Source organism: Cygnus olor, chromosome 10, assembly GCF_009769625.2.
Source record: "Cygnus olor isolate bCygOlo1 chromosome 10, bCygOlo1.pri.v2, whole genome shotgun sequence".
In the NCBI taxonomy this organism is placed as follows: Eukaryota; Metazoa; Chordata; class Aves; order Anseriformes; family Anatidae; genus Cygnus; species Cygnus olor.
In genome coordinates, this window is record NC_049178.1 from 2,901,876 (window position 1) to 3,032,794 (window position 130,919).

General features: G+C 42.7%; 3 protein-coding genes and 4 long non-coding RNA genes across 18 annotated transcripts; 3 read left to right on the forward strand and 4 right to left on the reverse strand.

Annotated features, from left to right (window-relative positions):
- Nucleotides 1–15,547: 15,547 nt before the first annotated feature.
- Nucleotides 15,548–31,964, reverse strand: LOC121075457. 3 transcript variants are annotated; one of them, XR_005822971.1, is made up of 4 exons: nucleotides 31,869–31,964; nucleotides 31,592–31,759; nucleotides 30,623–31,355; nucleotides 15,548–15,664 (listed from the first exon to the last, which is right to left on the reverse strand). It is a non-coding gene; the product is annotated as an uncharacterized LOC121075457 (long non-coding RNA). The 3 variants fall into 3 exon arrangements; XR_005822970.1 differs by having other exon boundaries at nucleotides 30,623–31,759; XR_005822972.1 differs by having other exon boundaries at nucleotides 30,623–31,759; nucleotides 31,845–31,964.
- A 6,249-nt stretch (nucleotides 31,965–38,213) lies between these two features.
- BARX1 (BARX homeobox 1) lies at nucleotides 38,214–41,487 on the reverse strand. Its single transcript, XM_040569138.1, has 4 exons — nucleotides 41,195–41,487; nucleotides 39,379–39,667; nucleotides 39,178–39,262; nucleotides 38,214–38,851 (listed from the first exon to the last, which is right to left on the reverse strand). Exons 1-4 carry the CDS (start codon nucleotides 41,397–41,399, stop codon nucleotides 38,687–38,689), a joined length of 744 nt encoding a protein of 247 aa, XP_040425072.1. The 5' UTR covers nucleotides 41,400–41,487; the 3' UTR covers nucleotides 38,214–38,686.
- Nucleotides 41,488–55,912: 14,425 nt separating this feature from the next.
- On the forward strand, nucleotides 55,913–80,661 carry PTPDC1 (protein tyrosine phosphatase domain containing 1). 6 transcript variants are annotated; one of them, XM_040568559.1, is made up of 10 exons: nucleotides 55,913–56,104; nucleotides 69,862–69,954; nucleotides 72,629–72,800; nucleotides 73,652–73,732; nucleotides 73,958–74,076; nucleotides 74,846–74,983; nucleotides 75,590–76,797; nucleotides 77,536–77,721; nucleotides 79,141–79,251; nucleotides 79,911–80,661. In XM_040568559.1, exons 2-10 carry the CDS (start codon nucleotides 69,870–69,872, stop codon nucleotides 80,025–80,027), a joined length of 2,217 nt encoding a protein of 738 aa, XP_040424493.1. In that variant the 5' UTR covers nucleotides 55,913–56,104; nucleotides 69,862–69,869; the 3' UTR covers nucleotides 80,028–80,661. The 6 variants fall into 6 exon arrangements, with proteins under 6 accessions (XP_040424493.1, XP_040424491.1, XP_040424492.1 ...); XM_040568557.1 differs by lacking the exon at nucleotides 55,913–56,104 and adding an exon at nucleotides 56,432–56,519; XM_040568558.1 differs by lacking the exon at nucleotides 55,913–56,104 and adding an exon at nucleotides 56,639–57,015.
- On the reverse strand, nucleotides 61,195–99,416 carry LOC121075385. Its single transcript, XR_005822943.1, has 11 exons — nucleotides 98,366–99,416; nucleotides 97,445–97,496; nucleotides 96,451–96,939; nucleotides 82,160–82,363; nucleotides 81,160–81,220; nucleotides 74,049–74,162; nucleotides 71,129–72,072; nucleotides 70,253–70,721; nucleotides 69,376–69,518; nucleotides 61,638–67,090; nucleotides 61,195–61,283 (listed from the first exon to the last, which is right to left on the reverse strand). It is a non-coding gene; the product is annotated as an uncharacterized LOC121075385 (long non-coding RNA).
- Nucleotides 90,168–94,651, forward strand: LOC121075384 (E3 ubiquitin-protein ligase Midline-1-like). 4 transcript variants are annotated; one of them, XM_040568562.1, is made up of 4 exons: nucleotides 90,170–90,408; nucleotides 90,887–91,046; nucleotides 92,228–92,389; nucleotides 93,984–94,651. In XM_040568562.1, the coding sequence occupies exons 2-4, from the start codon at nucleotides 90,966–90,968 to the stop codon at nucleotides 94,548–94,550; spliced, it is 810 nt and encodes a 269-aa protein (XP_040424496.1). In that variant the 5' UTR covers nucleotides 90,170–90,408; nucleotides 90,887–90,965; the 3' UTR covers nucleotides 94,551–94,651. The 4 variants fall into 4 exon arrangements, 3 of the variants coding, with proteins under 3 accessions (XP_040424495.1, XP_040424497.1, XP_040424496.1); XM_040568561.1 differs by lacking the exon at nucleotides 90,887–91,046 and having other exon boundaries at nucleotides 90,168–90,408; XR_005822942.1 differs by lacking the exon at nucleotides 92,228–92,389 and having other exon boundaries at nucleotides 90,174–90,408.
- Nucleotides 99,417–102,453: 3,037 nt separating the features above from the next.
- On the reverse strand, nucleotides 102,454–115,688 carry LOC121075386. Of its 2 annotated transcripts, XR_005822944.1 has the most exons (5): nucleotides 115,579–115,688; nucleotides 114,432–114,540; nucleotides 112,545–114,147; nucleotides 104,030–111,158; nucleotides 102,454–102,536 (listed from the first exon to the last, which is right to left on the reverse strand). It is a non-coding gene; the product is annotated as an uncharacterized LOC121075386 (long non-coding RNA). The 2 variants fall into 2 exon arrangements; XR_005822945.1 differs by lacking the exon at nucleotides 114,432–114,540 and having other exon boundaries at nucleotides 115,579–115,658.
- Nucleotides 115,689–116,077: 389 nt separating this feature from the next.
- Nucleotides 116,078–119,717, forward strand: LOC121075388. The gene is made up of 3 exons (XR_005822946.1): nucleotides 116,078–116,202; nucleotides 117,318–117,572; nucleotides 119,401–119,717. It is a non-coding gene; the product is annotated as an uncharacterized LOC121075388 (long non-coding RNA).
- The last annotated feature ends 11,202 nt before the right edge of the window (nucleotides 119,718–130,919 follow it).

Here is a 130,919-nt window from a genome sequence, read left to right on the forward strand (position 1 = left end):
GAGCTATAAAATGACATAACATGAGCCTTCTTTATATAGCAACTGATAGCTTTAATGTCAAGACCACTGACCCCAAATCAGCTTTTCTACAATCTCTTCGAGACCGGATTTCAGAATTTGCCCTGTTACAGTACAAACACCTCCTGCTTAACAGGGAAGAACCCGTTACATGGCGTAACGATGCCCCGGGTTTTGGGACGAAGCCCTGGCACGCCTCGCAGGCTCCCGGCCGCCGCTCTCCAGCGCCCCGCGGTGGGCACGGCGCAGGGCGCGCTCCCGAGCCACCGCCTTGCGGGAGCGCGCCTCGGCCCTCGGGGGTCTGCGGGGACCAGCAAGGCCGAGCCCAGCCCGGACAGTGGCAAGTGGGCAGTCGGAATTAACAGGGGAGGGTGGGATGCATTAAGCAAAACTTGATTTGGTGTTTTAAGTGGAATTGGGATTTGGCCAGTGCTACGATGCTAATGTCCCTTTTCCTTGAAAAAAGACCCTTCTCTCAAGATTGCTAGACCAAAGCTTTGCATTTTATTTGAAAAAGACACGAGGGCGACTTCACGCTAAGTAATGACAGCAGTTCTGTATTCGGCCCCACTCCTGAGAAAAGCCCCGTGCAGGCACAGATTCACCAGCGTCCTGCACCACAGGTACACGCAGCAACAGTGCACGCAGGCTGTGGACCCTGTTCCGCTGTGCAGCTCTCACAATTCCCCATGCACAGATTCCCTTGGGCCTGGAACCCCTCATTTCCCACACACAAGAAGCCTAACTGCTGAATTCTCTCTAAGTAGTACTAATATTGGTTTGGAAGAGCACTTAAAATGCGATGATACTAGTTCATTAGAGTTTGTGTTTCCAGGATGTTTTGGGATTAGTGGTTAAAAAAAAAATAGTCTCAGAAACAAGCTAGAGCAACTGCTGTGTATTAAAACAGGATGGAAAAAGTTATTCTATTGATGCCAGCTATGTTAGTCCACTAGCTAAATGATTAATGTTGATAATTCCTCTCCAGCAGACTCATTAAACCTGGACTTATTTTTCTTACAGGCCTTTGACATTTCCTACTTTCTTAATATCAGAGGTAATGACAGTGGCGTGATTATATACTTATTCCTTTCCACCTTCAAGCAGTTTTCTTTGGCAAGAGTTACTTTTCAAGCAGAAAACCTGCACACGAGTATTCATTCTTTCCCAAAAACTGTTACAGCTCCATTAGCAACACTAAATGGCAGTGCCTTAGAGGAATGCACAACAACCCCTCTAAAAATTAAATAGTCAAGGTATTCAGAGCAGTACCATGAGAAAGATATTTTCTACAGAACTGCAATTCATAATGGTGAAGGGGTTTCTGCCCCCTCCCCCCACGTTTCTTTTAGATCCTGTTGTCAAAAAATGTCCAAGTTAAACAAAGAAGAAATTACAGAATGAATCTGGAGCTTAGCCTTGAAGAATTAGGTTTCACTCTAATTGAGATCATACGCTGCATGTGCAGTTTTGGCACATAAGCCATATTAATCAGAAACTCTTTAATCGTGGATAATTTCTCCTGTGTGTGCCAGATCGGGCATTCTGCTGCTGGCCCAGCTTCTAAGTCTGTTTAAGAGTCCACCTTTGACTTCATAAACACCCGCTTACAAAATTGGGGTCAACTTCCTCCTATAAAGGTATGTTACGCTGGCGCTAAAAAAATTCCCTTAATGATTAAATTGCATCTCATATGGAAATAAAAATGTGCAGATTCCAAAGGAGTGACTATTTCTAGTGACTACAATTTGTGTTGGAAGTAGCCCTCGCTCAAACCCGTCTATGAAGTACACAACAGATGAAAACCAGGGAAGATGATCCAATAGCCACAATATGAAATTTGATGACTGCACCGAGCATCATTTAATCGACTGTTATTATACTACTGTAGAGATCCAAGTCCAAAAAGAGTAAACAGAACGCAAAAATGCTTCTTGCATTCAATTTAAGATTTAATGGGCAGAGTGAATAACATGCCAGTATCTACCAGATTTTCATACCTTTGCTATAGGGATGAAGACAGAACTAGCAAAGCAGACAATGAAGTGCCCCACATGCATGGATGAAACCCTATTTCTGCCAGATTAAACTAAATTATGAATTTTGATTCATGACAACTTCAATGGAGCCCACAAACTTGGTCCAAAAGGTTGGCTGTTTGCAAGAAATCAAAATTAACTGCATTCCTCCTACTGAAAAGTACTATCACACACATCACTCATGCCTTTTATTAGGCTGTCAGTATACTTAAAACTTTAATAGTCACAATGCATACATAGAACCATAAAACCTAGCTTAGATTTGTCCTAATGCACAAGCAACCTTTTATAATAAATAGATCTTTCCATACGTTTCTGCACCTGTAGGTTCAAAATGAGCTTTTGTCCCCAGTGTTACATTTTATATTTAAGCTACTCAACAGTATGACACCCATGAAAGATAAAATGACTATTCCAGAATTGCCCTTATATGAATTTTAAAGTAATAAAGCAAAACCAACTGCAGCACAACATATAAACTTTTAAAAAGAAAAGAAAAAAATTAAGGGAACCCTCTCTACCCAAGCATACCACTTCCATGAAACATCACACACACTGCACTAATGTCCATAATTTATTCTAGTGGTGACTGCTAGACTTTCCATTATAAAATTTCCAGCTTCAGACACCCCTCCTTGTTTCTACAACTTTGTATTAACTAGCTCCAGCCTGCCTCATGCACCTCGTGTCTCTCTACTCCCACACTTCTCTATAGCAAATTTTTGTGTTCCCTTTCCTTCTTCACACATTATTATCCACCTTCCTCTCTGTATTTCATATAAGAAGGCTGTTCCAAATGTTCTCTCTTCACCTAACTCAAGGATTTTTCTAATCCGCCAAAGTTTATCCTTTCCTTCTTTGCCATATAAATTAGAATTTGCTTCCTTTCCCCTCTCAAATTTGTTTTATTACAGGTATATTCTGTTTCTCAAGGAGAAATTGAAGTTCTCCATGTTCTTGGCTGAGAAATCAAGAGCTGCAAGCTACCTGCACAAGAGCAGAAGAACAGATAAAACCAAGAGCTTTAGCTCCCACAGTCTCTCTGGATGCTTTAGTCGTGCCTTTTCTTATCGATGTTTTTCAGAAAGAGATAGTTCTCTGTCTCTTCTGGGTTTGGGATTTTTGTTTCTTTGTTTTTATTTCAACCTTTTCATTGCACGACATTTTCAGCAAGGAGGAAAAATCAATTATAGGAGTACACTGGGAATTCGAAAGTTACCTCTAGACAGAGGAGCTGCCTTCTTTGGAGCCAAGAGGCCTGTATCACAGAAAAAGACAAAGAGGAAACAAGAGAAACATAAGGAATTTCTCTAATACTATCCACTTATTTTTGCTAGCTGTTTTCTTGTCTTTATTTAGCTCTAATTTTCAGGTGATTTCCACAGGCATTTAGCACATGCATAGTACTGCTCCTTGTCAGGTTTATTATGCATTTCAACAAGAGACACAGACCAATGGCACATGCTTATAAAAAATAAGCAAACTTTTGGTATAATGACAGTTGTGGTTAACCTAGCAGGCAGCTAAAGACCACACAGCCATTCAACTCATTTCCACCTCCCACCCCCACCTCCGAAGGACAGAATTGAAAAGTGCAAGAGCTTGTGGGTTGAGATAAGGACAGTTTAATAAGAAAGAAAAAAGGGAAAGAGAAAGGAAAAAAAAATAGCAACAACAACAAAAAAGAATAAACAAAGCAAGTGATGCACAACTCAGTTGCTCACCAGCAGCCGATGGATGCCCATCCCATCCCTAAGCAATGGCAGATCCCTCCCCTTGCCAACTCCCCACAGTTTTACTGCTCAGCACGATGCCACATGGCATGCAATAGCACTTTGGCCAGTCTGGGCCAACTGCCCTGATGCCATCCCCTTCCAGCTCCTTGTGCACCCCCCAGCCTCCTCACTGGCAGGTGGCATGAGAAGCCAAAAGCCCTCAAATTAGTGTAAGCATTGCTCAGCAACAACCAAAAATCAGTGTGTTATCAACATTTTTCTCATCCTGAATCCCCCAAATAGCACCATATGAGCTACTATGAAGAAAACTGACTCTATTCCAGCCAAAACCAGGACAATGATTTATGAAAACTCCAAATACATATTACATTCTAAAAGGATTTCCAATGATCACATCTTTCTTCCAATTTATATCGCGTTACCTTAAAAGAAATGCAGCAAAATTAAACTCTCACAAGCACCATGAGGTGGATAAAACCCACCTCAAGTATTTCAGTCATTCTCCCACACCGTTTCCTGAGAAAGCAAAACATAACAACACAAATAGGAAAATGCTTCTTTTTATAAACATGGAATACTGTTAACTTTTGAGAAAAAATCCAGTGGTATGGAAAAATGGGAATTAAAGCTTCAATTTTACCATGAGACTTCCTATTAAAACTAAGTCTCTGTCAGACTTTTTCTGGAGACCACTCTCTCAGGAAGCTGATTTTCCTCCAAGATAACAAAAACAAACAAAAAAAGAGACTACTAGGGCTGCTACCAGTGAGTTTCAGTCAGTCACGAGTGATAAAGCAGTAACAATTCTTGCATTTTATGAACACTGTTACATTTTCTTAAATCTACTCTTTTTTTTTTGAAAACTATTTAATTGCATTTCTGTCTGAAGCAAAATTCTCATGATGGCTATATGGAGAAACAAGGAGAATTAGAACTCCTACATACTAAGGAGATTACCACAAAAAATAAAAATAAGAAAAAAATCTCTAAACATCTGAAAGTTTCAACATCTTCCAGTGGAAGACAGGCTGTGAAGCAACTACCAGAGGCTTTTGTGGTCCTTGCTTGGAATGCAAGAAATTCTGAGTAAAGAGTGCAGGGTTTTCATGCTCTCTTAATGCTTTTCTTGATGGCAGCAGCCTCCAACTGGAAATAAGCAAGTCTGCTGTTCCAGACAGTTCAAATGTTTCCACAAGGAAATGTGAAAGGAATGAAAATGTAAAAAAAAAAAAAAAAAAAAAACTTAAGGATGGCAGAGGTTAGAGAGAGAACCGCCACAGAATCTGCTCAGCCAGGTAACCTGAAAAGAGTGCCTTCACCTTCTGCATGGTCCAATTGCCAACAACTGAGAGCGCTCTCACAGGTAATCGCTGAGTAGTAATACCATAGCATATAGAGCTGGAGCAGAAAATATAGTCGGTTACTCTTAAAAGCAAAGTCGGGACTCAAAATTAAAACTAAATTACCTCATCTTCGTAAGTTCCTGCCTGTCAGCCAACTCGTGGTGTCTGTGTATACACACACACACTCTCAGCCTGCAGGAGAGGTAAGGCAACTGAACACAAAATCTGAATTAGAGAGTTAGCTCTCTGAATAGCATCATGTTTTGCTATGGGCCATGAAGACTGATGATTACCACAGATCATCTGAAACTTAATTCATTAAGTCACAATAATTTTATTACAAGTTGCAAACATGAAACTTCCGTGCCTTTATGCAGCCTGGTTGGTTTGGTTGCTGTTGGTTTGAGGTTTTTTGTTTTGTTTTCTAGAGCCAAGAAAAGAGATTCTACATACCTTTGACAGATGCATAATTTAGTTTTTAAGTCAGGCCAAGAATCAGGTAGGACTTTAACCACTATCTTTAATAAAATAAACTCTAGCCTCCTGCGTTCAGACCAGCTTAATGCTGTAGTGAAGTTCAGTCTTCATTAAAAAGCTTGGGAACGGGTTAGGGAGATATCTGACTATGAACAGAGAAGTTTCATAACTGTTGGGAACTGCTGTAGAGTACAAACTTACGTTATGACTATTGAAGTCTATTTTGCATATTCACAAACTCAGTTCCTGCTTTTTTTCTTCACTTTCAAGCTTTATATCTCATTTATTCCAGAATAGTTTCACCATGACACTGCCCCTTGTTAAAGTCTATTGTAAACATGATGCTTTTTCTGAACTTGTGTAATTCACTGTGTAAATAACAACTGTGTAAATAACAACAAAACTCAGTCCATAAACTATCTTATCTAGGAAAAAATGTCTTCTTGCATTGGATCACCTAATGAGAAAGGGTAACACAAACTGCTTTTTTGTTTTTGAATGGGAAGCAGAGAATTGGAAACTATGGGCCACCTCACCAGATACAACCCATGGAAAATTTGCTCTTTAGATCTGCCTTTCAAACTATCATGGCTTTTTCTTATCTGTATATCTAAGTGTAATAGGAAAAGCGTGTAACATCACTGATTTATGGTAAAATTGACTGTGTGTCAGCACTAGTTATCTTACTATCTCTTTTAGTAACACTTAGCAAAAATGATAATGTAAACCTCCAAAGCATAACAGCACGCCAACTATTGGCCATCAAACTTTAGAGTCGTATTTCAAAGCTCATCATTTGGAGTCAGAGAAACTAGTTGCAGACAGCTGTGCTCATTAGTGATTTCTGAATATTTAATACAAGTAAAAGATAAAGGCTGAAATCTTTGACTCATTGAAGTCCGGGGAAGTTCTACCACTGATTTCAGCAGGGCCAAGGTATCACTGAAGGCATTAGGGAAGTCTCTGTCAATAGATGTAAACCAGTAAAAATGTGTCCTCTGAAAGAATGTTAGCTTCCAAGTCTCCTGTCAGATAATGGCACCATTCACCAGCAAGAATGACATGTTTAATCTGATGGATTGAACATCCTTTAATCCTTCCAGCTATCCATTAAATTGTTTATTCTCAGTGTAAATTGTTCCAGCCATAAATTTACACCAGCTAAAGTGCCTATCATTCTGGTTTATGCTCAGCCACAACCACAACCACAATTTTTGTATTTTCTAACACACATCCACAGATTTTCAAAGTAAACTCGTACTGTCTAAACTTTAAATCCTAAGGCAGGCCAAATTAAAGCTGCATTTTCCAATGAGAGTATTCCAACGTTTAGGAAATACAATCTGTTTTTAAAAAGCACACTTCTTATATTGCACCCCAAATGCTTGTGTCCTGGAGTCTCCAGATTGGAGGAGCAGCCAAAAATCTCTTTATAAATGCTTGTATTTTTATTGCTCTGGGCTCATGCTAGCATTCACTAGAGTTAGCATTGATTCTTGACCAAATTATTTGGGGAGGATTTACAATGCAGCCACCTTAATAGTGTCTGTTATAAGGTGAGAGAAAAGAAAACATATTTCCATAGCACAAACTACTGGAGAGTTTTCTGGAGAAGTTGAAGGACTGGGCATGTTCTTCTTGACTTCCTCCATCCAATCACAGTTAACCTTTTTCTTTTGAGAGTATGGAATTTTTGTATGCCCCATAAAACACAAATTTTACTGGGGAGTGAGGGGCAGGGGGATACATACCCCTACTAAAGTCAGGGCATTAGCTCTCCCTATTGTCATCAAGATTTCAGCTCTGCTATTCTGAGTGGTACACAATAACAATTTTATATCAAATTTCTACATATCTGTTACTCCATGTACTTCTCAGGAATTTCAGTGTGTTTGTGTTGCTGACTAGAAGTAAAGCAAACTGGAGCGTTAATAGCAAACCACATCACCTTCCTTTTCTCCAAGATAAAACACGCATAAGAAACAGCAGTGACAAGCACCCTAAATTCACCACACATTTTGAGGCCAGTCTCTGATGCCTCAAGTCCTCTGTCACAGTCTGCCAAAGGACATGACATTTCTTCAATGGCAGACTCAAAAGCACAGTAAGCTTGCTGATCAGTTCACATACACAATCCACCACTTGGTGCATTATATCCTTGCATGATAACTATACCACAGACAGCACGAGCCAACTACAGTTACCAACTCGGACAGCAACTCTATCCCAACTATAGACTAAACTTTTATGGCACAAATCCCAGATTCAGCTCCTGGCAGCTGATAATGGCAGAAGATCTGTGCAAAACCTGGGCAGCAGAAAGCCCAAGCGTCCTTTAAGTTCTGCTCCTTATTTGCTTTTCTTCTTGTGCCTCACTCACCCAGCACCTTGTTTCCTGGTTTCCCGTCACCAGACAGCCTGTAAGATTTACAGTGTCTACCAGGCAGAGCACTACTGTGTCTAAAGTTTTTTTTGTTAAAGGCAGCAATGCTTTGCAATCTTGACTGTCTGGAAGGTACTGGGGTTACAGCAGCCTTAAGAGGAAACAGACCTTTGTGGATTAATGATGATTATCACTGAAATATTCAGCACAGTAGCTGCAAAATGTTCATCCCAGTGCCAGCTCTTTGTATTAAAGCATACTTTTGTCAGTAAATTTGTTTTGCAAGTGTGCTGGCACTTCTCAGCTCAAAACTACACTAATGAAAGGTAGAGGTGTATTTTGTTATAACTCAAAATGTGAGTTAGATTTTAAATTTATGTGGAAATGAAGCTATTACTTCATATGGAGGCTTACTTCATGGATTTTCTTTTTTTCGTACAGAGTTCTGATTTTCAGTCCTTTTATTTGAATATTGACACAAAGTGAGGATTAGGAATTAAATTAGGAAAAGAATTGTGTTACATCACTTTATACCATTCCAGGATTAGTTGCATTTCAGATTTTTTTTTTCCTTTTTATGAAATGGTTCTTTCTTTGGGAACATGTTTTGACAGAGCAACAGGAATCACACCTTCCTTACTATTTATAATTTCTACTAATGTGCAGCCTAGCAATCCAGTTAAGGCCAATTTATTTTCCTACCACACTTCCATTATTTGATAGAGAAGTAATTTTTTTTGTTTAATAAAGACTTGATTATTTTCTGGTTTTGGGATATGTCTTTTTAAAATATACTGACAGATTATGCAAGGCTTTGGAAAGAAAACATTACTCTGAGACACAATTTTAGCAAAGCCTGTAATTTTCTATATCCCTTTTCCCTCAATTCTCTTTAAAAAAGCAGTGAAGATGTTTACATTTAAATTTGATCTTCCTTTAGGATTTTTCCAACTCCACCTTTATTAACTCCTTCCTAAAAGTAGGATACCTCTATCTTTAAGATATCACACAGCTCTTTTTTTGCAAGAGAACCACAGAGCTAGGAAAGTAAATTTGACTTTAAAATTTTCAAAGTTTTCAAACAAACACCAAGAAGAGCAAAATAAAAGTGGCACCTAAAAGTTGAAACTAGTCTAAAACATCATCTGCTGTTTAAAATTCTGATTCTGCAAATGGACATGCATGTGCTTAACAATGAGACTGTTACCATTTTAAGAGACAACAAAAATTCTCAAACTCCTACTGACTTAAAGAAAAAAGAAAAAAAAAGCCTAATCCAAATAATTTAAATGCTCAAAGTGATGACAATAATGGCACAACAGTACTGCCTTATTTCAATTTATGCATTTGAAACAAATGAAAACATTAGTCCTTACAGATCAAGGTTCAGTACATGCCAGAGCATTTGGTGTAATTCAAATATAGCTATTAACACCTCTGTAGAACAAGTATTCATATTCAAAAATAATCTCCTACTAGTCTCATTTCCCACTGTATTAAATAACCACAACTACACTGTGTCTTAACACGTTAAAAAAAAACAACACCTTAATGCCTAATTTTTGTTATCTCATCATTGTGGCCTTCTGGCATGTTATCAAGTGACAGAGATATCCTGGTTAATGCAGTGGATTGCTTCTAACCAGGTGTAGCTTTCATGTCACATGCACACAACAAAAAGCTTCCAAAAATATTTGATTTAAATAAATTTGCAAAATTGACATAAATTATACAACTTTTTTTTTTTTTTTTTTTTTTAACATCTCCTTTGAGTAGTAAAAGCAGTTCAAATGAATTTGGGGAGTGAACACATATTTTAAAGCACAGTGTTCCAAGTTTCTGTTTTATCACCGGCTATGCAAGAGTTCACCTGGAACACATACAGCCATTTTGACATACAACACTAATCTTTTGGGCTATAGAGCAATCAAAAGTAGACAGTAAATTAGGAAGTGTCTTTCCCATCCTATTTTTTCTTCCAGATATTGCATATTTTTGCTGTCAAAGTTATCAAATTGCTTTTCTGATACTGACATGATTATAAATAGCAACATACAGTGTAGATATACATATATAAGAATAACATATATAATATACATTAAGTATACATATAGTAATTCTATAATAGAATTACCAATGTACTCGTGTGACATGCTGCATATTTTATCTGAAGAACTTTTAAAGACAAATTGGGAGAAACATTAGGCATTATGATTAGCAATAAAGATGGCAACAGCTGCTAAAATCCCCAACAAGGACTATCTGCATAAGAAAACAGGATGCTAGAAGAAAAGCCTATTACTGGATCTACTCACTTCAATGTTTTCTGGTGTTTTTGTTTTGTTTTGTTGTGTTTATTTTGGTTTTTGTTTGTTTGTTCAACTCATTTTATACATAATGTTCATTCTTTTTATTAGCCCAGCCAATGATGCACAGAAATGATGTCTAGAAATGTTTCAGAATGTCTCATTCAGGTTGGCACCCATGGAAGTCCTGGCCTTGAGGAAACTCAAAAATGCAAAATTAATTGTAGTCAGACCTGCTAATTTGTCCAGTCAGGGGACAGAAACATGACAAACCAGGAACCATCAGATCTTTTTCCCTCCACAATCTGAAATCCAAAAATTAATTAGTGTTCCAGCAAACCTGAAGCCTGAATTGATGAAGAATTTGGACATTTCATTAGACTCGCACTAGGTTTCCAGTGCATGTTCACATCAGTTGTTGCACATAGCCATACTGAGAAAGAAATGTCACTGTAGTGAAACCAGATCTTTTCACAGTAGTATGATCTTACAGTCCTGGGCAGACTTCCAAGGCTTTGGAGTACTGATTTGGTTGGGAAATGTTTCCAAAAATCAGAAGCTTATCCAAAACTCACCCAGGTCACTGTATGACTGGGACAGAGACGTTTGCCATTACAACCACAGCTCTTGGGCCTCTGGTACCTGGTGTCGTGGTGCAATAACAGCAGTGCTCCACCTGACCGTGTATTTGCAGTAACAGACATTCAAAACAACATTAACATGAGGAAGTTTACCACAAAGTTGATAGCATCTGTGAATTATCCTTTCTGCAAAGTCTTTTCCACAAGGCTAGATCATGAATTACAAGCACATAGTGCTAGACCACTGTATGTCACAAAAGGGGCTGAATGGGGAGCTCACACTTCTGAGTAACTTCATAGAGTGGACAGTTTTAAGATTCACATGGTGCTTACTTGTGCAGATGTCTGTGATTCTATACAGAGAGAAACGCACAATACTAACAGATTATACCTCACTGCTGACCCCTCTAAGGGTAAATACAAATATCAACCAAGAGCAAGGACCTCCAGAACTCTAGCCACCCTCTATGGTTGTTTGGTTTCAGATCTCTGCTTTCTATTTAGAGTCATAGAATATCCCGAGTTGGAAGGGACCCATAAGGATCATCGAGTCCAACTCCTGGCACCGCACAGGTCTACCCAAAATTTTAGACCATGTGACTAAGTGCACAGTCCAAATGCTTCTTAAATTCAGACAGGCTTGGTGCAGTGACTACTTCACTGGGGAGCCTGTTCCAGTGTGCTACCACCCTCTCAGTGAAGAACCTCTTCCTGATGTCTAGCCTAAACCTCCCCTGCCTCAGCTTGACACCATTGCCAAGGGTCCTTTCACTGGTGATTATTTCTCCCTGGGTCACAATCCCCTGCATAGTACAGGTCAGCTGAACTACTACCCTACCTCTGAAAACACAGAAGAAACAAAGCCGCTAATCATCAGTTAAAATACAGCACAAAAGTCACAGGTTAAACAACAAAGCATATCCCAAGTGGGACGGTAGTACATGATGAAAAGGATAGTGGCACACATGCATCCTCACTGGATATGTTTCAGCTAGTAGAGAAATAAAACCTGAGCCTAAGACTTGTAAGTTCAGACATGCTTGCTAGCAGGGCTTTGCATGTTTTCAAGACTATTTCAAGAGTCTGCTTATGGACAAAAACACAATATTTATTACTGCGCAGCGAAGCTCACATCCAAAAGATGAACAAATATTTCATCCAAAGAGTTTATTAGTTTAGTAGATAGTTCTGCAAACACACCAAGAAGTCCTGCATGCAGATCTTTTTTTTAATTTTTTTTAAAGAGTTTTTTCACTCCTTCCTGTGTATAACACCTCAGATAAATCCACATACCAAGCTAAAGTGGAAATGGACCTAGAATAAATCTACATAACTGTTGGAAACAATCAACTCCTGATTATAAATGCCAAAGCATTCAAGAGCTCTACTAAGTAGTTCTGGGTGTTACTGACCTTTTGTAGAAAACATTTTGATGCATCCAGATTTCTCTCTGCTTAGCTCAATCTAGATAAATTCAGAGCTGCACAATTTTGCCAGTGCACTGCTTTTCCTTCAATGGGACACACTGGCATACCCACTAACTAATTTAAATTCTAAAGTAACATTGGCTCCTTTGAACAAAGCAAAAGGATTATTTGTATTTCAGATGCTTTCCATATTTCAATGAAGCAATACCCCACAGCAAAAAATATATCTCAGCATGAGCACAAGAAGTGAGCAGAGAGCATCGTTGCACACTAAGCTACGCTGAGCACTGCTTTATGGTTGTTAGCTAAGCATGCGTCAACTGATTTTTAAAACACTGATATTTTACAAAAAATATATATTTGTAAATAAATATTATCTGCCTACCTATTACAAACTTCTGTGTAGGATATCATACAGATATTTCAGGAACCCTTATTGCAGCGACTGCTGTTTATCTATACCACCTCTTTGGGGCAGATTCAGCAGCTGGCCCAATTGAGAGGATGGACCGCTGTGGCCCCTTGGCTGCTGGAGCAGGGTGTCTATCCATTTCTTCTCTATCTTCCATTTATCTGTTTGTTCTATTTATCTTCATACTTCATTAAGCTATAACTGCATTTTAGCTTATACGTATGTTTATAGCAGGTGTTGGGTTCATTGTGGCTGGCATGTGAAAAGGCCAGAGCTCAATTTTAGCATTGGAAGAAAGATTTTAGCATTGGAAGAAAAGAAATGAAAGCCCATGATTCAGACACAATTGAGTTTTTTTTTTCTTAAAGCAGTCCATGGTTCAGCTGAGGTTATAAGCAGCATAGCCTCATACCGTGTAAGAATTAAGCCTAAATGCAACTGTATATTTACTCTTTGCATCTCATCTCAGATTTTGTTTTAAAGTCCATGTAAATTCCCTTTCCCTCCTCCAGTTGCTGAGACCCTCCACTAACTGCCATAGGGCTTCTCACTTCCTCCAAGTCTAATAATTACAACATATACATGCCTAGGTTCATTTGCTCTGCTAGCTAATTTAATTTTACCTGATCACTGCCAAATCAAATGCCATTTTTGCTCACACAAAGTTAAAAGGATGGCACAAAGGAAAGAGTAACAAAACTGTTCTACTCATATTGGTTTTGCATCTTACATAAGGTTTATATTTTTGCAGTTTTGCACGTTTAGAAGTGATCTTACTTTGAAATTATCTCAAAACAAGGCTCTTTCAACACAGTTTGAAATAGAAGTGAAAAATCATTGAAGCAATTTGTTCTTTGATTGAAGGGAAACATTTCTGAAATCGTATTGTTAACAAGAAATGACTCAGAGAACTTCATTCCTAAATATTTGGGAAGGAGGACTGGGGAATTTATTTCACATTTACCAGACACTTCAATGATTATTCTGCTCTTTAAGTACTGCCTGTGCTGAAAAACAAAAGCAGTAAATCATCTCCACTGTGACTGGCACTGTTCAGCAGACTAGATCAATTCTTGGAAAGACAGTAAGGCTTACAAACTCAGTTGTACAGCCTTGGAGCTAAGAATGATTTATGCAGAGAGCCTGCAAGCCACCTACTTCTAGGGCTTTCAGTATGAACACTAGAGAATAAAGAATTAATTCCAAAACCACAGCATCATGTTTACACACAGAATACTGCTCATGTCACGTTCAGGAGACTAGCTTCAAATTGCTTCATCACCATCACATATACAATTTGGGGGTTTAATTTAACTTGCAGTATGCATATGCACTCTCCTGTACATCTCAGAAAAAAAAAAAAAACAGCTGCTGTGCTAACATGGAAGCAAAGTGTACTTGTCCCAAACGTATGAAATATAATTCATTATTACAGACAAATGTTCTCCTCTTCCCTTTTCTTGGCAGAATGCATCCAAGCACCTGGAGAGCTGGTGCTCCTGCTTTCTACCTAACTGTTGTGGTGGAGCACAGGCACTGGAGAATCACAAACTGCCTCTGCCTTTTTGTTATGTTCCAGTAGTAACCCAGGTTTTCATGATTTCTGTAGTAGTTCAATGAACTTGCCCGCCAGGCAAAATGATGCCCAATCTGGCCTTGTAATTTTCATCATTTCAGGAATTGTATCACTGTAAAAGGTCAGTTCTCACACACTAATCTTTTAAACAGTTCCCTGAGGCATTAATATTTCTTGTGGGCTGTTAAATACTTGGAACACAACCCAACATATGGTCATTAGTAACAGGTGATGACCAGATATGCCTGGGGACATAAAAGTTCCCATACTATCCTCCAGAAAATACTGTACTGTGTATTAAGTAGTCAGTACTATTAGCAGTGCTTTCTCTCAGGATTTTTTTGTCCTTTGCATATTTCCCTCTAAGCTCCAAAGAGTGATTACCGGGGGTAAATTGAATTCAAATCCATATTTTGTTCAGAAAGCTTACTATGTTTGATGACTATGAGAATAATAGCACTGTTCTCAGTATTAGTGTACATACTCTTTAAATATAATATATTTAAACATAAATATAAAAAATATACACAAATATAAAATTATGCAAATATACAAATATATAAAACCAAAGTCTTGTCAAAATACAACTGAAAACTGGAAAACCAAAGCAACACTATTTTAACATTTGTGTCTTCATATAGTAATTAAAGCTATAGTAAGAATATGAAAGACATTTAAAAGCACAAGGAAAATAATTCCACATTCATTTAAAGCAAGCAGTTCACAGTAATGACTGTCATATTTACTTATTCTAAAGTGAAGCAAGATAGATTTTTGTCTTGCATGGATAAAAATAAAGTGCTATATATTTCATCTTGCATTCACACAAAGTGACATCTTTTTAAAACTGAGGTGATATTTTCCTATTATATTACTGATAATGTCTGCAAAATAAACTTGTTAAATAAAAACCGCTTGTTTCTGTAAGTTAATAATAAACATGAGATGATTTAGAAATCTTCTTTTATTCCAGTATGGAAACTTCGCTTTATTATTATTATTATTATTTATTAATTTATTAACTGAAAAGCACCTTAATATTGGTAAAGTGGTAATCAGTTTTTACAAAGATCTAGATACTGGTTCTATACTGAAAGAGGATTCTTTAAGTGAGATAAAATAGGAGGAATATCAAATAAGTAGTTATAGGCACTATCAAGTTAATTCACTTGATAAGAGCATCTTCAATTACCTCAAAACTGCTGCTGGGGCAATTTAGATTGCTGCTGACGATTAAAAGCTGCCTAGATGAATGTGTATCTTCCTGCAGATTGACAAGATTTGTCGGCATCTTGTGGAAAAACAAGATATGCAAGGAGGAAGCTGGAGACATGGCACTGTGATGATCCATAAATTCAGATCCCACCTGAAAGAGGTAAGGGACATGTTATTACTTCTCCTGGTAGTCAATAACAGCAGACAAATTAATAGATTCCTTGGTTCCATGCAGAAGGACAAGAAATGATCCTATTTTCTGACAAAGTCCTTCCACTAAGGCAAAGGAGCCTCATCTGGTGCAATTTTTACACAGATTTCTCTTTTTTTTTTTTTTTTTCCACTGCTCAGACCTACATCTCTAAACAAGGTGCAAAGTATTACAACTAAGCCTAAGGGTGCATGGGGACTCTTAGTTCTCAGTGTCTGAGGGTAATGCTCTGGTAACACAAACTTAATAAATCGTAAGGCAATCTTTCCTAAATTCAGGTGCTCTTGATGACACAGGTCCATATGGCAGCCCATGCACCATTCTTTGCTTGAGGCAGCTTAAGAATCCAAACAATGATCTCATTGACCACAGAAGGGAAGAAGTCTGACTCTCTCATTCACACCAATTAAGAAGAGGTCTCATGAGAACCTGGGTCTGATTTCACAAGTCTTCTGCACTCAGAACTTCAGCTGAAATCAAGGGTAGCTAAGGTAACTCAGCGTTTTTATGTATAGTTTTCCTGTAAAAATTTATAGCAACTATTGCCTTGCATCTCTCCGCATGTTTCCCAATGTGTTTTTACACGCCCAGAACAACAACAGACAAAAACCAAACAAACAAAAAGTCAAACACTTTTTTTCTTCTTTTTTTTCCCTTTTTGGGAATCTTCTTCATGGTATCTCAAGTGACAAGAACATTGCAAAAGAAATACTTTTTATTTATATGAAAACTACTTAAATGCATCTACAATTTTGAACAATGGGATAAACTGGAAAAGCATGATTCTGAAAATGAAAAAAGAACGTTTCATATATTTCATTGACTGTTAATCCTACCAGTTTGGTGTGAAATACCATCCTGATACAAAACTTAGCTCCTCCTGTTTATATCTTGTTGTGTTTGTTTGTTTGTTTGTTTTTTGATTGTTTGGTTTGGGTGTTTTTGTTTGTTTTGGTTGTGGTGGTCAGTTGGTCATTTTTAAAGAGCTACCTACAGGTAACTCAGAAGTAGAATTTAGGCAAATTCTTCTGCTTTCTTTGGTAAAACTTACTCTGAAATTTTTGTCTTTATTATTTCTGAGGTTTCTGTCATTCCCACTGTCATCATGCTCTGTTCTCCCTGAGCACTGACTGCAGAACTGCAGCTGTTCTGCAGGTAGGACACAGTCTCTGCAATCTTTACTTCTAACAGAAAACAAATTTCAATACTTCACCTGATATGGTGTGTGATTAGAATAGTCCTATTCTTACAACAAGCCTGAATAACACCCATAATTGCCCGTGAAATTACTCCCTTATCACAAGAAACAAGTTCTTCAGGATCTTTAAACATCGTTCCTTAAACTGTTAAAAGTTTCATTAATATTATTAATATTAGACCATCAGATCATGTACAGACTCAGATAACTTACAGAGCAGCAACTGAAGACTAACACTAGATAACGCTCTGTACAGAAACATCCATATGTATGCTAGGGAACCAGAAGAGAGAAGCCCCGAGCTGCCAGTGCAAACCCCCAGATGCACTTCTGCCCTGTGAGAAGGTCACAATTCACAGCCACTCGGCTGTAAACAAATAACTTTGCCTCAGCGTAGCAACTGAAGTGAATGAAAGAGTCTGTGTATGTGTGGGGAACATAAATGTGATATTAATTATTAATTTTGACAAGTCTGAATACCTTAATAATGTATTATTTTAAGCTGCAGGCTTTTTAAAAAGCCATTGAGGCTAAAACAAGCTGACTTTGCGGCTTGGACTCTCATTCCTCAGCGTATACCAAAACTCACTGTGACAACAAAATGGGTTGTGACAGACTTTGGCGAGAGCGATCTTGTTTTGTATATTTAATAAAGGGTTGATAAATACAATGTTTAAAGTGCAAGGTTTGGAATATATCAGCCAGAAAACATTACGAGTTAACCAACCTGTCAAGACACACAGGGAGCTTTAAATTAATACTTGCACAAACTGACTCATTTGTTGACTCCCTCCTACTTCAGTACTTTTTAGTAGCATGATACAGGTGCAGGTCACGGTATTTCTTTAATAAAAAATGTAGTATTTGTGCAGCAAAATGTACCAGGTACTAATGCTACCTGATTCTACAAACCTCAACAGGTGGGAACTATGTTAGATTTCTACCAAGTATTTAAGTGGAACTTACTGGGCAATTTACGATACAAATTTCAGAAGCAATCAGGGAACCATCACTTTTGACACCACCTGCAAGTAACACTTTAAAGCACTTCCTACCTAAAAATCCCAGAGCATTTTACATGTTAATCAGAGGAAAAAAACATAACCTTCCCACAAGTTATGTATTACGATCTTGAGAAGCAGATTTGAGAAGTAGAGGATTCATGAACTTCAGCACAAAAAAGTTCTCCAGTACTCCCTCTCACAGTGCAATTCATTGTAATCGCCCTGCAAGATCAGCTTGTTAGGTAAAACCATAGGCTTTACCTGAAACTGGCAGGGACCTGAAAGTCAAGAGCTACATACGGCACTGAAGTAATAATGGACATATTTTAAAACTGAAATCAAGTTGTTTTCTTCCTTTCATCGTATACAACCATAGAAAGTTTTGCAAATTTGATTAATCACACTTATTCATGTTATAATTTTCATATCATCACATCACCACAGATGAACTAAGAAGCTCTCATCTCCAAGAACTGAAACAATATTGCCTGTTATCTTTAAGTGCCATGGTAATTAGTTGTGGGTTTTGTGTTTTTGTTTGTTTGGTTGGTTTTTTGGTTGGTTGGTTTTGGTTTTAGTTTAAGTTATTTATACAGTGAACCTGAGACTGAAGTTTCTAACCTTCAGAACTGCAGAGTGAACAGTAAGAGTACAAGAGACGCTTTAAAAACACAGCCCAAATAAAAATCACAAGCAGAGCAATTATCATTTCATTAAACTCTGTGATTCTTTTCAAGCAGTTTCACAATTCTTGGAGGCTTGGCTCCTGATTTGGAAACAAGATTGATGGTTTTATAACCGAAAGGAAATCTAATCGGGTAACGTACCAAGTCACGCAGTTCAGAAATTCAATCACAGATACATAAAGATGTTGCCATGAACTTGATATCTGACTGGAAATGGAGAGAGATATCTGGGGTTGAAAGAAACGGAAGGGAAAACAAATTCTCTTCCTTCTTAATTCTTCCATTGCCACAGACACACAAAATAATAATTTAAAAAAAAAAAAAACAACAACAAACAACTCAACCACCTCAAGTTAGTCAACAACATAATTAAGCCTGGTTTCCTGCGGGTTTATGTTCTATATTCTTCTGCAACTCTAATTTGCCCCAGTTTCAATAGAACTGGTGGCTCCCAGCAAGTCCCCCAAATCCTCACACAGCAGCCTAAACTCCCTCCCACCTTCCAACTGTGAGGAGGTAAGAGGCAGTATGTAACACAGCCGGTTCTGAGTAAGGCACACATTGACCAACCAACCAATAAATACAGGGCCACTGCCTAACCAGAAAGCCAACAAAACAGACAGTCCTCAAGCACACATCAGTGCCCTTACCAGGAAAGAAGCCTCCATCCACTATTGTCTCTTCCGTCCACTACCCATCCTCATGCAACTTAAAAGACCCCAGTATTTCTGAGACCTCCATGCCACTATCAAATTTTGCTGATGGTGGCCAATAGCTTCTCAAAAGGTACTGGAACTGGCAGGCAGTAGAAAGATTGATAAACATTGTGTTCTGTAGGTCTTGTTTCCATAGAAAACAGGTTGAAAAATCAGAAATCAGCAAATTTTCTTTGCTGCCAACAGGGATTTTGGAAGGAACTCAAACTTTTGTCAAATTGCTTGTTGCCAAGGCCAAAAACCAGGGCTGTCTACAAACTAAATAATACCCTCAAAGACAAGTGCCCCATGCTTTCCCTTTGCTTCCTTAATTCTGTTTTCTCAGCGGTTGCTCTTAAAATCTTAACAGCAGTGTAAAATTTTATTAAGATGACAAAGACCCTTTTCTTCTGCATAAGCAGAGAGCTTGAAACTAAGAATATGAACAAATCCTACATCCTTTTTGTTACAGTTAGAAACAATAAAGATCTTGCTATAAGCAGGCCCCTGACATAGCTGCGTATACTGCACAAACAGTCAGCAGCTCACCTGATGGGAAATCAAAGAGCTGGCTCTCTGAGCCACCTTCTTATTTTCTCCCCCACCTACTCTTCAAAACAAATTTCCAGTCTCACAAGAAATTAGTAACACAAATGAAAAAGAGAAGAAATTCAACTTATGTCCCACTGTTGGTCTTTATGTGAAAGTTTAATTTGGATTATTCTGAAAAGATGATTTAGAAGATGTAAAAGCCATTGCTTATGCCTGTAGCAGGAAGGAAGGATAACAGAGTTGAAATGAACATTATCTTCCTTTATGGGTGGTAGCCAGAGGGTGTCGCAGGCCAGTATGGAATTCTGACATGGGACACACAGGCATACAAGCACACACACCTACTGTAAAGCCTGTAATATAAGGGGATTAGAGTTGCCATTGCCAAGAGAAGAAGAAGAATAGATGAGACAAAAGTAACCTGGACATTTCTGAGAGGCTCTCTTCCCTCTCCTCAGTCTGATAGGTCCTCAGGAGTAGCTAAGGCAGACTAAATAGTATCCCAAGAAGTACATGAAACAAACCTTTCTCTTCTCCCATTACTACCAGAAATCAAGGGCAGGGAGGAGGAGGGTAGATAAAGTACCATGCTACGTTTCTGTGATTTAAAGGGTAAAAATAATGTTAAAACGGTGGCAGCTTTAGTTCCGCTTTTAAAATGCCCAGAGTCCTGACTGCATAGCCCTCCTAATTCAACCCATTCTCATAGTCTGTGACCTATCATTCCTTCTCAGTCCATGCAGCTGCATGGCTTTCATCTTCAGCTCCACTGTTCCCTTGCTTCATTTCAGAAAATGTCATCTTGAAAATGAAAACAGTTCAGAATTAGGCCAACATTTCTTCAGTAAATCTCTAAAAAACCCCAAAGTTCCATTTGCACAATCATCTCTAACAAGCTTATTAACTCATCTATATGTAAAGCAGGGAGACTCCTTGGCTATACACAACCTACCCACAGAAGCAAAGTTCTGCACCATTTATATTTACTCCTTTACTTCTGAAATCAGTCCACTCTAGTAGCTAGACAAGACCTTGTTTAAAACTTCCTCCCACAATTCCACATTACACTTCAGTCTACACTGCTGATTAACCTTAAATCTAATGGCAACTCAACTATGTTTAGAGATAATCAGCTAATCACACTTCCGTAACAGATGCAGACACTGCTCTTCCCCTGCTACATAATAACTAAGGACCCTATTGTGCAAAAACCAACATGAATATCACTATTTGCAGGGAGCTGCAGTCAATAGGTAACAACTTACGCATTATGAAAGACAGAAGAAAAGCAAAAAAAAAAGAGAAAAATTACCTGGCAGTATCAGAAGATTGACACAATATTTATGCCCCTTAAATCCTATTTAAGCTCTCTGGATTTTAGTAGCAGACAGACCCGTCATTTTTAAATGATGCAAATTATTCACCATTCTCTCTAGCTTTGCAAATAGCATGTTTCATGGGAAAAATATGTGAAGTTCTGTCAGTCTAATTCCCAGAAGCTGCATTCAGAAGTCTAGGTAATAATAATATACCAGCTAACCTGTGTGCGCATGTATATCTCATTTTCTGTACCTATTTCCTAGTCCTGCTGAATAATAAGAGTATGAAATGAAAAGAACAGTTGAAACTCAAGCTGTTAAGACATGAAAATAACACTTCTTAAAGAAAATAAAAGTATTTTTCCAAGTACCCACAATAAGCATTAACTCTCAAATTATCTGAAACAATAAGAGCATTCAATTAGGTACAAATTAGAATCTCCTATACAGTAATTTTCATTAAGCCTAATATTAATTGGATAATATCTAGTATTACCCATTAAGCCTAATATTACACAACAAATGTTACCCAACCCTTCATTATTAAAGCAGAGCTAGTTCTAAATCTCATCCTAAATCCTGTAAAGGCAAGAATCTTGACCATCTTCTACAAACCACTGATAGCTTCAAGTCTGTAAAACACATACTTAAAATTTATTCGGCCAAACCCTGAAGCACGTGCATAATTCTTAGTCCTGCTGAAGTCCCAGAACTTTAGAGCATGCTTTTAAAACAGGATTTTTGCCAAAGTAAAGGCTGAGATTTAACAGGAACGAAGCAACCTAAAATTTAAGCAAATGCCTAAAAATAGCTGTTTCTTTTGTGAGGGAACAGTATTGTCGGCTTCTTCCTGTGTGCTCAATTAATCAAAAAATCCTTTTAAGCAAAGATTAAATTGCAGTTACTACCAAGAAACCCTAGCAACATAGGCTATTTAAATGGATTTTTGGACTGAATAAACTTTTGCCTCTGTTTTTATACCCAATTTTGAACACAAGAATGTATTTCCCAGTCACATCTGAAAGACACATTATAAGTGAAATAAATGTACATTCATCTTTCCCTGTATGATACAGCATTCTTCTGATGTTTTTAATCATGCTTCAAACACTGGGGGAACCTTCTCATGCCGTTAAGTAAGTGTGCTACTAAAAAAGTGGGAGATGTTTATCCTTTAAACATACTACTAAAAGATCTAAATCACAAGAGCCAACAGTAGACATTTAATGCCTCATGTATGAGATTATGTCCCACACACGAGGCAGAGGTAATCTAACTCACAGCTTTCAAAACTAAGTATTTGCTCAGACAGTAGACAAATGTGTTATCCAGTGTTAGACCGTACACACGTGCATACACAGACATAAAATGGAGCCAGAGTTGAAACAGGCACAAGCCCTGTGCCTAGTCTGCTGAACACTTGAAATGTCATCTAGCTGATTTCTACTTCCTGGCATTCAAACATATAATCTTCACCCCTTAGGAGAAAAGACTAAAGTGTATTTAAAAAAAAAAAAAAAAAAGATTAAACTGTGAACTCTGAAATGCAATGCAGAATAGACAGAGATGGATAATCTAGGGAAGTTTCATATCCTTGTGTGGAGGAGTAATCCATACACCAAATGCCACTCAAGTCTGTCAGAACATGAGAGACCATACAGGAAATGTATTTACACCATGATGTTATCATACACATTATCTTGGATGGAACCTATGGAAAGCACAGTTCTGAGCATACATGCCTTCACAGTTAAGTTACCTTCTTTAAACTGCATAGATGAAGATTTCATTAAATATTCCCTTTTGCATGACTTTCCTGAAAAGGTGCTGGGAGATATGATGACTAAAGTCCTCTAATTATTCGTGAAATTCAGGCAGCATCAGTACAAATTTCTTGACACCTTTCAGCCAATGTGGTTTAACTAAAGCTTTAATTCCCAGCCACAGCCAATAGTGTAGCTTCCACCTGTTTTTATTTTATTTTATTTTATCTTATCTTATCTCATTTTATCTTTTCCAGAGGAAGTTGATAACAAGTTTCCAGCTAGGCTCACACCCCACACTGCATTTCATTCGATGTGTGAATCAGGACATCTATGCAGGAAACATTCATTTGCTTTGCTAAGCAACAACAGCATTCAGCAACAATTTTCAGCCAGTCACTAAGAACCCTTGCAAGAACTATGCTGGCCCTCTGGAAGCAGCTCTAACAAATTCTTACACCACCTCCTCCAGTTTTCAATAATGTTTTAAAATTTAAAGAACACTGCTATTGACATGGCACAAAGGCCAAACTTCACCGTGAAATGACTAACTTGTCCTTGAAAATCCTGTTCTTTTTCCTTATTTTTCCTACTTCTTATACTAAAAGATGGCCCCCAAAATAGGGGATGAATGTGCTAAGAATCTTTAAGATAACAAAACTCTTGAAGCATTATCACAAGTTGAATCACAGTAATAAATTTCTTGTGTCCAGACAAATTGAGGATATATCAAACTACCTAATAAACATTTATTTATTCACATTTTCTAAAATATTTCATTAAATTATTTAAAAAGAAAACTTACTTTTAAAATTTATTTTATGGGAGCTGCCATAGATAAAAAGAAAATCATTTGCAAACACAAATCTAAGGAGTTAAATTAATAAATAAAAGAGGTTTGGCAAATACCTTCTTCCTGAGCTCAGAAGGACACCCAGTTATTACCAACCAAGAAGTTACTTGCTTAACAGACATGTCTGAAAGAACAGGTAGAAAATTCCATTAAAACAGACAAGAAAACACGAAGACATGGAAACTAATTTCTGTCAACAGAAATCCTTTAAGAAATTAAACAGAAGATTGACATGCTACAGACATTTACAAATGTGTAGTCCTTCAAGTATTGAAACACTTTTCAATAAATATTCAATAAGAGCATGATTCCATTGAATATTAGACATAAATAACACAAATCAAAGTGAGCACCTATACTGACAAATAGGCAATTATCATTCAGCTTAGTCAGGTAGCAATTATCAGTTTAAGATGGCAAGTGCTAAGTAATAGCGATACAACAAATGAAAGCTTTCTCCTCAGACTTGACGTTAGGAAATGTGAATGGTCATCCTTGAGGATATAGACTGCAATGAAAGTCCTGGTAAAGAACTTTCAATTTTCAATTCTTCAACCGCATTTATGAACAACTTTCTATTTCCAGTGGGACAGAAGTAACTTCTGAAACCATCCTAATAGTGTCATCTTCACTGGATAGTCAGAGAAGAGACTATCATTAAAATAGACAGTTAAACAACATAGTCATAGGTCAGAGGTGAAGCACTTGGCAGGGGCCCCATGAGGAAGTTCAAGCTAGCATGGCCATGATGTTCTTGTTCTGCAGCCAAGTAGACAGCCTCGAGGCTGCAGATCCAGTATTTTTTCATAAGCACTGGATTCAATTAAAAAAATGTGAATTTAACTGTGAAAAGACAGGTTTCAGTAAATGTCAACTAGTTGCATCACTAGTACTAAAAGCTTGATGTGACTTCCATTGCCAGAATTCTAAATAAAACTAAGCAAACTTGCTATATAGCAGGGACAAAAAAGAAAAAAAAAAGTTATTTTCAAATGCTGAGACTCAGCCAAATGCATCCCAGAGTCCTGTGGTGCCATGAACTAGCCAACAGTTATTTCAACTGAGATGGAGCTGGTTTCCACATTGCTTTGTTTATATTGACTGCATTTATGATGCCTCAGAAGTTGCCAGTAAAATATTTATTTAGCAGTTAAACGTTCTGCAAATGATTTTGCTGTCCCAAAAGATAAATATTTCTCAGCATGCTGAAATGATACATTGATGTTTTTGCTAAGGAAATTGCATGTTGATAAAATTTTCTCAGATTACACTCTGTCGTTCCTTTGGTATTTGAAGTGGCCCACATTAATTTTTTTGTGATATTTATTGTAATTGCCAAATTGCACTGAGGTTAGAAACATTAAACTTACCATTAAAATGAAACACATTTCAACTATTTCCGAGTCATCTATTTAAGGGCTTGAGGACACTTTTGATCCTTCAGGTGGATCTGAGTACTCCAAGCTTACAGGACAAGGATCCAACACAAAACCAGAATCTCACTCTAAACTGGTCAGGAGCTATTCTCTTCTCCATCTTTTTTTTTTTTTTTTTTAAATATGTTAATATCCAGCATTACTCTGGGGTGTCCTTGCCCTGCAAAATTTCAATCTGAATGTGAGGTTTTACAGCAGATTAGAAATTTAAGCACGACCATGACAAAAAAAAAAAAAAAAAAAAAAAAAAAAGACACCACACTGCTGTCTTCTCTCCTTCCTTCACTTCTTTTACCCTCCAAACAGTCATGTCCATGTTCTGGTTAGGCTTAACCGCTTAAGGCAGCGTATTATTTCTCTAGACAAGGCCAGAAACTGCTAACAAATGAGGTTGTCAGTACTAATACCATAAAAGTTCCCTTTAACACTGAGGTCTGCAGGCTATTAGAAGAACCTCCTTGCCCCTATACTGCTGGGGGTACGAGGAAGATGAAGTTCTTCCACAAATCACTACAGATGTACTGGGCAACCTACAGGCCTGAACAAGCCTTGTGTGACAAATGGCACCCAAGTGGAGCTTCTGCCATTGCTCCACTGCAGCTTACATCGTGTTGGCTGATTGGCCACAAGATTCAAAGGAAAACCGCTGCACTGAAGATATGTAGAGTAAAAATAAATTACTAAATTATTTTGATATAACAGTTTTGCCACTGTGTGCACGTTTGATACCAGCACTGATATTAGATGGCCCCAAAATGAAGTTACTTTTTCAGAAGTAATATGCCTGGTGGAGTGGTAGGTGTCCCTGCCCATGGCAGGGGGGCTTGAATTAGATGATCTTAAGGTCCCTTCCAACCCAAACTGTTCTAGTCACAAACCAGGTTTTGCTGTACAAACTCTGTACAGCTCAAAGCCAGTCTGTGATCTGAGATCATAGATACATGGGAGAAGCTCTCTTCAGGTATGGTTTTCACATACAGATTGCAGATGAATGCAGAACAAGCCCACACTTCTACCACCTTCTATATTAGGATTACTTGGCCCTGTCATACATTTCAACCTCCAGGTTAGTTTGTACTGTCAAAAGTTCTCCCTGCAATTTTAGTATATATCGTGTCCACATTAGCCCACACCATAAGCCACATGAGTAGTTCTATTGTACGTGATTAAAAAGTAGCTGTACTTCCACCCATAAGTGACCCCAAATCGAAACCTTCAGATGCAAAACAGGAACTATTTTTGGTTTAGCATCTGCATTAATCCAGTAAACTTCAATTTTTGGCCACTCATGTATTAGGCATTAATAAAAACAAAGAAACATCTGAAAAGCCAATAGAAAACCAGATGTCTTTCCTCTTTCTATATGAAGGAAGCTAGCCTTTGACTTTTCCAAATATCTGCTGAGGTAGTGTGGCTTACCAAGGACAGGAGGTATGCTTGTTTGAACAGGCTCGATGCCTCATCTATTACAGAAATAGTCTCCAAACAGCTTCGTATCTGGCAAGTAAAGTTTTACCAAGAGAATAAGACATCTTGGGTAATGTATAAATATGCAGAGATCCATAGATATGATTCTGAAAAATTCTCACACCACACATAAACATGCTGAACATGTTCATACCAAGTAAAAATAAATACGCACTGTTGCTAAATAAAACATTCTTAGTTTACCTTTTAGATTGCTGGGAGAATTACACTGCTTCTACCTTGATTTTAACTTCTAATAAATACTGCTTAAAAGAATTTAAGAATTAAATAGTTTTCAGGGTCCCCGGTTGCTGTTGTTACGTGGCTGTTTTAAAAACATTTTATGTGTGTGCATGAGTATACATGGAAAGTCCGGGTAAACTAATAGGAAAGCATATATAATACACAAGCAAGAAAAAGTAAAACTGTCCATATATGTTATTTCTTCTCTTCTCATTCCAAAGTATTTGTGTTTGTCCTCCTACTTTGAAAAGAAACAACATTTATTTTGGAAAAGGGCGATGATTTTTGTGTTAGGATCTGCAGGTACAATTTTAGCATCATTAAACCCATGACAAAACTGAAATGAACTCAAGGGTGATAATAAACTACCTGATTAAAAAAACTGAATGTACTATGTCCTTAAGGGTTGTTTCATAAATACATGTGGCAAGAGACCACGTCGTCTTCATTTGTAAGCTTAAAATTTTGGTTAAGATTTTGCTAATATTTTTTCAGGATTTCTTTTTTTTTTTTTTTTTATATAAGTGGATTTAACTTTTTTACTTTATTTATTTAGTTATTTTACTATTTTCAAATATTCAGCGGTATTACCTGCATATACATTCCTGGTAAAAGCCATCAAGTAATATCGCTAACCAAGTCATTATATTATGTAAAGTATCGGTGTCAACTGGAACACAACTGTTGCTTTTGCACTTAGAGTCTAATCCACAGTACATCCCAGAAAAAGTACAGGAAATACTTTCAGCTGTGCCATCTTAAACTCATTTCTATCAATAGCAATAGTTTACACCTATGTGCTTGTTTTTCCAACCACAGATCTCAAACACTTTATAAAAGAAAGGAAATGAGCATCAATCATGTTCATACTTTATTTAGGTGCAAAGATTGAAAGAACTTGTATGCAAGTCGCTGCACATGCTGACTAGCGTTCCAGTTTACCCCCTCAAGAGCAGAAACCTATTCCCAGCTCTGCCAGAGTCTTCCTTCTTAACTTTGATCCTCAGTTACATCCACTGAAAAAATCCACCCAGTTACATCCACTGAGAAAATCCACCCAAACACATTACCTGGTTGCAGTCAGAATATATGCAAAGAGCACAGGATTACGCTTTATCCAGAAGTCCGTTTCCACTCAGAGCAGTTCCAGATTAATCAGTCAACAAGAAAAATAGTCTCCTCTGCCAAAATTTCCCATCTTTCCTCCTCACCAGCCTTTTAATCATCTATTAGCTAGGTTTAAATAAACCATTTTCCAGCAGCTAAAGGGAGAGTTTTTATATTTGCCTATGCAATAACTTTCTTTTTGCCTTCTTGCTCCCTTTGGCTTTTTTGTGCCATCTGACTTTACCAAACATCTCTGTGAATTCATTGGGAATTCACTGGGACAGAAACATTAGACACATAGGAAAAACTTTCTCATTCTAGTTGTTTTCAGTCCAATTCCTTAAAAAGTCAACACAAACTTTCAATAACTGACCTTGACATCAATGAATTCCAGCTCTTAAAATGTACATTCCTTAAGGAAAATCAAAACAGCCTTGTAAATGAACACGGTCGCAACAACAACCTACGAAGAGGCTTCCACCCTTTCCTCTGTAAAGTGTAGATACACCACGCAGCTGGCACACGAACCAGAGCCTTGCAGAGTAAACATTTAGGCCTCTTCCACAGGAATTTAAGTAAGAAGTCCTCTGGTAATTAGCAAGCCTGAGAACATCTGAATCAAAGCTAACCAACAGAGGCAACATGATTACATGAGCAGGATTTACTCTGACAAGGACTGGGTTTCACTCCAAGGACACTGATATAGGGGATTAAGATACCACAGACTGACATGAATTTACAGCCAGAACTCTGAAAAAAACTCTTGATAATACATGTGGAGTACACACAAGTCTGAATGTTCCATGCTAGCAATTTTTGTTACTTTAAGAAGCACTGTACATTCCTGCGTAATCACTGATACTCTTTAGCTAAAAATTAAGACCACAACATCATAGACCAAGGATAGTGACAAGACTCAGTACAAACTGACCGGTATGACTGAGATGCAGGGAAGGCAGAAGGAGGCTGGGGAAAATGATGACAGAGTTCCACAGAACAAAGACTTACAGGGAGAAAAAGAAACGAGGGTGTTACCTTTGTCAGAACATGAACAAAATGTATCAAAATTATCAAGTGGCAAGTTAAAAAAGCAAGCAACAGGAAGTAGTTCTTTGAATATTGCACTTATAAAAGAATAAATAAAACGTGTTGCCAGACAATCTGCCCTATACCAAGGCCTATTCAGGTGAAAATGACAATAATATAACAAATGTCTACTATAAGCTAATATGAGTATCCACTTTCACCTCAGAAAAAACCTTGAGCAACAAATGCCTGTAGAGTTACTATTTGCTTACCTCTTTTTATGCCTTTCTCTAGGCATACGACCGACTGCTATCAAACGTAGGACACAAAACTGAACCAACACATCAGTCTTCAGGTCCTTAGGAAATTCAGATCATTGTCACCCTTCTCTGTGGGAAAATATTGTCTTTACAGAGAAATCATGAGTGTGAGGGCCACCAAAATTTGGTTGCTTCACACACACGAATATAATTAAAGACAAAAGTGAATGAGGGAATAGCATAAACTGCAGTATAAATAAATGAATGAAAATAACTGAAGTTATCTCATTATTCATCTTCTAATTTTTAAAGTTATTGAATGTCAGCTCTTACAGGTGCAGTCTAACAGGAACTAGAGGGATCTGAATATAACAACTAAGATTCAGTCATGCAGATGAAGAATTTTGGGCAGTGCAGGAGCAAACAAGACGGAACCTACATTCATGCCATTCTAGAGCAATCATTATTTCTGACCCTCTATCCACTACCTAAGTTTCTTTGTAAAAGCAGTGCATATATGGATCTTGCATCTCCCAGGTACAGCAGCCCCATTTATAAAATTTTCAGCGTTGGAAATTACACTTTGCCTTGAAACTTTCATCTGCATTGAATGTAGTAACAGAATGTATATTGGACAGAATTTGTGGGACACTCAAGGACACATTTACCACGAATACACTAATAAAATATCATCAGGGAAAACGCACCTGGAAAATGTGAGATATGTAAACGTAAGGTCAAAGAAGAGAATTCTTACAGACTGTATATATCCAAGCCTAAGAAAACAGATTTTTTTTTTTTTAAGGACAGAAAACACAAATATGTGCCAAAGCCTTTGGCCCAATTTTGGGTACCACCAATTATGGGCTCTCTGACTATAAAGGTAGTATTTTCTTAACCAGTCCCAAACATAACTATTCAAAATTTATATAGGGATACCATCATCTCTGGAGTTTGTCCCCTCTAATAGGGGATACTTTGAGAGACTGTACAGAATACAAAACATAAGTTGCAAGAAATACCTTATCTTCCTAACTTTTTTTTTCCCCAGAGCCAACAGAGATCACATCCCAATATGGTGACTTTAGAGAAACCATCGTATTTTAGAACTTTCTTAGTTCTGTCAGGATGTCAGTTGCTTTTATAAATCCCTTTATAAAAAATAAGGATTGCAACACAAAAACAGAGAACAGAACAGGATGGCAGTACCCTACTGACCCTGCAACACCCAAAGAGTGGGTGCTGGTCTGTGTCTGGAACTCCTAAGTACTGCCATGGTATGAACGTACCCTAAATGACACTGGGGCTGCTTTAATAATGAGAGGTCAGACAATACTTCTGCTTACAGAGGCTTCCCCCCCAGCTCCTCGCAGATGTTTCTGAGCAGCATTTCCATGTGTAGCACTTTCTCTGCATATCTGTTAAACAAGATCCAATAGGTTACAAGAGGCTCACAGCAAACCACAAAGATCTCATCATTACCTTCATGACAATCTGCTTTTTATTCTGAAAAAAGTCATTCGCTGAAATAATACTTAATTCTCTTCAAAACCAAAAAAAAAAAAAAAATACACCATACAACATAACCAAAAGGGATCTGCTGAAGGAATAAAGATCAACGGGTAAAAGGAAAGCACAGTGAGTTAAAAACTGCATGTATATATATACACATATAAAACACCACTTGCAGAATCATGTGATGCAAGGAAACAAGCAAATGCCTTTTATGTGTTTAGAGGCCTGGAAAACAGAAAACATGACCCCTTTTGAGAAGAGGAATTTGTGAGTCTGGGGAGGAGACAGTTGGTATGACTTTCTGACCGCGTGAATGCCACAAACATACTTGCCAATGCTACTGCTCTTGGCAGCAAACCATCACTCTTACACTTCATCTACAGCTTTTCTGGCCATATGTCCAGAATTTCTGGACACCCAAAAGCTCAGTGGAAGCATACAAGGCTGCTTGTACAATGCATGCTCAGCAGGTCCATCAGCTTCTGGATTCCTTGGGCTACTTTTGCACTGTAAAAAATAGCAAAAACCAAAGTGAAAACAAAAAGTAGTTCTGGCAATCCAGAGCAGCAATATAAGAGCAACTCTTTTTGTTTGGATTTTAAGCATTAAGAAAACAGATGTAAGACCCTTATGGAAACACGTACAACTTTTGTTATCCGGACATTTCCTGTTCCATTAGGGTTAAGGCTACAGCAAAACAAAACAGGAATTATCTGTATCAAGGATGCTGAAAGGTGGCCGACCAATGCCACACACTGTCTCTGGAGTGCATCATCCAGCAGTCCCAAGAGTTTGTCTTTTGAAACCAAATACTCCTTCTTGAGTTCTGCTCCTCATATCTCTCAGTACGACCAGCTTTCATCCACAGCTTCTGAGCACAGCTCTCTGTCCACTCTGAACACTTCTCATTCCTTTGGCAAAGAGAGAAAACAGGTAGGTTGGTTACTTTTCTCCTTGAAATTCATCACTGTCACCATGACACAATAGTGTGCCCACCCCTAGTCCAGCAGCACTACAAACCCAGCACGATCTGATCGTTTCTGCAAGGTGGTCCCACACTGCCTGTTAAGCTTGCTATGCTCCTCATTTCCCGTCCAGGTCAAGATTCTCCCAGGCAGCGCTGGAAATACAAAATTTGGCTATGACAAAGTTTAATGAAAACTGTTACAAATTCCCTAACTTGCATGCAGAGAATCAGTTCTCTGCAACCAAAGGGAACAATCTGGACTTACAGAACTCCTCCCTGGACTGGGGATCCTGGGCAGCACATTCCTCATTCAGTCTTTGGGTTGTGCTTACTGGACATGAAAGAGTTAACTCCACACTACTTAGTTTTTACCCACAAGCCAGTGAAGGCTACAGACCACTAATTTATGTGTTTATCTAAAGTTTCTGATGTTCTATGTATTTTTTAAGGGTTTTGTTTTTTTGTGTTTGTTTTTTTTTTAAACTGGTCTGTATTTTTCCATTTAAACTAAGGATATAAAAGTTAAATCCAGTGGGCTTAGCTGCAGTTTGCACACTGGTAAGTGTAAAGCACTGGAATTTACAAGCTTTCTGTCCTATACACACATACATTGCAGCCTAACCAAAAAAAAACGGCAAATATTCATTAAAATTCAGATGCAAATTCAGACATTTACAGCTGCTTCACATTTGCTTTCTGCAAATATTTGAGCACTTGTACTTTAATAGTACAATACTAGTGAATAATTAATTTTAATTTCAAATAACCACGGAGCTTAGCATGGTATGTTCAGTTCTAAAATACATGGTCCGTACATTTATCCAGTGAGAAATTCATCCAATCAGGAAACAAGCAGTGCTTTGTGACTTCTACATTTAATAGCACAAAATATGAAATACTTCCACACCCATCAACAGGGAAAATTCACAGCACACCATAGAAGTAAACAAACAAACAAACACCTTACAGTGGCCTTTAAACCTCAGCTCTGGCAGTAACTTGCCTCAAAGAGCTAGAGCCAGAGGGGGCTGAACAGCAGCAGGAGTGTCTGAACACCTTCAAGACCTGGTAGAAAATCCAGCACTTTGCATGGGCTGAACAGCCCCTGGAGAACACCTGCTTGAGAAATGGGACTGTTCAGCAACCCAACCCGCACATTCACAGAAAGGAGAAGAGTACAAGATATGCAAATTATTATTTTTTAGACATCTATTAAAATATTTTAATTCAGACAAAGTGCTATTCACCTCCGTATTCAACAAAATACACAAATGCAGTATTCAAAATTATGTGGGGTTTATGTTAAATTCTTAAATGCTTATGGCTGATCTTCAGTAAATACCTCACAAAATATGCCTATCAGCATCTGATCAGGCGGAATCGCTCCAAGACCTAGCAGTCAGTCGAGCAGGAGAGAAGGAAAAGCCTGTTAGTTCCAACTGAACAGCCAGCTTCGCACTCACAGAACTTGCTGCGGTGAAAAAATTGTATTTTGGGAGTAATTTCCTTGTCAGCCAGTTAGAACTGCATTTTGGTTAGATAAACTTCCATACGTAAATTTATGCACGTATAAATGATACAACATTCATACTACACAAAGAGCAACTTTAGGAGTTGGAGAGCAGTTCTGTAATTCACGTAAGAATGCCCGGAGAAGGGTTTGGGTGACTCTCCTAATTATTGCGATATCATGGTTTCGGAAAAGCATCAGAGTTCTTGTGACACACGCAGTTCTCAGCATATGAATAACCACCGCACATCTGCCTGTTCTCTTCACAGCTCTGTTCCCTCTTGATTTTCTTCATCCTTGTGGACTGTCTCTGAGGTGAGGGACTCTGCACAATAAGGTTATCAGGCTATCAGTTATGAAACAGGCAGGGAACACTTGTCATAAATTAATGTCTTTTTGCGTATTTTTTTTTCACTGCAAGTCATGCATGAGTAATTTTTGAGTATGGATGAAGAGGACATAATGCTTTGAGGCTATCTGTACTTGAACTCAGCAGGCGCTCTTTACAACACTAACTCAGGGTTTCCTCCTTGAGCAGTATCCTCTGCTTAAATATAACCCACCAACTTCAGTACATGCTCAGAGCGTGAATTTACAGCACCTAACACTCTTTGAATTAATTATCTGGAAAGAAAAAAAAAGTGTTGAAAAAAATTAAATGTTTTAATTCTAGCTAATACTCAAGCTTTAGACACAAATCAGTCTTCTTATATTGATTGAACTTACATGCCATTTCAATCCAGAAAAATTTCCACATCACATTACCAGCCTAAAAAAAAAAAAAAAAAAAAAAAAAAAAAGAGAGAGAGAAAGGAAAGAAAGAAAAAGAAATCTGTTTTAGAGATGCTACAAGCTTATTTTGTGGTTTGTTAATATAGGTGCAGTGTAAACAATGGATACGAGGATCTTGCATGGAGAGAACCCATTTTGTACATAATCATGTTTTAATGGACTGTGTTTGTAAACTGACAAAGCCATGCAGGGCTGTGACTTGGTCTTTTTCCATCAACACGGGGTTGCGTGGCTGAGGGCTTACTCGCACGGATTTGTTCGTTACGCCACGAACCCCCTGCCTGCTGACACAACGGCCATCGCTAACTCCACCGAAGGATCCGCCCCGAACACAGCCGGAGCCTGAGCGCTGCACGTTCCCGATGGATGTGAGGGGCAGGCCTGGCCAAGCGGAGCTGGCAGCCCCAGGGCCCTGGCAGGATGCTCGCCGCGACCCGGCGCTGCCTCCCTCCATCCACACGCTGCTGCTACGGGCCTCGCTGCTCGCCTTCACCCATCACCATCACGGCAGCAAGCACCGCCACGACCTCGGGCCAACCACTTGGACCGAGTCAGACCTCTAACAGCCACACTTCGCCTACCGGTTAACGATTTGCAGCTTGACCTAGCTCGAGCTGGTGTCTTCATTACATTTTTCTCCCAAACGCTGCCCTCACACCCGCCTCGACGACGCCCGGGGCGCAGCATCTTCTTGCCCCCGGGGGCTCCCCCGGGCTAAAAGCGGTACCCGGGGTAAAACCGGAGTAACGTCAGTAAACTTTTGCCTCGGTGTAAAACCGGAGTAACGTCAGGAGTCTCAAAGCGTCCCGGCTCCGCGGGGCTGTTTTGAGGCGGGCGTTGCTGGAAGAGCAGGACCTGCCTCGAGTTTCCCCGAGATGCTTCGTGAAAAGCGAGTTTAGGATGTTTGAGTTGGAAACGCACCCAGACGGCCTTTTGTTAAGGAAACCTTCACACCGTTAGCCGATTGACTGGGACGAGATGAGCACTGAAACACGGGAAGAGCCCACTTTCGATGGGACTTTCCCAGCCTTCAACCCACCCCCTTCTGCTCTGCTTACATAGAAAACAGCCCCGCGCTACCTCTGCTGCTGTAATTCGAACGGCAGAGCTCCCAAGCGCGGATGCGTTTATGCCAGGATAAATGTGCTATAAAAATAGTTTATACACGGGGAGGAGAAAGAACATCAGGGGGCGACCCCCGCCTGCCCTTTGCCGGCCACGGGCACACGGCGCAGGGCAGGGGCAGCGCTGCGAGGTGCCTCGGGGGGGAGATCGTCCCACCCCGGCTCCAGCTGGCCCCAGCTCCGGACAAATTCGTCCCCAGTTTCTCCAGGGCTGCCGTCGGACAGCGCTGCAGGTCCCCGCACACACGGCTCTGCTGCTGAAGCGCCGCGAACGCGGGTACCAGCCGCCATGGCATCCGTGCTGCAGGAGGCAATCAAAAAAAGGAAAAAAATGAAAAACGATTACACCCAGCTGAAAATCGATAGGTTATCACCAAAGCCGCGTGCTGCCGAGGCTCGCTGTGCTCTCCTCCCGGCCGCTCACCCGCCGGCCGGCGTTACCGGGGCGAGCCCCGGAGCCCCGATGGCCATCGCGCCCCGGTGCCCCCGGGGCTCTGCGCGAGGGGAGGCGGCACCCGCCGGGCCGGGCCTTGACCGAAACAACGGGGAACTCATTAAGAGAGCAAGAACCCACGCCGAACTAAATAAGTATTTTACAAGAAAAAAAAAATCAAGCATATTTTCGTTTTCTTCTGACTTCTCGTGTGATTAAGAAGACTTTAGTTTTTTTTTTTTTTTTTTTTTTTTTTTTTTCCGCATCAGTGCAGATGCCCTGGGGGCAGTCAGTCAGCGCACACGTATCCCGTGGTGTGAGCAGCTCCTTCCAAAAGGAAAGTTTGTCATTAAAGTCGTTACTACTAAAAAAAAAAAGACGTTTCTCGGCAAGCGGCTCCAAACATGGAGCCCGTTAATGTCGAGGTCACAGCACGGCGCTGGAGATCCAGGGTTTTCATTCACACCATGTTTACGTATCCAAAATCCCCCTCGCCCTTTGCTTACAAACACGGCGAGCGCATCCCGGGGCCGCCCGGCCCGGCCGAGCCCTGCCCGGGGGGCTGAGGCTGGGGGCTCCGGTCGCCTCCGTTCCCCGCAGGAGGCGGCTCCCGGGCATCCGCTACCGGCTCCGCCGAGGCTTTTCGTGTCGTGGTCCACCGGAAAGGGAGAGGGAGGCATCCCCCAGGTTCCGCGGAGGAGCCGCTGCGAGACCCCCGGGGGCGACCCCCGAGCTCCCCCCGCAGCCGGCGGGCACCAGAGGGCACCGGAGCCGGGCGGCGGCGGCCGAGGCGAGCCCAGCCCCGGGAGCCCCGGGAAGGGCCGCGGCCCCGCCAGGGGTGAAGGGAAGGCTCCTGCCTTCCCTCCGCCTTGTCTGCAAGGGAAGAGCAAAATACGTTTTCTCATTTACGGTCTGTGAAAAATAACCACTTGTGCGCCACTTACTCAGACGGGGAAAGAAAATCTCGCTGTCCGTGGGTTTGCTTGGGGACTACGGTATGGAGGTTACTGGTACGGAGGTTACATCGCGGTTGTAACAGCAATAAACTGACCCCAGCCGCTTCCAAAGCTCTGCTTAACGCCGCTGATGGACACCGCTCGTCATCCCGGTAATTTAGGTAAAGGCACCCGTGAATCTACCTCCTAATTAAAAGCGGCTGCTCTCTCCAAGCGCTGTGGGGCGGCCAGAGCCAACCGCCGGGAGCCGAAAGCCGCGAGGGACAAAGCCCAAGCTCCGCGCCGGCCGGCCGCTCGGCGGGCAGCCCTCCTCGAAACCGCCGTGCTCGCCCTGCCCAGCCCTAATCCCCATCCCCAGGTTAAATAAAACAGCTCGAACTATTTGTTTGTTTAAATCCAGAAGTCATTTTAGCATAAGAATATGAGCTGGCTTCCTGTTTGCTCAGCACGGGCCGTGTCCCGTGCTTACAAACACTCCATCGCTCATCCCGGGTTTATTTAACCCAGGGCACGACTCCGCGAGCAGGAGCCGCCCGCAGCTCGCACCGGGCCGGGCCGCAGCGGAGAACCGGCCGAGAGGGGCCCAGGGCTGCCTTTAGCTTTTTTTTAGGGCCGTTTAGGGCCTTTTATGGCCCGTCTATGCCCTAAGCACCGCTCCTGCCCCGCCGCCGTGCCGTTTAACGAGAAACGGCGGCGTTACCGAAAATCAGAGCTCGGTGCGGGCTCGTTTACCCAGCACAGACCCGCTGGGACCGGCACGGCACCGGGGACCCGGGCACCGCCGTGGCAAGCGGCCCTCCCCGCGCCCCCGGGGCACAGCCAGGGAAGGGCTCAGCCCGGCCCCCGACGGGACGAGAGGCACCGACCGTGCCCTGCGCCCGCTGCAGGATCTCCCTTCAGCAGCCTTGCCTTAATCACCGCCTTTAATTAATTGGGAGGCCCGGCCAATTAGCACCCCGCCGCTGGGGCTCAGCCCCGCAGCCGGGCTCCGCTGCCCCCGTCCTGCTCCCCCTTCCCTCCCCGCCGCCTCTCGCCGCTTCCTGCGGCGCTTCTGGGTTTTGGTGGGTCTTTTTTTCTTTTTTTTTTTTTTTTCACGATGATGATAATTGCACGTCTCTGTAGATGCTCTATAATTTGATACCTCAATGGAAAAAGTACAGCGAAGACTGAAAGGAAAAAAAAAAAAGAAAAAAGAAAAAGAAAAGCCACCGTTTCTTGCTACGTCGCCGCAATTAGCAAAGAGCCCCGGGAAAGTGGCCGTGACCCGAGGCAGAGGCGGGCAGGGAGCCGGGGCTGGGGAGCCGAGCGGGGCCCGTACCCGCCGTGCCGAGCCCCAAAGCCGTTCCAACCAGCAGCACTTCGTTCCCTGTTTGTATAGTGCAAAAGCATCGCCTCGCTCCTGCCCCGCTGCGCCCCAGCAAACCCGGGGGTGCTGCCCCCAACCGGGACAGGCTGCCCCGGGCCTCGCGTCTGAATCTCGGACAGATTAACCTGCTGCCGAGGGAAAGAAAAAAAAAAGATAACAATATAAAAAATAGAAAAAAATAGGAAAACAATAGGAAAAGCATGACGCTACTCAGAGCAATAGTTCATAAAATACTTTATTGAAATAAAGTAAATATCTTCGCATTAATAAAACTGATCGTAAAATGCAGTTTTCGAGTAACTAGGGGCACCACAGGGTTTCAGACAGCGAGCGGACGTGAAGGTGGAATCCAGTGTCCTCCTCCTGGCCCCTCGGGGCCGTCGCACAGCGGGGGCCGGGGCGCAGCGCCCCGCGGGCGCGGAGAGGAGCGGCGGGGCTGGGGCCGGGAACGCGGCCGGGCCAAACGCTGGATTCGTCGGAAACCGAAGGCGACAGCAGTCCACGAACCGCTTGGTTCCCCCCTTCCAGCCCTCTTCCCCATGGGTCGCTGCCGGCGGAGCGGGGAGGTGCGGGGCCGGTGGCTCCTCCCGGGGACCCCGGCCCGGGGCGGCGGCGGCGGCGCTCGGTGGCCGCGCTCCCGGCCGGGCGGAGCGGCTCGGGGCCGGCGGCGGTGGGGCCGGGCCGTGCCGGTCACTCCTCCTGGCTGACCTCAGCCGGCGAGCCCAGGCTCTCGGGCGGCTTCTCGGCGTCCCGGGCTCGTTCCTGCTCCGAGAGCTGCTCGCTGCTGGGGATGGAGTTCTTCTTGGGGCGGCCCTTGGGTTTGGTGGGGGACTCCAGGCCGCCCCCCTGCAGCACCTGCGAGGCGGGGAGGGAGCACAGGGGGGGACAGCCGAGTAAAAGCGGGTCTCGGGCGGCCCCGCTCGGGAGAAGCCTCCCGCGGCCCCGCGCCGAGCCGAGCCGGGCAGCCCGATGGGGGCGGCAGCAAAGCCGGGAGGGCCCGGGCCGGGTGATGCTGGCCTCACAGACCGCGGGCACACAAATATATCAGTATAAATATTAGAATAAACTTATTTTTCCCCCCGCCGCATGCAGTTTTGCCCTGGGCATGCAGAAGGCCGAGGCGGCGGAGCTGACCCCGTACCGCGGCAGGACGCACAGAAGGGTCAGAGGTGGGCACTTACTATTTTCTTCCATTTCATGCGCCTGTTCTGGTACCAGGTTTTCACCTGGAGCTGGCTGAGCCCCAGCGATTCGGCCAGGTCTATTCTGCGGGAGAGAGACAGGCGGTGAGACCCAGCCCGGCCGGCCCGCGGCTCGTCTCCCTCCCCAGCAAAAACTCCCCCCGCGCCCTGCCCCGCTCCGGAGGGCCCGGCCTGCCCTACCTGTCGGGCGTGGAGAGGTATTTCTGCTTCTCGAAGCGCTTCTCCAGCCCCATGAGCTGCAGCTCGGTGAAGACGGTGCGGCTGCGGCGCCCCTTCTTGGCCTTGCCGCCCGGCTCGGGGGGGCCCGGCTCCAGCTTACCGCGGAGGTGCAGCTCCAGCGGGAGATGTGGCGAGGCGGAGCCGCCCTGCAGCCCCGAGCCGGCGGCCAGCAGCGCCGAGCTCAGCCCCGAGCAGCCCAAGGGAGCCAGAGGGAACTTGAACACGGCCGCCGGCTCCGCCTTCAGCACGGCTGCAGGAGAGAGGGGCCGTGAGAGCCGGGCAGACCCCGCCGGGACCCCGCACGCAGCCCCCCCCGGGCCCGCCCGTCCCCCCGAGGACGCGGGGTCACGCTTTGCCCTCCGGCCGGCAGCCGGTGATTCCCGGCGTACAGGTGGAAACGCTTTAAAACGCTTCCCAAACGATTCCCAAGCTCTCCCCGCAGATGCCCCCGAACAGCTGCCGCAGTCGCGGCCGCCGGCTCGGCCTCGCCCCCCGACGTGCGGCCGGGGCCGGGCCGGGAGCCCCCCGCGGGTTTCCCTGCCCGGAGCCCCTCGGCGCGATTTCAGTCCCCGAACAACCGAATCGCATCTTCCTCCGGCCCCCGAAGCACGATTTTAACCCGCAAACAATCGCATCTTCCTCCGGGACCCGCAGCCCCGGCTTGGCTGCGAAAACGCGCTCGGGAGCAGGGCCGGGAGCTCTCTCGATGGCACCGAGCTCCGAGCCCACCACAGGGCCGGCACAGAGCGGCTCAGGCCCCTCTCGGCCCCGGCCGAGCCCTGCAGGGCCCGGGGGGCCCGGCCCGGTCCCGCAGCCCCCAGCGGGTCCCGGACGTGCCGGGAGCGGAGCCGCCCCCCGCGGACCCCGGGCCGGGGCCGCCGCGGCTCTCCCCGGCCCTAAAAACCCGGCAGCAATCCCCACCGGGGGGCTGTAAGGAACTTCACTGCGGGTTCCTCCTCCTCGGCCGCAGCAGAAACCCCGCTGCTGCACAAAGTCCCGTCTCGCCGCCCGGCAGGCTGCAAACTGCGTTTTAGCCGGGCCGGTGCTTGAAGCCGGTACTTAAAGTAACGCAGATTTCCGCATGTCCTAATCTACGTTGCTGCGGGGCTCGACGCTTTCCCGTTTCTCTTATAAAAGGAAAAAAAAAGAAATTGGGATGGTCCCGTTCCGTTCGTTTGTACGGGTAAAAGAGCGGCCTTTCTGCGCTGGGACGCCTTTGGGAACGAAAGCTTCTGGCGGCGCACCGAAAAACTCGCGTTTACAAAGAAAACCAACCAACGACCAAAAAAAAAAGGAAAAAAAAAAAGGAAAAAAGGAAAAAAAAAAGACATATGTCATTAATGTTCTGCATTTGTCCTAGATACTGTAATCAGGGGGGACAGACCGCGCTTTCCATCCACCGCCCCGGCTGTCTGTCCGTCCATCCGTCGGGCTTCCATCCGTCGCCCCCTGCCCGGGCCCGTCAGTGGCAGCCGTGCACAGCTCCGCTTTAGGCCCCAGGCGCTGCACCGCGGCGCCGGCCCCGAGCCTGTCCGGCGTGCAGGGAGCCCGGCGGCTGCTCGCTGCCCAAATTACCGGGGTTTGCTTCAGAGGAGCGGCTCGGAGCCGCGCTCTGCCCGCCGGCCCCGGGAGCCCAGCGGCGCCCCGATGCAGCGCGGTCCCGCCGAGCCGCAGCCCGGAGCCTGCTCCCTCCCCGGCCCCGGGACCCCTCGGGCCGCGGTGCCCAGAGCCCGGAGCCCGGATCCCGGAGGCGGCCCGGCCCCGCGGCAGCACGTACCTAGGTGGTTGTGGTAGGGCCGGGCCGAGAGCAGCGCCTGCACCCCGAATTTGAGGAGCTCCCCGGCCGGCGCCGCGCCCTTGGCGTCCGGGGGGTCGGTGAGGATCTCCTCGATCATGAAGCTGCGGTAGCGGTGCGAGCGGTGGTCGGGGAAGGCTTCGGCCGGGAAGTAGTGCGCGGCCCCCAGCTCCAGCGGGTGCTGCATCCTCGCCGCCCCCGGGGAGGGGGGGCGAGCCCCGGCCGCTGGGCCGAGGCTCCGCCGGGCCGCCCTAGCGCAGCCCCCCGGCCGGCGCCGCTGGGAGTCGGGCAGGGGGGGCTCTGCCCATCGCCCCGCCGCCGCCGCCCCCCGCCCTGTCCCTGCCCCTACCCCCGGGCAGGGCTCGGCTCGGCCCCCCCAGCGCGAGAGGCTCGGCACCGGGCCGCGAGCGCTGCCTGCACCGGGGCGCGGCACCGGGCAGCGTTTCTCCGCCCCGGGCCGCGGGGCAGCCGCCTATATAGCGCCCGGCCCGGCGGGGCTGGCGGCGCGGCGGGGGAGGGCGCGGGAGGGGCCGCGGAGGAAGGAAGGGGCCGGGGCGGGCGAGTACCTGGAAGCGAGAGGTTAGGGCAGAGCATTTGATCCCCTGCCATAGAAAGCAAATTACCCTCGTTTCTGCCCGCCCGCCGCAGGACAGCAGACACCCAAACAAGCGCCGGGCCCTTCCAGCGCGGCCCCGACCCCCCCGACCCTCGGCCCCCGGCCCCGGGGCAGCCCCCGGGCGCCGCCTCGCCACCTGCCCGCCCCCCCGGGCCGGCTCCCCCCGGGGCTGAGCGGAGGAGGAGGAGGAGCCGCCGCCGCCCCCCCCGAGCCGCGGAGCCCGACGCGACCCGGGGCCGGCCCCGACGCCCGCAGCGTGCTCGGGGGGCTCGGGGCTGCCGGGACCCCCGGGCTGGCCCCGCGGGGTCGCTCGCCGAGCAAGGGGAGAGGTTGGGAGGGTTGCCCCGCGGTCCTGGGGCCGCGGCCGAAATCCCACCGCCCCGTCCTTCCTCCGCGTTTCATTGCACGCGCCCAAAGCAATTCAAGAGAATTCATTCCTGCTCGGTGCTTTTAGGGCTTCCCGAGGTAACCTGTTCCATATGCTCGCTGCCACTTGTACCGGGCGGTTCCGCCTGGATTTTCTGCTCGCCCCGCGTCCCTTCAGCTTACAGCCGTGCCCCTCGCTCTTTGCAAACGCCGAAAGCCGCTGTCCCTGCCCTCCTTAGGGCCCCGGCTGCCGCTGCCGTGTCCCCTGCGGGCAGGGACGGGACGGGACCAACGGGCACCGACCCCCCCCGGCCGCCCTCCGAGCTCGGCGGAGCCCGGCACACGGGGACGGGACCCGCCCGGTTCCCTACGCGGCCGTTCGTCCGCCTGTCTTTATTTTGTCCGTCTTTATTTAGAGCAGGAGCTACTTTCACGCCAAGGTACCGATTTCTAACGGCCAAGGCAAAAGAGGCCGCTGGTGCTACGGCGATGAATAACGAGAAGAACAATTTGTGCGTAAAGCGGGGAGAACGTGGGGCCCGTTCAAGCGAGCGGACACATCCACGCCAGCCTGAAACAGCCTCCGCTCCGAGAGCACCGGACAAAGCACGCCGCCGGCACCTCTCCCCATGCCGAACACACGCACCTCGCTGCCCTTCGCTGCAGTGACCCCAAGCCCTGCGGGCTGGAAGGACTGCGCCCCGCAGCTCAGCTCCAGCCCCGCACCGCCCTGCTTTGCCCAGGGGAGCATCTGCAGCCCGGGGCGCAGCCTGCGGGACGTCGCTACCGAGCGGCATAAATCCGCTGCGAAGCAGATCCTGCTGCTACGAGGACATCGAGCGGCATTTTATTTTATTTTTTATCGGTGACTCTGGAAAGGACCGAAATCGCCCAACTCCTTGTGCTCTTACACACGGGGTTTTGCACCCTGTGCCCGGCCCCGCCGCTCACACGGCCCCGGTGCTGCGAGGAGCTGCGCTGCCCCAGCAGCATCACCTCGGAGCTCGGCGGGGTTTGGGAACGAAAGGGACGTTTCTGCAGGCCCCAAACCGTGTGCACTTTGTTTCCATCTGCTAGAAGGGAATCACCTTTTTTTCCTTAAAAGGAAAAAAAAAAAGTGTTTATTTTGCTCGCACCAAGCAAAGAGTCTATATAACTGTTAGAAATACAAATTATTCCGACAGTTACCCACTTTTTAGCATTTTTTTACGCATGTACGTCATTAGTTTCAGAACCTATCAATACCTCTGCCCTGGTCAGGGGCTCTCCTGCTCTTTATTTTCAATAAACGCGGAGCGTTTGGGGCCTCCCTTTGCTTACTTCTGCACTTGGGGCATCCCGGCAGCTGTCTGCGCGTCGCTCGGGGCAGTGAAAGCCGCGCCCTGGAGGAGGAGAGGAGCCCGCTCAGCGCCCCCAAACCCTTCCCCCGGCCGGGGGCTTTCCCCTCGCCGACCGCTGCCCGTTTGGACGGGGAACGATTTTTTCCGCCGCCTTTTCCACGCGACTTCTCGGGGCGTCCTCCTCCCCCGAGCCACAGTAAGCAGCACAAGGACCAAATGCGCGCTCCCTGCCCCTTGCAGCCCGCAGCCAGCTCCCGGCGCGCCCCCGGCACGGCGCCGTCACCCCGACGGCGATGCCCCGACGGGTGCCCGGGGCTGCGGGTTGAAGGAGCGAGCACTGCCACACGCATCCCTCCCCGGGCGGTTTGCTGCAGCCACCCGGCCCGAGCAGGCAGCCCGGCTGCTCCAGAGCCTCAAATCCCGCTCGGAGGCAGCCGGAGGTCGGTGCCGGGGCTCCTCTGCGCGCACACGGCGACGGAGGGCACGAGCGGTGAGTAAGGGAGCACCGGGAGGGATGCTGAGCCTTCCTCCCTCTTTTCTCAAATAAATGGGACTTGTAAAGGCGGTTTTGGTTTGGTTTGGTTTTGGTTTTGGTCGCTGTTGGTTTTTCTTTCAGCTTTCATTTTGCCTAGTCGCCAGGCAAGGGAAGCAATGCTTGGAAATGCAAACCAGGAGCTAAACGCAAACGGTGACAGATTTCAGGCCGGACATATTTCCTGTAACAGTGTCTCCTCTACAAACTGTCCTCTCGTGAAGGCTTACAAAGATCTGTAGGATCAGGGGCTCGCTCACCAGCCCCCCAAAATGCTGTCCCAGCTAACAGACAACTGCAATTCGCTTTCCCTTGTTGACAGTGTATTTATAAACCTCCTTCCATCTGGAGCTGCTGTCAAAACCAAACAACAACAAAACCCAACCAAAACCAAAAAACCTAACCACCCAAGAAAACCAACAGCGGAGTAACCCGTTGGTAGCATGGGGGAGTCTCCTGCAACACCTTTCTGGGGCTGTGGCCTTCCTTCGGAGCGAGAGCACCTCTGTGGCTTTTATGGACGCCGTGTCGATGGTGACGTGACGCCGCATGCAGCCCTTCCCTGCCACACACAAACCTGTGAACCCCTACACGTACAAAACGGGGTTTTGATGCACAGGTTCAACACGGGAAGTGACAGCCCAGTCCTTCAGTGACGCGTGGCGGTGAGCACAGGCCCCCAGGCTGCCATGGACATAAACCCCGCAGTCCAGGGCTTCGGAAAGGCCAAGCTGGGCTTTGAATCACACCAAAGCTGATCACACAGCACTGCTGTGACCAGCCGTGGATGTGGAGCTGAGCACACGAAGCTGCTGTTATGCGTGTTGGGACTACACTGCAAGCAACAAGTGTGGTTTGCAAATGGCAGGATATACATAAAAGGGTAAGTCAAAAGTAGGTACGGTAGTTCAGTAAATACCTCCAACCTGAAACAGCAGCTACGGCTGTACTACCCATTTCTGGGCGCTAAACTACCTTCAGACAGAAAACAATGACTTGTCCTTATCACCCATGTTTTAGTTTAAATTCAAGCAATCCCTGCATCTGTTGCAAAATTAGGGATGCCCTTAATGATATCACATTAGCCCCTGTGCTGTAAACACTTAAACGTGTGCTTAGGTTATTCACTGCATACACAGTTGACTGACTGGACTAGGACTGTTTATAGTTCATAAAATTAAGTTAATGACTACATCTGTGTGGAGCTGGGGCCTTCAGTTTTTAAAAGCAAAGCGAAGAAACAGAATAAAATCCCTACATTCTTCAGGTTTACGGCTAGCCTGCAGTCAGTTTGGGTTTCTAGTTCTCACGTGCTACGTCAGATCTGGATGGCTTGGGTTTATAGATCAGCAGGGAGATGTTTAAGTCATTTAACACAATAATGGCTAATTGAAACATTTTATTTTTAAAATAACAAGATGTTTTATACATATTAAAATCATATTAAAGCTGACTTCCCGGTCTCTCACAAGCACCACCACAGCTAGTTAAAAACCCTGTTAAGAGAGCCAATTACATAATATAGCTTTCTTTAAGAGCCAAACAATATAAAACAATTAAGCGACGAAGGGTTCCTTTCTGCTAGCTTATTTCTTAGACAAGCTTTGATTTGTAAGTGGATCTCGTTTCAAAGTCCAGGCACAGAGGCACCGAAGCGTCCCCGTGACGGACGAGGGCCGGGATCTCCCCTCACTCCCACAGAAGTGCAAGCCCCTGGCATGGAAGGCGCCGCAGAGTGGGCTCAGCGAGCCTTACCAAAAATTACCCCGACCAAAAACACTTCAGGAAAACGATCCTAAAGCGAGCAGCCAGGTGCCTGACACCTCCCAAACGGCTTCTATTTTCAGATGCTGCGCAGTGCAGCACAGACCGCTGCGCATACACCACCTGCCAGGGCACCGGCACCAGCACCGAGTCTCCCGCAGGCTCCTCCGATGGGACGAGGCCCGGAGCTCTGCCGGCAGAAGGCCGCACATGGGGTCCCAGGCTTGGCACGCTCGGGAAGCGAGGACGATTTACCACCTCCGGCTAGAATAAGTTTTTTTTTTGAATAAAATTGTGCCGCGTGGATTAGGATTTCTCTATGCTGTTTACATTCCTAAGAGCCTTTATCCGTTTTAATCTCTATAGCTTGGCTGAGACTCAACGGGTTCTTAAAAATGTAGCTTTGGCTGCAGAAGGCTTGGTCACAAGTCAGCAGCTGTGGGAGAATGGCCGGGGGTCAGCTCTGCGGGGTACCTGAGCGGGGGAACCTGGACAGCTGCTCAGGGGAGCCTTGTCCGTGGGGAGCTGTGGGTGCCTCATGGTGGCGGGCTGAATTTAAACACACCAAAAGCCCCTGGACATCGGCCATCTTGCCCCTGGTTCAACCACAGCAGGAGCTGGTTTAAGGGAACGTGATTTTCACGACAGGCGGCAGGCAGCTGATGGCACCAGGTTGCCACAGACAGGTGGGTATGGGCTCACGGGGCGGGGGTCACGCGTTCCCTGCTGCAGGGAGGCCCCACGCTTCCAGCAGCACGAGTGTCCTGCCAAAACCACCCTGCAATGCTCTAAGGCCACCTGAGTAAAGGTCCTGTGCTTCCTCTGTGCACCTGCAGGAGAGATCTGCCAAAAACCTTCTTTCAGGGCTTTGCTTTGTGCATCCCACTCTAAAGCTGACATGGGTCACGGAGGACTGCAAGTAAAATCAAGCCCAACTTTATCTGGTAGCTTCAGTGGGGGCTGAGGCAGCTCTGCCCCCAGCTGAGACCCTGTCCCCTGCAGCGACCCTCCCTGGCTCGCACAGCTGCCTTGGGACACAGAAACCACTGCTTGGGGCCAATTAAAGGCAATACTTACACCTGCGGGAAGCCTGTCCCATGGGTTCACTTCGGTGGGGATAAGAGAGGGAAAGTGCAAATGTTTCTGCAGGGCTACCTTCCTCCTGCTGCATCCCACTGCTGGTGGAATAACCATGTTTTTCTTGCTACTATTAATGGATCCATCTAATTTAGAATGAAATAGGGGACTAGGAAGGTCAGACTTCAACACAATACTTTAAAAGGAGAAATGTTAATAAAGGTCAATCAGTATACAGAAAATTCCCTTTTCCCTTGAAGGTGTGAGATTTTGGGAGATGAATTGCTTTGTCGTTCACACAAAGACAACTATCTGTATGAAAAAAGTTAATTACTCTATCCACAACAAGCCTCAGCGTAAACCCGGGGCCCGTACACAGGCTTTACAACCAACTAGAAGGTTGTAGTGATCCTTCGCATTCTTCTGTGCCAAAACAGATTTCCTCTGCCTTCTGAGAGATGACTAACAGGAGTTGTAGGGCTTTCTAAAACTACCTTTGCGAACGAATGACGTTCCTACACTGCCCGAGGAAGCGTGACAGCTCCTGACGCCCCCAGCCCGACCCTACAGGCCCTGCTCAGGCTACCCCTGCACCGGGCTCTCAGACCCGTTGCGCTGGGGTTCCCGGGCGGGCTGCAGGCCCCTGTGAGGGTGAACCTTGCCCACAGTGGGGTCACCCAAGGGAGAGGCGCCACCCGCTTCAGGAGAGACGAGGCCTGACTTTTGGTTTGCCCACCCGACGTTTTTACGTTCGATGCGGCACATTTCTCTTTGCTGCGTCCAGAACAAAACTGTAAACCCACACATTGACACGGCCGTTAAGTTCCAACAGTCTTGCTGTCCCTAGGTTTATTGCGGCACTTCCGAAGCGTTGCACTCCAGCGGGAAATTCCCCGAGCTCGCTGCCGGTGCCGCGAGCAGCAGCCGGGGTAACGCGGCCCCGCCTCGGCCGCCGGCTCCTGCCCCCAGCCCCCGCTCGCCCCGCGGGGCTCGGAGCCGCGGCGCCTGCTCGGGCCGCGGGTGCCCTCTGCCGGGCCGCGGCCGGGCCTCAGCTCGCCACAAGGCCGGGGCAGGCGGGAGAGGGGCGGCAGGGGCTGGGCCGCGCCCCGGAGGGCCGTGGCCCAGCTGCACCCCCTCCGAACAGGCGGGGGGCAAGGAAAGAGGGGGGGATGACAGCTTTTTTCTTTGGTTTTCTTTCTCGTTGGAAATCCGGACATAAAACTTAAATACAAATTGAGAACGACTATTCAGATTTCAATTAAAATATCCCCCGAAGGAAACTGCGGGATAGAATATTAGCAGAGAGGAAAAGAGGAATTAGAAACAGCCTAGCCCCCAACTATTACATTGTCACCTCTCGGGGAGCTTCACAGAAGAGAAGACTGAAAACAACACCCCGTTGCTGGTAGGCAGCAGAAATGCTCAGCAGGGCCCCAAAGGCAGCGAGCAGGTCTGTGGCAGGTGGGGACAGAGCATTTTGTCTCCTCATGGCTGTTCTTACAGCTGGGTGATCTCTTATCCAGAGCCGGATCAACCTAAAGACTCCCAGGCACGTGTACTAAGCCTTCAACACTGAGGACAAAGTGAGGCTCTCACCTGGAAAGGGGCTTTTCGCTCTGAAATAAAATATTAGTGTTAGGCTATGAGCATGTTACTCAAAAAAGGGGCTCCAACCTCAAGTTTAGAGGATCTCACTGCCTGCTTGTCCTCCTCAGGTCTCATGGGGCCAGGCAGACCAGCACAGAGCCTGCTGCTGCTGCGGGACCGAAGGGCAGCAGTGTCCCTGCCCAACCCTGTCGGTGCTTCTGGAGGGAACACTGGACGCAGAGGCATCCCTCTCCAGGTGCACGAGAGAAAGGACGAAGCTCTGAGGAGAAGCAAGGCAGCATCTCCTTGGTACTGTATTTATACAACACTGAACACCAAAGTAAACAGGAAAAAAGTGTAAGCACTCCAACATTGAAAACAGATTTGGTGGTACAACACTGGTAACAGAAATCTTTCCACTAGTTTTCATAAGATAATTAGGGCCTTAGCTTACTCAAAAAAAAGAGCTGTAGAATGCAGCTTATTCCCTTCAAATCCCAAATGAAGTTTCAGCAAAATGCTTTCTAAGTTGTTAATATCACAAGGTTTTGCTGCAAAAAAGGGAAAGTTCCACTTTTGCTTTTCGTATTTCAGTGAATGGCAACAAGAAAAACTGAGATTTTCATCATGACTAATTAACGAGAATCATTGTTTTGGAGAAGTTGCTGTACGCCAGCAGCAGTAGCAATGCCTCCTCAAACAGCTGAGACCTCAGCACCAGCAGACCAGCAGCAGCCTCGGCAAAACAGCCGATGGGTGTTGAGCAGCCTCCCCCAGCGCTGACAGTCCCGTTTGACTTCCCAGACCTTGGTGCGTCCTGACGCTGAGAGCTGATATTTCAGCTGTGTCAGAAACAGGGTGCCAGAAGTGCACGGGGGAATCTCCGCAAACCCATGTTTCTGCTCCTTCTCCCTTACACAAAACTGCCCCTCCACTCACCAGCTAGTTCTCGCTGAAGTTCCAAGCACTATTACCGCAGCATTCCCTCTCCGATTTCTCCGTCTCTCTCAACCCACCTCCCAACCACAGCAGTAATTTTGGTCCTCCTAACCCCTACTTCTGCCTCCAAAGGCTCTTTGAGATCTCTGTACAAGAGGCAATCCCAGGGAGATCACATTTTTAACTGAGATAGTGGTTTCCTAAGTCTTTTGTTCTTATGCAGCTCCTGCGTAATCCTTCTTTTTCCCAAACCCACGCCATACACTCCAGCTATGCTCTTTGCTGACGCTTTATTTGATCACAAGGGAGGAAGCTGATCAGTCACTGCTGGGACTGGGACTGGACCCAGCGACTTTGGAAGCTCTCCCATCCTGCCCTCTGGTTGATCACTGTCTTCCAGCACAGATTTTGACCTGCAGGCAAGTGGCATAGAGGTGTGACAATCCTTGGTCTTTTATTCATTCCTCTTTGTCGCCCTGCCAGCCTGTCTCTGGAAGAGCAACAGCTCAGCTGCAATGGAGAAGTTCACCTTGCAGCACCTTGCAGCATCAGGCAGTTGCACAAATGCCAACTGCGTGTGCTCGGTGCCATTTACCTGCTGGTTTCATACTGAGCTTCTAAGCAAAAACCAAACAATAGAGTGACCAAATGCTACTCCCTGCAGAACTGAACCATCCCATAGCCATTTTCTGATCTTTCTAACCAAGAACAAATTTCTCTGGCCTCCTTTCAGCATGCTTACTGCTGGTGCTCTTCTGAGGGATCAGACCAGTAACTCATGAGTGGAAACTCAGGATTAGCTTTCCTCTCTGGAGGACTTCTTGAATGACTGGGCTTTGAGTCTTAAATGATAGCAATCCTCTAACAAGCTATGGAAGAGCCTTTGAGTTTGACATTTTTATAAACACCAACCTTTTTATCCTCAATGTTTGTTGTTTAAGGAAATCCCTTCTAGCTCTTACGCATGTATAACATATAAAACAATTGAATTAATACCATATGAGGGTAGAGGGGTGAAAAATCACGTCTATAGCCAAAATAGTTCAGAAAAACTGTACAGCTGAGGTTTAAGATTGCCTATAGTGACTTTGTATTTTGTTTAGACATCGGTGTTAATTCTTCATATGGATTATGTGCAGATTACAACAGCATGTGCTGTGTGCTGTATAATTTATGAACTGTAAACTTCTTATGTTTTGGGGTTGTGAGTTATAACTGAACAGAATCTAAACTACCACCAAATGGAGGATTTTTTTCTTTTTCTGGATTAACATAAAACTGTTTTGTGGGTTGGGGGTTGAGTGGAAAACTCAAGGCCAAATACTTGCATACTCATCCTCAGCAAGCTGGTAGCTCAAGCTTTATAAATTTAAATATCTTTTATACTCTTCACATGTATTATCTGTACTGGTGGAATTCCAAAGCAGGATCACCTGACTGGGTTTGTGCTGTACATGAGAGGAAGAAAACAGGAACGGAGGACGGCAGCGGGGAAACACTTCTGCTTGCTCTGAACTACTGGGATGCCAGAGGAAGGGCTCGTGGCTGTCTGACAGAGTGACGTGGGTGCCTGAGTTCATAAAGGTCGCAAGTAGCCCAGCAGCACTGACTACAGGTCTGTGTGAGCCTCAAAAACAGAGCTGAAGCATCTTAACAGGTTTTTAAAAAAATAAAAAATCTCAATTAGACACCAGAAAACTTGTAACAGCCCAGAGCTCAGAGCAGGCCTAGCCTTAATGCTCACCCTGCTTCTTTTTATGAAGTCAAAAGGTCTTATGGCTGTCTCATCACAGTTCTCACATGCCAAGAGGCTACCCGATGCTAGACTGCCCCAGACAAAATTTCTCAGGGAAACACCCCGAACCATTTCAGTCCATGGCTGGTATAACCACAACCTTTCTGTCCGTCCCCGCTCTGCAGCAAGCCCCAGGAGCACCTGAGTGAGGGCTCCCACCGTGGGTGTTCAAACGACTGAGGAAAGCCGTACTGCTTTGCTTGAGCTCTTGAGAATGAGTGATATTTCTCACTCCCGTGCCTGGAGTTTACGCAGCAGAACTTAAACAAACAGCTTTATGGGGGAGGAAGAAGGAACCCAAATAAAGAGTAAACCTGGAAATCCTGAAGGCGAACAGAAGGTGAGACTCCTGCCCTCTGGGCATGTTGGCAAAGGCTGTGAAGGCAGTCCTCCTCCAGCTGTAAGCAGCTGCTGAGGTAGCCAGCCACTGCCTGCTCCCTTGCCTGTATCTCACCCATCTATCGTCAGGGCTCAGAAAAAATCCAAGTCTTGGCCAGATCAGTCCTTTACTCCTCATGGATATTCAGCATCTGGGGCTCTATCCAGCAGCTGAATCACCATAGGGACATTTACAAATTACACTTTTCAATAGATTATATTTTACTTTGACACATTTTATTGTTTACAAGGTTTACTCGGGAGATGAAACAAAAGTTAATTACATCAACTGATACATCAGGAAAATGGATTGATTTGATATCCCCTCCAGATGGGCTTCCTTTGCGTGGCAGTACGCATACCACATCTTAAGGAAAGGAGACAGAATACGTTAGGAAGGCACATTTGAGCCATCAGACTGACACTTCTTTATTACAGTGTATTTATTTTTTATCATGTGCTTTGACAGAAGTCTCACAAAGTGTTATGCTCCTTCTGTAGGGTCAAAGTCTTGTGACCTTCCATGATTTTAGAGAGAAGGAACATAATTTTAGAGGGCATGTTTATTATTTCTGTAAACAGTCTGTTTTCTATGCCAAGAGAACAGTTTTTCTGTATGTGCTTAGATGACAGCTCAACTTCACTGGCTTACTCTCCTAAGTCTCGCCTGCCAAATGTTTTTGATCATAGTCTGGCAAACAAAACAATATTAATAGTAGAGCTGAGCAAATAATTTCCAGAAAACGGCTGATTTTTTTAAGCCTTTTTTTATTGCCCGCATAATATTCCTGAATCAAATGTGGTTTCCTCAAGTTTAACTACAATGCTAAAGCACTCTATTTTTATTAAAAACAAAGTAACTCAAATCCATGGAATTAGAAAAGCTGCTTGCGAAATGGTTAGCTGTGACAAAGCAGGTACATCTCACTGTGTTGTTTACATCCCCTAAGAAGTGTCTGTGCCCTTCCAGCATGAACGCCCGCGCTTGTCGATTTAAACTCTGGACACATGGCTTCCAAAGCTGTTTTTACTGGCACAAACATTCATGGAAGGGGTAACAAGAACACAGTCAAAGCAAACGTGTTTTAAAATCTCACTGAGTAGTCCACTTTTGCCATATATACTGTTTTCTGATAACTGCACTGAAATAACTTATTTTCCCAGCAAGTTGTGAAGACGTATTTCAAATTCACCGTTCTGAATGCCCTGCACTCAGGCATGCCTGGTTACGTGGTCATCATACACCACGTGCTCTAAACCCTGGCTCTACTATGGTCCATAACAACACTCGCAGCACACTGCAGATGCTGTGAGCTTGAAGCAATCTGATTCCTCAGGTGGTTTGGTTTGGTTTGGTTTGGTTGATTTTTTTGAGTGGCACAGAGCTGGTAAAACACCTGTGTTGTCCCACTATCATGTCAAGAAAGGTAGAATTATAGACCGTACTTTTGATTGTTATCTATAGAACAGCCTTCTGGATAACACTGCAGCTGAACATAAGACAAGCTTTAAGACACGATGACAGCACTGATGGCACTTACTACTTTATGTCATGTTTTCACCCCTGTTCCCATAGAGAGAACAGCATAAGAGAGATGAAGAATCTGACTCACTGCTGCCTCCAGGAGCATTTGATTCCCTCTTACAGGGATGGGTTTATTCAGGGACTTGGATTGGAGTTACTGAAAGTGCTAGCTAAACGTATCACACAAATTCCCAGGCAGATGCACCTGGAACAACCCTTCGTCCAAGACAATCTACAATACAGCTCTCAAGCAATACTTCCATATCTACCTGAGAGCTGTCCCCTCCCCTCTGGATACACAGCTCCAGGAGTGCTAATGAGCTATATTCCTACAAATATCTGCAATCCTTTTTGTCAGTCTAATCCTGAGGTCTCTGGATTGTGTTTAATGCCTTAAAGATCATAAAACACAAGGTTTCACCGCTGCAGCTCAGTCTTCCTGATCTACATTTTTTGTCTTCCCACACAAATCTTGTGACAGGTTGCTCTGTTTTGGCAACTAGAAGACGCACACTGACTCACTGCTTGACTCTGCTCCTTGGTCATTCCAGATGGTTTATTAAAATGTAGTTCCTACTCCCTAGCCCTTCTTTCTTTTCCCAACTTTCTTTCCCAGGCTAACACAACCGTAAAGGTCAAAGTGCATTTTTAAGGTCTTGAAGCTAACAAATGTAAAGTATATACAAAAAATCTGGAAAGATAAATAGATGGAAACTCAATACAACATCCCATACAAACACTCAATTAAAAGAAAAAACAAACAAACCAAAAAACAAAACAGAATAATAAACCAACCCCTACAGAATAGGAAGACTGGTAACGTGACAGAGAAACAGTTGCATCTTTTTAAAAGGAATAGGAACCAAATCCAGATGAAACCGAGTGAAAGGACAAGAAATGGGTGAGACGGGAAGAAATGTGTCTGCTGCACTTGTCCTGCTCTGAAACAAAACCCACCCCGGCACGAGGAGTCCCACCCTCATGGTGGTGCACGTCAGAGAATGGGAGGGATGAGTGGGAGGTGTCACCAACACTCTGCCCAGGCAAAACGTCTTGGAAAACCTGTGGCAATAGGCATCATTGTCTGTTCCAGGAAAAAGTGGGAAGCCAAAAAGGTGAATGAGTTCCAGCAAAACATTCGCACGGTATCTAGGAGATACACTGGCTGCAATGGATCTGCAAACTTGCTCCTACTTAAGATCCACTCTCCAAACTAAAAACAGCATTACCACATTCCACTGCGGACTGCTCTAACCTCAAAAGCGGCCTTTCCAGCTATTTTTTCTTGCTACTGGCATTGTTTCATTACATCTGCTGATTATCTCTGGCAGTCTTTTGTTCTCTTCCCATAACACTGATGTTCACTGCAAACAAGACAGACATTGTATAATCTGTGATACGCCTGCATAAACACTGCAAATGAGAGGCCTGTAGCGAAAACCTAAATCCTCTTTGTAAAGGCTGTGTTTATGCTGGAAAAGAACAGTGATATACCCAGTGAGCAAGCGGGATCTAAGAAAACAAAATGAGGACTAACGTGTTTAAGTCCAGTGCTTGTGCCAGAGAGGTAAGGAGCAGGAACGATTTGGATGCAGAAATCACAGTAAAAGTTTAAAGGTAGGCGTTCCGTATTCTTTGCAATGCTTTACTGTCCAGATTAACTAACTACAGCTAGCTGCTATGGCTCTGAATTGGAAAGTGCTCAGAAGGCCCTGCTGAAAAGCACATGTTATGTTGGCAGAACACGTGATCAAAGTGCAAAATATCACCAAATTGGGTTTCCAACGTATGCAGGAACTACTGAGATGAAGCAGAAGAACTTCTGCGATGAAACCCAGCTTGGCACCACAGCAATCTGAGCCTCAAAATACAAGGAATATAAAAAGAAGCAGTACCTTAATAAAGAAAGAAAGTGTTGCAGAGTTGAGGGGAGGGAAAAAAAAAAAAAAGAAAAAAAAAAAAAACACAACAGATGCACGATGTTAATTTGCCACAAGGTGGCATGTGCTGATCTAAAATAAGTTCCAGCCAGGTAAGGTTTGTAAAATCTGAACAGCAGAACGCAGATCTGGGGTAGGTAGGTTCGGCTTCACGAGAGTTACTCCATTTGTGTCAGGTTTGAACTTGGCCCTAGACTATTAGAGAATCATTATGTACCTAGAAATATCACCAAACCTGAATACCTGGGAAAACAAAAATTGCCCTTTTCCTTTTTTTCACTCCTTATATTCTATGGAATTGCTCTAACTAACCAAAATAACTTTTTCCTGTCTGTGTCTGGGAGCTTCCCTCTCGTTCTTGGTGAGCTCTCTGCTCTCTTAGGCTCATTCTCTGCTGAAACACCCCTATCTTTTGAAACCAGACGGTTCTGAGTACTCCTTCAGCACGGATTCCTCTGTGCTGAGAGGGGCCATTCCCTGTGCAGCCTGCTGGGAAGCACAGAGATGGAGGCAGACTCGTCCTGTCCACGCCATTGTGCTGGCACAAGTGTTTGTGCAGCTGCATGACAAGTGGGATCAAGGGCGTGATGTGGAGAAAAACTGATCTTTTTTCCTCATTTCAGACAGAGAAGAGCAAAGCCAGTGGTTATTTTCAAAAAGCGTGGTATGCCTCTGTGGTTGTATCTTTACAACAAAACAAAGAAAACTTGATGCTTGCTTTTAAGAATTGTACGAACTTTATAAATTCTTTCTGAAGCATGCAGGAGGTTTGTTTATTCACATAATTATGTAATGATAAACACAAATTTGGGGAACAGCTATCACATGGCATGCTCACAGCCACGCTCGGCATTCCAGCCCCGAGCCAGAGAAACTCTGAGCACACGAGAATTACAATTCGCGGCTAAGGCACACATCGCACACGCTAAATAATAGCAGATAATTTAAAAAATGAAGCCTGTAAACGCCAGCAGCAGTTGCTGATGATGATGCAGCAGGGGAAGCGCGCTCAGGTCTTTTGAGGAAGACAGAGGTAAGAGCTACAGAGCGGTTTTATTGCTTGTTTAGCGCGTACAGGTACCGTAGGAAATGAGGAACGTGAATGCTGTCAAGACCAAGCCACACCGAAGCCACTTCAGATTTATACAAGCGCTGCCTTCGGAGAAGCGAGCCCTGCTCCCCGAGGGCCGTTTACCCGCACACAAGACCGCCGTGTTGCCGCGGGGACCCTGCCGGCCCTGCAGCGCGGCCCAGAGCCGGGCCCCGTCAGCCCCCCCAGGCCATGCCGGCTCGGGCCCGGCCGCTCCGTGGCTCCCGTTCCCCCCCCTCACGCCCCGCGCCCTCCCCGCGGCCCAGCCCGCATGCGCGGGGCCCAGCGCCGCCTCCCCCGGGCCGGGCGGCGGCGGAGCGGCGGCGGCGGGACGCGGCGGGAGCCCGGCGGGTCCCAGGTGGGTCCCGCGCCCCCCTCCCGGCCCCGCTCCGGGTACCCGGGGGCCGCTCGGGCGTCGCCGCGGCGGCGTGGGGCTCCCCGGTGCGCTAACCGGATAGCCCCGGTGCGGGTCCCGGAGGGGTCCCCTCGGCCACGGGCTCCGGCCCCGTTTTCAGGTTCAGCAGCGGCGACGCCCGGTCTCAGAAAGCTCGGCCCCCTTTGGAGCTTCGGAGACCCGCTCCCGTGCATCGGGGTTGTGGTGCTTAGTAGCCGTCGGTGCTTTTGCCCAGAGGCTGAAGCTATACTCTTCGAAGATCAACGAAAAGAAGGGATTACCGCATGTGTTAGTGACCTAGGCTTAAATATTTCCCCTTTGTGTACCTTCCTTGGTTCGCCGTTCTTAGAAAGAGCCGTGTTTTGGGGAGGCCTGCACCTCAATTAGTGAAACGAAGCACCACGTCTGTGAAGTAATTAATCCCAGAAGAATACGCGCAAAACAAACATAAGTATTTGCAGTTACGTATTGCTTGAAAGCATTTTTCCGTTACTTGTTCTCATCAGTAGTTTATGTAAAGCATGCACGGAGCCACACGTGTAAGGCAAAGACAAACTGAGTTTGGGAGACGGTCTTCAGGGCGATACGGCAAGAATACCACCGGGGAGATATAATTAGCAGGGTAATCCTCTCGTTAGGTGACCGCTTGAGTGGCAGTATAACCGGTCTGAAGAGTGCTTCTGCCACATGCTTGAGTAAACATTTTACTTAAGCATCATAAATCCAATGATACCACTGCAAGTATATGTATATTTTTACAATAGTAGTAAAGTTACAAATGAGAGGAGCCATGGGTAGAAACTGTGAAATTTGAGTTGGGTGAAATTTCAGTTGCTGGGAAGGGAAGGGCGGCTCTACGAATACCATGAAAAAATTAAATGGATTGCTAGTGCTCAGATAAAGTACAAGGTGGTTTTACAGGTGGCAAAACCCTCCCAGTTTCTGAACGCAGACTACAGTTTGCTGGCTTACTTTGATTTTGCTTCATGCTAGTATATCACTCAGAATCACAGACAGGCTTGTTTAAAGACGCTCGGTCCAACAAGGCAAGGCACGTTTCCCCTTGCTTTGCAAGGCAACCCAGAAGAGCCCCAGGTGGGTGTTTTGTGCCACGCTGCAGGGCTGTGCAGACCTGGAGGGCTTGTGCTGACTGCCAGCCTCAAAGCACTCAGTGGCTGCACAACGTAGTTAATTCCTGTAACTCCTTAAAACCAGTGCATCGCAACATGAAATCAGTCCTCACTGGTCACCACCACATGCTGTTGGTGAGCCGGTGCCTGACAGGTTATGGAAAGACCCCTCCCTCCGGGGCAGGGTGCTGCCTGAGCCACTGTAATTCCCCGCTCTTCCCCTGATACAACTACCCAGGCATAGGTTTCACTGGGTTCGCTGCTTTGTGAAACAAGCTTCAGACTGCAGAATTGCTTAAGCACATAAACAACAATACCCAAATAACTTCTAGCCTTGTATTCTGTGGTTAGTTTTCAAGAAAGCATAAGAATTTCTAAACATTTTTGCTCCTGATTTTGGGTAGTCTATTAGTGTTGTAAATTAGAAACGTACATTAAAAACATACCAGTTTGCTCTGCACTGGAGTGTTTCTTGGCCTTAATCCTATCACAGGAGCAAGAAGGAGGTAACACATCACTTGCAGGTGGCTGTGTCTCCTACCTGCAACTCTTGATCTCTGGGCACTTTATTAACTTCCTTTGGTTCTTCCCTCAAACAGTCCCCTGTGTTACAGAGCTTGACCATTCTGTTCCTTAGGAAAAAGCACATGATAAAGTGCCGAAAAGGACTGGCTACCTGAGATCTACTTCATTTTCTTAACATTTCTTCTTTACCAAATCTGCCATTTTTGAACACCTGAGCTTTATTGTGCATATCGTCCACAACTGCTCTGCATACTCACAGTAAGACCAGTGTTTCTTAGAAACCACACGTACATTAAGCAGTGCTTTTGCAAGGGTCTTCACGAGTTGGTAGCTCCTCAGAAGTTACAAAATATATGAAAGAAGGAATTATTTTCCTAATTTCTCTGTTTTCCAACAACCTGACATTTGCTGGCTATTTCAAAGACAGAGCTACTAACCCAAAGTTATTGGATGTGGGCTTTGCAGCCACCTGGGTGCCACTGTGTCATACAGCCAGAAAACAAGCCATCTCACAAAGGAGAGCTAAACTGGGTTGCTCTAGCCCTATGACACCTCCCGTTTGCCTTTTAAATCTCTAGTTGCAATTTTTATTTGCAAAAAAAAAAAAAAAGTTGCAATTTTTCTTTCATTTCAAAGCCTGAGGCTAAAAAGAGGTTCTAGTTTATTTCCCTAGGCTTGTTGTCACCTATTACATTGCCAGTCCACTGAATGACCTTTAAGTAATGCTTGATGCAATTCTTCAGTTTTAGAACCATCTTTTGAATTGAAATCTTCATATTATCACGTTGCTCCTTCCTAACACTTCACCACATTTCCATTTTATCTTATTATTGACAATTTTAACTAACAGTGGAACAGAACAGGAAAAGAATGAATGTAGGAAGTACAGATGATGAAAGAGGGTGGGGATCATAGGTGGGCTGTTGCTCTGGGATCTCATTAAGGATCTAAACATGTATTTGTCTCACAGCTCTAACACTGCCAGTGTACTTGAGGTCTGCAAATGATAGGCTTTGACGCTGCTTTTGTGATTGATTTGCTGTGTGATATTGCATTGTGCTTAAGGGACAGAAAAAAAGTCTAAAAGCAAAGCTTCTAAAAAATCCTTAATAAAATTTCATACAGTTTTAAAGTTACACAAAACTAAAGCAGTCCCTGCACAAAACTAAGGCATTCCCTACAGTGTTTTAATGCAAGTCGCAAATAATGCATCATTAATTGATTTTTATTACCCAAACTACAAGAAGAGAAAAAAGCAGAAGATGAAACAGAAAATGTACCAAGCCAGCTAGGAATCTAAATACGTAATTTGTGCTAAAGTAAAATTAAAAACAATTAAGTTTTATTAAAGTTTTAGGATAATTTAATGTTCTTATTCTATGTAGCAATGAAAACACTGCAGTCTAAATGATGATCAAACATCCCAATTGCATTCAGATCACTGTGAGACACTTTTCTACCTGCCTAATCTGATAAATTCGTACCTAGCGTCATAGGACAGGTGGATTCACTAAGTCCACTACAAAGTAGCCATAAGACAGCCCATACAATGCCAGAGAAATAAACTGCCAGAAGCCTGGCAACCCCGTTCTACTTACCTAAAAAGCTTATTAATATCTTTAAAGAGCAATCATAGTTCAACAGAATTTTCCAGAGGATTTGGGATTCTTCATTTTGTTTAAGTAGGAAAATGCCAAGCCTAGAGAGAGAGAGAAAGATTATTAGTTTAGTCACTAGCTTCCCACCTACTCTTTGTATTCTTTCTTTGGAAATGGCAAATTATTTCAGCCTAATGGTTAACTCCCCCAAAAAGTCATCCTCAGTTAGCACAAAGCTTTGTCTTGACAAAAATACGATGACAAGTCTGAACAAACATGTTTGGCACCGATTCCTGGAACTAGCTAAACTCTGCAGATCACTGGAAAAAAAATCAGTTCTTCAGCTGAATAAACTGCCGCTAGTACCGAAGAGTACAAATGCAGGAACAAATAGAAGGGACAACCAAGCGAATCTCTAACACCTACAGATGGACACAGCAAAGTGGCAGGCTGTTGCACCAAGAACTGAAAGCATCCAGGACTGAACCCTTCTCCAGAATCACATAGGTAAACAGTGCGGTGGTATTAGCCATATGAAAATAATCACCAAGTTATGTCAGAGACAGCCTCTCAAATGTGAGCATTTAGGAACTTTCCAAAAAAAAGACTACACTTTTATTAAAAATTTCAGTTAATTAGTGCTTCTTAATTATTCCGAACTGCTCTTTGTTCTTTAGTCAACTAAAAAATCTGCTAACTTCCTCCGTTTACTCCTACAAAATGTTTTACCAGATGCTCCACTTGTTTAACGCATTTTTGTGTGCTAACACTTGAAAAATGTGTCCTTTTACTCCCAATTCTTAGACCATGATCTCTAGAGCCACTTTTGTAATGAGGACAGACAATGGGTGATGAAACCAAGAAGCGACGCTGCTGTTGGAGTGTTACTTGGGCAGGGCTCTTCAGAGAGGGAAGAAACTGTCATTTCTTGGTCTGATCTGGAAGTCAGCCCTGCCTTGAGCAGGCTGGATGACCTTCAGTTCTTTTTGACCTAAATTTTCCATGATTGTAATGCAGGTTCCTACCAAAGCTCTCTATATCCCAGGAACTTGCCAGGCCTCTAAAGCAGTGACGTGCTTTGGTTTCTGCCTGGGTCCACAAGATACCAAAGTGAATGTGCAATTCCACGTGCTTACAGCCAGTCATTTAACTGCTGGAGGCAGTGGGGCTGCTGGCTGGTTCCTGTCTATAAGGACAGCGTTCGGAGGCTTGGGGCTCTCCTGTTCCACCTGCACGCCAGGGAGGCTGCGGGTGCTGCACCTGCGGGCCTGAAACCGCTACCAGCCATTAAAGACAGACGCGCGACACAGGATTTTAGGCTGCACGCTCTGTTTAGGCTGTTAAATGAAAGAGTAAAATCATAGAATTTTGAAAACTTAATTTGTAGTGGAAGAAAACGTTCTTTGTATTGGCTGTTGTTGAAGTGGTGAAACTCAGTTTTGCAGTATTTCAAGTACAGCTCCCAGGTTTCTAACCTTAAAGTTCAAATTAGTGAACTTTACTTCAGTCAAGTTTTTAACAATATGCACTCACATTATAGGTTACAGAAGCAGGAATGTGTGGCTACATAATACACCTTAGTTAAAATAGTTACAGGCTGTTATTAAATAATTTTAAAATAGTTAAATAGTTATAGGTTTGTTTTTTAAAAAAGCATTTCCATTGCATGCATGTGTTATGTATTTTCAGCTACAAAAAGGAATATAAACACTTGGAAGAACTAAAAGAATATCATGCAGTTGGCACTGAGTTCATCTTGGGTTCAATTAGCATTCATTTTGGGAGGTGAATCTGTTGAAAAATAAAACACAGATTGAACATAGCACTACCTGGTTTCTTCATGAGGTAAAATTCCTCAGGGAAGAAAACAGCATATTTAGTTTCTGCCTTTGTAATTAAAACATAAAACTGCAAGTAGAATTTCTTAATGACATACTTGAGCCTTGAAAAAAGCCTGTTTTCCCCAGGAAGATGCTTTTATGTAGCTTTTGTCTCATTTTACAGTCACATTTACATTCAAACATACGTAAATATTTCTAGTGTTTACAAAACATTAGTTTTGTAAAATAAATATATTTACAGTGTCATGTAGCAAACAGTAAATGTAAACTCAAAAAATCTAACTGAAGATAAGTGATCAGAGAATAATAGTCAACCATATTTTCTAAAGTACCCCAGTGGTTTCCAAAATTGTATACAAATCTTCTGAAGCCCCATTTTTAGTTAAGATTTTTTTTTTCCACAAACGTCCTTATATGTGCACATATACGATGTTTTCTGTTTAATAAAATTATAGGCTGCAGTTTATTTAATGCCCATGATTTTTTTTCATCCCTGCAACATTAGTAAGAAACTAGATGTGTAATCTTAAGGACTTTTAAATTCATTTCTCTCTGTTCTCAGTACATTAATTTTTCTATGGAAAAGTAGTTGGATTCTTTCATTCTGATTTTTGCTGCAATTATTACAGCAAAAATGGTGAAATTTCGCTACAAAATTATTTTGGAAAATTAATGAAACAATATAGTCCTGTCATATGCCCCATCTCTATTGGCCAAAGTAAGGCAGGTGTTCAGTTCAGAGCACAAGTACGTTGGCATTAGTCTCGAGTTGTCTCCTGTAGCTTGCTGTCCTTGCTTGTTTAAATAATACACACATCCCATTCACAGAAGCTTGCACTAGTACTTTCTTTTTCTATAAGTAATTGAGAGATATTTTTAATGACAAATAGTGAGTAAGCACTTAATTAAAACTAGCTTTTTTTTTAAAAAAAAAAGTGTAGGTAAGCTGTACAAATAGACAAAAGCCTTTCTTCTTGTCAGATAATATTTAGTAGCTGAAATTGGTTTAGTAAAATAGAATATCATATCCTATTTTATTTATCTTGTTTTCTTACTTTATTTTAGCTCACCTTAGTTAAATCAACAAAGTCCTTGTGTGTTTTTTTTTTGGTAGATCACATCCTCTACATTCAGAACTTATTTTTCTTCTGCTTTTGAGGTGTTCATTTTAATACAGTTAATTTACCCTCAATTTACATACTTTAATGATAGTATTTGAAAAATAGAAAGTTTTGTTCATGGTACAACCACAGATACGAACAAGAGACTTAGTTTCTTTCCATGTTGTTATAAAATTACTGTATCAGTTTAACTGCAATTAAGGTACATTCCCCAAATGATTTTTGTAACTCTATGCTTAGTGGTCTGGCACATGTAGACACACATTTACTTGTGGTTGATAACAGGAAAATGAGGTGAACTTAATGGATGAAGCAGAACGATACGGAGGATTCAGTTATTAAAACAGGTTGGTGTGGCCTGTTTGCCTCAATCCCTTTAAAATCTAGGCAGACACAGAAAGCAGTTTATGGGACGATTATCTGCATCGTCTGTAAGGCATTCCTCATACAGTCTTAAGTTAAGAAAAGATAGTTACTGGCTCCTCCCAGATTACCATCACGAATCCAATTAACTACAGGAAATACTGTGGCAATACCATTCAGCATCTCTTTTGTAAATGCGAATTCCCTACAATATATTTCTTGAAGTTGATACTGCAGCAATGAAGGGATCAACACTCACTCACTCTTTTTGCAGGGTAACAGGTAAGATGTTAAACTGAAATTACTGAAATTCTATATTAAAATTCACGTAAATTTGCTGGTTTTGACTATCTGCAGTATAAAAATAATTTCTTTTAAGTCGTAGAGTTCAGTTTTAAAACTTTTCCATTTATGAATGCTTTCAGTAGCATTCAGCAGTGCTGACAATATTTCATTCTTCTGTATGTAGTCTTACAAATCTACTAGTCTTAGTAAACATGATATTCATGATCCATAATATCTGAGTCACTCATTTTTCTTTGTAGAACAGTTAATTTATTCATTTTTACACCATATCCTTTATAATTCTCAACAGTAATTACTGGTTGCCAACCTGTTCAAGGTAGTTTAAAATAACTTCTCTTAACTACTGCGTTAACACTATCACAGAAAGCTGACGTGACTTAATGAGATGAATCAAGTCAATTGGTAGACCTGTCCATCATCTTAGGTTGCAGTTTCTTGCTATTTATGTCAAAAAAAACCCTATTAATAGCAAATACTGAATCACCAGAGCAACACCTACATAATTTTCTAATGAATTGTATTCTTTTGTCTCTTTTGTACGTGAAAGGAGCTATAGTCCTTTGTAAATATCATGCTTAATGATTAAATGACATTCACCTTTAATTAAAACAGGTGATGAATTTTTTTCCCTAAAGGAAAAAAAAAAGCAACAACCCAACTCTTAGAAATAAAAAAATTAGTTTTTGTTGCGTTCCCAGTGAAATCACCACAGTTTGACAACAGCTGTAGTATTGTTCTGCTGTATAAATTCCATATAGCTGAACATGTGTTCAAGTTATTACCTTATCTTCCCTTTGTCATATATCTCTGTGTTTATTTTCCTTTTCTGATTTTCTCACGTTTGCTCATAGGAAGTAAACATTTCAAATTTCAAGCAAGCCTAGGGAAGTGAGGTGTGTGCCTATTGAAATATGTGTGCTCAAGGCTAACTGCCTTCAAGCCTTTTACTTGTAGCTTAAGTATTTGTGATATGTCTTATCAGTGATTTTTTTTTACTGCAATACGCATTAGAACAAGAAACTTAATCATAATGATCAAGTTTAAGGAGAAAAGTTATCTACTATTTTTCTAAAACTTTAGAAATAAATGTTTTGTTATTTCTTGTAATGTTCAAATTAGATAGTGTTGTACTTTTAAATATGATTTCATTTACCAGTGCTTCCTGTAGAAGTCACTAACTACCCCTCAGTGTACTTAGCTTTTTCTATCAAAAATGTTAATGATCTGCCTATATTATCAGGTGTAAAACCTGAATTTAATGACCAAGTTATAATTTATTAGCTCTTAACCACTTTATTAACTATAAAACAGTCCTCAGTACATGATCATATTTTTGCTTAATTACCTGAGTTATCTTCAGTTACATAAATTAATTAGTGCAGTTTTCAGAACTTTGCATTTTGGCAATGAAACTTTATCCCACGTAATCTTCCATTTATACAAATACCCTGTTGACTTCTATGGGACTGCTCACAAAAGCAGAGCTACTGAAGAAGATAAGTAGTTAGAGAATCAGGCCACGGAGTGAATTTTAATGATGTTTAATTTTAATGGTGGGCATAGGTGCTAAGCGAATATGGCCCCTACCTCCATCTGCAGTTGACTATGTTGCTTTAAAAATTGGCCACTGGTTAGTTACTTATATGTGAATGCAACAGGGGAGAGAACAATTCATTTTAAAAGGCAAGAAAATAGTAAAAAAACAATCCCTGCATTTTATATGACAAGAATAAGCATCAGCATTTGCCTCTATTGCATGAATATATTTGAGGTTTAAAATAGCTTTTCTTATACACCGACATTAAAAACTTGAAAGCTTATCCAAGGTTTCTCATGTTAACATAAAAACTAATCTTTTGGAATATGTGGTCTGCTGTCATATTCTAGTTACCAAATCCATACAAATCTGAAGAAATGGGACTCCACTATTAGTAAACAGCTCCACAGAAATGTGGAGAGGATTCCTGTTTGCGCTGGCAGCTGAACTGGCACAACTGTAATCATTCCAGTCTCGACTGCAAGCTCTTCTGTTTTGAAAACGTGTTCTAAAGATAGTAATTGCATTTATTAAATAACCATATTAATTGCTAAGGTAAACTGGGACCAGTCCTTGTCTTTGCACTTCTGGGCTTGTTTTCTGACTGCTAAAACATCAGACATTGTTCCTTTCTGTCATTTCATTTTGGAGCAAAAATTCAGCCCAGTGACTGGAAACCACTCATTTCCAGGTCCTAAAATTCTACAAAAGAATCTTCCTTTTTGCGTGCTCTTGTGAACCAGGAAGGCATGCCTCCTGTATGCTCCTCCTGGCCAAGTCTGCCCACCAGTTGGTTGCAGATCCCTGATCTCTCCCTTTTCCTACTTGCTGCATGGCATTTTGCTACTTAACCTGTATCTTCACAAAGAGAAGCTCTTTCATTCCAGAGGAAATGGACGTGGACCAGAGGCTGCATCACTCCTTAAAAAGAAAGTGGGAGCACAGACTGACCTCACCAAAGGCAGCACAGTGTGCCTGTACTATTTCCTCTGCAAGAAATTCACCTCTGCGTAGATGATGCATATTTGACAGCTGTCATTTGTTACCAAATGCAACAGGTGAATCAGCAGTGCTACCAACAGGCAACAAAAGCTGATACATCCCTTCTGTTAGGGATTGGTCTGCTCAAAAACAGGGAAAAAAGAAATGAGGTAAAGAGACACCAAAACAAGTACAAAATCCACACCTCAGAGGGACCTGCTGAAATATCCCCTTAGGGCTTGATATCTGATTTCAATATACGCTTGTTTTCCTGGGCAATGGGGTTCTGCTGTTTACTTCAGTCAGCCATCATCAGTGTTATTTTTACTACATTTTGGTTGCATTACCTGTGGTGTTTATGCAAGCTCAATGACATTGCTTCCCATGATAAAATATAAAGAGATGGAACATCACCTAAGACACCATTCCATTTCTTAAATTGTGATAGCAGGATTAAAAGGCCAGCCTCTTTGCTGTCATGGCAATAGAAATGCATGTCACCCAGATAACAGAGGGGATCTGATTAAGGTGGTGTCATGATTGCCACAAGGCACGTGACTCAGTTCCCTCGGGGAGCTAATAAGGAACGTGACCTGGAATAACATTTGAGACTTGTTTTTTCTCTAGCGTCTATCAAGTGTTAACGTGATGAACAAAATGTTGAAGGGGACCTTTTTAAAACTAAAAAATATATTATATAGAGAAAAAACAGGAGAGTTGTTTCTTTTACCCAGCCACTATTTTAGCTTTTAACACTGTTTTTATCTGCAGGACAGTAAAACCCCTCTCTGTAGTAACAACACTGAAATAGTACTTCCTGTCCCAAAATAAAACTTTTTACCTTTGTTCAAGGGAGTGCATCATTTCTCTGTAAACTCTTATCACAATCTTACTTAACTTTTTGTTTGTTTGTTTCAGAAAAATATACAACAAAACAGATAATTGGAATTGCCTGGTCATACAGAACAGGAAATACAGATTTGGTCTATCTTCTAAAAAAATTTCAGGGAGGCCTAATTTGTTAAAAAAATAACACGTTGTTTACCTCTGCCATTCTGAGCAATCTTGCTAGTATTTTATATATTGTAGGTATGTCGTCTGCATCTCTTCCCTCTTCTGTAAAGGCCTGAAGTCTGGTTTAAAAAAAAGAGAAGAGGAAAGTAATTTTGATTGATAGAAATATCTCTACTATTTCATCTCATTTCTTCTGTCTAACACTGGGTACAAGCAAATAGGAAAACTAAACAGGCATACATAAATGTCTGTGAAATACAGTAACTAACAGATGATGTTTGGTTTCATTTATTGTTCCAGGTAGCCTTATTTTACCAGTAAGTTGCAGGTAATACTGCTGTAGCATGTAAGTCTTCAGTTTTGAATGGAGACTTTCTATAACACAGTATTCATTCTGACACGTCCTGCGATGTATGTCTGGAAAACTCGGTCTCTATTTAAATAACATTCATATTCTTTATTCCATATTTCAAGAAATTTATTTGCATTTATTGTTAAGCATATTGTTCAGACAGGTGCAGCACAAATGTTATATGAATCTGTAGTCTGTGTTGAGCAACCTATTAGTTTGTGATTAAATAACTCTGTAGTAAATTCACTTATATTTTCAAACAGATCACAGTGCGCTGTTTCACTTCTTGCAACACAGATACAGACTATGGAAAAATATTTAAAAAGCAATGATTTCACGGAACTGTAGATTCAGAAAGAGTTGCCTGAACTCAGTCCTGGCATACATAAAAAAACACTGCCTCCAGTAAAAGCTCAAGAAATCAAATTCTATTTCCAACAATTTCATGAAGTGCTTTATACTGCATATCCAAACCTTTGTTAAAAAAATCTGGTACTTTGTAAATTCAACTACAAATATTAGAAATGCCAGATTTCGAACTTAGCTTGAAGCTTTAGTTCTGGAACATTTTAGGGAAAGATGATGGCCTTTTCAGGATATAGGTATTTCACCCACATTCCTCCCCATGGGGGAATCATACAGAGAAGCTTGAGCTGTGTCCTGGTTTAGTGGGACACAGCCTGACTGGACTTGGTTTTCTCTGGCAGCTACTGTTCATTGTCAGAACAGTGTGACTGGTGGTGATTCTGCCGCCCGTATGATTACATCTGACTTTTTCAAATGCTTGTATGTTATCTGGAAAAGCTATTAAGATTTTTGAGAGAAATTTCTGAGAAATAGAAATATTTCTTTAGCTGCTGAGTTTCCTCTGATCGTGAAAGCCATCCATTACTGATTTCAAAGGCCACTGGGGAGGGAAAAAAAGAAAAAAGAAAAGGTAATTAACGTAATTAGAGCTCAAAATAGAATGCAAGTTGTGCCTGTATTCCTGCCTATTTATTAAAGGCACTGACTTGTAAAAGTGCAGTCAGATGGTCAAGTAGCTGACCAGAAAATGTTCAGGATACCCTTTAGTCTACAGTAAGATTCATCTGAATGATCTGAATGAATATTCTTAATAATATACAGATTTACATTAGAAATGCATTCCTTAACATCACTTAAGTTTTGAAAGGCCTGTTGGCTTTCACAAACACAATTCTCATCTTTTTGAGGTCACTGATGCAGCAGTATTAAAAGGTTATTAATGGGCATGTATATTCAGTTCCCACCTTCAAGCATCTTGAAAAGGAGAGAGTTGTACTAGGTGACTTTGATATGGAATAAAATCCATAAGCATGGTTGGAAGAAAATTTCAATTTATTCAACTATGTGGCAGATAGTGTAATATCAATTAATGAGATTTTATGTGCCTCTATTCAGATATTTACTTAAAACAATAATGCAGAATTATAGATAAAGTGTGGACAGTAAGCAGCAAGCAGTTAATACCTCATTTCAACACAGCACTGGACTGTTTACCACATAATCCCTGCATTACTTTTTATTTTCATTTTTTTCCAATGTTTTTAGTAAATCTTTTAAAACACTATTTATGCTGCTAAATTCTGATACAGTTTTTGCAAAACGTGGGACAGAAGGTTTGTCTATTTAGAAAAGTTTCAATAGTCACAGCGGAGACACTTAACTTGGTATAATATTCTTTTTTATTTTTAATATTACATTTGCAACTATTTTACTGTTGAGATAAGAGGAAGAGATCTTTTAATGTGTAAACATTTTCAGTCAGGATCCATGTAGCTGGTTTACTTACACATCACAGTGACTGATGTGTTCGTGTTTACAGCCTTCCTTTAGTTCTCTTTGTCAGATACAGTCTCTTCAGAAAATGACTTGCTTTGTATTAGAAATTGTATTAAAATATGTTTTCTGCTTAGACGAAGTCTTGGGTTCACTTTTGTTTTTAGAAGAGAATCTTCATATATGTGATTTCAAACTTGCCATCATACCAAAAACAAAGAATGGAGGGAGGAGAGCAGAGAAAGCACGTACCTTGTGGATAGTCTGTTGGGCAAGTATCAACTAAAAGTATGAATGGTATGATTTAGAAATAGTGCTGCCATTCTGGTATCATTAGATTTGCTGGAATTGCCCCTTGGAAGGTTCCAGTTAAAGACTTACAGTTGTATGGTTACCTGTACAAATTTGAGAAAATCAAGATGGCATTACATTAAAGGCATCTAGTTGAGTGCCTCCTGTCCATACAAAGCACACAGTCCATATAAAGTACACAGTCAGCCAGACTCTGGAGCTAGAAATACACAATTAACTAAACTTCAAATTGCTAGGGCAGACAGTGAAGCAGTTGAATTTTAAGATGACTGCACATCAAAAACAAAGTACAGTCCATGTTTGACTGCCCCAATCTTAAGCCTGGGGCAACTTTATAATCATTTGTCAGGTACTCAACTTTAACTCAGCTTTATTTTGCTTTTTTTGAGTTGTAGATTTACAATGAACACACTACTGTTTCAACAGGTACTGCAATGGCTGCAGGAGTTTTGCTGCAAAATGAACTACCATATTCTTCATTGCTAGAGAGCAGTGTACATCTTGCAAATATGAGTTCAGGTAATAACTTTCTCTGATATGCCATTCTTAAAAAGTGCTTAAAGAAATTATCATTTTTTTTCCATAGGGAAAAGATGTATTATTATCAAATTATAATGTTAAAATGTCTCTAACAAAAACAAACTGCATAACGTTATCACTGTGATGTGTTTTTAAGCTTTTATGTTACTTCCATATTGTCAAGTCTCTTAGTTAAAGAAACTATGTCATTTCCATGTTCAGAAACCGCCTTGCTCTCTGAAAGTACAAACACCTCTTCAACAAAAAGAACTCTATAATAAAATATTTCAAGTCTTACTTTGGGTGAGTACTTGCAAATCATGGTAGATTCAATGGAAAAATATGGTGTGCAGCATTTTATCTTGCTCATTTCTGACTCCATCATTTAATATATCCTGAAAAAAAGATTCTGGGAAGAGAAAGAATAAGAATTAAATATAAGAAAGCCATATAATTAACTGGAAAGCATTTTTTTTTGCGTTTGCTGGATATAGGTAGCACTTGAAGTAGCCTCTTTCATCTCCTTCCTTCTTCAACCTAACACCCAATATAAAAACACATTCAAATATTTTCTCATCTCCTAATATCAGCTTTATTAGGATAGTCAGATCTTTGAGATGACAGCTAACGGTCAGCTTTAACGTTTTCCTTTTCTCATATCACATCACTACCGACGATTAATGCCTGGTATCTACAGAAAACCTTACCATGTCTTAAGAGCTGGGGAGCAGTATTCAAAATTCAGTCACTCCGTTCCTGTTCAGTACCTAGAAGAAAACAGTACATGTTTACCTGAGGAATGTTTATCAAGAGAGCTTTCTCTTTAAGAATTCCTGTTTTCATAATCAAAAGAAAAAATCAAACACAGACTGACGATAGTATATATCCTTAGGAAAATGCAACAGGATTTGTCAGTTGACCAAAGCTGTGGTGAGTTTTCTTCATTATTTCCCCAGGCTTTCCGCTTTAACATTCAGTCTAATGTACAAACAATGGGATGACTTTTTTTTTTTGAATTATTTTTTAAATATTTCTATAGTTTGTTCTCCACATAGTTGCATAAGAATTTTGTGCTTTTGAAAACAGCAGTCCTGTTTTTGAGCAGTCCTTCTGGCCAGCTCTTTCTTACCACACTAGAAGCAAAGAGGGAGGCAATTTGCCACCTAATATCTACCTTCATAAGCCTAAAGCACTCAACCAATGCATCTTCTCCTCCCCATAATCTGCTTTATCTCAGTCTGTAGGGCTAACAGCTTTGGTTAATAAAATAGCTGTGCCCTGAAAAAAATAAGCCTTTTGTTTTGAATGACAAATTGTGTTTTGTTGAAGATATGAATGGTCCCGAGCAAACAGTCTACAATTCATCATGTACTGAGCCATTTCAGTAGGAACACACTAATCCCAATCATTACAGAGCTAATGATGCATTTTGGAGCAACTAAGTGGAGGGAGAGAGGTGGTTGTGGAATGTTAACCCAAGAGGTGGAGGAGTATAATGTACTTACAGATTTCTCAGGAAGCAGAGCCCCCAACTGCATTCTGATTGTTCTTTTGAATATACTATTTTGTGTCTTAGCGGATTCTGAATGTATGTTATTTACGACCAACTAAAATACTCACATTGTTTATGGAAAATGTTTTGGTTGTTCCTGGTCCATTTCCAAAATTATCTACTTGAAATGCAACTATTTTCATCGGCAGCGGAACAGCTTGTCCCAACCAGGACCAGCCCCTACAGCATCTCACTGCCTCGGGGCTGGCTGCGAGTTACTATGGTGACAGCTCAGCCCCTGCCTTCTGTGCCGGAGCGGGCAGGAGGATGCTGCACATCCCTACAACTTCGGCACGGAACAACTGGGGTGTTCGATCAGCGCGTCCTCAGCACCCTGCTACACTGTGACTGGGGCTGGTCAGTCATGCAGGGCTCACCCCGGAGGCGTTCAGCTGCGAGTATTTTTAGCAACTTTTTCCAGGGCCGGAGGCATTCTTCCTCCGATCCCCTTCTCCGCATAATCCAGAGGCGCCGGAGCTCGGTGGTGGAGGTACTCTCATCATCAACTCAGCGCGTTATGGTGGCGATATCATCTCTGAGCCCCGAGGAGCTGGATGCAACTTTTCCTGAAAAAAAGAGTAAAGTAGTTTTCATTCAAACTGTTGGCAGTTCTGGTTTTGTTGCTGTTGTTGTTGTTCAATTCATATGCTTTTGCTCTGTTGACTGTATTACATATATATGCATAAAATACTGTTTAAAATCTTTTTTTTCTGTATTTTATATTTCATTCATAGATTCGTATTTGAGTATTAATACATGCTTTTCACTAACAGCTCAGTTACAGAGAACAGATAAAACAGAAGCACACCTTCATACATACAGCAAGTGCACGACTAACTATTTTTGATTTTAGGTGGAAGATGACAGTGACATTTGTTCTGCTGCACAGGTTATCACACACCTGTAACTTCATCAGAAAGATCAAATTTGCTGTGAGAAAAAGCAACTTCAATTTTTTTTCCTCAGAATCCTTAAAGTCCGTGTTGAAAAATGAGTTGTAAATTTATATATTTCATATCTGTATGCTCTTTGTAACTTTGTCGATTTAAGGCTGAACAGATGCTTTTAAGGTGGAAATGAATTTGTAAGCCTCCTTACTAACTACTTTTGCTTGTGTTATAGGAAGTTCAAGGCGTCCAACAGCAAAATACACTAAAGTAGGGGAGCGCCTTCGCCATGTCATTCCTGGTCACATGCAGTGCTCCATGGCGTGCGGTGGACGTGCTTGCAAGTATGAGAACCCAGCTCGATGGAGTGACCAGGAGCAAGCCATTAAAGGGCTCTACTCTTCTTGGTAGTATGCAGCATTTACTGTCACTAAATGTAACTGGATCCAGTATATTTATTAAATGAGAGAATCATACTTAAGATTTTTTTTCAAATCAACCACTTCCAAGTTAAGTATAAAACATAATGATAGCGTGATTCAAAATTACAAATTAACAGTAAACCATAATAGCCATTGTACATAGCCCAGTAAAAATGATGAAAGACTTCTGTGTACTTCCAATAGGTTTGGTTCAGATCCCAAAGAATAAATACCTATCTGTCATGAATTTATATATATATATATATATATACACACACACACACACACACACACATATATATATTCTGGGTTACAGACAGTTCTTGCTAAGATTTAAAATGCAAATGAATTAAAACATGGTCATAATAGAATTTCAAAGTAAAAACAGTTACTGGAGATGAAATAATGTGTATGTTCAAAAAAGCATATTCATATACAGTATTATTCATGTGACACATATCTTTTAAATTCTTAACAGTAACAGTGAATGCTATTGAGAAGCATACAAGCCTTAAAGGGACAAACAGGGATCAGTCCAGATTTTTATTCAAAGGAATTTTTTAATATGTTAATTGGACTGGCATTTAAATAGTTCAAGTAATGGTCTTTTGATATGTAATACCTGTATTAGTTTAATAGGATGTACCACTAACGCTGTATGATAGTAGAATTTTTTGAAAAATCATTTCTAGTTAATCAACAATGTGTTTGTCTTTCTTAAAAATCACACAGTAATCTTATCGTAGCAAATTCATACCAGGGAAATTATTAATAATATCATTATAATCTTTATTAGTGTACCAGTAATAAAAACTACTGCTTTTTTAATTTCTTAGGATAACAGATAACATACTGGCTATGGCTCGACCCTCAACAGAATTAATTGAAAAGTACAACATTATTGAGCAGTTTGAAAGGTAACAAAATTTACTCATTATTTATTGTAGGTATTACTCATGTAATTCCCAATCCATTTTCTCTTTCAACACAGATTTGGATTGTTGCTAAAGATCCTTCCATTTTACTGATGCAACAGTATAAAGATTTTTTCTCCCCTAAGAATAAATGTGTGTTTCAGAAAATTTGGGATAATAAGATTTTGGTTGCATATAATGCTTAGACTCATCTATTCCTTCCTTAAGATGTGGCATAAAAACCATAATTAACCTTCAGCGTCCTGGGGAGCATGCGAGCTGTGGGAATCCATTGGAACAAGAAAGTGGTTTCACTTACCTTCCTGAAGCTTTCATGGAGGCTGGAAGTAAGTTCACTCCTGCTGCCATTCCTCATTAATTATTCACTTCAGCACCAGATATTTTTACTTGAATTCTCACGTATTAAAAGCAGCTATATAAGAAATGTTGTACAAAAGAGGGTGTAAACATAAAACTTGGCAAATATAATTGAGAGTGAATAACACATTATCCAATACTGTATATATGTAGAGTGATATTAGAGGGTTTACATTCAGGTATTTAGAATAAAGAAAGGACGACAGCTGGTTATTTTTTTTTCTTCTGAGTTCCCAAACATATAAAACATTAATGTTGTTTCAAATTCTGGTATAATTCAGGTTTTCTTACCTAGACTATAGAACATTTTTTGATTAAAGGACATTTGTAATGACAGAATTTTTATATTTTCAAATGCTGAGATGAGGAAAAGTGCTTCTGTATAAGAAAGAGCTTTGGACTGAAGCGGTGCTTTTATTTCTAAAAAGAAAAGATAATGCTCTACCTATGTATAGCTCAGTAATTTTTGTATGAATCACTCCGCTTTGTTATATCTTTCACATTCCAGCTGAATTTGAGTTTGACAAATCTTTGCTAGCGTCATGTATTTATCAAAGTGAAACAGCAAAAGTACTCTGAAATAGGAAAATAATCTCTTGCAAACAATATGTAGTCATATTCTCCTAAGATTCTTTATGCGTTTTTAATACTATCATTTATTAGTCATCTCTCCCCTGCATATAGTACTGAAAATTTCACATTCAGTAAAGCAAATAACTCTCTCTCTTTTTATTTTAGTTTATTTTTATAATTTTGGATGGAAGGATTATGGAGTGGCATCTCTCACTACTATACTTGATATGGTAAAAGTCATGGCTTTTGCGTTGCAGGAAGGAAGGGTAGCTGTTCACTGTCATGCAGGACTGGGTCGGACAGGTAAGTGCTCTACTGCAAGATCAACAGAATTGTTTTTCTGAAGATGCAAACCCCTATTGTCATAACTTATTAATGATTTAAATTCTATATCATTGCAAGATGTACATCTATAAAGTGGTTAAAAATGCTAAACAAATTTGTGAAAATGATCTGTCAGTGGTGGAAGAGATCAGTTTTAATATATAAAAACAGAAACCTGTAAGGTTTGAAAATTTTTGAATCTGTATAATAATGCCCTGTTACATTCAAATGGGACAGCTTTCTTTTGATGGGAAAAATTCACCTAAAATTTCAATTACTCCTGGCTCTTTCAAGACTCATTTGCCTGAGTTGTTCCTGTAGAAGCCACCATCAGTCCTGTGTTCACTTATGATGCAACTCCTAGAAATGCTGTGGTGAGAAACAAGCTCTCACTTCAAGTGTAGTGAGAGTGGGTTTACTGTATCTTGTGGTCCAAGGAAAGCAACTATACTTGCCTAACAGGATCAGGTAATAAAGGCACAAAACCTCTATCCCTACCTACATTCATTTTTACTCCATGGTTTTTCTGAATGTTTGTTTCAGTTTGATAGTTCTACAGCTAATTTTTGTGTTTATATTTCCCAGGTGTTCTAGTAGCTTGCTACTTAGTTTTTGCAACAAGAATGACAGCTGATCAAGCAATTCTTTTTGTCAGAGCAAAAAGGCCTAATTCTATTCAGACTAGAGGGCAGTTACTATGCATCAGAGAATTCACTCAGTTTTTGATTCCTCTGAGAAATGTGTTTGCATGCTGCGAGCCCAAGGCACACACGGTGACACTGTCCCAGTACCTGACCCGCCAAAGACATCTGCTCCATGGTTACGAGAGCAGGCATCTCAAACACGTGCCAAAACTCATTCATCTAGTTTGCAAACTGTTGCTAGACTTGGCAGAAAATAGACAAGTGATAGAAGCAGAACTGTTAGATATACCAGATCTCTCAGCTGAAATTGAAAAGACTGTTTCTCAGCTGGTGTCTGCACAGCTAGATAGAGAACTGGCAAGGCAAGACAGTGACACGTCGGACTCCTCCCACGCCCACTCGGCCACCTTTGAGACCCAGGATTGTCTTTTCTCCCTGGCACATGAATGTGATCCTCTTTGGAAAAGAAGGAACGTTGACTGCCTTCAGCCTCTCACTCATGTGAAAAGGCGTCTTAGCTATAGCGAGTCAGATTTAAGGAGAACCGAGTTCCTCTTAGAACAAGCAGAAACTGCATGGACTGTACCTGCTCAGATATTACGGTGCAACAAACTTAAGCAGAACAGTGGGGAGGAGTGTTCTGCCACAGACGACCAAAAGCCACAGCTGGATTTAAACAAAGAAGCATTAGTGCGTAATACATGTACGATTTGGAGTCAAACTAAATTTAATTTGGATGGGCGAAAAGATGGATCTTCAGTTCATCATAGAAGGAACTCTACCAAAGAAGTACAACGCAGCAGAACTTTTTCTTCAGGTCTATCATCTATCCACACTTCCAGGGAAACTAGAACACCAAGGCAAAATTTTGCCAATGAGATCAGTCACAGAAAAGAACGCATGACTAATATGTACAGCAGAAAAGTCTACGTCTCCGAGGACTCTGATTCTTCTTCTTCTTCTAAAGTGAACTTTTCCATTGGATGCGAAAGCCAAGGTAGCAAAGATCTGTCAGAGGCAATTCCACACATTGTTCTGCAGTCAGAATTAAGTTTGGAAGGCCGAAGAGTTTTGGCAGCAAAAGCACTTGCAAATATAAATGAATTTCTGGAAGAGGATGAAGTGAAGCAGAAGGTAGAAATGTGGCAGGTAATTTTTAATTTGACTCAGTGTTGTATATTCTGCAATATTTCACCTAGGTTAATTCCAAGAATGGCAAAAATGGTACCATGTGCTTTGAAAGAGCTGAGACAGATTTATGCTCTGGTTAAGAAAATAATTGTATTTGTCAGTTATCACCAGCTCTTTCAATAGTAAACGAAGTGAACCTACAAATTTTGGTATCTCACTGGAGGTTAGAACATTGTTTCTGGTTGCGTTCATTCATTTTACAAACTAATGAAAACTGATGCTATTATCTGTAGCTTAACTTCATTGCTGATAGCATAAAAGTACTACAGATATTAAGTTAGAGCTATGTTGTTTTTAACCAGTGCTTTCTCAGAACTAATCGGAGGATTCTGCGTGTAAAAGTATTTAGTAGAAACTTAATTGCTTATTCTCAAAACCAAATCCTCCTACCAACATTTGTTTTAAAGTAGGAATCCACGAATATGTAAAATAGCTTAGGAGATAACTGGGAGATTCGGAGCTGCACTACTTATGTCATCCTTCTGTTTTAAAGAATCACTTGTATTACTGCTGATTAATGTTGATGCTTTAGAAAAAGAAAAAAAAATAATTTTTTTGGAACTGTTAAGTCTTCTTTTCATGTTGGAATGTAAGCAGCCAAGTACTGCTACAATCAAAGAGAATGTTAGTAAAAGTAAATAGATGATTCATTTTCACCCTCTTCCCCCCCCCTCCTTTTTTTTTTTTTTCCTAAAGAAAGAACTGAATTCTCGAGATGGAGCTTGGGATAAAATATGTACTGAGAGAGATCCTTTCATCCTCTGTAGCTTGATGTGGTCCTGGATTGAGCAACTGAAAGAACCTATTATATCCAAAGATGATATTGACATGTTGGCAAAAAATTCCATAGAATCACAAGAGGCACTTAACTTACTGAGAAAGGTAGAAGATATTATATATGTCAATCCATTATTTTACTGTTAAGTATATTTTGTTAATACATGTTGAACTATTCATTTATTGCCTTTAGACACGGAAATTGTACTTTCTAAAGGCAACTTCAATTTCTTTAAACATCAAAATGAGGATTGTTTTTATATTCAATAGTATGAGCTGTAATCAGTACTACCATGATGAATATTATAAGAAAAGTCTGAGTTATCTTTGAAACTTATTTGGTAGAAGCTCAACTTCATTTGCATGCCTGCAAATTCTCCAGTTGGAGATCCTGCGGCAAAGACAAGAAACTTTTGCCTTTTGTATGGCTTTTGTTAATGTCAAATCTGTCAGCTGTGCTTAACAGTTGTCATGTTTGCTGTGCAAACAACATACTCCATCAGTTTCGGAAGAACTGGACAAGGAATAGGAAGAATTTGCCAATTGAAGGATACAGAAGGCAGGCCAAAATCCTTTACTTAATTCAGAACTGTGGCCATTTGTATTCTGAAATGAGAAACAGGTACTTCTGATCCACAATCACTTAATTGTGCTTACCCCAAAGAGCTAGATGCAGGGTAAATAAAACAAAAAAAACACCTCTATTCTCGACCTCTTAATTACACAAACCCATTTCATAATTTTTTGGGAATTGCTTCCAAAGTATTTGTGAAAAAGACAGGACCCCTTTTAATAGCCTCTAGATATCCAAGAATACAGCTTCTAATCAGTAGGTGGGCAGACTTTGTGTGCAGTGACCACTTTCATGACATGACATTCAGAATTCTTCATCTCAAAATGTCATGTTTCTTCCTGAAGCATTCTTCCACCCTATGAAGTTTTAAATTTCTGTTTGCATCAAAATAAAAAACACTTTTAATCTATAAAAATAGAAACCTCTAATCCCCCTTGGAAAAGGGATGGGAATTAGCAGCGCCAAGGATATTTTTGCTCCATTTATATACATCCTTGTCTCTCTGCAAGCTTCTTTTCATGGTGAAGGATACTTGGGAGGCCAGAAGGAGATGTAGATCATGCTGCGTTAGCCAGGGAAAGAGCTAATGTGCATAGCATTTGAGACTGAAAAGATCTAATCTCACTTTTTCTATGCCACCTCATGTGAGTGTTGCGCTTTTTGTGTTGGGAATCTTGAAATGCCAGGTCTCCAGAAGAATGCCTGACCTTGTTGAAATTTCCAGAATAGTCTGAGATACACAAGAGAAGAGTTTCTCCCATCATGACTGAAACAATTACGTCGAAGCTCTTAAGGCTTGTAAAAATTCTCTCCCCAACTCCTACACCTGAAGGTTTCAATACAGAAAGGCACAGTCTGATATTCGAACAGCAATTAACAAAAATGGAAAGTTAAATGTTTTTCTTGAGAAGATTTCTTCTGACGAGCTGCTGTTCCTTTTTACCCACCAGGAACAGTGTCAGACTATCCTTTGTATTTTACACTGTGTGGTGAACTTACAAATGCTACCAGCTGATGTGGAGGAGGCCTTACTTGCTCGTGCTATTAAAGCTTTCACTAAGGCAAGTAACCATTTGTCCCAGACATCATATTTATTTGTTGTAAATCATGTAGGGTAAATCAACACAGCAGTCCTCTGTGTTAAAAATTACAGTAATTCCTTCACACTTAGTGTACTCATGCTATCTATTTCAGAGTTTATATTTTATAATAACCAGCCTACATAGGAAATACTCTCAACAAAATTACATTCTGTCACTACAGCCTTAGTCCTTTAACCTCATTTTTCCATTTCTGGATCAATTCCAATTCACAGACTTCTTCACATTAGGGAAAAGATAATTTCTAAGTGGTGAGAACAATTAGGCATTGGGAGTAGCCTTTACTGCTTGGACTGTTGTCATCAGATTAAATTATTTTCTAAAATTACACTGCAGTTCAGCAGGTGAAATTATTTGAAAAGAAAGTTCATTGCTTCCTAATCTCTTGTAAATCTACAGACATGCCACCTGTTAAAACAATCATGACATTTCTCCTCTGGTTAGTTTGTTTTAATGTTTAGTCAGCAAAAAATTGTAAATACTCAGAAGTACTCCATAACACAACACATATTGTCTTTGATAAATCTGAAAACTGATTTAAAAAATGTTGGTCATCTACTTTGCATTTTGCCATATGACATCTATTTAACAACTGAACTCAATTTTCTCCCTTTTATTAGACAAGCTTCGATTCCGAAAATGGACCCTATGTTTACAATACCTTGAAAAAAGTATTTAAACAAACACTGGAAGAAAAAAGAAAAAGGCTTAAGGAAGGAACAGAAAATCCCTCCTGATTTCTGCATGGCAATGCTGAAGAATTAGATGGGTCTACCATATTATTTTGCATTTTGCAGCTACTGTATTTTGTGCTATTTGGTATGATTTACTTAACTTCAGGTGACAGTAGTTGTTAACAAAACATTTTATTTTTTTAGAGGGAGTTTTAGTGACAATTGTTCTATCTACATGGTTCTAAGGAACAGCTCCTGTATGACCGTACTGTAGCATTTTGGTTTCAAGTACTACGCTTTTATTTTGTGAACTTTTCTCTTGTCTTCAGATGTATTTACTGATTTCGACTCCTCTGTCATTGGCAAGCTATGCTATTTTCAAGTTACAAGGTTGCCATAAATTCAGTGCCATGGTACATGAAGGTTTAATGGATTAAGTTAATGTTTATGTATTAACATTAAATATGTTTACATTAATGTTACTTGATTTTACTTTGCAGAAAAATAAATACTGACTGAACTTACTAAACTTTTCCTTTTAGAAAATTTAAAATAGGACAAATAGTGAACAGAGCTTAGGGTCTACTGTTAACAGCAGATCATTTTTTTTCTTGTAGATACCTTAAATAATTGTCACCAATGTATTTCTAAAAGGTGTTGCAGAAGAGAAATACATTAAACGTATTGAGTATGAAGTTATAAAGGTCTGAAGTTAGATTTTTTTTTTTAATGGAAGATAGGCTGTGTCATCTTAAATGCTTTGAATAAGAGCAAAGTTTTACCTTACTAGTTAAACTTTTATAGACCTTATTTTAAGTGGAAAAAATATGTAATTATCAAACATTAAAAAGGATATAATTCTCTCTGTACTTATATTCAGCAAAAACTTATACAGAAATGTAACAGAATAACACTCAAAAATAATCAATGAAAATCTTATCTACAGTACACTTTGTAGCGGTATTTTCATCTAATAGGACAGAACAACGGGGATATCATCATTCCGAGCTTTTGATGACAGCCTTAGGATTCAGATTGGAACGTCATTTTGGAGATTAACAGTTTACCCAGTTTGATATATTTAAGCGGTTAAATAAGAATTTGTCCGTTTCCAAGATATTTTTATTTGGCACTGTAAATGAATAATATTTAGAGTTAAAAATAGACCGGTTTTATATATATAAATTATACCTACTTGATCTGTTAGATGGTGATACATCAAATTCAGAGCCAAACACGTACTTTGGTAGAATCACCTTGAAGTAAGCACACTTGAAATTAAAATATCGCATACGAATCACATACACAAAAGCAGCTTTGTAAAGAGTCTGTGCAACGCAGTATGCAGTTTAGCTTTAGCCAGCATATCTTAGCAGTTAGACTTGGGAAAACTAAGATGCATTTGCAGGTGTCATAAATTCCCAAGGAATTATTTCAACATTTCAACTGTAGCAAACCTACAGTTGAACAGTTCCAAATAGCTAGCATGCTCAGAGCATAGAGATCAGCTCAGAATTGTTTAAACTGAGATAATTAACAAGGACTGTATATCATTAAAACTAGCTAGAATAATCTTTCTGAAGTTAATGTCAAGTGTTCACATTTGAAAAATTACCTACCGGCTGCCCATGCAGATGGATATTGCAGAACTGGGTGCTTTTTCACTTAGTACGTTTTTTGGTTCACTGACAAATGCGGTTGTAATTACCACCAAACTAACCACCCCATCTGACTGAAGCCACCATGGGAAAAAAACAAGGACAGCCCATCTAAATGAAATAGCAAACTCACAAATAGCAGCATCTTATCAATTAATTTCTCACCTGGGTGATATAAATGCTTAAATTGCAAACAGGCTTTTTCCACATCATTTCCTGATGCAGTAAACCTGACTCACAGATTTGTGTGACAGCCTCACAGCTGTGGGTTATGTGTGGGCAGATTTCTCTTTGTGCTTGCCACTGCCTGGTCATGCTGACACTCCATGACCTCATCCCACTGCAGCAAAATAGCCAGGAGCTAGTGACAGCATGGGACAGGAGGACCTCAACTGGCATTTCCAGACTCCTCTGTTCCTCTAGAAAAATCCTCTCCCACCAGAAGGTCACCTCAGCATCAGTGGCAGCTATGAAGCACCCCTCCACAACAGCCCCTGCAATAAATCCCCCAGAGCACCATCTTTAATTGAGCCTTACCACAAAGTCTTGTCAGAAGTGTAGAATCCATAAACCCCAGCCATGCCATACCCGAGAAACCCCTCTGCTGGTACAGCGTTGCCCATCTCCATAACAGTAGGACTCTTGGTCTTTGGTCTTCTTCTCTTGCTTCAAGTCCACCAGTCAGCTCACTCCTAACTTGCAGCGAGTTACGGTGACCATCAAAATGTCACTAGAAGAATCCTGAATAGAAAAACATGCAAATTATGCCTTTTGTGATCTTTTCACTCCCCTGTCCATCAGTGAACTGGCATGAGGGCAGCCTGGACTGCAGCAATAGCAGCTTCCTCTGACCCCAAGCAATGCCAAAGGCCTCCTTCCGCGATGTCTGCTTGTGCTCTGCCACCTCATACAGCAGTGCACCAGGCAGAGCTGCAGGCACCTAAGTCTGGCGTGTCTTATTTTACTGAAGCTACAAGGGATTCATATAGTGCAGCAGCTGCCCAAGGAGCAAACACACCCTCAGCAGCCTGAGTTAGAAAAGCTTGGGTGGGATTTTGTCCCCACACCAGGCCTAGGTTGGTTCTAAGGTGAGTTCCCATCTAATCAAAGGGTGACAAAAATTTTCATTTTGGGGGTGGGGTGGGTGGAGGAGATGCAGGGAGGAGTTTTTTATATACAAGTCAGCTCTAGTCTACGACTATGAGACTGTCTCCTCAAGCATCATGTTATAATTGGTCAAATGCCCCTGAAAGCACACTGCAGAGGAAGATGTAATTGGTCCAAGTGGTTTACAGTAGCCTGGAGTAGAAGTTGCATTAACTTTAGTGCCTGAGAGTGTCTGATCCCTCCGCTACCATAAATTCAATCAAAATGAAGGACTTGCCTGGTTCTGCACAACTCGTCCTGCTCTGGCAGCAAGCTGGCTGACTGTCGGCACTACCTTCTCCACTGACTTTGGGCGAGTCCTGGTCTGCTGGTGAGGTTTTTTTTTTGGCTCTTTTCTCTAGCCATATAAAGGGAAAATGGAAATAGTCTGAAAAACAGCATGCCAGCTGTCAACGAGGGCTGGAGTGTTCCTCCCAAAGCAATTAATCCCTGCAAGCCATCACATGGTCCTCATTAATATGCTTTAACTTTTGGTGAGCCCTGCAGTGGTCAGGCAGGTGGACTAGATGATCTCTGAAGGTCCCCTGCAGCTGAACTACTCTATTGGTATTCTTTCAGCTACAGCTTGGTTCTAAGTGTTACATGCTAAGGCAACGTGGAACACACACACACACACACACACACACCATTTTTACCTATGAATTTTCCAAACAGAGACAGCACTCCTTTACTTTGGATAAGATGTCAATTTCTCTCAATTTTTAATTGTAAATGTTTATTCTGCATCTTGGTGAAACCAATCGAGAGTCTCCTCCTGTGAAAAATACAATGGGATCTTTTGTTCATTTTGACCCCTGGATGAAGACAAATCTTTTAACTACCAGATAAATTCCTCTTGCCACTTCTTTTACTTGGCTCCACGTGTCTCTTGAGAACAGAGTGCTGCTCTGAGGCAAATGCTTGATTTTTTCTCTCTCCACCCACACAGAATAGTGCAGGAACAAAGAGCTGAGATTTTCCTGTGGCTCTTGGATCAAAATCTATTTATTCCAGGCCTGGGTCTGTCAGCATGTCAACTGTGCATAGCTGACTGCTGACAAAGATTTCTTCTGTATTACCCTATGTAGTTTCGTGTGTAGATAGTTCACACATATCTAGCTACTTTATAAAGCATTTTGAGAAGGGAAAGGGATCTTAAGTCTCTGATGGCCAGTGGCTTCAGGATGCAATATTTGCTTCATTCTTGTGCTTTCAGGTTGCTGGACAATCAGTAAAAGCCCATCTAGAAATAATAAATTGAGATTTATTGCTCTTCTTCCTTTTCCCTCTCCTGCCATACTGCAGAGAGCCGAAGAAAAGCAATGGGTAATGACAGCAGCTCCCACACGAGCACAATGTGTGGCACAGTCTCACTAAAATTAGTAGTAGAGGTTAAAATGAATTCCCTTTGTTTCAGTGACATGGCATAAGAGGTTTCAGTGGCACTACCTGGTCTGCTTTGCACATCTGTTTTCTACAGATGACTGTGCAGTCAATTTACTTTTGATTTATGACATATGATAGGGTAGCAACTTAATAAAAATAATAATAATAATTAAAAAAAGATGGGACATGCTTTCAACAAATTAACTTAGCAAGAGATGTTTCCCATGCTTGCCAAATGAAAAGTTGCTCTCCAGAAAGGAGGCTGGAGATCCGATGGAGATCAGAAGTCCTACAGGACCAATTCTGAGAGGTTTGTTTCCAGCCTGACCAATATTCCCTTTTAAACAATTGCAGAATTTTAGAAAGCAAAGCAAGCTCCCTGCTTCAAGCTTTAGAGTGAGTACCTGTAAAGGGCCGTTCCTCTAATGGCATGGAGATGTGTCCGGGAGGTTCAGGCCGGGTGTTAGGAAAAGGTTCTTCACTGGTGGCTAGGCACTGGCACAGGCTCCCCAGGCAAGTCATGGCCCCAAGCCTGCCAGAGTTCAAGAAATGCTTGGACAATGCTCTCAGACACATGGTCTGATTTTGGGGTGGTCCTGTGTGGAACCAGGAGTTGGACTCCATGATTCTTGTGGGTCCCTTCCAACTGAGGATATTCTGTGATTCTGTCAGCCAACACAAGAGATATTAAAATATGAAAGTATCTAAAAAAAGAACCTGACATTCAGAAGGAGACACGTGAGACACTAGCTGGATATTTGAAGCTGAAAACTTAGGTAGAAGTCAAGATCCAAAAGTAGCACACAGGCTGGGCAGGAATTCCATGAAACAGGTTACTGCTTTACCTGTGAACCAGCAAAATAAAAATCAGACCGAGTTTTTCTTAGCTTCTACATCTACCAGTGAGGAAATTCACCATGCCAGCAGCTTTGCATCTAAGAAGGCAGAAGAGAGACGCAATATTGCAGAGGTCTTTTTCTGTGCAGCTATGACTTAGAAGCATGAGAAAACGTATCACCACAACCCTTTGTGACAGCTGTCCGCACTGCCCGACAGAACAGCCTGTGCTGGAAATGCCACACCACAGACACAGCAGCAAGCACCGTCCTGCTAAAACCCTGCAGTGAACCTGGGACAGTCTGATGGCAGGTGGGAAAGTGCTGAATGCTGCCAAATGTCAACGCTTCATGCTAGCACAGCACAACACAACACCGGGGAGCCGCTAGCATCCCGAGCCTGGCTGAGTACAGGGGAGTATCAGTGCCAACAGGGATGTGAGGCCACCCCGCTGTCGCAGTTTGTGGAATTTCTGTACTGCTGCCTCGGACAAGTTTTGATTCCCACTTTGTTTTTCCTAGATCTTTATTACAAGATCTCAGAATATCCTCTAAGCTGTCACAGCAGAATTAGTGAGAGCTTTAGATTAAGCAGTTAATCTTCATGACTGCTGAGAGGTCCTGAGTCAGCTGCTGAATCCTCCACACCACCTGGCCACGGCCAGCAGCGTCACTCCTCCAGGGTCAGAGAGCAAAGCTATGCACCTGCACACAAACATCTCATGTGCCCTACCGCCAAGGACAGTACGGAAACAGACCACTCCTGGGTTTAACTTGTGTCTAGAGGCCTTTGTTCAAAGAAGTTTGTCCCACCACCAGCATTTCCTCACCAGCCTCACCTTTGGTGACAGCAAGGAAGGAAAACAGGATCCCATAAGGGAGAAACCTCTTCCTATTACCTCATCTTCTGCTGTCCAAGGTCTCACCTACCACGGTCCTGACAAGGCTTCAATCTCATCATTACCTTCAGTGAAGCTTTTGCTTCAGCTGATAGAGGTGACACTGTCAGGGCAGCTACAGCTACGGGGCAGCAGACAGTCTGGAGGTGCTCCATCTCCCACAGCACCCGGGCTGGCAACCTGCGAGACAGCAGGAAAAGACCAGCTCTCTTCCAGTGGCTTCTGGAGGGGAGTGGACAGGGACCAATGTATTACAAACAGTGGAATAGACAGACTTATTCATGGGACACAATAAAACAACCTATTTTTTTCTCCCCTACTTTAATTAAACTCATAGCTTCTATGCTCCCTCTGCCGGTTACGCACACGTGCCAGCTGCAGTACACTGCTAAATTATAAACTCCAGTTTCCAATACAGCCTAAGGCTTGGGACTAATCTTTAGAACACCTTAGAATCCTTAAAAATAGGTTCCTACACCTATTCAGGTATTTTACAGTTACACTTTTAGTAGTAAATGTTGAGTCAAATTATCTGTATACAAACACACAAAAAAGAGAAATCTAATGCCCATACCCATTTTGCAAGGGATCTATTCAGTTCCAGATAGGCTCAAGAAAATGTGTAGATATGGTTCGTTCACCCTCTAAACTGACTCAAAATGGCACCCAATCTAAAAACAATCTACACCAAACAAAACAAAACAAAACAACCAACCAACCAAAAAAAAAACAAACCAAAAAACAGACAGGCAAACCCAAATCCCCAAACAAACACACACACAAAAAGAGAAAAGAATATGAACATCACTGACACAATTCCATCCTGTACATCCTGACTGATCTACCCTAGTGTGCACTAATATGGCCATATTTCTCAGCACAATTACCACTAGTCCATTTTCCTCCCCTGCTTCAATAACATCAGTACTGTCTTTTAAGACAACATTGGACCGTTTACGAGGAGATCAGAGATCTCACATGTCTCTACACCCTCATACTAACCAACTGGTAGAAGACTTGACGTAAAAAGCCACAGCAACCTACTTTGTCTGCCAGCCAGAACTTGGAAAACTCCTTTGAGATACCCTACATACCACAAAGCCAATACACAGAGTACTGCTCTGAGGTCTCAGAGCATCTCTGCTGAACTTGTGCTTGTGTACTGGAAGACATACTGTGATTATACCCACCCCAGTGGTCAGGCAGAGGAGGATACACACATATTAGCACAATATGGCTTTTGACAGTGCTGATAACTGTTTATTGTGGCATTTATTGCATGCCATAATATTACATTAGAGATTTAATATTTTTTCTAAGAGAATGACACAACTGTACTAATTAGATTTTAATGTAAGGCAAGCTGCCCTTCCGCAGCCAACAAAAACTTCCAAATAGATTTAGGATGCCTCACTGATAACAACTTTATCAGTGGTACAAGTGACCATGGAATTATGGTTGAGTTCTGAGAAAGAGTTACCTAAGCTTAAGAAGATTCTTTTAGCTCTTCAGATAGATCTATTCTCAATCCTTAAATACTTTTAAAGATTAAACGCACACTGAGTTACTCAAAAAAAAATAAGCATTCCGTGTTGCAGGAGAAGTGTGTGGTTACGGGAAGGGCTTCTATGTAGGCCAGCAGGTAAAGGCCTCTTTTTCAAAACCTACCCCAACCGTGGGCAGCATAAGGGATGGGTCTAAATAGCCTGACTCCAAAGTCTCAAAAGGAAAAATCCACCCAGATAGCAAATAATTGGTGTTAAAAAATTCCATTGCCAAGAAGGGTTTCATGTCTCAGAAATTAGTAGGTGGCAAGCTATTAAAAATGAGTGGATGTTAAAATACTACTCATCTCTGACAGACATACCTATGTATGTATGTCTTGAAAGTCATAGTTTCCATTTAAGTATTCCAATGAACATTTTGTCATAGCATGTAATTTTTTTTCCCAAAGTTTTACTTAGTTTACCAAAAAATTGCCTTTTATACATCCATTGAGAATATGACCTCAATAGCTATCTTTTTTAATTACAGCTGATTTCTATTCTATTGGACAAGTGAAAAATGACCTGGTTCCATGGAAATGTTAGTCAAGTCCAAAACTCAGCTCGTATTTGTGATTCCCTCTATGTACCAGAGAAGGCAACATCATCCAGCTCTTCTCCCTGCCACGCCGACACCAGGCATGTTTCAGCACCACATTTTGGCCTGTACTGACATAGTGAAGGACACGATACAAATGCTGTGGCTATCAGGTTAGCTCCATAAACCAGCAGCACCGTGGGACTGTTACCTGCCCCTGCCTGATCTATCCAAGCGATCTGACCTCTGTGCTATTATAAGGGTTAGCCAATGTCAGCTAAGAATTAGTATGTTGTGTCCTGGACTTTCATATATTCAACGGACAATTGGTGAGTTTCCTTACATTGCAATGAATTCTACCAGTTTCAGTGATAATTTGCATGCAGGCAGTGAATGGCTTCCAAAGACTGAAATGGTAAAGACAATGAATGAAAAAATACCGTAGTTTGAAACAGAAAAATAGCTCTGATTCAGCTCTAACATATCAAACACCAAACAGTGAATATATCACTCCTTGAATCCTGGTTGCATTGCAGCCCCACTACACACTAAGAAAAGGGCTCTGCTGAGAGAAAAACTTATTCCACACTAATTTAGAGTACAGAAAATTCAAAGTGAATGTCCTACATAATAACATGAAGCCAAAAACTGTTCAGTGTTGGCAGTAACACTGGCTGACTGCAGTAGATGTTGCAAATAACACTGTACTTCCCACACAAGGTTTCCACGCACTCCTATTGATACTTCCCCTCACATGCCTATTTTTACACCTGCACATCCCATCTCAGTTACAGAACACACCTCCTTAGAGCATCCTCTGCTAGTCTGCACCACGCAATACAAGGACACAAAGGTTATGGAAAAGGAGAAGGACTAGAGATGAGAGTAGCAACAGGCTGCTGCTGGAAAACAGGGATTACAAATTATTTGCAAAATGTACCAGTGACTAGAAAGCTCTGACGAGGTTACAACCAGACTGAACGTTCAAGCAGGCATTTTGTCTTCAATTCCTAGCATGGTGCCTCACCTTTTATTCCTCTTGGTTTCTCTGGGAAAGGTTTGAATGAGAAAGATGGGGGAAAATAACTCTCCTTAACTACTCCACTGAGGTCTGCTGGCTGCGCTCCTAATTTCTATGTAATTTACAAGGGTTTGCTACATATAAAATTTATGTATGTCAGAGACTTCAATGCCAAATCTTCACTCCTGTGTAGGAGGAATGTCCAAAGTAAGCAAAACAGTAATACCAGCCAGCTCTGCCCCAGAGTTTCAATCAGGCCCACAGATAACTGTGGGTTGGGCTAGAGATGACACAAGGTCAAACATAATTCCTGTAACAATCAGGTATTAACATCCCAAAGAAGCTATGTCTGATCAGCGTGCGTGCACACAGGCACTCTACCCACCTGTTTATGGCTATACCTCTTCATTTACCTTGATTTCTTTCAGTCATTAATCTATTAATTCTAATTTCCCAGTTGCTGTGCAACATATGACATACTTAACAGTAGATGAGAAATGCCTTATGTGATTTCTACATTTGTCTGAAAGCAGTGAGACTAGTGTCTTGATAAATATGCTGGTCTTACTGATGGCAGGGGTTATGCCTGTTGTACACTTAACACCGGACACAGAAGCCATTAATGCATTTCAGTATCTGACAGTAAATCCCCAGAAACTAGTTACTGGAATGTTCCTCACCCAGATGCCATGTTAGCTTTCAATGTCACGAGTGATTCCATTCTCTAAAACGAGTTTTAAAGAGGTTAGCGATAACAAAAGAAATTTAGCTAACAAGGTGTAGGCTGACTTTCTGAAGAAGCTTTCAGCACAAGGTAATGAAAATGTGAATTGAAATGACTGAACAAAAGACACAATTCTAAATGAAAAAATACAGGCAATAAAATAATTGACCACCCCAAGGAACTTGTCTTGCACTGAGATTCAAAACTCTTAATTAGAGCAACAGGTGCCGGCCTGTTTCAACATCTCTGCGTGTTAAACACCCGAGAGAGTGCTTAAATCAAGACCAAGGTGTTCCAAAAGAAAGGAGAACATTCTGGTGAAACAGAGTGACTTCGCACACGGGCTCGGTGAGATCAGAGATGCAGAAGATCCAATTAAACTGTCAGCATGTCAAAGAAGGGAGCTGCTGCTGCCATGGAGATGTTACTACAGAGACTGGGGCTGGTTCTAGAATGCCAGCAAAGAGGGGCTGTGGCAGCAGCCAGGAAAGGTCTTCATCATGTGGTGAAACACCATCATGGAAGCCTTAAGAGAGGCGCTCTTGTGCCCTGTGTGTCTGGAGCTGTTCACCCCTCCAGTCCTGGTCCTGTCCTGTGCACACAACTTCTGCAAGCAATGCCTGGAAAAGATCCTAATTCACCAGAACTGCCACCACGTCAACGGCCATTTCCACTGCCCCCTGTGCCGCAAAGTAAGTAGGGGTGACCTGTGTCCTCTGGGGCAGCTGGGCAGGTGGGACTTCTTGTAGTTAGGAGACTTTTGTTGTGATTTGAAGTGGGAGGTACGCCCCAACTCTTCACCGGAAGGCCACAGTTCTTGCAAGGAATACCATGCCACACCACAGGTAAAGGAAAGGAGCAGATCACTCCCCTGTTCCTTAATAGTGTGGCACCCGTGTCACTGGTCTCTTCAATAGCATCACCTATACTCAGAGGCAAAGTACGGGCAGGTGATACTTAGGCGTCTCAAAGTTAAAATATACATGTTTGAATGAAATGGGCACATAGGTATTTCTGTACTACTTCACTGTGGTTCAAAACCACGGTGAAATAGTACAGAATGTAATAAATAAATAAATATGATGCGTCTTTCTATGGTATACCAAATTATCAAAGAAACAAGCCATTCCTGTGTCCCTCAATCTATTTTACTATTTTTCTCATTTGAAGGTAATTTATTTGAGAGGCAGAGGAATCGTCGGCCTGCTAAGAAATAGCCTAGTTGAAAGTATCCTGGAGAAATTTAAAGATGAACTTGAAAAAAACCTGTGTGCAGGAGAAAAAACAGTTGTCCCAAATGTGTGAAGAACATGGGGAAAACGTGAACTTGGTATGAATTTTTATCTACTCTTTTTACTTTCAGTAATTTGCACACTCTCTGTCCTGGATGTATCAAGTACATACTAAATAAAAAATATATGTTTACTGGAAGTTTTAGTGGACAACCAATACTTAATGAAGGCCTTAAACATAACAAAGTCCTCAAAATACCAAAATATATAATATTAATCTATCTCAATTTATTCCAATATAGAAAACTCAGTGAATACCGACTAGTGTTAAGATTTCCTTACCCAGAATAATTTTATCCACCCTACTAATTGTAAGCTTTCTGCAGCCACTCGCAAGCAGCTTCGTAAATTCCAAAAGAGCTGTAACCTTTCTTAAAAATCAAGCTCAGCCTTCTAGACTGAGTAACTGCAGAACTAAATCTATTCCTATTGAGGATGACCAAGTGGTGTGTCAGCTTTGCCTTTTCTAAGCAACATGCCAAAATGATTAAAAAGGGCCAGAATTCCCTTCCATAATTCATACCCAATACTCTATTTCCCTGTTATCTACTAATGAAGTCAGCTGCAAAAGCCACAGTTGCATGGCTAGAGGTTAGCACAGGAGCAGTCCCACTGAAATCAAATCTCTGAGAGGCCAAGCTCTCATTCCTCAAGTCAAATAGTTCGGTCATTCTACTGCCACTGCAGCATTGTCACTCAAGCTTCTCATTCACCTACTACAAATAATTTAAAGTATGTCTGCCTTCTTGCTTGCTCTTCATTCTTACATTGCCATGCCAGTATCCCCTGCTGCTCCACCAGCGAAGCCATTGCTCATCGCTTTTCACACAGGTCTCTGCCTTTATCATTCATGACAAGGCATGAAAAGCACTTCCTGAACTAACCCACAGTTTTCTTTTCCCTATAAAACATGTAGTCTTGCGTGTGCTGGTAGCACAATTCACGACATAGAGGAAGGCAGTACATTTTTTTTTGGACAGCAACCAAGTGGCATGTAGTTTGGCAAAATTTGTATCATCTATGCCGTACTGCAAAGATCAATGGAACAAACGCAGTGTAACAGCAGTCTTTGTTTGGAAGACAAACACTGCAGCACCACCAGCAATACCCAGTTCTGGCAGTTCTGACAGTAGCTAATAGCAGGCAAACCACCAAGCTACTTGACTTGTATTGCTTTTATAGAGCTACTGACTCTCCTCGTGTATTCTTTTCCTCTCAGATGTGTCTGACTGACGACAAGCCAATATGTGCCATCTGTAAACTCTTTGGAAAACACAAAGACCACAACATTGCTAAAGTATCAGAAGCTTACCAGGGAAGAAAAAATGAATTTATAAAAAAATTACACTTAGTTCACAAGAAATCTGAGGATGCTAGGAAGGTACAAGTGACATTAGCGATAACACTAGCAAAATCACACGCTCCCCAGATAGATTAGAGAGCTTTGGATTCTGATGGCAGACAGTCAATTTGTGGATTTTATAATAGAATTGAATAGTTCAGTTGGAAGGGACTTACAAAGGTCATTGAGTCCCCTGCCTGAGCACTGCAGAGCTAACCCGAAGTTAAAGCGTATTACCGAGGGCACTGTCCTGTGTCCCTTGGGCACCCGCGCCCTCCCAGAGGCCTGTCCCCGTGCCTGCCCACCCTGGCGGTGAAGAAACATTTCTCCACGCCCGGCCTGAGCCCCCCTGGTGCCTCCCGCTCCCTTCCCCTCCTCAGGGAGCTGCAGGGTGCAGCCCGGCCGCCTCCCGGCCTGCTCTGCCCCGGCCTCCTCAGCCTCCCTTCGTGGCATGCACCTCAGCCCTCCCTTCCTCCAGTTCTCGCTCTGGCCGCTTTCGGGTTGCTTCACGGCCTTTCCAGGCGGTGGAGCCCACGGCCGCACACAGGTTCGGGGTGAGGCCGAAGCAACGCTAACTATAGCGAGAGAATCACCTCTTCTGATCGGCTGGCCGTGCTGTTTATGCTGGCTGATGTACCCCAAAAGAGGGTGCACACAAATTTTCCAAGGAGGTTTAGGCCATACAAGATAAAATTGCATAGCAGGAAGAGAGAAGAACATATTTTAATCTAACAATAGATTTTGGCCCTGGCCAGACAATGCGTTGTCTCTCCTTCACCTAGATATAGCGTGAGATACGATTACCAAAGCTATTCCCACGTCTTCAAAATTTGGTTGGGTTCATTAAATGGATGGAGAAACATACTAGGATGTATTACTGAATGTGGGGTTGCAAATTTAAACTGCTGTTCTCTGCAAGGGACATGCAGTACGTGCAATGTACCATCCCAAACGCTTGTAGTAACACCTGTACGGAGCTCAGGGTATTCCTGTGGAATGCCTTGCCACCAATGTCCTTCCTCGGGAAGCAGGCTTACAAGGAGGCGCTTCAGAGCTGGGCTGGTGGAAAAACCTGCCACCTCATTACCCTTTGAACTTCATCCAAAGGTATCTTGAGCTTGAATAGTGCCTAAGTCTCAAAGTAAGTAGCTTAATCTTTGAGTGAAAAATACAGAATCATCCCAAGTTGGAAGCGACCCACAAGGATCATTGGGTCCAACTCCTGGCTCTGCACAGGACCACCCAACAATCAGACCATGTGTCTGAGAGTGCTGTCCAAACGCTTCTGGAACTCTGGCAGGCTCAGGGCCGTGACCACTGCCCTGGGGAGCCTCTGCCAGTGCCCGACCACCTCTTGGTGAAGAACCTTTTCCTAACACCCGGCCTGACTCTCCCCTGTCGCAGCTCCATGCTGTTGCCATGGATCCTACCGTTTCAAAAGGCATTTACAATGATTTATATTTTCATTTGGCTTTGAGCACTAATGGGTGCCGTAATTGTTAAGCTTTTAGAGCAGAGAACCTACAAGAGGTAGTATTTTGAAAGTTAAAAATGCACTTGACTAGTCTAAACTTGACTGCTCAGAGACATGATTATGATGCAACAGAACTTTTCATCAATTTATTTCACTCAGGAAAGTGAAAAGCTGATTAATGAATTAACAGCTGATGCTACTGACACCAAGGTAATGATCGACACGGTTGGAACTGGTTTGCTGAAGGGCATATTGTACAGAACGGCTGAACTGCACTCCAAGTTACACAATGACTATTCTACAAAACTGGAGACACTGCAAGTAATCTCAAAAGAAGCTGAAGCTCCTAGACAGCTTTATCATCAAATGGAAACCCTCCTGGAACAGCATGTAAATTCTGTACAATTTCTGCAGGAGGACAAAAAGCTCAAGGAAAAAATTGAAAAAATGCTAGAAGGAAAAGCTTCATATCAGGATCCACCGACGTACAAAATTTCAGTGAAACAGTATTTTGAAGAGCTCATCAAAGGAATTAACATCAAGGATTATCTCTCCAGTGCATGCCAGGAGATGTTAACAAGTACCACTGACATAGCCGAGACATGCAGATCGGAATACCCTGCGTTTGTTTTTTCAGGTCAGAGTCCTGATCAATCCTTCTACAAGCAAGTACTGCAACTATTTGAGAAGTCAAATGATGTCAACCAAGATATTTTGAAAATGTAGCTCCATCCACACTGCAGCACTGAAGTGAACACCAGCACTGAAAAGTTAGCCTTTATAGATTTGCTGAAAGGATGAATTAAAACAATATCTCCTAACATTTAGCTTTCATTTCCCAGTCATATGTGCTGCCTATGTGTTCCACCAAACAACTGAAAATCACCTTGAAATGTGAACAGAATGAGAGGTATCTAATGTCTGCACTCTGCTGCATTCTTTCTTGTACCACCACAAATTAGTAACTGGTTGGAAGGTGGCAGTAAAAGAGTAGCCTAAGACAGTAACACAGGCTGCCTAAGAATGTGGATTTAGAGATGGCAGGCAGGATACTGTGCCCAACACGTTCTGTGAATTAAGCCTCCTTCCTGTGACTCTGTCAGCTGCAAATGCTTTGAGTTTATTCTCTATTAAAAATGTAATTCACATCCCAAGCCCTAAATTTGAGCTTTAAACCACAAACAAACACAGTTACTTCCTTATAAACCTACCTACTAAGGTAAGCTATAACTTCCATAAGGGAATTACAAAGTAATTTAAAGTTGTTTACTTCTGTAAGGGAATTACAAAGGAATTTGAAGTTGTTTTAAAATGATAAATGCTAGGCTACTACACTTCATGTATTTGGTTATCTGCCTGATAATTTTTTCCCAGTGGTGAAGCAAAGAACAGTTAACAATACATTCATATGAATTCACTTTTTAAACTGCAGGTATGGGGCCTATCTACCACTTTTTTTCCTTACATCAGTTCTCTACATTCCTTTGCTAATTAATACAAAAGCATTTCTGCTTCTCGGGGTAATTTCTGCTCAATTTCTACACATTTTAACTTTGGAAAAATGAAAAGTTATCAGACTGATTTTCCCTTGACTCTTCTGGTAGTATCAGAACTATTTGGAAATCTAACAAACACAGGACATGTTAAATGCTATTTCTACTATCAGAAGAGAAATCCATAGGGCTCTGGAGACCATTATGTTGTACACATGGAAGGATTTCCTTCTAAAATGTCCTTTCAAATCAGGCCCGGGGCTGATACCGATCGCAGCCCTGACCCTGAAGGCTTATAGCGCAGCCCTGCGTGCCCACACCCAGTACCAAACCTCCTTGTGCGCGCACAGATGTTGCTAGTGAGGGTGAATGATGAGACTGAGTCGAACTGTGAGAAAAGCTTCAGTTGTTACTTGTATATTACTAGATAATGGAAAATCCAGAAACAAACAGGAAACAGGTTTCACTAGATCCAGTGCTGTGTGACCATTCACTTCTACATTAGGCTCAGACACTTCCCCAGCCTCAACATGGCCAGGTGTTCTGACACCTTTTTCACTTTTACTACTCTGACTGTCTTCTTATTTTATGTAATTTGCAAAGGCATGTGAACCAGCATTTTTTCTTACATGTCACTGCTTCACAGAATGAATAGAACTGGGACCGACCACAAATTTTATCAAGCTTTCATCTCTTGCTTCTCACTTAGACCCTGACAAGGTGCTTCCCCACGGTGCTCCTCAGGTGCTGCTTAACTGTAATGTATACTGTGTTTGAAAGGTATACTGTGTTTAAAAGGTAAACTGAGCTTCACAAGACTAAGGTTACAACTTGTAATCACTTGCTGCTGCCATCAAGCAATGCTTTACAAGTCAAATGTTCAGAATAATGTCACTGTCATTTCTGATCTTTTACATTTAGCTTAACAAAAGCTCACTTACTGTATGAGGAAATCCTCAGCGGCCAGTGGCATGGTACCAGCTGCTTACTGCCTCCACCAGCCAGGGCCAGAACTTAGGCTTTCTACATCATCTCATTTCCAAAGAACTTTATTTAACAAGTTTGTCATAACAAGTGGTTTATACATCTGAATTCCTTTCTTTTGTACTCATACCAACTATGTTTGTCCATACCGTTTGCTGTCAATATTTTGTACACTGTGGTCCACTTTTAGCTGGGGAAAAGACTTCAAACTCTCCAATTACTATCTGTCCTAAAGAAATAGAGAGTAAGGTGAGCAGAACTATTTGGCACTACTTTGCAAAATCAAAAATTCTCCCTAGGATATTACGCTGCAAGACACATAGTTTCAATGTCCCTTAATCAGCTTCAAAATAACTACTACAATTGAAAGTCACCCACTAGTCCAAAACTATGTGCATTCCAGTAAAACAGATAGACTGGCATTTCTTGTTAAAATACAAGACATCAGTTTATCAAAAAGTGATAAAATGATTCACCTTCTGAAGAAAAAATGCCACTTCAACAACTGTCGGGTGTTTGACTGGATACGCTGTGGAATTGTTCTGGTTTCTAAGCCAAAAACAATGTCACTTTCCAATTATGGGTATAATGAACAACAGCCACCCATGAATCAGCTTGCATCTGGCAAAGCGGCAGGCCTGAAAGAACACCATCAGGCAGTAAGTATTTCCTGCTCTGAAAATAAATGTGTCATCTATAGAATGTTTCATTTTTGAAAAATGCTTCTGTATCCCTTCTTGTTTATCTAACAGCTGGAATTGACTTCCTTATTGTAGCACTTTGCTCTGCTAGCAAATCCTGTTCTGTCCAGCAATCCTCACTACAGACAGTATAATCTGTAAATTACTAGAAATGTGTGTTTGAGTTTACATAATGCCTCTTAGAACCTTTCTGAACATAACTCCTGAAAAATAAAACTTCATAATGACTACTTCTTGTAATTTTTTTGTCTCTGCAAGAACAGGAATTATTACAGTGCCTGGGCATAATACAATGGTAAAATAGCATCTCAGTGTGAAATGTTTTAATCGGACAGACATCTTTTCTGGGTATTCATACCCCATCTTGTGACCTACCGTGGAAGTGCAGGAGCTACAGAAGAGACCCTCGTGCCCGGTTAGAGACCTGAGAGAAGGTTCTCACCTTAACAGGGGCTGCAGCTTCTGTATTCATCAGAAAATGAGTCAAATTTCTCCTAGAAGTAAAAATTAAAAAGTCATTTAGTAGCTGGCAGAATCTGTGTGTCAAAGTTTTACCCGAACAAGGATGAAAACTGCATTTGGGTTCGCCTTTTAGCTGTTGAGGCATCAGTACTTTTTCTGGAAAAAAACATCAGTTTTTTCCAGACTCAAAACAGCGGCGTTATCCAGAAAGCTGTGAGGTCAGACTGTTTAATCTGTTTGTTGCTCTGATCACTGAAAACAAGGCCCCATCTTCCCTTCTCATATTTGTGACAAGAATCATTATTTGTGAAGTAAGATGGGACAACACACACGTAAGAACTTTACCATATGAATTCTAAACTTTTACAGAATTGTCAAGCACTCACAAAAGCTTCATTATTTACAAAATTTCTCAGAATAGAAAAGTGTATTTACAAAGGCTGAAAAGACTTCTCTGTGCACATGCACACTTTTTAATGTATCTCTATCTTACTGATCTTGTCAGAACTAAGACACAGAAAAGAAATCTGTGTTTAAAGGCTATTTTTAAACACAGCATTTTCCTCCTTGAACTTTTACTAGTCCAGAAAACTGGCACTGAGGCAGAAGGACCACCTCTCCTCCTCTGAAAGACTTCTACATGCCCTACAGGCCCTGCATATCCCCACAATGTTAAGAAACTCATCAGGAATATACCTCAAAAAGATACTTTGATTAAGTAACAATACACTGACATAACACTCCCAAGTCAGATTGCTTCCTTACGATAAAACCAAAAAACAGGAGTAGAGAGAAAAACACAGAAACTTTGAAACAAACAAACAAAAAAATAGTGTTGAAAGCAAGCTAGAGGTTTATCTTATCCAACTGTAGAGACAAGTAACATGAAAACAGGAATCACCTACAAGGGTGGCAGCTGCAAAAGACAATCTCACCCCTGTCTCAGCAAGGAGCAGCACAAACTCGTTACTTGGGAAGCTCACTACAGCGGCAGGGAAGGCTGAAGGGGTAGGAGGGTGAGGAAGAGTGACTAAATGCACTGTACTTGACTGGGTGCGTCCTGGTTACAGGGTATCATTTATCAGAGAATGTTATCAGCAAAGCAAGTAAAACATCAGTTTTGTTGCTCATTCAACTATCTACTCAAAGAGACTACAAAAATACAATGAAAACAAAGCCTGTCAGTGCTGTGAAGGAGCGAAGCCACTATTCAATTCCAAGAGCCTACCAGGAGTGCCTCAGAGAAAGCTGCCTGTACATTTTCTGGGTTAATCCTGAACTACCATTTCTCAAACCCACAGGACAGCTTGCCAAAGACCCCGTAAGTGATTAAGTCAGGCAGCCTACTCTGATAGTGGGCGCTTTTGTTGTGGCTGTTTTTGTTTACCCAGTGCATTACTACTGGGCCACGTGCGCTGGGCTGCTGCCACAGTTTACAGAGGTTTAAGCATCATCTCTAGGCTCCCATCTCCACCGCGGGCCTTTAGACGTGCAAGCGCCAGCCTCAGCCTCCAGCTCCCGAAGAGCCGACACCAGAGCAAGGCGCCGACCTACACCAAAATGGCCACGGGGCAGGCCGGGAGATGAGCTCACAGCCTACGGGGCAGCAACGAGAAGGGCCGGGCCCGAGCACCGCCGGGACACCGGGCACCGCGGCAGGGGCCGGGCTCGGTGAAGGGGGCGGTCCGGCCCGGCATCGCCAGGGCCCAGCAGCGGCCGGGACGTCCCCGGGCCGCGGGGCCCTCAGGGCCCGGCCCCGCGCTGTGCCGCCGGGGGCGCCATCTTAGGGCTGCCCCCGACCCCCTTCAAATAAATGGCGGAGGGAGGCGGGCCTCTCCTTCCTCCCGCCCAATGACAGGCCAGCCCTCCAGGCGGAGGCGGCGCCGCGCGGTGCGCTGCCCAATGAGCGCGCGGGGAGGCGGATGATGGACGCGTGGCCCGGCGGCGCCCGGGGGCGGGGCTCGCGGCCCGGCAGCCAATGGTGCGGGCGGAGGGGGGCGCGTCGCGCCTTCCCGTGGTGCCCCGCGACGAGCGGCGGCAGGAGCGGCCGCGACTCCATCCGGGTCCCGGCGCGGCTCCGGGTCACCCTGCCGCAGGTACCGGGCGGCGCCGCGGGGCAGCCGTCGCGCCGCGGGGCCGGGCGGGGGGGAGAGGAGGAGCGGGGGGGGCCGGGCGCGGGCCCCGCCGGGCGCTGCGGGCGGCGGAGGGCCCGGCCCAGCCGTACGGGTCGGCGGGGGGCGGGGCGCGGCGCCTCCCGGGGCCTCCCGGCGGGGGGCGCCTGTCGGAGCGCCCGCCCCTGCCGGCGCTCACCGGGCCCGGGCCGCCCCCGCCCCGCGCCCCCCCGTCCCCCCCAGCCCCCAGCGGCAGGCCCGGAAGTGCCGCCCCCCGCCGCTCCTGACTGGCGGGCCGGGCTGGCCGCCCGCCGCCGATAGGCCGCGGATGCCGTCAGCGCGGGGGTACGTCACTTCCGCTCGCAAGGGCGTGCGGGCGGGAGGCGGCGGCGGGGGGAGGCCCCGGGGGAGCGGGCACGGCCGGGACGGGGCCGCGGCGCCAACCGCTGCTGCGCGGGGCGGCCCCGGGGCCACTCGACGGCGGCCTCGGCCCGCTCAGCGCGCCCCAGGGCCGAGCGGGGCGCTCACGGCGGAACTCGCGTGCGGGGGGAGCGCAGCCCGCGGGGAGCCGGGCCGCCGCTCCGCGTTGTGGCGCCCTGCGGCAGTGCCGGTGCGTGCCCGCAGGCCTCTGCTTGTAACGCAGGCCTTAAACGGGGTGGAGAGACTGGCTTGGAGAGGCGGGTGGCGTCGCGCTTCAAGACTTAAAATCGTAGAACAGCCCCCGGTGGAAGGGACCCCCAGGGATCACGGAGGCCAGCTCCCTCCGTGATGGAGGTGGCATCGTCCTGCAGGGTTACTCTGTGATAAGCTGGGGTCAAAGTTAACGGCGGAGGAGAATGCAAAAACGTGAATTTGTCCTTTTAAAAACAATAATGTTTCCTTAAGTTCCTTAAGGAATATTTAATAAATAGAGCATCGTTTTTCTACTTCAAGTACATTCTCATTCCCAGCTGCCAGGGGGACTTCACTGAAGCAGTTGTATAGTTGTGAGTCTCCCCTTGTCAGAGTTGACCTGTGCTGTTCACAGGGTGAATAGCCTAAACTTACCCCGGGGCTTACCTGGGGTGACTACTCAAACTTTCTAGTCCAGGCAGCTTTACGAAATAATTCAGTAATTCTTTTTTTTTTCCCTACAGTAGCCATCTTCATTAAGATGAACTTATTAAACAGCTCTATGGCAATTTATATTTTTCTAAATTGTTGGTTGCAACTTTTCCGCTGCACTTCCCACCAACATCAATTTGTATGGGTCACGCTAAGAAGTTATTTTGTGTAATCAGATTAGAGACTTAGCAAAAGGAAATGTAGACAAATCAAATTACTTGCTTTGTTTCCCTACTACTGCTACTACCACCACCAAGGACAATCCTTGTTTTTACCTTCCTTTTGATAAATGGATTCTGTGTCTTCCTCTGTTGCTTAGTAGTGGAAACATTGCATTCCTAAATAAAAGGCTCCCACGATTTATAAAAGGCAATACCTAATTATATTAGCAATTAATATAACACAGCATTCCTGAAAACATTCTTATGTGTATTAGCACCATTATTTGCTGAATTTGTGTATTTATATTAACGTGCAAACTTTTAAGCCAAACGAGTTGTCTGTAACATGCTCTCCGAGTAGGTAAAAGGGATTTTTTCCTTAATTGCTCTTCTTTGGAAGAAAACTGATACTAACTGTTTTGGTAAATTGAAGCAGTATCAGTTAGATAGCAGCAAGCTTTTGTGCTTAAAAAAAAATTCTCTATTTCTTCCACTTTTTTCCCCTCAGTTGTCTACATTCTGATAAATTAACCTGCCTTGTAGGAACAAAAGCATAGCTCGCTCACTAGTAGTAAATCATAAGAGACAAATACAGTGAATAAATACACGTCTCTATGCTGATAAACGTACATTCCTGTTTGAAGCAGGAAGAATTGAAGTGATGGCTTCCATTGAGAAATGCCTTGAGACCTACATGGCATTAGCAGCTGTAGCTAAACTGAGGCATGCTCACGTACATATTTCTATTGCCAAAGTACTGGCTGACAAACATACATTCAAAAGGATTTATGAAAATAAGACATTTTAGGGTAATCGTTTTCTTACTGTGAAGTATTACCTAACATTACTGAGGTTTTAGCCAACGTTCCCCACTACTGTGTAGGGAATACCGTACGCTGAACGTGAAACATGACAATGATTCTTCTGTCATGTAACATACTCTCAATCAACAGGATCCAGAATTAACGTGTCTGCAAAAGATGAGGTCAGTTTGCGTACTGTAAAGACATTCACTGGCTTATTTTTCAATAATCTCTACTTTCAACATCTTCATGTAGATAAATGTGCATGTATACGTACTTACAAAGTATTTATAAAAGCTTAAAAGCCTCCGGAGGCTTTTCTTTAGTCTGGTTTGTCAACTGAAATAATGCAGGTGCTCTGCTCTGCCATGGTGGTGCCATAGTAAGTAGTCAACCTTTTTTCTGCGCTGGAGCACTGATTACGCACCGATTTGGACACACTACATCTGCTTTTTTATTTGTCTATTAAACAGTAAACTATTTCTCCATTGTGATTACTAATATTATTTTTTTGAAAAGTGTTGCTGTATATGGATACAGCAAGAGGCAATTTGTATAAGTAACTGAAATACGTTAACAGTACTTATTTTTGACTAGCATAGAAAGAATTAAATTAGGAATATGAACTGTTCATTTATACAGTCTAATTCCAGAACTAAAGAATTATGATCACTTATATATAGATGGCATATTACTGATGTAAAAATTTGAGTACATACAGAAGATGCTACAATTTGCATTATGTTCATTCTTTGTTCACGTTCAAGAGTTATTAATTATGATCACATACTTTACTTTTCTGCAGATACGCTTCATTCCATGCATGAGCGGTTAGCAGTGACTTCAGATTTCTTTCAAGCTGTGGTTTCTGGATATTTATATTCTTTCTGTAACTGTAGGATCAGAAAAATAAATGAAAATTAAACATAATTGAAAACGGAACAATCCAGTAACATTTCACGTTATAATTATTTAAAACCAGGACGCTTTATATTAAAGCAATTAAACATAAGTGGGGAATATAGATTTTGTGAAAATCTTTATCTAGTGTCTCAATCAGAAATGTCAAAGACGTTATTGATGACAGAGGCATTAATCGTATGCTGCTGTATGAAAAATACAAAGAAATACTGTAGTGGATACATCTCCCTTTCCAGCTGCATTGACTTTGATGCTGCTTATGCTTAGAGTTTAAGCACATCTATATCTTAGTATAGCGGGCACTGAAACCACTTGTATTCTTTCTCCCCTCTGTAGAATTTGCCAGTTCAAACAAGTATTCTGGTATTATTTATTTACGCTTAATCCATTGCATTGCTGCTTAATTGACTACCATGTCCAAATAAAGGTACTAAATTGTAAGTTTTGGAGAACTCCTGAAAAGGCCTCTGGCCTTCGCTTGGCAAGGCTTACGTTCTGATTAAACAATGTTTACTTTCTTGGTCAGTGCCTGGTTTCACTGTAGGTGAATTTACTTGGCACAAAGAAAAAAACAACGCCCTTCACCTGTTTGGTTTCAATCTTCATATAGTTTTATTTTATTTTAAACTTACAGCTTTGACTTTTCTGCTACATTTAATTTTATCTTCTGAGTTTTAAAGTTGAAATTAAGCATTAGAATAAAAGTCTATTGTAACAAGCTGTTTACGCATTTACAGTTGCAAAATGGTCTTCTCATATAAGGATGTACTATAGCATTCATTATATGCCTCAAAGCATCTGTTAATCTCTATATCGCATATAGATGTCAGTAAAGCATAGTCAGGGTAAGAAGTATTAGTTTTACAAACACACTTTCTGCTTTAGGTTATTTCTCCTGTGCTGGAGAAATGGACAAAATCAAGTTGGAAGATAAAGCATTTGTCAAAAGTTTTTTTCCTATACAGTTTAGGACCATTTCAGAGGTTTCAAACATGTACAGGTAGTTCAAAAAAAACACCAAAAACTTGAAAAGTGTACTTCAGAAAGCTAGAGCCCATTTAGATTCTACTACTGTCACTTGTCTCGGATGCAAATTAGGAGCAAGGCTCCGGCAAGATGAGCACAGTATTAATAAAAAGGAAGGTGCAATCCAAATGTGAATACAGAAGAGGAGATTTTAGTTCACACTAACTAAAACTATAATTTCAGTAACTGTGTAATCTTAAACTCTTTTGGAGAGAGCGATGATGTATGGACATAGTGTGTGATGACAGTATAGGGTCAGTTGAAGGGAAGCAATTTGAAGCCTAGTTAAGTTTGTGTGACTCACACTGTTGTATCCCCAGCCCCCAAACCAGCAAAACCGACCCAGGAAAAGTGAGGTGTAAGTCTGGGTGCAACCACCGGGGAAGCTGGATGGGCAGGGCCTTCGGGAGGCTGGAGAATGAGGCAGAAGTGCACTCACCGAGAGTTGGTGAGAGCTGAAGTGTAGCTCCAGTGCAGATGATGAAGTTAAGGGGCAAGGAACTGGTGTTAATGCTTGTAACGTAAACGCTAGAGCTCCATCGTGTGGTTAGAGCAGAGTACAGGCTCGGGCCTCAGCCCTTGGCTGGGGCAGGCAGCTTCAGTGCGCTCGTTTGGCAGCAAACTCAGTCGTCCCTGTCGGTGCTGTGGGAAAGTTGCACAAGTAGTGTCATTTTCTTCACTTTCACTGCTTCGGGGATGTTTAAATACAAGCACACAGTGACTGGAAAAATATCCATTGGACACAGCTGCTGCAGGGGAAAAGGAGTTAATTATGTATTTTTAAAAGCTAAAAAAATTAATTGTCTAAGTGTTTGTTGCTGAAGTACAGAATGTGCAGGTAGCCAGCCCTGAAACTCCTGCCTGTACGCTCGGGCATGATGTCACCAGCACGGTGACTTCAGCAGCAGGGCTGTGTGCAATAACAGATTCACCTCAAGCTAAGATGATACCAAGTCAGTAGAGGCTGTGCCAGGAGTATAATTTATCCAGCGTGCTGTACATCAAGCTTCTCTGCTTGTGTGCCTGCCAGGAAAGCATGATGTATTGTGTCAGGGAAGAGGCATACAACGGACCTGCAGGGAAACCTGGCAGCTCTCATTCCTTGAAAGGACAACGCAACTTAGGTGATAGGGTTTTTAGAAACTGTTAGAAATAACCTGTGCGTTTATTTCTTATAAGCCCCAAAACTTCAGGACTAACATGAAGCAAACCACTAATGAGCTAGACTTCGCGAGAATACAGTTTCAACAGACAATTTTGACTAGAACTTGGGTTCTTTTAATTCTATACCCTTCTAGCATTAAACCAAATTAAAAATAGTAGGTACCCTATCTGAGTGACGTCATGTCGATAAAAGTGCTTTTCTCGGCTAGTTAAAAGACAGGATATGTGATGATCCTTTGTAAGGCATATTTGTTACAGAATGAGGTTTTTCTAGTGCCCTGTGTGCACTTTATAATCAATCTCAAGCCAGACTGCTGTATATAACAACAGGTTAACGATTGGATGTCATTCAAAATATTTTTTCAAGGACATTTATGACCTTAAGGAACACATAGCCCTTCCAGACCTCTCGTAGATGAACAGCTCTTGTTTCAGGAAGCTGAAAGCAGACAAATGCTTATGGATTGAGGAGCTGCAAATAACAAGAAAATATCATGGTGGCAGTAGAAAATGGTTTAAAATGTCTTATAACAGAACTTGATTGGGAAGTCGTACTGTCAGTGGAAATAAACAACTACAAAAAAAATTGATGCATCTTCTCAAGTTGGTTAGGTTTTTAGCCAACTTCTATCTAGAAGTGGTGAAATAAAGTAATCTTAATGTCCTTCAGGCTTCATTTAAGAAAAGATAACTAACAAGTGTCCTGCATATTTAATACAGTTTATATTTTTGGCATACCTTCTGGGTTTTGGCATACCTTGCTGGGTGTAGGAAATCAGCAGCTTCGTCTTAAAGTTCCACCTGAAATTAAAGATCTTGGACTTCATGGAAGCACTGAGTGACGAACAGCGAGTTGATGCTCCCTGTAGCTAGGCTCACCGCACTGAGGCCTCAAGCAGGCTGTGTCTCCCATTTAGGAACTTGTTCTTTACATGAATTTTGCTTGTCGGTTGAAGGTTTAGGTGTAGGAACAAGGAACTATGAAAGGACTGCCAGCAACTCCATTGAATATTTGCTTGACAGCAGGACCTCTGCCTGAGCTCACAAAAAGGATGTGATATGTGCCAGTGCTTCACAGCCATTTGACTTTGTCCCACTGCTACTGTTCTAATTTATTTGTTTTGGACATGGAGACCAACTGCTTGTGTCCATCTGTGCATGGTAAAGTACACGTTCCAATAGGCATGTAAGTTAACAAAAGCAAATAATGGGATTTCTAACCAGTTACAAGCAAGATATTAAGAGTGATTCACCAAATTTTGTCATCAATATTTGTATAAAGGTTTCTGGAGTAAAGCACTGAGGGGGTTGGAAAGTACTTTTTTTTTCTCTCCGTTCAAGGAATAACGTCATCCCTTTGTATATTAATGCATTGGATCACGCGTTGTGTTTTTTGGCAAGGACATTAACATGCATTAGGAGCTCTTGTTCTATCAAGGCTTTGTTTGATGACTGGTCTGAAAACCTCAGCTTAGAATTGGGATGAAGTACTAGTACGACATGTATTTAATGTTTGAAAAACTGTGCATTTCTGTAAACACTTTCAGCAATCTTATAAATTACACTGACAAAATGATCAGTTTTCCTCTTCAGCTCTGTTCTCAAGATGTCCTTGCTAAGAAGGGGATTGTAAGTCACACATCAGTCTGGCAAGTATTTTTATTTCAATATTTTAAGATTTTTACTTCAAGGTCATGTTGAGCTATGGTAATGTAGATACTGGCTTTAAGGTTCTGTCGGGGCAGTGAGAGAAACGCATTTGTTTCTGATGTAAAAAAAGAGTATATTTAAGTGGCCTTTTGGTAAGGCAGTTTAACAATTAAGTGTCAGAGTATGGGCCTTGATAAGTTTTGTTTATAATAGAATCCCTGTGCACAGAACTGTACGCCATTTCAGACTAACAGAAAAACCACAAAATACTATTTTAGAAAGTACGTGATTTTCTTTGAGCTATTAACGGTCCTAGATTTTACTACTTTAAAGTTCTAAAGAAGAAGAAATTTAGGTCTGTGTGTGATGCTTCTGATAGGCATTGTTTTCTAATTTCAGATGAGAGGTTACATCTGTGGAACACTAACAGTACCTTTCCTGTAACAGAAAGGTTTGATGACTGTAGTTGCTGTAACTACTACAGCTTGCTAAGTGTCTAGAGTTTAAATATATTAAGACCAAACGGTTGGTAAAATTTGAAATAAAGGAATTTACATTTAAAATAACTTCATTGCATGACTGGGGAGAAATAGGAATGTTTTTTCTGTAATCGGTATTCTCCATTGTAACGCTGTCTGCAGCTGGCTTAACTTGTCTCTGTTAAAGCAACGATCTTTCGACGTCACCTCCGAAGATGCCTGCACTGTGGGATGAGGTAGTAGGTTGTATAGTTTTAGGGTCATACCCACAACTGGGAGATAACTATACAATCTACTGTCTTTCCTAAAGTGGCGGAAAGTCAACAGTGGAAACACTTCACTTTTAAAGTTCTATGTGAGATTCTACTGAACTTCTATACTTGGAATGTTTTTTATAGGAGAGAAATGTTTCTGCAGCACCTACAGGTAATTGCATTTAGATTTCTGTAATTCTTAGAAAAATCTAGGTTGTCATTCTATATTATTTTTTCTCCTCTAAAGAATAAAAATAAAAATAGATTGATTCCTTTAAGGTTGGGTAATCAACTACAAATGATTGATGTTCTGATAAGTTGTGTTCTTTAGCATTGCTAAATGAAGCATCAAATATTAATACTCTTCAGAATGAGGCTATGGTTAGCTACTTCAGCAAAGATCTTAAGTACACACTTCTCTGTCAGAGTGAGGTAGTAGATTGTATAGTTGTAGGGTAGTTATTTTACCCTGTTCAGGAGATAACTATACAATCTATTGCCTTCCCTGAGGAGTAAAACAAACTGCGGTCTTTTGCAGTCATTCATTTCCACATCGAGTGAGCAAAAATAGTTTTGTCAGATAAGTTTAGGGTTGTAAAGTATGAAATTAATCCTGTAAATTCTGTCACTGAGTAACAGTGTGTGGATGGTGCAAACCCTAAATGGTATTCGACTGCTGTGACATTTCTTCCAAGGTGAGTGGCACAGTGCTGACTGGATATCGAAAATGCGTCTGTTACTAGCTATGGAGTGGAATACCCCATAGACCAGAAATTATTCTAAAACAGTTTGGTGTTTAATCTAAAAGTTCTGGTGGCTCAGGCACGTACACTGTGACTTAAACTGTTTTGAGACCCCAATTCCTGTAATGCATTAAAATTCCACTACTTCAGTTGTTTAGTAGATGTTGGAAGGAAAACTTACAGTTATACTTTATTAATATGTCTGCTTATTTTTCTCTAGCTCTTCTAGCAAGTGAGACTTAAACAATGTAATACAAAGATTAAAGTGTTGAATGGCCAAAACTCACCCCTGAACTGTTTGGGAGTGTAAAGCTATGAAGTTTGGGCGCCCAAGATCCAGAATTGTAATTTTTCTCTGAAGTGGTTATGTTTTTATAAAAGAGATTTAAAGCTTACTGTGTTCTTTTTTCCCCCTAAAGTCTTAGGTGTACTCAAGTCTAGCTGCTTCTGCAGTAGAGTGAGCAGCTAGTATCTTGCTCTAGCAACAACAAAAAAGGCATGAAAATGCTTTTTGGGACTGAAAATCTAGCATAGTAAGAGAGAAAATGGAGCCATTCAAGAGTATTTAAGCCAGGAGCGGTGAACTGGTTAACCACTTACTGAACAGTGCAAACTTACAGGACATGCCCTGGCCTAAAAATGCAGGAGGCCAAAAGCAGCTGGTAAGCTAAGGTGACTTCACAAAGAGCTGCTAAGTAAGAACTGCAAAAAGGAAGCATTGGGCTCCTAGGAAGAGGTAGTAGGTTGCATAGTTTTAGGGCAGGGATTTTGCTCACAAGGAGGTAACTATACAACCTGCTGCCTTTCTTAGGGCTTTATTATAAAACCAGGACCATTTTGGCTCCATCCTAACCTCTGCAGCTTTGGCATGTGAAGAGAAGTGACCTCTAAGCATATTGAGGTTTAATGAAACTGGTGTATCAGCATAGTTGGTACTGAACTCAAGCATAGTACTATTAGCTGGAATTCTGTATGAGGAAATGCTGCATTTCAGGATACCATTTTAGCAACATTAGTGTTGTGATAGCCTGCGAAGAAAACTCCAAGAGTGAGATCTAATTCCCTTACAATTAGGACGGAGGTGTTACACACTTCTTAACATAGAGTTGAAGTACTAGTACTGTGTACTTACAGGCAGGCAACTTTCCTTTGACTTTGTGGATTTTAAGTTGAAAAACTGAAGTTTCCAAGGATTGGCTCACTACTCCCGTGAAAGCTGGTGGTTTCTCAGCAGGTACAGGCACTCCCAATAAAACATGCTCTCAGTCATGGATTACTCACAGTCCTACAAGAGAGAAGTTTTCAGTGAGTGAATGATTGCCTGACCATTATGGGATTGTATGTTAAGAAGTAGTTGATAGTTTTTTTAATGTAATTACACTGCAGTACCATGATGGTTCTGGTAGGTCTTCATCTAGACACCCTATACTGTGGGATATGGAGACTATTTTAAGTGTTAAACATCTTACAGCATTGATATATTAGGCCCACATCAGGCAGTATTTAAACTTCTGACAATAAGACAGAATCCTAGATATTATAAAGACATTAAGTATGCATGTATTGAACATTCTGTATGAATTTACTTGTACACATTTGATTTACTTAATAAAATAAAGCATTTTAAGCAACTCTTATAGTGAGTGGACTTTACTTTCTCCAAAATAAAGAACTGAATTTTACAGGAAAGTAGCACCCATATTATTGAAATCAAGTCAAGACCACATTTAAAAAAAAAAAGTTTTAACTGGGATTAGAGTTAACTAAAAAACCATCATTAACTGTGATTTTTGATAAAGAGGTTTGGTGTATACAGGACTTCACTGCTGGTGAAGGGGGGCATCCTTATTTACAACAATACTGGTGAACATGTAGGAACTTGCTTGCTCTGGAGCTGGTTTCTGAGCTTAAGTTTTAATTGCTGCTCCTAAGTCTGGACTTTTGGGAGGGTGGTCTCTACTGTTCTTAACCACCTCGTTTCTTGTGTAACTACAGTTGGTAAGGTGTCAACAGATACGATTTGGGGAAAGAGATACCCTGAAAAATTACTTGTAGCATTAAAAAATACCTTAAGAGCTTTAGCACACGTAACATTTTATAGGTAAGTATAAGGCATATTTTTGTAAGACTTAACTAATCAGTGCTAGCAACTGCAGTGGTGATATACCCATTGTACCTGCCACATCTCTAAGACCTGTGTTGTGAGAGAACTACAACTTGGGTCCTAGATGAAAAGCAGTAGCTATAAAAAATTGTTAATGCTCAGTTCAGTGTAGTATGCATGTTTGAGGCTTGATGTCCAGATTTCTGTCCTTCTGGTACCATAACGTGGTATCACTAGCTGTCAGTGCTGCTGTGTCTCTTTAACAGTATACTTTGGAAAACAGAAAGATGTAGCTTTGAATTTATTAGTTTGACTGAAATTAAATCTCAACTTTAAAAATAAAAATATGGCTTTGATCATAAAGTGTTAAAAGCAGAACCTCTGTTTGCAGAGTCCCAAGTGCTACTTAAGCAAAAGTACCTGAATTTTGGGATTAATGTCTGTGTGCTTTCACAATATATTGTGATAAGCAGATGCTGGAGAGAGATACTGCAGCATCTGTTCTGCCATATCCGTATAGTCCCTCTTACACAACACTGTAAGCAGCCTTGATCATGTCTCCATAGAGGAAGGCAGTAATGCTCAGTTCATTTAAAAAATATCAATACTGGTTAATTAGTTTTTTATCTAAGGGTGCTAACCCAATCCCATCTTTCCACTAGTGACTGCCTTACCCATGACAGGTACAGGCATTTACTTCCTTGTAATTGGAAGCAGCTTGATTAAGTGACAAGGCTCAAAGCAGAAAGTAATTATGCTGTGGTTTAGCACTCATATAACGATCAGATTATTTCTTACCTTGACTATCTGCAGGCTCCACCTCGTAAATGGTATCTGTTCAGCAAAGCACATCGTTTGTTTGCTTTTTTCCATGCATATATTCAGAGAGGGGTCCAAAGATGAGGTGGCAGCAGAGAGAATCCTTCCACTAAAACAACAGTGGTTAAAGAATGCACAGCAAACAGTGCAGAAAAGTTTGCAGTAGAGACATGTTTACCACCCATATTGAAGTAGTCGTGTCATGGTGGTCTTGGAAACATTCCAGTAGAGCTCTGAAAATAGAATACTGCTTCAGTGCTGATCCACATCCCAGGAGAATTATTTCTGTTCTGTGCCCTTCCATGCAGGAAGGTGTACTTTCAAATCTTCCTGATAGTATGAAACCTGAGACCTGCTGAGATTTTTCTGTAAGAAAAAACAGGACTAGCAAACATTCATGTTTCTAAATGGGACTCTGAGCACTTGGTGCCATGCTCACAACCTATTAGCTTTATGCATTAAAAATTCTCTCCACTGTGCTGCCTTACTCAGATCTAGGATTGTGGCAGACACCTGGTTAAAATAATGTTGTCACAAGAATTGCTGTTCGTCTTTTCTATGCTTTACGCTATGCAGAAGATAATAGAGCTCCACCATAGGTACATACAATAGTTTTACCATAGCTCAAAAGGTGTTCTCTGCTGGATTTTCTTTGGTTGGCAAAGGGTTTTGCATTCTTAACCATTAGTTTCCCTTTGTGCTTTTGTGTCCAGCATCCTTCCAACCAAAGGGAACAGGTGCAAAGAAAAACCTCTTGCTATCAAATGTATATAGAGAGATGTTAGGAACACACAGAATTTCCAAGTAATTTATATTTAGACTGCTGGATTGCCAAATCCAATATGGTGGTCATTTGAAATGCCACGCCATCCCTCTTCCAAAAGGCTGCTCTTGCTGTCTCTTTTGGTAACCAGCAGGCTGGACTCCTCAACAGGTACAGACAGGTAGTGCAACATCTCTTGGATTTACAACGCAGTCTATATAAAATACCTGATATGTGCAAGAAAAAAAGAGGGAAGAGGAAGAAAGTCTCAAATGTACCAATTAAAACAGACAAGTGTGTCAGGTTCAACTGAATTTTAGTGGGAACATTCAGCTGAGACTCCTAAACAAAGTTCTTCAACTCCAGAAGCATCAGTGCCTGGCTTGGCTTTCAGACCCCTGCTAAGCTTTAAGGACTCCAGCAGATGAGGTAGCTGGATTTAGTCAAGAAAGCAGATTTCATCTAACACGCTGTTGTATATTTTATGAAATCATTCTGGGAAGATGAGCTGTGATAGGAATTACTGGAAGCATCAGATAGCAATGCATGTTTTGTTGCAACACAAGAAATCAGATTTGTTCTTATTGCATGTATGGTGTTACTGGAATTTGATTTTTTTTTCTTACTAGTTTGTTTCAAATACTTAAAACCAGTGTGTGAAGAAGGTTTATATGCATTGGAAAACTAAAAACTATTCTATTTCAGGCTGTTGTATTAAAGCATCCTTAAAACAAAGCTACTGCAAGTCATAGTGCTGCTAAGGACTATTTTTGGTGACTGAAATAGGAGAATGTTACTGGAAAAAAACTCATTGGACATTAGAACTTCTGTATAAATGTTGTTAAGCTGATTATTATAAAATTATATATTATATAGCTGATTATAAACCAGAGCAGAGAGAAGGATCAAATCTGCAATTCCAAGTCCCAGTTCTGTGAGGGAGTTCAATACTCCGTGCATACAGTGCCTTATGCTTACCTTCATACATTGCCTTATACGTCCTGCTCCCTTTAATAAGGTGTCCTTGGAGAGGTATCTGTCATCGCAGTAGTCCCAACAGCTACCCACAAACTGCTAGGTGAAACAGTGGTAAATCGATCCTGGCATCCTGAAATGCTGTCACACACGAAGCCTGATTCACATCTGGCATCTTCAGTGCATAAGTGGTTTGGTTCCTCCTGCAGAAGCTGCCTAAAGTGAGGGGGGGGGGGGGGGGGTTGCAGAGAAGAGGAGGGATAAGAAAGCAAGATAGAGTCTGAACTTCCCAACTCCTACAAAATTTGTACAAATGTCAAAGAGCTGGTACTTTTGACTAACAGTCTACCCATTTAAGCTGTGATTGATGCTGTTAGGACCCAGTGTGTAAAACTAAAATGTATGTTTAAACCCAACTGAGCACAGTTTTTCCCTGACACTTGACTTTTTTGACCTAAAAAAAAAAAAAAGTGAAGCTGTTTTTTAGAGGTTGATGTAATATCATCCTGATTATTACTTCATCAGCTGGCATATACTGCCTAAATTGCTGTAAAATATATACGGTAATGAAAGAGGTGATGCATAGCTGCTGAAACAAATGCACAGAACAGTTTTTCCTCAGTTCTTCACGTTTTGAGCAAATGCAATATATTTCCATTTTCCATTAGTGTTTCAAGTTCAATGCAGCTGCTGTGGATAGCATAGGAGAGCCAGCAGTTAACTCTACCACTGCAGAGCAAATAAGGTAAGTCAACACATCTGACTAATCTCTCTCTGTTCCAGTGGTGGTGGCAGTGATCAAAAGTGTTTCTACTGTTCTCTGCTCCAGGCCATCTCCACTTCTGTACTTTTAGGACAGTAACACTGGAGATGCTGTGCTGATACAATAGTCTCAAGCTAATTCATATAGAGAAGTGAAAGAGATAGGTCAAAACTAATCAGAACAACGGGGGAAAAAAGGTAATTTAACAGTTGGAGCACTAGGCATGAGAATAAGTAATGAATAAATAAATAGCATGTGAAATTAACTAGATTATACAAGTACATGAAGAATGCAAACGCATTGATTGAAGAATCGCATTAGGATGCCATTAAAAAGTTTCAGCTAACTGTCACAACAAAAATTTGCAATCAAGTGTGTAAAGCTCTGTTGCGGACATACTTTACGTGAATGAATTGCCAGCAACAGGCTCTGGAAAGCTATCCTTTGACAGGAACAGGCATGTTTGATTCAGCTCAAGTGCATGGAAATCCTTCCCTTAATCTCTGCACACGATTTCACGTTGAGCCCCAGTACATTTTTACAAGTGATTGTAAGGAGGTGAACAGCTAACTCATTACTATGCAAAGTTATTTAGATAATAAGAGATTAATAAACATTAGTAATTTTTTTTTAATTACTCACAGATAGGAAAGGCTCTTTGTTTACTGAGTGAGTAGCTGAGCAGCGTGAAAGCGGTGATGTGGAAAAGCAGCAAGCTGTTGCACAGATTGCCCCTGCCAGGCTCTGCGTGCTCCACAGGCAGCCGTTGTGAGCCTGTGCTAGGGCTGTGATGGCTTTCGGATGTGGTACTGCCTGCGAGGAGCCTGACCGCCTCTGCTAACCCTGGTCATGAACAGTGAGGTGCCTGTTAGTAACAGTTAATTATTACAGTATTATTTGTTCACATCAAAGTGAATTAGGCTATGTGAAATTCTCAGAAACACTTCAAAAATTACTCCTCAGGTGTGCGATGAAGATTTTACTCAAAACAAACAAACACTACTTGTTTTCTAATTTGCATTTTCTCTGGTTGGACCTACATCCCCCCTGGATTACCATGACTCAGCACGCTCCATTGTGTTTCTGCATTTCTGAAACACAGCCAAGTAGTTCCTTCCAAAGATTACCTTGTTAAAGTAAAAATATCCGTTGTATTGCTTGCACTTCAGATCTCATTCAGTGACTGCAGATTGTTGTACTTCAGGTCAGGGCAATGCAGTTTTCCAGTCAACTTGTCTTAAAACACAGAAACCAAAATTCCTTCACCAATCTTCCTCACATTCCTTTTCCATCGTGTTTTGGAGTAGCACCATGGTCCCATGAAATCCATAACCCATTTCTGGACCTACATATTGCACAGCTGTACACGAAGTTTTCTACCTTTCTCTGCCAATTCATTTCAATGCCGACTCACAGAAGGATGTCCCAGGTATTTTAAGACTGCATTTATATGCAACTGACAGTAGTCAAAAATAATCTGCTCTTGAATAATATTTAGAAGTTTTAGGGCAACTAGCCTAGACGACAGTGTTCAGGAACTAACTTCCAAAAATAAAAATAAAAACATCTAAAGTGCTAATCAGCAAATCTGATAATGAACAGCAGTATGTGGTTGATCATTGCGTAGTCCCTCTGCAATCCAAAGTTCCCTCCATCAAAATCAGCAACAGAAAATAATCAAATGCTACTCTTAGGTTCAGTACAAATTGGGTGGAATGGATAGATGACTACTAGACCTCTGAGTTGCAAAGAGACTTCAATAGCAGAAGTGAATTGTCTTAGAATTGCCACATTTCTTTGTTCCTTTTGTTATCTTCAGACGGATCAAGAAGCAATAAAATATTTGTAGATCCTTGATGTGCCTTTTTTTTTTCTGCAGTGGTTTAAACTAGGCTTTTATAAAAGTGATCAGCAACCCAAATAGCTGGAGATTTCTGCACAAGATAATTTTTAGTTATATAAAAACATAGAAAACCTGAATGACTGGTACCTTTGCATACTTCCATACAACAATTCCGCCATCTGTGTTTCAAGCAGAGTTTACTATGTCTGAGTTGGAAAGGGTTCAGCATGTGAAATACTGAGCAGGCTAGCTTTCAGCAGGTAGGGCACAACAGTTGTTTACAAAGTGGAGTAGGAGTTTGTAAAACTAATGAACAACAACAAAAAAAACAACACAAGAACTAGAGGGCATAAATACGGTAGGGCAGATTTGGGCCTTAAGTTCACATATTTTTATTTTCCCTCAAAAATGAAGTTTATGGATTTTCTCACCTCTTGCACATTCCAGGCTGTAACTGTGCCATCAGTACAAGCAACAGACCTCAACTTTCCACCCTAAACACATTCATTGCCTGGTAGATAAGCCATGACAGATGTTTTTCCTACAGTAAAAATAAAAGTTAAAAACAAAAGTTAAAAACAGAATGTCATTACATAGGACTAAAAAGTTTGACTCTCCGCAAGCTCAAGAGTGTTTAACGTGTACACATGGAAAAATAACATGCCCTTTAGATGGCACACTACTAAGTAATATTTAATGACTGCATGCATAAGAGAGTTTCCCTCTTAAGGATGATTAGCAATTTAGATCTTGCTATAGGTTCAATAAGCACATTTGCAGTATTTATAGGTAGCTAACATTTTCCTCAAATCTGGTACATGGTCAGGGAAGATGGGTTAAAGACTAAAAATAATGCTCTTTCTCCACCTCCACTGCTGACCTGATGAGATATGCCAACGAGATAAGGTTTTGCGTCATCATCTTGTATGTAAATTTTTTTTTAGGGCTGGTAAGGGAGTGCTACAGTTTGCTACTTCATGATGAAAGGATAATCCAGGCGCAGCTCTATTTTTAGCCTTCTGAGAACACAACACACCAATGCCATTTTTCCAGAGGTGATTTGTTTAGTTTCCACATTTCTGCTGATGGCCAAAGCTTTAAAAAAAAAAAAAAAGAAGTATGGTTTTGTGTTCTGAACTCCTGCAACAGTTGCACACAAAATCTTTCAAAGTGCTGCATTTCATCCCTAAATAAAACTTATCTGTAGGTTCTGGTAATATTAGCCTTTGTGAGTGTCCAACTAAGCATTTTGAGAACTGCTGCCATGAGGCAAGTACCCAAGCAAAATGCTATTTTCTCTGCTGCCATGTGCCTTGCTAGCATGTGTGTATAATCAGCTGGTGGCCAGCCTGACACCATCTGATATTTAAGTTGGGTACACCAAAGATGATTCTTCTTCCCTGGCTGAAAATCATGAAGATGCTGCAGAGATCCAGTGAAGCGGGCATTCTTGTGTGAAACGAGCATGACAATGGCCTTGCATGCAAGAGTTAATGAAAATAGAATTAATAGCACAATAAGTTTGAGAATCACTAGCTGTGTATATTTATTGCATATTCAAACCAAAATATTCAATATACTTGGTTGAGACCACAGACAAAAGCAGAAACTTATGCTCCCAATGCAGCTCAATGATGCTCAGCAACACCCCCATCCCACCTGCCACAGAGCTGCCCGCTGCCTCAGGTGAGGTGGAGACCCCCAGCCCCCTCCCCAGCAGTTCTATGTTCTTCACTGGCCATAACACTTACTGGCTATTTGCATTGCGTAGTCATAAGTAACGTTTTTTTAAAAGGCTAAACAAATCAATACGAGATATATCTGTACAGGGTGAATGGTTTTATTTTAATGCTGTACAACCCAGCTTTGATAGTTTGGTTTCTGAAAGAAGCACTGCTGCCCCAGGAACTGCTCTCTGAAGTGTTGCTCCAGGACTGTTTGTGCCAAAAAAAAAAAAAGTTTAGATACACTGAAACCTGATTCAAAGTGTTTAACAGCTTTTGCTGTCAAGTAAGGAGTACCAGATTGAGCCTGTTCTACCACTAAAGCCTCAGTTCTTTGAGCCATTGCTCTGAAACATTCAGAGAAACTGTAAATGTAAGCATAGGCTTGTGGGGGAATTTTCAAAACAAATCATTTTGGTCACTGTTTATGTTAACTTTTTTTTAAGGAAATGTGAGGATAAAAACCACTAGTATGGCGCAGGAGGGTGATGGCTGTGCAGACTCCGTCCCCCCCTGCCACAGCATGGCCCTACTGGCACCATCCCCTTGGGCACTGCTTCTGTGCCCTGCAAAGGAAGCCAAGATCAGACAGCTCCTGTTAGTGCTGCCTGCCCGCTACCCAGCGAAGTGGTCTGCGCCCAAGCGGGATGGAAAACAGAGCTCACCCAGCAAATCAGCAGGAGCAGCCAAGCCCAGGCCTTGTGAGTGGTAATCCTGCCCATTGGGCATATTCCCTTCCTCGCAGCCTCTGGGCCACGCAGAACTCATGTCAAAGCCTGCACAGGTTTATGTTGTTCATGTTCAGTAAGAACTGACTCAATTTGTGCCAAAACCTTTCAGGATTCTCCCTCCCCTGTCCCCCCATGAGTTATGTTTCCTTGAGAAACCACAACCCTCTTCAAGTACCTGAGAAATGCACCATAAGCATTAAACCAACGCTAGACAATAACAAATGAGGCAAATTACATGCCAGGATGTGCTGGTGATAATGTTTTCCAAAGACAGGAGTAGTGAGGTTTTCCAGCACAGCAGCAGCCACGTCCCCCTGTCCCGCCAGGCCCGGGGCAGCCCTGCCCGGCCCTGCCCTGCCCTGCTGCCCGTGCGCATTCCCCAGCCTGGCGGTGTCCTGGGGGTGACACACAGCGTGCCGAGGCTGGCCAGCCCAGCAGAGGCTGACCTTTAAATCCATCGTTTCTTGTCTGCATGCCCAAGAGGAAGTCACATGTGTGGCACGAGCCTGACCCAGAAATATTGCAGGGAGCAGGATATTTTGTGCGAATAAGGAAGGGCAGGGTCTGCAAGATGAATCACTGAAACAATTATCCTGAGGAAAAACCTTGGAGGGTGGATTAGCTGTGATAACTGCCCTTTCAAGGTAACAACAATGCAAGCCATCAGCTCTTCTCAGCTGTGAGGAACAGAAAATGCTTTAGCACAGACCATAAAAATAAGAATTATGGAAGTTCGTAAGAAGAGATTGGCCAAAGATGCATCCTTCACTTCCCAACCACTCCAACTTCAGCCTGCAATTGTTATACAATCTGCAACAATAATTGCTCCCAAAATTATTTTTAGCATGCCAGTAGCTTTCAGTGCAAATAAATAAAGAGACAGACAGTTGCTATAAAGACAGGAAATAAACTTTAGAAAGTATTTAGCTTTTGGCAAAGCAGGGCAACTGGATTACACAGTTCCTGAGTGTGCATGATAGTCTCAGATAAGAGGAGCTCTGAATGATAGTTTTCTTTTCTTGCCCCTGCTCAGCTCAGCTGTAGTGTAGCCATCAGAGCTTTGCCATTGCCCTGCACCCAGGGCAAGCACCAGAGCCCCCCACCACAGCGCCGCAGCACTCACCCAAGTATCGGGTGCGTTTCCCACGGCTGTACCAATGTTACAGCAACGTGCGGGCACAGGGTTTGTGGAAAGCAGCTCCCACCAACAGCACGTGCAGTGCTCTGAGGAGCTCAGAAGCATCCCAAAGAGAGGCAGCAGCACAGAGGGAGGCAGGACATGACCCCACCAGACACACAGTCACTGCAGGGCTGCGGTGTGGGAGCAGGGCCAGGCAGGAACGCTGCCCAGGTGCCCAGTCCCAGTACTGGTCTGCTGCTGGTCAAGCACTCGCCGCACTGCAGGAGGACAACATAAAGGCCTTGTTCTTTCTCCCACTAGAAAGAATAGTTAAATTTATGTTAACGGGCCAGCCTTGGGCTTGCTCCCACCTTGGCACTCTGACACCTTTGCTAAATACTGCTGGCTACCTCAGTGTTGGTCAGAGCCCTAGGGGAGGCAAAGTTTTGCTGCTGTTTGCTTTTTCTACCAGTATCTCCCTGCTGTCTGCTTCAGTACCAGGAGCTGCCCGAGCCTTGCCTTGGCTGTGCTGTGCCCCTGCTCCCCCCTGCTCCCCTCCTGGGCACTTTGGTAAATAAAGCAAAATTTGGAAGACAAAAATGCAGGGAGTCTGTGAAGGGCACCAGGCTGCTCTGTCTGTGCATGGTCCTCACTGGGCTAAGGAGAGGCTTCTTGCAGGCAGCCCATGCTGATGAGGAACACACAACCAGCTCACAGTGGGGTGAGCCGAAGCACTGCTCTTCCTGCTCTCCTCCCAGCCCAGCTGACCGCCTGCCAGCAGCAAGCTTGAGACAGCCCTGGAAAGCAAAAGTGCTCTGCCGAGGGGGACACAGAGCCTAGAGAGGGTGCTTCCCGGCACTGCTCCCTCTCTCTCTCAGATGTTGAGGGCTCGAACTTGCAGTTACCACAAAGTTCTTGTGCCCTTTGCAACAGAAAGCCAATTTGTGGAGTAATTGCAATAATGCTAAAATAAATAAAGGCATTTCCTTGTCCCAGCTTTACATGGATGCCTTTCCATCTCACTGCTCCTGGATTATGAGAAAGCAAACACGATGCTTGCAATTCACCATCGCTAGAACTATTAGCAGCTTTATATACTTCTGCCGCAACTTCCTTCTCAACTAGGCAGCCAGCATCCCTTCATTTCTCCCCACAAGCCTTCCCCAAAGGTCTTGGATGCCTGTTGTTTGGAGATAGGTCCATCAGCACTTGAAGGGTGGTCTGGGGGGAAGGTGAGGTCAAATTACTTAAACATCCTACTGGTTTATTTGCTTGTTTAGCTGTATGTGGAGTTCCCTCCTGACCACTGGAACATCCCTCCCCTCTGTTTTTAATTTAAGGTTTAACAGAAAGGTTTTCATATTTTTATATCCCCCAAAGCCTAAAAAAACCTCTTTAGCCACAACCCTTCAGCTTGAACTTGGTTATAACTCTCAGCAACAGAACCAGAGTAAAACATGTTATCAATTTGACCAGATCGTTTTCCTTTATGGTGGAGTTGTTTTCAGTGCTCTGTGATGTGTATTACAGAAGCCAAAGATATAAATGATCAACTGGAAGCTTGAATTAATTTTTCCTCATGTCTAAATTAGGAGAGTGAGTAATTGCTGCAGTAATCACAAGCAGAGCCTGTTTATCAATGCCAGTGAATAATTGGCTATTAAACAATAGTGCACTTTGCCTTTGAAAATTCACAACACTCTAACAGGAAGCATGCTGCCAGTTTTATATTAGCCTGATGATTGATGAGAGGAGTGGCAGGATTACAAATGCAGTTTGGGGACAAGCTCTCTGACATGTCTCCCCCAAAATCATCCCTATGCTTGAATCGTTATCCACACTGAGGATAAGCACATCGTGGGCTTAGATTACAGCATCTGAAGTCAGAGGGCCGAAATAGCACACGTCTAACTGTAATCAATCACTTTTGACTGCAGGCAGCCAAACACCGTACCTAGAAGCTGCAGGCAGGAGCTGCCTCTTGTTTTCTGTTTTTGTACATGTGTCTGTCTGCCGCTCGGCCATTGCTCTGACCTCACCCTTTGTTCATAGCAGCATCTGGCCCCGTTATCTTCCTTATGCTCTTCCATTTTCCGTGCCAAGCCTATCCTCTTCCCACCATGCCCCTCATCCCTTCCTTTGACAACCCTGGATCGAGTCCCTGTCCTCCTGGTGTCCTGTCCTTCCCACCCAGCTATATCCACTCCTTGCCTCCACCGAATTTCTTTCCCCCTCCTGGCCATTTCTGGGCTCACCCCAGCCACCCGCAGCTCTCAGGACCTCACCTGTGCTCCCTTCCTCTCCTGAGGATCTTCCTTTTTCTGAGCTCCCTGAATCTGGAAAAAGTTTGAGGTCCCTCCTCTCCCCACTGCTTCCAAGCCCTTTCTCTCTCCTTATTTGCCTCTTCTACTCTGTGCCCAGCCTCTCCTCAGCCTCCATGCTCAAGCCAAAGCTTTCTTCTTGTCCCCAATGCCCTCATCCACTCTTGGTGGTGTCAGGTTCTGACTCGATGACCCAACCAGTTTCCTATACTGCCAATTCTGCCTGCTTGGGCCTCCAGCTGACCTGCAGACCTCATTTGACTCTTTCAGTCACTCTGAAATGGTTAATCTGCTGTTTTTCACTTAGCACTACTCTTCCTCACCTCTCCACTCTGCAGATTCCCCCTCTGATCACTGCTTATCCAGACAATTCAATTAGTTTTTCTTTCCTCGTCTGTTTGCAGACCTCTCCTCCCTGTCCTTTTCTCCATTTGGAAATTGCTGATTTTCTTTCAAGCTTCATTCCAGTCCAGTCTAGACTATCTACCCAGAGTCTGGCCTACTAACTACTCATTTTAATTTTTATTTTCCTCCTTTTTCCCCCCCAAAGCTATTAATACAAATTCATTCTTTCTGCCTCTCCTTATTGTCCCCTTCCCAACTAAGCAGCTGTAAGACTCAGCTGAGTCTGAAGAAGTATATCTGCAGCTCTCACTGATGCAAATTCTGACTTGTCAACCACTTGCTTTTCCTGGCTCCCATGTTCTCCCAAGAACTATGAGTGACAGATTTTCCTTGTCTCTGTGGTAGAGCACTGGTCTGTCCTCCCTTCCAACAGGGCACTCTCACTTTCCTTCACCCTTTCTGTTTTAATTAACCTTAACCATTTTCATTTAAGGTGATATTCTTTAATTTCCTCCTCACTAATATCCTTTAGCACATCCTTTCCTTAAAAGGCACCCCAAAATCCTTGATTTTCTTCTTGCCCTTCTGGACACCACTCCATCTCATAGCTCACTGCTGTTTATAGTATCCTGATGTTCCTTCAGAAGTTCCTGCCCCTCACATCTTACCCAAACTTCTCTGGCTAATATCTGTCACATCTTCTTACTCACACACTTCACCTTTATCCCTCTTCATTTACTGTTGATCAAGCTCTTGAGATCTTGTTCTGCATTCTTCTGGATTCTGGACACTTGCTAAGGGGTCTTTCTCACCAGGCTTGAACAGATCCTGGTCTCTTTCACCTTACTATCCCATTTCTGGGGAGGAAAAAAAACAAAACACCAAAAAACTTATCTCCACGCACAAAGTCAATGACTGCCTCCACAGAGAGAACTTCTGGTTCACTGCTCAACTTCAGACTTGTCCCCTCTATTAAATAAGAATTATTAGATGATTACAATAAGAAGTATCCTTCTTAGAGGTCATCTCTTATATAGATCTACATGTAACTCTGGTTCTTCCTGGCTGAAACAAGGCTCCTAGCCATGCCTCCATCCATCCCCACCTTTTCGCACTGCTGACAACATGACACCCCACAACAAATTACAGCCTCCAACCTCTCTCCTAACGCCCTCTTTATTAAACCTCCACATGAGGTTTAATTCTCTTGAAGACTTTCTGCATAGGACCCTGAGAAGTGATAATTATCCACTTGGCTGAACTGTCACCACGTAATACCTTTGTTAGACTGCCAGCTTCACTCTTGCTTTGCTCACACCAGTCTAGTATTCTGCAGCAGATTTGGTCTCCTCACTGTCATTTTGACATAGCCTCATCCTTTTGCACCCATGTCATGTGATCAATGAACTTCGCATCAAGCATAAGTCACTTGACTTTTCAAATAAAAAGCTGTTGTAAGGATGATTTGCTACATTGGTCTTTATGCCTCACCATCTTATTTCCGAGGAAGCGTCCTTCTTTCTGGGTGCTGAATTTCAGCTTAGGACTCCCTATGAACACTTGCAGAAGCACTTTGTTCTTTTCCTACACTTAATGCTGTAGCGTCCTACTTGCCAGCAGCTGCCTACTATACTGACCAACATGGTTCCTTTTTTACTCCTTTATCTTCCACACTCATCTTCTACTTGATAATGTTTTTTTGGGATAAAATCCATGTCCTACATTTGTAGATGACACCGCAGAATGCCATCCTATTGAATAGATAGATATAAACCTATCAGGAAGCCCTGACTTGTGAAGTGTTGCAATCTCATCCTATCACATGTCCTTTATCAAAGGCATAAACCCTCCTAAGGTCATTACAGTCTGCAAACCCTGCTCAGCGCAAGCACAATGCTGACACCTTTCAAATGGCCCTTCCTCTCTGGTCCATGTGAAAGTCATTTCGCAAGAGCATATACTGCTGAGCTGCCCGTGGAGTTTATATGCACTTACACACCCTGGCCATATTTCCCAGAATGCTTCCCAGGAACACGTCAGTGAAAGTTGGTGCCCTTTCTAGGCCTTCACTTGACGAGCAGCACAGCAAACACCCTCACTGACAAGAGCACACACTTGAACCAGACCAACGAGAACACAGGTGGAAAGCTATTTTAACCTGATCCATGAGTTAAGGTTATGTCTGGAAGTCATTTCCAGCTCAGAGAGCAGACACCAAGTATTCGGTTATCCTCTGTGACTATATGGAGGCATCAGATCAGCACATGAAGCTTATCAGAAAAGTTAGCAATTTTGGTAGATTGACACTAGAACTACTAATTCAAGCTGATGAGTGTCCTCATCTGGCTGTTAGAGAGACAGCCCCACCTCTGGCTCTGGTCTCAGACAGCAACATCTGTGTGGCAGCACAGGAGTACAAGGCAGCATTGCTATGCAACCCTCCAAGTGCACAAAGAAGCATTAGCTTCCCGTGCCATGGCTGTTCATCTGGCTTAAGGCAGCAAGCTTGGCTGAAACCAGTGAAGGCAGAACTACCAAAACCCAGTCAGAGTGTTCCAATCAGTCCTTAAGTCTCATGGCCTAAGAACTGATTCATCTCCGTGTTACGTCTTCTCAACTGTATCAAACACGTAAAGACTCAATCAGTTGTCTTTGCTATCATTAGACACTCAACAGTTTACAACTACATATTTTATACCTTTAATTTATTTACTCCACAGTTACTGCTTGGGAACAACTGTAAGACTGAGTGGACCATTGTGAAGGCATTAGCAGGCCTCTGCTCCACAGATGTGCTTGAAATGTCTGTGCAAGCAACATTTCCAGAGCATGACCTAGCCTATTCAAGCATCTTCGATGAACACGCTTTTAGACAAATCAGTTAATCTTGTTTACGTAATTTAGAGTAAATGTTGAATGCAAACCTGTTTTGCCTTGCAGCTTGACATAAATTTCTGTGCATAGGTAGACAGGAAGAAGTTCCTGACTTTGCAGGAAGATAGGAAGTTATTAGTAAGAGCCCCAATAGCCACAATACAATTCCCTTTCTTAGGATCCACAGAATCCCCCTGAAGTTCTCCTATTAACAAAGGCTGTTTGAACAAGTCGGCTGAAGATAAATAAATAAATCTAGTTCAGTACTTTTCCTTTTTTTTTTTTTTTAAACCTGCAGTGCTATTTTAAGAACAGTTTTATGGTTACAGTTTAGGCAATGGCTAAAACGGAAGGGAGAAAAGTTACAATATATTTCATAAAGTTTATGTGCCTTGCCCATAACTGTCTCTCACACCATGATATCACCATGCCCTCCCACATTTCTAGTGACATCTTGACATCAGCCTTGTAAAAAAGCATTTCAAACCTTTGAATGGGGGGAAAGAGAACTTCCTTTTGGAGGAGACAGGTTTTCAGTTCTATTATTTTAATTAAAGCTATAATTTTAGTAATATTAGACTCATTGCTAGCAGTGATAGCTTCAAGATTTCTTCCGATTGTCAAATTTACAGATGCATCCAAGGTCAGACTTCATCAGAACAGAAAGTAGACCTGTGTCTTTCTGTGCCTTCCTCCCCATCATTCCATTTTCTCCACCCTTTCTCTCCTTCCTGCCATGAACATGAGTTTGCTTCCCCTGATCTCCACATGATTTCCTCATGCTATTTGTTACCCCTTCCCATACACAATTTTTGTGACTCCGCCCTGTGCACATTCAGGGAGTAGACAACACCCTTGTTGTCCACGCTGCTGCTCTCCACCCAGCCACATGTGCTATCTGCTTTGCACATCACTGTGCACACAGGCACTTTGTCCAACAAAAAGCCTGCCTTACTTTTGCAGTGACTGGTATCAGGTACAGCTCCGTCTCACCCATCTCCTCAGCTCATTGCCCCGGCTCTATGAACAGTTGTCAGAGCTCAGCATATTCTGTGGCAAATCACTAGCATCCAGCAGGTTTTGGTACCTGAAGATATACCAGCAGGACTCGCATATTCAGCACTGGCTGGCCATGGCTAACCAAGATGCGTGTTTGACATCCAGTTTTAAAACACATCTCTTATCCCTCCATGTGTGCTATTGCTACTCCACCTCTCTGTAGACTTGTTATTTCCAAAGCTGTCAAGTTCTCCTCTTCCTTAGCATCATCTGTAGCTCTCTGGAGGACTGTCACATTTGCTGGATCAGATCCGTGGTGCTTAAGACCTTCCTTTGGCAACAGATAATCTGCTCTGCCAGTTCATCATTTCACCTCAGTGTCCATTAATAAATATATAAAAGAAATGTGATTTTTTCCTTAAAAAAGACAAAAACAGTATTTGCTTAAGTGCACATTCTGACAAACAGGGAGTATTATCTTTTTTCCAATACAACATATGCCCCACTACATTTGATATGAGGGTAGAATCAGGAAAATCTCCTAGAAGAACTATGCAGGAAAGAAAAAAGTAACAACAAGAATGCCTGGGTGAGTAGCATCCCTCTGAACAAGTAGCCATATTTATACCTGTCAGGGGACAAAAGATCAAAAGAGAAAAAATGAGCTGTTGTAGAACTGGAGGTGCCCATGTGGTGGTGGTGCAACTGGCACCCAGTGGCACTTCCACATCACTTGACCACAGGACATACAGACCAGGGGGATTCATGCACTTAGCTCAAAGCAGCTGGCAGGATATGTCTGCTTCTCCAATCCTGCTACTGCCATTAAGGATTACTGTTTGAGAGAGCAGCTTACTTCATGTGCATTAATCATTAGCTTCTTCTCTGGTATGTGCAAGAACTGCAGGGTCCAAACTCCAAACCGTCAAGACGGTCCCAGGGAGCTGCAGCCCGTGGCCATGTGCAGCCTGAAGATGGATCTGTTGTGGGACGCAGCCCCCATCAGGACTGAGGTGTGCACATGCACCTGGAGGGGCAGAGGAAAACACTCAAGGTGCAACAACAGTTACCCAGTCCTTGGGACAGCACAGGGGGAAAGCAAACAAACAAAAGAACAACTTTGAGAAAGTTTCAAAACAGTAGATAAACAGTCCCTGAATTCTACTTTTATTTATTTATTTATTTTTTATTAAACACTCAACAAGGTGAGGATCATGTCTTTACCTGGGGAAATGTCCTTGACTAAGACCCAAAACCTGAAGACAACTTTCTCCCCAAACATAGCTGGGTGCAAGTCAGCAGTTCAAGCTTAGAGCAGCTTCACCAAGGTATTACTTCTCCTTTAATGTAAAGTATTCTTTTCTGCATACTTGGATTCAAGAGTTCAAGCAAACCTAACCTCTGAGAAAACCTGGGCTTACAGACCTTAGTTTTAGAGCTCCTTCAGCCACATCCAGCTCTAAAAACCAGCAGACACCGCAGAAACTACAGCAATGAGTGCCTGCACACAGCTCTACACTAAGTCACCATAAAAAAAAGTGCATCTTCTAAGCTGGTGGACACTTAAATCACAGAAACGTAAACACAGCAATGTTTTCCTTACCCCTCAAAACTTCCAGCAGTTTCTAATGAACAAGCTCCTGCCAGCTCCAGCTCTTATAAAGCTCTGAGCCCGTCAGTTACTATCTGTGGAAGCTGCAGGTAATTAGCTCCCAGGTACACCTGCCCGCCGGAACCACTTCTGCCTGCTGGCTCGCGTTAACCCCTGAGGCCACCACCAGCCTGGTTGGTGGCCTGGAGCCCCCTGCCCATGGGTCTGGGGATTGGGGTTTCCCTCTCACAGGCTGCAAACCCCCTCCAGATTCCCCAGCGCCCGGCCCTGAGCTCGCCAGACCCAGCTTTGCATCACCAAGCCCATCACAGGGTGACCGATCGCAGGGCACGTGTCGCCCCTGTGTTGCCACGAGCGCTCGCAGCCAGCCGAGACCCATCCTGGAAACCCGGCCCGGCAGCAAGGGTGGCTCTCGCCCTTCCTGCGCCCTGACCTGCCGCAGCTCCTACGTCACCGGCTGCTCTCGGAGCAAAACTCTGCAGCAGGCTGTTTAGTGCTCATCTGGCAGGCCTGTGGATGCATCTGTAAACCGAGAAGTTACCGTGGTTGCCAGTGATATGATATATCGGGGAGCAGGCGAGGAAGGACCCACAAAATAAACTGGCTTTGTGAATGTTATTTATATTTATTGTGTATTTTTAAGCACCCTTTTAGGAATTAGGAGATTCGTAATACAGGGAGTGTGGGTATATTAAGCTCACATTTCTGCTACTGAAAGGACTCTCTAGTCTGACTTTTACAGGAGATGTTTTGACAACAAAACTGTGCAGCTATGATTAGCCTGATAAAAGGGAGCCAGAGTTGGAGTATTGATGGTATGTGCATCTAGGATCTAGTTACAAAATGGGCTTTTAACCACATTCTCCCTTGTGAATTCATGTTATCAGAGGCCATCTTAAAAAAAAAAAAGACAGACAACCTTTCTTTTTTGTTTTACATGGATATTTTTCTTGTGTTTCTTTATGTTTATGAAAAATGAGACATTAATAACCTTGACCAGAGCCACACACTGAGCAGACAGGCACTGTGCGAACTTCCCCCCGTAGCTTCACTCACCTCGCTCGGTGCAGAGAGCAGGAGCAGCTGTGAATCCATTCAGCTGGAGGAAACCACAGGGTCCAGTTCTGGCCTCATGAGCAGAGTCCAAAAGTCCAGAAGGATTGCATCGAGACCTACAGGCTTTTGGAGCTTCTTGTTCTTTCTAAAATATAATTTATTTTGAGAATATATTTTCAGAGCTGATTAGCTAGCCTACTAAATCATTGCACTGCCTAACCCCAAAAAGCAACCCTGACAAACAATTAACAATAGAAACACCATTGTGGCAACAAGTGATGGATGGTTCAAGGGTGTAGCTTGGGCCTGGCCTTTGTTCAGAAGAAAGTTGCTGCTGCTAAATAAAGAATTGGATAGTAAAAGGTGAGAGAGAACAGATCATATCTAGAATAAAACTATTCGCTCTCCTTCAGGGTATGTTTCCTCATAGCAGTGAGCATCTCATGACAGGCAGGCAGGCCCCATCGCTCAGGGCAGTCTGTGAGACAGAAACTGCCGCACACCAGCCCTACTTCTGCACAGCCTGGGACAAAATGCTCTCCCAGTTTCCCCTCTTCTGGGTGGGTGCAGTACAGCATCTGCTTGGCTGGGCAGTAAGCCGGGCTGGCTGGTCTCTGCCCTGCGTGCATTCAGGACGTGGTGATTTCAGGCCTGCAGAGCCGCCCGCCTGGTTCTCACCTCCCTGAGTCTCTGCGAGAGCCGCCCCTAGCCCCCCAGGCTGCCCCTGGCTCCCCAGGCTGCCCCGTGCCCGCTGGGCTGCCCCATACCTGCTCTGGAGGCTGCTGCGCCGGGAGGATCCCCGGGGGTGGTGGGTCTGAGTCTCCCAGATGCATTCAGCTCCCTCCCTTGCAGAGTCAAATGCATTTGGAACGGGTCCGCCACCGTCTGATGGTGTTGGCAGCTACGTTGGCTTTGTGGAGTTGCAACAACTGCCTAGGTTTTGAGACCGCAGAGTCCTTTTAAGTGCTGGATAAAAGGACTGCATTATCAAAAGGAGAACATCTGGCACTGTAAGAAAGTTCATTTCTAAATCCCTACAAGAGCACCACACAGCCCTGGTTACGTTGGCTTCAAAAAACAGGGAAAACCCTCTGACTTCTACCCATTTGTCAGTGCACCAAATGACAAAACCCAGGGGATCCTCACAGCTAACAGAAATGCTGGTTATTGCTTCCTTACGTTATGAAAGGAGCAGGCTGGTTCCGACTGTCCAGGTTCAGTCCCAGACACAGTGCTGGTCGGTTACTGCTACGAGCTGGATTTTCACCTGCAGACAGCTTCTTGTAAGTCAGGAGTGCTGGGATTTCTTTTTAACCCCTTGAAGACCATGGTTCCAAGTTCATTTTAATTTCCAAAGTCAATTTCGTGATTCCTACTTTTCTGTCATGAATTTCTAATTGTTGTGTTAATTTACCAAACGTCCTGTAACTCATTGCTATGCTGTTAAGAGAAATAGAATAATCAATTGTAATGCCTCACTCTGATTTTATTGTGCAGAAATTAAAAAGTAGTAAGTAGAAGGACAAAAAAGAAAGCTGGGTACGTATGGACTGTAAAACAGGTGGTAGGTAAATATTAGTTACCATGGACCACCATGAAGACCACATGGTTGCAAGGACCATTTAAGGCCTACAAACGTTTTAAATGGTAATCAAAATGTTTTAGAAACTTTGCCAAACAAGACAGACTACCTACCTGTAATCTGCACTGGAATGTTATTTTATGTATGCTGCACATGCGCATGTGCACACGCACACACATGCTCACAAATATCTAGGTCACAATTTTTTTTAGGAACAGAGTAAGAGAAAGTCATTGATTAGTTCAGTAAATTATTTATCTTCATTTTTTGAGGTGGCTTTGCCATTTTCTGCTCTTACTGAACCTTAAGACAACAATTTACTTAGCCTTGACCTACCCTACGCTCTGTTAAACAGCCAACCTGTTGAAGTTGGGTCAGACAAAACAACCATAGCTACAGCACCAGAAATACAGAAAAAGCAAAACTGCAGCCTAGAGAGCTCACAAGCAATGCTTGGTGTGACAGATCACCATAGCAGGGAACGTGGGCTGAAATTCTGAGGCACATTTAAAATGATATCCCGGTATTTTTGGTGTTCAGAGGTTAACTTGGGGAGTGGATTTGTTCTTTGGAGAGCAGCTTTTGTTTCAGAATGGGACTCCTGAGCCTGTTTGTGCCCATTTCTGCTGAAGGACTATTGAACCAATGTGACCAATTGCACTAAAAGCAAGAGAAAATGCAGCTCCTGTGCCTATCCCGCCCCCCCAATCTGCCACTGATGCCTCTTCAGTAGCAGCTCCATGGCCCACTTGCAGCATTTTGCTTTGCTTTGCCCTAACACTTAGGAGCCCGAGTGGTGGATGAGGGCGTCATTGTACCGAGCAAAAAATGCAGACCTTCATTCACACATCTGCACGGGCAAAATACGTGCTTTTGTGACTGACGAGAGCGATAAGGCCACCTGGAAAACATCAGCTTGATGTGCAAGGGGGACAGTGCACGGAGCACATCAATGTTCCCTTACAGAACTGAGAACAAATGTGTGTTATATTGATGCCTCATGCTGGACGATCCCTCTGTGCCCGAACTGCTGACCTGTATACCTCAAAGAGCTTGATGAACATCTCAGTGGGTATTTGCTGCCGGAGCACGCTGTGTGCACAGCACACCGTTCCCTGACAATCTCTGGTTACGACCCACCTGTTCCACTGCTTCCCCACACGCACAGCTGCCGCGATGCCTGTGCCGGTGCACAGCGCCGGGTGCCTGTCCCAGCACGATCTCAGGGTTGGGCTCACTTTTGGTCTCAACACAGCGTGTTCCTCGCTGATCTAAGAAGATGGCAGATAGATAGATGCAACTTGGAATAACGCCTTTCTGCCTCCCTCTTACCTCCTTTTCGGGGGGGTTCCCTCCCACCCCAAGAGGCTGTGCCCTAAGCCTGGGATTTGTTTCCCATTCAGACATC

Bases quoted from the DNA above. Each gene is read 5' to 3' on its own strand.
- LOC121075384 (XM_040568561.1), top strand. From the start codon at position 90,235: ATGGAAGCCTTAAGAGAGGCGCTCTTGTGCCCTGTGTGTCTGGAGCTG. The intron at 90,409-92,227 runs GTAAGTAGGGGT...TTTTCCTCTCAG, and splicing joins ACTGCCCCCTGTGCCGCAAA to ATGTGTCTGACTGACGACAA. The intron at 92,390-93,983 runs GTACAAGTGACA...TATTTCACTCAG, and splicing joins AATCTGAGGATGCTAGGAAG to GAAAGTGAAAAGCTGATTAA.
- BARX1 (XM_040569138.1), bottom strand. From the start codon at position 41,399: ATGCAGCACCCGCTGGAGCTGGGGGCCGCGCACTACTTCCCGGCCGAA. The intron at 39,668-41,194 runs GTACGTGCTGCC...TCTCTCCTGCAG, and splicing joins GCCCTACCACAACCACCTAG to CCGTGCTGAAGGCGGAGCCG. The intron at 38,852-39,177 runs GTAAGTGCCCAC...CCCGCCTCGCAG, and splicing joins GCATGAAATGGAAGAAAATA to GTGCTGCAGGGGGGCGGCCT.
- PTPDC1 (XM_040568554.1), top strand. From the start codon at position 71,541: ATGTATGTTATTTACGACCAACTAAAATACTCACATTGTTTATGGAAA. The intron at 74,077-74,845 runs GTAAGTTCACTC...TTTTTATTTTAG, and splicing joins AGCTTTCATGGAGGCTGGAA to TTTATTTTTATAATTTTGGA. The intron at 76,798-77,535 runs GTAATTTTTAAT...TTTTTCCTAAAG, and splicing joins AGAAGGTAGAAATGTGGCAG to AAAGAACTGAATTCTCGAGA.